Below are 144,179 nucleotides of genomic sequence, written 5' to 3'. Positions count from 1 at the left end.
ACTCATTTAACTTGAACTTCATGCTTACTCCATGTAGTCAAGCTGTATTTCAGCTTGAAATGAGTATACACTGTTTTACTTATTTATTAACTAGATAACAGTAGCCTTTTTACATTCATAGCCATAACACAAAAACATTAAAATCTTATACAAAAAATCCATGAAATACTTAAAAACATTTTGTTTAAAAAAGGTATTCAATGCAACATAGAACATAGCTAAAAATGTATTTCCTGAGATAACTGCACAATAATTTACTTATGAAATTTACTCTGTGTGTGTGTGTGTGTGTGTGTGTGTGTGTGTGTGTGTGTGTGTGTGTGTGTGTGTGTGTGTGATTTTTGTCCCCATGCCTGCCAACCATCTAATCTTCCCTCAACCAGACATACATTGTCTAAGGGATGGGGGGGGGGGGCATCATCCAAGCAGCCATGAGGGTGCTTTATGGTTTTAGCGGCATCCCAGCAATAAAAGTTTTTTATTTCCATTTTTATGGCCAAATCCCAACCCTGTTGGTGATCTGAGTACTTGTGCAACTGCAGAAATCACCAATGCTGCACCCCAAGTCCATGCATGCATACATACTCCCCACATGCGCCTGTGGAGGCTACAATCACTGGCTTGAGTAGCCATGCCCATGCCTTTGTAACACTGGCTCCACACATCATAACAGTTCCCTGCTCTTCAGCTTAGGCCCTACCATCAAAGAGGTACAGTGAGCTGGGATGGAACCACCATACTCCTGGGATGGGCTCAACCATTCTTCCTGCCTGCATCAAGCTACTAGTAGATCTTGTGTCATCTGGGTTATAGTTATGCTTTAGCCTTCTATACCACTGTTGCAGGCTACACCTTTATGCTTTACTTTTGGTGAAGATGGGAACAATCCAAATTACAGAAAAATATGCTTCTTACCATTTAAAACATATTTAAATAGCTGAGATACAGACTTTGGAACTACTTAATGCAATATTTTTTAATACAACAGTGATAAAAAAAATCCATTCCCTAGTCAAATGGCAATATGCAACCTTATACACTTGACAATGATGTGTAAAGCATGATTTGTTTTTGTATAATGTAAAACTGCATAATAAAACACCATAAAATTAGTAAAACACAAAAATAATATTATCAAAAAATAGTAGCAATGTATTATTTGACATTTATTTTAATTTAAAGGGCTCTGGATGACTAAATTTGCAGATGACTGCAACCTAGGAGCAGTCATTGAATCCCCAAATAACTTAACCATCCTGCAGGAAGGTTTGTCTGAAATAAATAACCAGTGTCAAAATCATGGTTAAAAACTAAATACCAAAATATGCATTACTGTATCCTTTGGGAAGTCATCTACCTTAGGAAACTACCACATTGACAATACACCCCTAAGAGTTGACCCAGCTGTTCAGAATTTGGGAACTTATGTGGACATTGATCTAACATTTGACCAACATGTGTATTGTTATAAGAAAGTCCTATATTGCACAGCTTATAAACAAAGGAACTGTGTCTAGATCTAGGGATGTCACTGTTCCCTTTACTCAGCCCTCATTAGGCCAATTATTGACTAATGATCCTTTGGCATGTATCTGTACAGACGGGAGTACTACAGAATCCTGAAAGCCCAAAATCCTGAAAGTTCAAAATACTGAAAACTCAAAATCCTGAAAACACACAGGATACCATCCCTCACTATATTCCAGCACAAGTACAAACAGAAACATGTTATCCTTCAACTATATGCACTTCACTACACTAAGTGCAATCTTGGAGTTGATATATTTAAGTAGCAGGGGGTGTGCAGGGGGGCTTGCCCCCCCCAGCTTATACTTGGAGAACAGTAATATAATTTGTGTTTTATTTGTTTCTGTATGTACTTGTGCTGGAATATAGTAAGTGTTGGTATCTTGTATGTTTTCAGGATTTTGAGTTCTCAGTATTTTGAACTTTCAGGATTTTGGTCTTCAGGATTTTGGGCTTTCAGGATTCTGTAGCACTCCCATACAGACACATGCAACAACTGGAAAACCTGCAGAGATACCTTACTAAACGGATGGAACAACTCAAAGCTCTGTCATTATACTCAGTATCCTACAGACTGTTAAGAGGTCACCTGTGTCTGGTATACAAGACATCTTCTGACATATTACTGATGGATTTACTGCACATCACCAATTCAAATGCCATCAGAAATACTGGGTATAGGGATCTAAACTTCTTCTGCAACATCAACAGAATAGTTTGGAGGGACAGGTATATCTCACAGAAGATACTGCTGTTGCTGCTGTGGAATGACTCACCATAAAACAAAACAAAGTTCATCCTGTCCATACTGAAGCTCAACTTAGATTTATGGATGGGAAGCAGAAAATTTACCCCAGGATTGCCACTGTACTACTAATGGACAGAGGCAGCTTCTAAATGCTTTATCCCATGCACGTGTCCCCTGAAATTATCTCTGGTATAGCCCCAGTTATTCTTATTAGGAATAATGTGTAATTATTGACCATGGGATGTGTAAGACCAATCTCTCATCAAATGGGATGGGTTAATTTGAGCACAAAAAGGGAAACTGGCTAGGCTTAAAATGGTGCACAAGGGCAGCTAGCTTAGTACTTACCTATGAGCCTATGAATAAAAGACCCTGGGTAGGCGCAGCTCTGTGCACATTATAGCCGTCAGGTTAGAGAATGATTAAATTAAGTAAAGTCAGTAGGTGAGCTCTGTAACTTAATTAGCCCAGGCAGCATGCCTGATAGTTAATGCCTGGGTAGGTGACCAACAGAATTTATTAAAATGGAACTGGACCTCCATGGCATATTTATTCTACATTTCAAAGGTAGTTTGTAATACCTTGAACATGCATTTGCCACAACAACCACTTGAAGCCTTCTTGTCTAGTGAAATAGCTTAATAAATAAGTGTATGAAATAATGCATACTGTGAGAAATGGTTGTTTGTGACTGCAGCAGTTCATTTTATATTAAATACTGTGGAGCTGAACTTGCTTCTGCCTCTATGAAATGGTGTAAAGTTTGGTTCCAGCATGACAGGGAACTGATCCCTTTATTACCCTGGGGACCATATGGCCAGCTGCAAAAGTGTAGCATTGCTAATGGTGCTGCCTGTTGGACATATTCCATTCTTAATTTTCTTAATATGCAATGTTCCTTCTTAGTAGTATTCAATGTGCATTGTATGCAAGTGTTTCTGATACTTAGACATGATCACAGATATTGTACACTCACGCTGATGTTAAGGCTCTGAGCAGTTTCTGGATCATGTCAATCATTGCCTGTGGTGATGACAGTGTTGACTGAAGAAGACCATGCTTTGTGGATAATGTAGCTGAGAAATGGGAGCAGTGGGCAAGCAGTGAACCGAACCTATCACCCTGTTTATTTATTTACTTATTTTTTGTGGCATTTTAAAATTTCAACCTTAGAAGCCTCCTTAATAAAATCCAGGAATTTCATGCAGCCATTGCCCTCTACTCCCCAGACATAGCCATTATAACATATGTCTTAAACCCCCATATAAAATCTGAAGAGATACTCCCTAAAGGATATAATATAATCAGAGAAGATAGATTATGCAAATGTGGTGGGGGCACTGCTATCATGTTCAAAGATAACCTCAAGGTAGTTCAGTTTAACTCCAACCCACCCAATCTACCTAATGCAGAAAGTATAACTGCTAGACCGGACATAAACACAAATCTATTATCATTATAGCTTTATACCTCCCCCCTCTACTAATAACCTCCAAAATATTGAAAACATCCTTGAATGGGCCTCTAACTTCAGTCATGAAATAATAATAATTGGTGACTTTAACCTTGACTGGCTCACTTGCTCCTCGAATTCTCCAACAAACGTTATAAACCTATATAACTTCCATCAAAACATACTCCACCCAACACGCATTGACAAGCACACAAATCCACCCTTGATTGGGTTCTAAAAAATAAATCTAATATTAAATATGAAGCCGGTTGTCTACCTGATACTTTAAGTGATAATTTCCCAGTGTATCTAATAAGAACAATTTCAAATAACTGTAGTAATATCACATTCAGCTATATTCAGAACAAAAAACACATTTTCCCATCCATCTTTAATACTATCTTAAAACAACATAACTGGGCACCTCTAAAAACCTTATAACTAGACCTTGCGGTGCAACATTTTAACAATATTTTGCGACAAACATTGAATGAGCTTTCCCCACTTAGGAAAATTCATACACAAATCAAAATGCTTCCCTGGTTAGCAAAGGAAGCACTTCTATTACTCAAGGAAAGAGACCGAGCATGGTCTTGTTATTGTTCTAACAAAAGTAATGCTAATCTCACGACCTACCGACAACTCTGAAATCAGGCCAAGAAACAAATCAAACTAGATAAAAAAAAAATACTTTCAATCTCGTCAACTAAAATACCAGATAACCCCCCCAAAATTTTGGCAATCAGTTAACCACCTTCTTAAACCGGGAAAGACCACTACCCCAGTCCCAACCACAACTAATACTACTGACTGTATAGCCACTCAATTCAATACCCATTTTATTACTTCAATAACCTCACTTCTAAACAATGCTACTAACTCTCCTCTTTCTATACCCACCCCATCTACCCTCCCATCTCAAATTTGAGCTCATCCAAACAAGTTTCATACAAAACCTACTTACAAAGGTAAAACTGTGCACTCTTGCCACTGATCAACTGCCTGGAGACTTTTTGAAACTAGCTGCCCCATCCATTGTCTACCCTATATCCATTCTAATCAATCGTTCTATCTCTGAATAGTATATACACCACCTCTGGAAAATATCCTACATCATCCCACTTCATAAAGGAGGCTCCTATAAAGATATTTCCAACTATTGACCAATAGCCATTCTCTCACCCCTAGATAAGATAGCAAAAAAGTGTATCCACAAACAAATATTAGGCCACTTGCTGAAGAATGACCTTTTATATCATACACAACATGGCCTTCGGCCCAAGCACAGTACTAATACAGCCCTTATAGCTTTTAAAACTCTATCAATCAGCTCAAAAACAATAACCAACTTGTTTCTGCAACCATCCTTGATATGTCAAAAGCCTTTGACAACGTATCTCATCAGAGCTTATTAAATAAACTCACCTCTTACAATTTCTGCCTTGAAGCCCTAAGCTGGTTTCATAGCTACTTCTCAAATCATAAGCAGGCTACCTTATGGGATAACAAACTTTCTCCCCAGCTTCCTGTATCAGTAGGAGTCCCTCAGGACTCAATACTTGGGCCTCTGCTCTTTACTATTTTTACTAATAACCTTTACTCAGCCACTAGCCCAGCCAGTATCATACAATACGCAGATGATGCCCCCCTTATCTGCTCTGCTCCCAATATTAACTTGCTTCAAGAGAAAACTCAGACATAAAACACTACCTTGCAGCCCATCAACTTATACTAAATCCCAATAAAACTAAGCTTATGGTATTCTCAAATGTTTCCATTCCTAACAATCAACCTCTTCTTACTATCCTTTCTTCCAATGGTACTAAAATAGAACCTGTCGAATACACAACTACTTGGGTCACTATTGACAATGCATTGAGGTTCGACAAACACAAAGCACTGACACTTAAAAAAGTACATATAAAACTCGGTACTCTATACAGAGCCAGACCCTATCTTACCAACCATGCGACTGGCTATAACTAGAACCCACCTTCTTTCTGCACTACTATACTATTCACAAATATTTACCAACCTTCTCAAAACAGAAATCAATAACCTTGAATCCTGCTACAATACGATAGCCAGGTTTGCACCTAACCACCCTCAAAAAACACATCACTGTATTGCCCTTCATCAGATTAACTGGGTAGAACTTCCAAACTTACTTATACTAAATCAACTATTAATCGCCCATCAGTTATGTATAAACCAGATAAATGTCCAGCTCCAAGGGACCTCGTCCAACCATATACAAACCTCAAATCCCTCAGGTCAGAAGACAAGGTACTCCTCAAAGTAAACAAATCTCATAACTTGTATGGTGACTCCTTATACAGTTGCAAAATCTCTGTACTGGAACTCCCTTCTTCAACATATACTAGCCATCCATAACACATAATTTCAAGCATACCCTAAAACAATATTTCTTAACCTACTGGACAGGCTCCTCTTCTCTTCCAGACCAACCTGTTTTTTTTCCTACTCTATCCTCCTTTTCTGCTTTTTAACATGCTCTCATAGCCTTCTTGACGGGGATACCACCTTATCATTTGATCCTTCTAAAAAAATAAATAAATAAAATAATTGTGTGTGTTCAATGATCAAAAATGCTTTTGTGTCTGTTTTGCTACTGTGTAATGATGCATTTTGCTTAGAACCTGTAGTTGGATGTAATTGTATAAATGTGTAACCATATTTTTTTCATGTTTCTTTTTACTGGAGCTTTTCTCCCAGGGTCTCTGCTGAAAATGGGCTATTTTTGCCCAGTTGGACATTTACTCAGTAAACAAATGTATGTAAATAAATAAATTAAATAAATAAATAACATGCACATATAAACAAATAATTCTATTTGATACATTCCTAGCTGTTGCTCTGAGCAGCTACTGCAAGTTGCAGTCATAAGGTTCTCAACAAATGTGTTTTTGGTGCAAATCTGAGTAAATGCAATGAGAAGATTTTTAAATGTGTATAAAGACGTCTATTCAGAGTCACAGACTGAGTGATTGTTTTCTCTTGATGTACGTAGGCACCGACATAGCTGTGGGTGTTGCTTATTTCACCACTTCGGTTCTTTTGCTAGTAATATTTTACAGGCTAATCCTACTCTATAAGGTTACCAGTAAGGGTGATTTTTTTACCATATTTGATGAGATAAATATGGACAGAATAGGAACGTTTTCAGAAACAAATAGTAATCAGGTAGATGTGATATATGGTTCTAAAAATAATACAGAACTGGTGTGTCTAATTGTCTTGCATGGACAACTGTAAGTAGATATCAGACATATTGTCTATAGTAGTCATTCAAAAAATTCTAAAACTGTCCATAGAGATTGCTGCTAGAACAGCTGAATATCACCATTTTTCATGGGGAATGAAATGTGATTTTAAGTAGTGTGCTAAATGACTAAATTCAAGGGTAATAAAAGCATGAGAAATATTTGTTTGACACATGGAGATAAGAGATGCTACAGACTGTTGGGTTTAAATATTTTAAAAAATGTTAAGGTATTCTCAGGCATTACAGAAGAAAGAATAATAACGTTTTATTATATTTTGCTAAATAAGAAGAGGGTTAGTCTAGTGTAAAAATTATAATAATGTGCTTTGCTTATTTAGTAGATCCTGGTTTGATTCCACACCCTTCACCTGCATACTTTCTGAGTCTGACCAGGGCAGATATTTCACCAGTGTCAATGTGTTACTTCAGAAACACATGCTTGTCCTTCACAAGCCTATCTTAGCTAACAAAGAAATTATATGTGCATGCTATGAGAAGCAACCTTTCTGCAGGACATCTTTATTTCTCAGTAACATGAGTCTCTTGAACAGACTGACTGTGGTGGTATGCTGCTTTTGTATAGTTTCCATTTGAAAACAGGAGCACTGCAGCTTTGTGACCTCCTCATATGCTAACACAGTAATTATCGGACCACAACAGGGTTTGACTGTATGAACACCAGTTTCCCATATCAAGGCCTGGACAACCTTTTATGGTGCTAACCACAGGATGGATTGTATTTCAGGTTACAGGTCACAGATGGAGCTAAGGGACTTTTAAAATACGTGCACAAATATGAAGAACAGTTTCTAGCAATAGATATTAGAGACTGTGCTAAGCTTCTGCAAGAGTTTTGTTGACTCACTTGTTTTGTTGACAAAGTGGCAGAATTCTTGGCCAAAACTTCTATAGCCATTTGACAGACATCTTTCTTACTTTTATCCATGCTTATACATTTCTGCTATGTGCTCATGGTCTAAGGTGTAAAACAGGAAGGTATAAACCTTTGCTGTAGGGCAGGGTACTTAACTTCAGAGCGGACTGTGCTTTACAACCTGGTCACCACAGGCAGCGGTACTTTTTTATATAAAATCTATTTGTGTGGCATAGCTGAAATTCTGAAAGAAAGCTATGCCTTTCTGCTGATGGCACAAAAAGCATGCATTAAGAATGATATGTAACAAAGTATACAGATGTTGAAAAAGGACTTGTTAAGATAGGAGGAATGATTAACACATAGCATCTTAAATTCCATGCAGTATATTGTATCTTGAATGGAAAAGCTTAGTACAGTGGCTTTTGGTGTTGTTACATCATTTCCAAATATTACATGTGTGGTGTAGCAGAACGTTATAACAATGACAGTAGTAATGCTACGTTACGGTGCCTTTATTGCCACAGACCAGTGGTTTTACATTCCTGTGTCTTTCCTTTGTTGTTTGGTATCTACTGCTCATCAAGATCGTGTTGCATGTTAATATTCAATGAGCAGCATAGGTGATATATCAAGAATTGCGTAATGTTTTATTGTTCTGCTGTATGTATCATTCTAGCTCAGTAGACACATCAACAGAGCTCTTCGGTGTTTGCAGAGAGATTTGCATTTAACTAGCTTGGCTGCATTGCTCCTAGGCATCATTGTACAAAAAGGCATTCTTGGGAAGGGAATAACAAACCATTCAAAATCTAATATACCCCTCCATATTTCTGAGTATATAACATCTGCTCAAGGTAGTGGAATGCAGCAAGTATGCATGTATGTATGTGTGAGTGTGAGTGTATATATATATATATATATATATATATATATATATATATATATATATGCACTTCCCCATTCACAGTGTATTGCACAAAAAGCACACTATACCCTCACCCATTTCTGATTATACACATCTGCTCAGGGTTGTGGAATGCAGCAGGGATGCATATATGTCTATATGTCTGTATATGTGACTGTAGCTATATGTCTGTGGGGGGACAGAGATTGAAAAATTATCAGCCCATGGAATACTTAATCCTTCACCGAGAAGGGGAAAGTATAAAATTGGACTGGAACCTTCATAGCATATTATCTTAACAGGAGTCAGATTTTTACAATCCCTTTAGGCCACAGCTTAAGAGAAGTGCATAAAATAGTATCAGCACTGAAAGCTTAGTGTTGCATTGTTCATGGTCTGACAAATATTGTCCATTACTTTAAGATGTGTATACCCCTCTGCATCTTGCTACGCCAAAAAGAAAAAATGAAAACGGCCATCTGATGATGTAAGCACAATGTGTTAGCACTGCATGCATAGCTGAAGAGCAGGAAACATCAGGGCAGACACTAACAGGTTTTTAAAGTATGTTTTTCATGTAATGTTGACAATGAATTAACTTGTACTTCCATTGTCCAAAGGTATTAATACTCAGAAATGGAATTGTTTTACTGCTTTCTGTTTCATTGCTTTACTCATGATCCTTAAGCCTTACATTTTAGGATTTTTTTTATTATTGAAAAGCATGCTGTCCAGTGCTGCCCAGAAGCATATACTACCTGTGATGAGGACAATGTGAGTCATAAATAGAAGAGGCAGGCTACATTCTACAAGATGGTGCACAATTTTAAAAATTCTGATAACACATTGACAGAGTAGAGGTATATGAAATGTAGCTTTAAACATATTGCATAATATTTTTTACAATCAAGTCAGTGCATTAATCAAGTGGAATACAGAGTCCATATGAGGGATAATTACCTTCTGATAAAACAAGGAAAGTACTGACTATCTGAGAAATAGAAGGTCTTGATTAAAAAGAGAAGGAAACTGATACAGCCAGATTGTAGTCAAGAGGAATCAGCCAAAGCCAGCACAGAAGTTACTTTCAAGCAGAAAATGAAATAATTTTTTTATGTATTTATTTTTTTGCATAAGGCAGATTCAACATATTCCTAACATTAGCTCCATTTCAGTGAGGCAGCATAAGAAAAGGATGTGTCATTACAGGAGTCCCTTGTTTTAGGGACTGTAAGAGACATTATTTGGAAAGGAGGAATATCTCAAGTTCTGTGACAGACAGGATTCCACATGAAGTTTGTTTGTGAGGACTAAATCCACACCCTATCTCTGCTACAACCAAGAATTTACTTTTTCTGATCAGAGGCAGTAAACTACAACCTCCCGCCACTATTCAGGATTCATTCCATAGTACAACCATCTATTAGATCAGATCAAAGTGATTGACGTTTTACAACTGCACTAACATCTGGTCAAAGTGAGCTTGTATATGATCAAGTCAGTTAGCAGCGTGACTTTTGTACATGATATGATTTTGAGAACATTACTGCTTGTAATATATGTAATTACTCCTTGCTATGCAGTTTTATACATAAAACTGATGTGAACAGTGATGCGTGTGGTCTGGGTTGGTTCGACTTTGTTTTACGTTCCTCTATATTTGCTTGTTTGATTTTAATTTCTGTGTGTTCTGAAACCCATTGTAGCTTCCATTTTCATCTCTATTGATGTTTGTATTTTGTCTGTGGTCTGAATCATTGCTAAATGGGCCTGTGATGGACCAATGCACCATGGCCAGTCATGAACAAAATAAATACATACATACATACATGCATACATAATATCACTTAAATAATAGCACTCTGCACTGATTTCTTTGCTGGCTCTGTAGTGACTTGGCTGCATCACATCATCTAGACTGGCATTTGGTTACAGTGCTGTAAGAAGCAAGCCTCTTTGTAACAGAGTAGCCGTGACTGATTTTGTCTTTAGTGCAGCACTCTGACAAGCTTACAGACCATACTATGACATGCAGCTTAACAGAAGCCCATTTGTAACAAGCTTCTGCTCCATACCATGGTACCCAGTCCCACAGAAGTGCACCCATACCAATGGTGATATCAAGCTTTATGACAAGCCTGCACACCACACCATGGCGTTCAGTTCCAGCGAACTGCATTTATATCAGTGCTAATATCCAGCTCTGAGACATCTACTTATTCAACACCACAGCACCAATTGTCTTGGAAGTCCATCCGTACCAGTAGTGAGAGAAGCTTTTGCACCACAATATAGTACTGAGTTTTACTGAAGTCCAGTCATACCAGAATTTATATCCATTCCTGTGACAAACCTTTGCACCCCACCGTAGTCCCTAGTTCTACAGAACTTCAATCAAACCAGTGATGTTATCCAGGTCTGTGACAAACCTTTGTGCCACACCATGGAGCAAAGTCATATCAGAAAGAGAATAACTTCACATTATTCTGTTTGAGCCCTTCCCTACTTTTTATTTGATTGCTTCATTTTTCAGCAATCTGCTACAACTATCTCCTGCTCCTCTTTACCTAGTGTATTCTCAGTTTCATACTTCTACATTTACTTGCATTCCTTTAAAAGCAATCACAAAACGCAGTGATATAATTTCCATTAATAAACACATTCCATTTCCTGACTAGGAATAGTTCAGCTGTGCTGCCACTGCTCCTTGTTAACGGAGGACTGGGGAGAAAGTCTCCAGAAAGTTTCTCTATAGGATTATATGAAAGTTGGAATACTATCCTTGCTGAAATTAAACAAACTACTACTGTTCACAGCTTCAAGCCTTGCTTCCCTGCACCAACTTAATCATGTGTGCTAATCCTAGCCCTACCCCCTGCCCCTAACTATACACATTACACCCCTGCCCCTAGCTATAAACATTATACCCCTTGCCCCAACCATACACATTACTAAAAAAATGTCCCCTACCAGTAATCAAGACAAAACAATATAGATTATGCACAGTACCAAATGGGCACAATGCTAGATGTATTCCTTTACCTAATCATAATTCTAACAATAACCAGTGAACACAAGCACACTGCCGAAATAACAGAATCTTGCACGTTCTCTCAAATCATCTTTTCAAACACTCGTTTTGGTGTATGCTCCTGCATGCCTGCAGTATATAAGACTTAAATTCAACCAAATGGGTTCAGTCAACCATTTGTGTTTCTTACCAAATGAATTGCAACTATATACGCATATGTATATAAGTGTGTGTGTGTGTGTATATATATATATATATATATATATATATATATATATATATATATATATATATATATATCTATAAAGAAAAAAATATATATTATCTACAGATTTAAAGTAAGAGTAATTAGCATATGTGGGTGTAGGAAAGTAAAAAGAGAATTATAAGGGTGGTTTCAATGAGATTTCTATTCAAACTAGGAGCCTGATTTTTCATAAAAGATAATTCATTTACCTGGAGATTGGTTATCTTTAATATTGTTAACTTCTTTTTATGTCTATGTCAAATAAAATGAGCTTTCAGGCAATAGTTTTCCTTTTGTTTCCATACTGACGTTATTGTTAGGAACTGGGTAATTATGGCGATAGTAGAATAACTATTAGTAATGGCAATATGTATGAGTGATATAAGGTACCGTCTTTAAAATTTGATTTTTTTTTAACTGTAAATGTCTTCAACAGTGGCAACAAGAGAGGTAGATTGTTTAAGTGTTTACAAATACTTAAAACCCAAGTGGCATTTTTACAAGAAACTTATTTATTGCAAGATGATATCAATAGATTAAATACAAATGAATATACAGTAGTAGAAACTCCTAGCTTTAAAGAAAAAAAGATACCAACATTATTTTATAATGATTAGAATTATTGACTTGTACTGTGATGATAAAGATATGCTGCAAGATTCATGAGCATTCATTTAGGCTATGAGTGAAGCTTACACAATGTTTATGTGTTAGTGTGATCATTAATATCACGAATTGCATATGCAGGCTGCTCATCATACGTAACATGAATATGAGCATGTTTTCATGCCAGCAACAGTGTTGGCGGCCAGGAAAACATGTAGAGCAATGCACACAGTAAACAAACAAGCTTGCCTACGGTCAAACCTGTTAAGTTCACTTTCGTGGACAGCATGAAAAGCTTCATAGGGCAAATAATGCAAGCTGTACCAGACAGGGAAAGTGTACTGAGTGTAATGTGCACATAATTCAAACATATGAATACAGAAATAAGTAAGAGAATTGGGGAAATGGCAAGGGTGATTACAATAGATGGGTTACCAGGCAGGGAAAGTGTACTGAGGACTATGCGCACAGAAATCAATGTATACAGAAATATATAAGGGAGGGGTAAATGTTCAAATTATAATAAGATAATTGATGTGAAAGTGCTGATGTCACAAAGACAATTTTGTAGTAATAAAATTTTGCAATACGTGTGTCATAATAACTAAGAGTGGTCACACTTCCTGAGCAAATATAGGTAAATAAAGCAGACATTATATTATAGGATGTGACAGTTACACACGTTAAAATTATAACAAAGGGGGTTAAATCACATATGAATGTCATTAACATGCTGAGTTGAGATGACAGTTGTTAAGGACTGTACATATATTATGGGATAGTTACATAGCATGCATTTCATCAATAGAACCTGTTGGAGAATAGGAGTGGCTTAGAAGCCATAATCTCCTTTTGCAAGAATCAAATTCATCCCATCAATGCTACCACTGACTTTTGTATTAACCTTTGTATTAACTTCATATGCCACAGAAATAGGTCTCACACATGTACAAAGAGGTTCACCTTTGAGGGGAATTATGCACTTCAGTATTCTAATGGTTATGCATCTTATATAGGTGTGTGTGGTGTTACAAATGTGGGAGCAGTGTATGGCATATGCAATACCATTGCGTAAGGTACATCTGTCTGACACAGTTATTATGCAGAGGGATAAGAATGGATGCAAACACCACAATATGATGCGATGCATTCCCCAGAGCTGCATATTGTCGGTATGTGCCACAGGAGGTAGCTCTGGGTATTGTCACAAACAAATGAAATGAATGTGTGAATTAAGAAATGATCCCTGATAATGAATGCCATATCAGCATGTCAGACTGATGGTAATCAAATGAGTATGCTCATGTGGACATAATTGTGATTGGTCACATATAAATGTTCTGTGGTCAAGAAAGGTTTCGCTGTATATTTGTAGATGTAGCACCCAAGAACTGGAGCACACTCATGAACACCACAGTATTCAATGCATGTGCCATAGCAGCAATCTCACCATGACATTGGCAGAATAAATGTCTACTACCATGAAATCCAAAGCTACGTTTACATGTGTTCGTGCAACATATCAAAGGATAAAACTGATGTCATGTAATGGTTGTTGTGTGATGTCAGTACATTCACACAAAATGGATCCCTATACTAGAACTGAACATCAAACTGTAAAACTCCTGCATCTAACAATATGGCTATTAATCACATGTACTACAGTGGAGGTATCACATCTGTCCAACTTCACCTATGTGAATTTATTCAGTCAGCTGTACTTTATTTGATCGTAGTTTTTAACTGCTAAACTGGATTGGGGAACCCTCTGTACTCTTCACATACAAAGTACAATTGTGGGGATGTCCTTCCTGCAGAACAGTTAAGGACACAAATGGTTACAGTCACTCAATGTTGGTTTGGAGCACTTGCGTAAGCACTGAGAAAATCAACACAATAGTGCGATCAATGAATGTGCCATGGTATAAGTGCATTGCGAATTGTGCTATGTGGGGTTATGTGATGGCATTATGTCATGTGCATGAATCAAGGAATATGTGTCCATGTAATTACTTAGAATTTTGCCGTATGTCAGACAACATTGCCTGATACTAGGTATATCCAAACACACCTGTAGCCCCTCCTTTTGTCACTGTGATGGCAGAACAGTAATTATGTACAATGGGGATATAATCCTGTATTAGAAAACATGCCTTATTTAGGCAACAGCATACATTACATTGTCTCATACCCTCAGTCCTGAGGAGGAGTCTCACTACAACTGTTATGCAATGACTATCTGTTTAAATGACAGCATCAGTCTGCAATACAGAATTTCCAAATAAAATGTAGAATAAACTCTTGTAACTGTAAACAACATCTACACATGAACATAGCACATGTGGGTGACAACACTGCTAACATGTACACTGTCAGGAGTGAAGAGGGATTTGAACTGTATACCTAACATCACAAGTTAGTGAAGGCTTACTGACACTAAGCACAATTATAGAGTCATTTGACAACTGTGACATTCCAGATTTCAATGGAAGACATCACCATTGTGTATTACCTTTATGTTAAAGCTAAAAGGTGGTCGCACAGCACAAGCAAACTTTATAGCTATACTTCATATATGTATCTGCAACCTTTTCTGCACAGTAACAGGAAGAAACACACACAGATGATAGTCATTCCTGTATTAGAATTCCCTACTTATGCACTGAAACAAGCTATACTTGAATGCATTAGATGCACATGCCACAGGAGAAGTCTGACTGCATGTGAGCCACACTACATCTTGGAAAGGATGACATCAGCTGTGCCATGCAAAGGAGTTGTGTGTGCAAAAAATACTTGGAGGTGTAAGACATTCCTGCATTTATTTACATTCAACAAACAGTCAGGAGAGTCCCACTGCTGTACTTGACCTCCCTACCTATCGACTGACACAATGTACACACAACTGTATTATATGCACATGCCACAGGAGAGGTCTGACTTTAATGATGTGACCTCATTAGTGTATTACAGACAGTATGTGTTTGTAGACAGACTGAAAAGGGGGCGTGGGATTGATCTGATGATGTAAATGTTTCTCCCGAGTGGGAGTCAAATAAACATAGCTATTGAATTAATCCAGTAATGCTATGCTCCCACCATCACACACACAAGATGACTGCTTGTGAGATTTGAACCCCCTACCTACCTACCTAGCTATGCAATCTAGAGGACACAGTACATAATGCAAGGACCACTGCAGAAGTCTGACTTTTATAGCATGAGAGTGTACTTTATAGAGGATGACATCTGCATTGTATCGTAGAAAAGATGATGTTAGGAGAAGGGTCTGACATTAATGTGGATTCACCCTGTATTGTAAAAGTTTCTTGAGGTTACTACTTTATTGAGGCTAGCAGTAGTTAAGGTCATACTTACATGACTATATATTGACACACACGCACGCGCGCACACACACACACACACACACACACACACACACACACACACACACACACACACACACACACACACACACACACACACATGTTGACTACTGTGAGGTTAGAACACCTCCCTATCTATTTACACAGTATAAAGGACACAGTAATTAATGCAAGCACCACCACAGAAGTCTGATTTTTATACTGGACAGCGCTGTATAGATAGGATTAGCTTCTCATTTTGTGTCAGAGAATATATTGTGATGAAGGTTTTGTGTGAATCCATATTTGTTGATATGGAGTAAGTACAAAGTTATGATCCATAATACAAATGTCAGCTATGCTGTCATTAATGAATAATTATAGAACTGAGACTGACATGTGCCTGTGTTATGTAGAAGAGACAAACACTTGTGATACACAGGATGGTCAATGAAGCATTCATGTATCATCAGGTTATGATGATGGTATGTAAACCTTAATCAATGGTACTGATATTAGCAAAAGTACTGCTCATTCATGGGCAATGTGCACTGTCAATACCCAGCAATACTTAATGTTCCAATGCAAGAGGGATAAATAATGATGAATTATGTGCGCCAAGGCTGTGTGTGTGGTCATATATTATTTGTAATTATCTGCACTGCAGTGCAGACCCAGCTGTCCAGAATGAAGCTAAATACACAGCTCATTGCATTTCATTTGAGTACATTAAGCAATTTCTGTAATAAAGTAATATAATCCAGTAGCGATACTTCTTTTTGTCTGAAATCTCTTCCTAAAGTGTAATGCTGAAAAACGTATTTGTGTGGATGTTGGTAAAGTTTTAGTGCATGTGTGATTATACTTTGATGTGTTGAACTTGGACTGTGAAATAGCAGTGTTTAGTGGTACTTCCTGCCAATTTTTGCACAAATAAGAATCAGAGAGGAAATATTGAAATCCTAGTCACATTTACAACAGATTTATTTGTTTTATCTTAACATGTTGCATACATTTGCTTTGCACGTTGTATTACCCGCCCCCACCCCCAGCAAAAAAGACCACAGTGAAGAACTTCTCAAAAGCAAACTTCACACTTCTTAAGACTGGAGTGGTATCCTTCAAGGCCCCCGAGCCAGTGGAAACCACAACCCACCTGCTGAAACCCTTACAAATGCCTTCTACGAGCACCTCCAGGAATGTATGGATCAAGCAATCCCTAATAAAATCAAGACCCTTTCCACCAAAGGCAGGCGCCCGGTCTGGTGGACTCCAGCCATAAACAAACTCTACAACAAGAGGAGAAAGCTACTACATGACAGAGCAAAATCCCTAAATGGGAAGGCATCTCTGATCAATACTAGCAAAAAACTACGATCACTCATAAAATCATCCAAGGCCAACTTTGAGAGAAAAATCGCTAATGACACAAAAGACAATCATAAAGTCTTCTTTAGCTATGTTAGAAACCTGGGTGGAAACTCCCAGATATGCTCAGAATTAGTCCAAAATGATAAAAAATCACTGAACCCACAGACATTGCCAACATACTGGCAGACAGGTTCAGTGCAAATTGCCCCCCTCCCCCCCAAAAGGAGAAATATCTATGCCACCAGAGTCCAGCCTCCCAAACATCTCAGATGCCCAGGTGAGAGCTGCTCTCTCTAAAGCAAAAAACACAGCATCAATGGGACCGGACGGTGTCCCCGGCTGTGTGCTACATGAACTCAATGAGGAACTAAACCCACACATAAGGCTGCTGTTTAATCTTAGCTTTACTACAGGATACGTACCCAAAGAATGGCGTACGGCAACTGTGGTCCCACTCCACAAAGGCGGTGCTTCTACGGACCCTGGAAATTACCGCCCCATAAGCTTGACGAGCCTTGTCTGCAAAGCTATGGAGAGGATCATAATGGAACTCATAAATAAAGACATTGGGGACCTACAGACACTGGATCCTACCCAATTTGGCTTTGTCAAGGGCAGATCCTGCCTCTTGAACTTGGTCGACTTTTTCGAAACAGTCACTAAGGCCATTGATGAGGGTAAGGCAGTTCACACAGCCTACCTTGACCTAGCAAAAGCGTTCGACACAATACCCCACTCGGGCATCATAGAAAAGCTCACCAGCTTAGATGTAAACCCATATGTCACAAGATGGGTTGCAAACTGGATCAAGGACAGAACACACAGGGTTAGAGTTGCTGGTTCCATGTCAGACTCTAAGCCAGTCACGAGCGGTGTCCCACAGGGCTCAGTCCTGGGCCCCCTCTTGTTCGCCATTTATTTTTCTGAAGTGCAGGCAAACATAGGGGGATTGTGGCTGACAAAATTTGCAGATGACTGCAAACTGGGCACCATAATTGACACTCCATCAGACACAGACATCCTCCAGAAAGGTCTCATAGAAATGGATAACTGGTGCCAGAGCCATGGCCTTAAGCTAAATGCCAAAAAATGTATAGTCATACCCTTTGGGAAAAACAAGGTAACCCCTAATTACCACATAGGTGGTAATCCATTAAACACAGAAGAAATTATCAGGGACCTGGGAACCCAAGTTGACAGTAACCTCTCTTTTGACACTCACATTGCCAAAGTGGTTAGGAAGACCTTCTACATTGCCCACCTGATCATGAAGGGATTCACATCCAGATCAGGAGAGGTCATTGTACCCTGTACTCTTCACTTATCAGACCAATGATTGAGTACAACGCCCCATTCGGAATGTACCTTACCCGACACCTGCAGCAGTTGGAAAGACCCCAAAAGTTCCTCACCAAAAGGATAAAGGGGCTCAAACATGTCATACGATGCCCGACTGAAGAAACTCCAGCTCTATTCAGTCGCATACCGTCTGCTCAGAGGTGATCTGTGCCTGACATACAAGGCCATGTCCAACCCAGAATTAATGGACATGCTCCACCTCAAAAAATCCAAATCCACCAGAGCCACGAGAGCAAGAGACTTAAACCTCAACACGGATATAAATAGGACATGCTGGAGGGACAGATTCATCACCCAGAGACTCCCTACACTATGGAACAGAATCCCAGTCCATGTGAGGCAGAGCCCCTCACTGACTCTGTTCAAGAGAAATCTTGACGAGTGGATGGGAGATCGTAGGTTTACCCCGGGAATCATCTCTGCATCACTGCTGGACAGAGGCACAGCAAACTAATGGGTATAGTATTCTCATCCTAAGGGGTAGTGAAAGCCACACACACTCTGGCTAGGCTTATAAATGCCCTAGGGCAGATAGACTAGTATGAACCTATGAACCTATGAACCTATACCTTTTTATGTTAGGACCAAAGCTCAATTCAAAAATGAAATATTGTGCTTGCCTTTCTTCATTTGCTTGATGTTAGGCTGTGAGGAAACAGAGTTCTCTGCTGAAGGAAAAAGTGCAAAACTTTAATTTGGTTTGACTTCTATAGCGCAAATGGGCTTAGCTGCGATGTGTGGCTGTCTGCATTCTGGGCAGTACTTAGTGGAGAAAATCCACCTGTCAATCTAGCTTTCTCTGTGACACAAGTTACAAGCTCATTGAGCTAAATGAAAAAGGAGAGTTGAGGCAGGGTTCAATACTGGTGTACAGATCATTTTATGAAGTGTGTCAGAATGTGATTATTATAATAAATTTTTATCATGACTTCAAGAATATAGGAATGACTGTCATAAATATGTTGGCTAGCCAAATTACATCAGTAATACCTACTGAAATAATCTTTATACTTACTACATACAACACATGCTTCAAGGGAAACCATAAGTTAATTGGGTTTACAATGCGGTGTAAGGCAAAAACTCAACATATTTTGCAATAGCACTTGAAATGCCATTTCGCATTGCATACTACAGCTACTAACTGCCAGACTTCACACAAATGCTGAGGACTACAACTGATAAAACAAAGGCTTAGATTCATAGCAACACATTCACAGGAAAGACACTTCTAAAAACAGGCAGTAAGAGTTTCACCTAATACTGGATTCAGACTGTTGTCAAGATGAAAACTTTAGTTTATAGACTTGATCATTATCTCGGCACCCCACCACGGAAATCCTACTTAACATATGTTAAAGTCACATCTTTAAAGGGATGATAATAACATATTCAATCAATGGAAGATGTAGGTTTTATTCTTCAGCAAAGTAATGGAGTCTGAAAATGCCATAACATGACATTTACATCCATCAGGCTAATGAATAGTTAACAGTAGAAAGGAGTGAGAGAGAAGGGGTGAAGATAGAGACCAGTGGACAGACACATATGAAAGGGTGGTGTTATGGGTGGTTAATGTACATCTTTATGGTGTGTCCTCAGTATTCATCTATCATGCTCTGTATCAATAACTGATGGCTGTGGGGGATCAAGAAGCTGTAAGACAGGTAAAACCTGATGAAGACATGAGGAGAATAAGGGTAGTCTCCTAAATATTTCTTATGATCATGGATGAGTTGGCAAATACTTAACTGTATAAAAAGTAGGATATGTGTCATGAAACATATCTCAGAAGTATAACATCACGGTAAGAAATAATGTGACATACATCTGGAATCAAACCCTTGATGGTATGGTCAAAAATGAATCTTCAGACAACACTCCACAGACAATGTTGCACTTGGCTACATCCAATAGTTAAAGAGTAACAGTTGAGAATGATTTCCTTTACTCTGCTTTACTCTGTATTCTGATACTATAGCATGTTTAAGCACCTTTGAGCAAGGATAACTGGACTACTGTGGGTGATGGCAACAAATGACCAGATTTTGTCATAAGGCACGAACAGCCATTCACTGCCACCTGGCATTCGTATGTGATGCCAAACTCTGTGCAAATGTTGAGGGAAAATAAATTAAAGCTTTTTTTATGGACCATTTCTAGCCATACATGTTGTATATGATTCTATTTTCTGACCAGGTTAAATGTATGAAAATGGGGTTGACAGAAAAGTGGTGAAATAGGGAGGCAAGAAGAGAGAAAGACACAGGGAAAAGAAAAGAGGAATTTGCAGGAAGGTAGTGGGAGAGAACCATAGCTATCCACTTCCTCACAAAATGTATGTAGAAGTGTAGAAAGAATTTGCTGACTTTGGACTGTCACCACACCAAGGGTAGGTGACAACAACAGAATTATATTGTACATCCAATTATACCAAATGAAGTGTGTCAAAAAGACACATAGGTGAAGTGGAGAGCTATGTATGGGTCATTATTTTTTTGTGGGTCAGGTGCCCATTTTTTACTTTCAAAGAGAGGCATGTTGGGGAGGAGGCTTAGGAATGTGAGGGTCAGGTAGGAGGGTTAAGTGAGAAAGCAGGCACAGACATACAGTACAAACAGGACAGACAGGTATGGTGATGGACACAAAAGGTTGGGGGATACCATGACTGGGGATAGGTAAGGGATATCGGTGGTGCACCCACATCAAGTCTGAAAACAGTGAGAATCTAGTTCTCGCCCTCAGAACTGTCATCACTGTCCCCTGTCTTAGTTTCTTGTGTCATTGCTTGATGTGGCATTATCTTGGCAATATGACAATAGACTTTTCTACATAGGCAATTCAGGCACTGAGGCCCATTTCCATGATACCCTCCACAAACTCTTGTAGGGGGATAAAATCACCACCTCTCATACTACTACTCCCAGAGTGTACCAGTGCACCAGATGGTGGGGCAGAGCTACCTTTTGCAATTGGGGCAGTTCAGACAGGGGTTGTGGAGGCAGCAGTGACAGCTTGGGATCCTGAAGTGCTGGGTGTCCTGCTGCAACCTGTGGAAGGATGGCAGGCCAGTCAGCAGTGGTTGGTCTAAATCCCTGTGCTGCATGTCAGTTTTTGCAAACAGAAATGTATGATAACTGAACATTTTTAAGTAATATAAAATATACACCCCCCCCAAAAAAAAAAAAAATGAGAAAGAAGGGTTTGGGTGAGACAAAAAAAGAGAGAGTTAGATCCATGGCATATCACATGACTATATAATTTCAGACAATTCACAGTTATGATTATCCAGTCTATACACCTTTGACACGATCCAAGTGTGATGGGAAGGTCTTACTCTGTTGTACCATTAATCAATTGTACTGATATGATATCACAAATACAGCTATTTATTTCAGTATTGTCATACTGCATATAATTACAGTAGTTAGTAGGTTTGTAGTAAAATGTGATGCATATGTACCCTGTGCCTCTCTGAGATGAGTTAACTTCTCTTGGTGCACGTCCCTGTTCACTGCAATGTCTTCAGCAGCTGTACAATAGAGAAGAAGAGACAGGAAAGCATGTTGAATAACAATATTGGTTGTGTCCTGCATTCTATATCCTTTAATGCTGATGGATCAGTATACTTACACAACTGAGGGATGTCAGCAGTTTTAAACTCATCCTCCCATTGGCTAAGGAGATCCTTCTTGCATTTAAGGTCACTATAGTGGTAATGACAGTTCTCTCTGGTGATTTGGATGCCAGTTGCACTAGAGATAACCTTGGCTAATCTGTTCCAAGCCTCAGTCTTATACTGACAACACAGTACAGTCTCCCTGCAGCAGCCTGCAGCTGTAATGCTTCACAAGGAATGCAACAAACATCCTGGACTCCTCAACACCCCACCTCTGTGCTCTAAATTCAGCACCACCATCTCCCACACCAGCCATGCCTGCAGAAGTCAAGCAGCAACTCTATGTCTGAAATGGCACCAAATTTCCATGTTGATTTAAGAGCTAGTGCACAAACGTGCAGAGCCATGCCAACTGCATTTGTACAATGGAAAGCACAGAGAGGCACTGGCTAACAAAGAGGAAGATATTTTATCAGACAGCATTGAAGGTGTGAAACATAGCAGTGATATTTGCCATGTGTGAAGCTCATTATTTACACTTCTTCAGATGGTCATCACTGACATGCAAAATGGCTTGGCTTGTTATCCTTTGTGATTCAGAGGTTAAATAGGATGACTTGGCACATAACTTTGTGAAATTACGCACTGTAAAAAGTTAGTTCATCAATGTGGGAATCAAACCTAAAGAAGGAAGAAATGATGCATACATTCCAATATAGGTGATTATTTGTCAGTGCTACAGGAGAACTCTCAGCCATGTTCATTACAGATAAACTGCATTTAGTATGAACAGACATATACTTCAGATAGGCCTGCATGTGCATGACTTTAGGAAGTCCTGTGAAATGTATTCTCATGAAAAAGGCAGTATTACTGTTTGTAAATGTATGTCAAATGGATAGACTTTCACAAACTGAGTAATACACGTTGGGATATGACACATACATCACTATACACACTGTCCTAAACACAGAGTTGGCTTTGTAATGAGAGAAGATGATTTAGCTAAAGTATTCTGCCCATCGTGGATATGAAAGTGTATTTTTAATTCATTATTATAATTATTTTGATTAAACAATTACATACACATTCAACTGTGTTTCATAATTAAATCACATTTAGAAAAAAAATGTTATCAAACATTAATGAGACATTTCTGGCAATAAACATAATTAGGATATTTATTTGTATGTAGTGTTATCTTTCTAATCAAAGTGTTGTTAGAAATTGCATTCTGACACCCTTTGTAAAAATAAGTGTTATCTGGATTTGAACCCTGGGTCATCTGTGTTCTATCTATAAAGTAAGTGCACTTTCCCCTTGTGCCCAGGGACAGTTAGACAGCAAGTGGATGTTCTCCACTCGGTACTGTTCAGAGTGCTGACATATGCACATTGCCGCTAAGGTTATTTATGCTACAGAAGGCTTCCCAAATAAAATGTTTCACCTTTTTCCTTAATTAGGTAAGCGTCATTGTTCATTGCTCAGCAGTGAGCATGTGCACAAGTCAAGAAACAGAAAAAAATATGAAGTTCTGATGTCAGTAAGTCATAAATCTGGAATAATCATTTCCACATTCACTGGATTTGAACCCCAGAGCAATTCTGTTAAGGGAGCAAAGACACCACATTTACAACGTTTGCCACAGAAACTGGTATATAGCATGTCTACATCACTCACACATTAGTAACACAGCACAGCAGAGACAAAATTGCTTGTGCTAATGGATATTGCAGAACAAAATTGTTCACTCTTTCTTTCAAATGTGAGCCCTGTTTGAGCTCTGTTAAGCAGTGCTGAAATTACACAGGCAAAAAACATACATAACCATTTATATTCCACATAAACCACAGGCTGTATTTTCACACTGCTGCAAACATTCCAAGCAGCATGTGGCTTCAAGTTGTATTCAGTCCCTGCATCCTCCTTCCTGTTTCTTCAAAATCATTTCATTTAACCCATGTGATATAATGATACTTAGATGTGATGCAGAAATTCTTCTCTTACTGCTGTTCATAGTGCTGTAGCAAAGTATATCTGTGCCACTCTGAAATGCACTGCTGACAGCATGCCAAAATAAATTTCTTAGTTCATACCTTGGGCAGTGGTCTCTCATTCACTGCTTTCAAATGGCGCCAGACCAAAGTGTGCTTTGCCAAGACTAGTGAAAATTAGGAACACAGAAAAAGAGAAACACTGTTAGTAGTGACATATATCAGAGAATAATAATGACAATGGAGGATTGTGAAGTTTCCTATATCTGTGTGTGTTACAACTTGATCATATGCTCAGAAAATATGTTTTAACTCTGTCAGACAGTAGACTATCTGGATTTGAACCCTCAATGTAGTGCAATGACAGCATGAACACTATTGTGTTTCTTATCCCTCTTTGCCACTAACACAGGATCAGAAAATGTTCCTTTCTCATTTGCTTGAACATGCCTAGATCAATGTGATATTGATAAATACTATTGGCTAATAATAGCCCACACCATATTAATGTAAGGTTGCCAGCTATTTCTTTTCTTTTGGGCATGTATTTGCATCTTTGTTTCAATGTGTAATATAGTTGATCAGTATTTTAGACAATGACTAGTGTGCTCCTATTACAGGAATATCAGTGCTGTTAAGGTTATTCTCATAGTTGTCAAGGTGCTTACACGTTTTATTTAAAGTCTACTTTGCATGATACACACACTTTAGAGAGGAAACTGTTCAAATTGTTTGTTGTAGTCAGAGCAATCAGTAACACTTGCAAGCCATTAGCAACTAACAATTGTCATTGTTCATCTCTGCAGTCCTAGGGTGTGTGCATGCAGTTGTGCAGCTACCTATACCATGTTTACATCCCCTGCACCAAGTGATTATTTTGGTATTCAGAAATGCCAACAATTTTACATCTCCTTTGCATCTTCAGAGTGCTCAGAGGGCTGAATCTACAAAATATAAAGGTAATGATGTAGCTATGGAAGTGAAAGGAAAAGAGAATGATTGAATATAGACAAACTGCTACTGGTAGTTACTTAGAGGAGATTGTTCTACAAATTACTGCACTATTTCATAAGGTATATTTGTCCTATCCATAATCTGCTTACATTTTCATATTTTGAATGTATTTCAATACGTAAAACATATGTATGCCATGTTTTTCATTCACTGCTGGTATACTGCACATATATCAGTGCTTGCTGTGCTTACCAAGTTAGTATGGCTACATCATATTGTTGTATCATTTGCTCATGAAAGTTCACCAGTTACTGCAGATAACTATATTGTGTATTTATTATCAACTTCAAGGAGTTGTGCATGTGTAGCTAACAGAGGAATTAGGCTTCTCAGATGTCCCATGGTGATCTCCACAACAGCAGAGAGACTAAAGAAAAATTTCTGGGCAGTTGGACTTTGAATTTTTGTCTAGTTATTTATAATCCTGCTGTTCAGCAGTCATTTACACAACTGCTGTTCTCATTACAGAATTAATTTTTGCCTAGTTATTTATAATCCTGCCATTCAGCAGTCATTTACACAACTGCTGTTCTTATTACAGAAATATTAACAGAATAGATGTAATGCTAGTATATTAATGTTTCTTTTTTTCTGGGAAGGGGTTCCTTAGCTTGTGTATAGTCTGGAATGAGCATTGTATGTTCAGTTGTTTTGTGCTGAATATGAGTGCACCAATTTTGTTTGAGGAGAGTACTTTGTGTAAGCACTACAAATGTGTTTTTTTCTGTTTCTTATCATACAGGATTATGGCACCCAGACCATCTGTCACACACTACTTTGATGTCAGCCTTGGCATAATGACTCCCTTCCCCCACCCTGTGCAAATGATGACTGTGCCATGCCCTTTGTTCATCTGTGCTTGACTTAGGGCTGCATCATATATGTCTGACGCACAGAGTGGATAGATAAGAGAGTCTTTCTCAGTATGTTGATTACATGCACATTTATTACATAACAGGATTTTGGATGATTTTATAAATACTCATTTTGGAAGGTTTTTTTTCATTTAATATTGCAAGTCATATATTCAAACTGGTGATAGTACATTCCTACTTATTGCTCTACTTTTTAAACTGTTGATATAATTGTCCTATTAACTATTTTGTGTACAGTGGGTAAGTGACCATCGTGATGTCAGTTATTGCATACAATGTGTACCTGTATATTGCAGATATAATTCCTATAAACCAAAAATACCATTGATGGACACTCACACAGGTTCTGATCGAGTACATTTATGACTGACAGTATGCAAGTAGTTTATATTTTTTACTCATTAATTTGTATAATGTAGGTTCTACTTTTACCTTTACATTACGGCAGTTACGAGTCATATGTTTTGGGGCCATCTCTGTCTGATGCTATCCATACAAAGACATTACATGACTAACTATGCACTGGAGGTGCTGGCCCTGCTTTTGGTCCAGCAATGTGTGGTCCTGGCTCTTACTGTCCCTGTTGCAGTTGTCTCTTCAAGTTTATATTGTGCAACATGGCACAGACTGTGAGGATTTCTGTGTAGGTGCCTGGGTCATACTGTAGGGCACTGTCCTATGTGTCTATTCAGTGGAACCGTGACTTCAGTATACCAAAGGCATGCTCCATGATGTTTCAAATTTGAGTATGGGTATCATTATATCCTTCTTCTGTGGGTGTGTGTGCATTTCTGATGGCTGTCACGAGCCATTGTTTCAGTGCATAACCTTCATCACTCAGCAGATGACCTTGTAGAACATCATCCCTAGAAAACCATGTGTACAGCTGCAAGATGTGCCATATGTGTGAGTATTGCTAACTACCTGGGTTATCTGCGCACACATTGAGGATAATATTGCTGGCATTACATACAACCTGGCAGTTGACTGAGTGGAACCCCTTCCTGTTGATGTATGGCCTTCCTTGTTCAGCAGTTGAGGCTTTTATTTCTTTGTGAATGCAGTCTATAGCCCCCAAAACTTCTGGGAAGTGTTCCACAGTATAAAATTCCTGCATTGTTCTTGCTCTCTCCTCTGGTGTGCATGGAAAACAGATGTACTCTCTTGCATGTTCTACCATAGCATTAAGACAGTAGTGGAATATTCTAGATGCTGAGGCTGTGACACCCCAAATATGTCCCCTGTGGGTCTCTGGAATATATCAGTGGCTAATCTCATTAATGCTACACATACCTTAGTTTCCATTGGTATAGGTTCTCTGCATTTTCCCTGGGTCTGAGGTGGGGGTGGTAGAGGTTGCAGAGTTCCTATAGTGTTTCTCTATTAGCCCTGTATCATGTTAAATAAGGTCTGAATACCCCTCTTCTCCTTGGACAGGGTCCATCAGCAGCACAGATTTGAGCTTGTTGTAAACACACAAGCGAGAGAGCAGCAGCAGCCCCTAATATTGATTTTTTTTACCCTAAGTGTGATAGTTGTATTCCAGCAGGTTTTGGGGTTTATGGCAAAGGGCTACACCATCTCTACACAGTTAGTTTATAGCTTCCTGAATGGATCCACCATCTTGGATTGGTTAATTAGCATGTAATTCAGCTGATTATGCTTCCATTAACATACTCTGCTGTTTACCTTTGTTTGGCAGCTCTACACAACATGTAGAACCATTTAATGAATACAAAATAGTGCACTATCATGTGTGCATTGCAGAACAACTCACACATGATAGCAATGCGGAAATTAGCCATTCATGAATCTGGCCCATAATGTGTATAGCATTTCCAAATATCAAAAAAGAATCTTAACCTTAGCAAAGATGTAGGAGATTCAAGGAATACAAGATGCATACTGTAAGAAGTTGCTGGAAATTTTAACCTTAAATATGAATGGAAGTATAAAAAGAACAAGAGACTTTATACTTAAAGATCAAGTCCAATCATCCAAGTCAGAAATTCCAAACGGCTTCTCATTTTGGCCATTTTTTATTAGAATTAGAATACCGTCTCGGACCATACTGTACAGCATAAGGATCATCAAGTGTGCTAAATTTATGAAATTTATATTTAAAAAAATCCTTCACCATCCCCCTCATGTTTTCTTGCCTCCTTTCCTGTATTTACATATGCAGCACACACGGACAATGCAATGATGTACTTCTGGGTCCCAGTGCCCTTTCATCTTTATGCTTTGAGTGCTGATAGAAACGTGTATTTCCAGGCATTCTGTTTGTTTTTAGGGTATGATTCTGTTTTTTGTTTTGTTTTTTTATTGATTTTTAGTTAAGTTATATATAATCTTCAGATACGTCAGGCACCCCAGCAGCAGCAATGTTTCAAAGCACCAGAGTGTAACTAAATTCTGAAACAAACAGGGACAACATTCTGAAATAATCAGGGAACATAATTCCAAACTGTGCAGCCTTTAACCAAATGCCCAGATATTTGTCTATCGTTCCACTGTTCTTCATAAATCTAGAAATAGAAATCACTAAATAATGGCATACATTTGAGTATCAGACTTCATAATTGTTCAGACAATCTGTGCTAATGCAATCCTGTTATTCTAGCAACATTCTAAGTTGGTAAGGGCAATATTTGACATATGTGCTGTATTTGTGTCTTTGCCTTCCCATTATTTTATGTTTTGTCCAACATTCTTAAACTTAAGAGGTTGAGAGGTATGTCAGGGACACTTGCAAAATAATAGCATTAACTTGAACCATTAACAGAATAAGAGAATGCTGTTAATATATATATATATATATATATATATATATATATATATATATATATATATATTTTGAGACGTAAAACATGTAGCATTATTTTGTAACTTCACTCCTCACTGCTTTGTCAGAAAACCACAAATGTTATGAGGAAAACCAAAGAATATGGGCAAAAATCTAAAGAGATGAGATGGATAGTCACCATATTTAGGAGTGATTACAGGGACAGAGCAAGAATTTGACATATGGCCAGGGAGACAAAGGGAAAAAATAGGATCAGATTTTAAATATTGCTCTCATAAACATAAGCAGTTGCTAGAAATACAGGGTTTGTATTAGCATGCATTTTCCGAAGGGTATGAAGTCTGAAATATATGTCATTCTTTTCTGACTACATTCCTCAATCACTTGCCAGACAACTATAATACCATAAGGGAAAAGACCAAAAATAGGAGGCAGAAATCAGGACATTCTATCAAAATCTGAGCAGATGAGACATGTGGTCACCATAGTATAACTATATGTGTACCCCAAATATACACCAGCCTGGTTAACAACAGGAAAAAAGCAATGCTCCTATTTAAAAGTGATCCTGCAAGCTATCATAAAAACTATAAACTAATAACTTGCCTTCCAATGATGTATAAACTCTACAGTGGAATTGATGCCAACAGAGTTTAGAGTCATTTAGGAGAAAAGATGCCAAAAGAGTTTAAAGTAATTTAGGAGAAAACTCAATCATGGCACTAGAACAAAAGAGTAATAAAAGAAAGTCATATGGAACAAAGGTCATTTGTTGTTAAATAAATTCATAATGGAGAACTGTAAAAAGGGTATGGCATGGATAGACAACAAAAAAGCTTTTGACAGTATCCCAAATTCATGGATAAAAGAGTGGTTAAAAATGCATTAGTTACACCCTACACTGATTGATTACATTACAGCAACCATGAAAGAGTGGCAAACCACTTTGAAGTTAAGCCATGATAAAGGACAAATTATTATTCCAGGGATATTCTAGGGTGACTCTCTGTCACTGCTGCTCTTTTGCATTGGCCTTAACCCATTAAACTTTCTACTTAACAGGTTAGGTTATGGCTACAATTTGGCTCTCAGAAAGCAAGAAAGTGTAAAGACTTTTCATCTTTTTTGTAGATGATTTAAAACTGTATAGTTCATCAGATGAGGAATTGAAAGCACAACTACAAGTGATCAAAACTTTTTCAGATGATATAAAATGTCATTTGGTCTTGATAAATGTGCAAAAGCAACCTTTTAAGCAGGAAAGCTGCAGCACCAAGAAAACATCATTTTGGGACAGGAATATGATATAAAAGAACTTGAGCAAGAGGAACTGCAAACAGACATGGAAGGCAATGTGGAAGAAGGATACCCAGATAGTTCCAATAGTAGTAGGAGCAATGGGTCTTATAAAAAAGAATTTACAATTGCGCTTAGATATGTTACCGATACATGTAACTCCTTACGAACTGCAGATGGAGTCATTACTGGACATAATGTGGATGCTGCGAAGAGCACTTCTAGCTAACATCAAAGACTGAAACAATACTAATTTCATGAACTTTAGTCAGACTTTGACTAAGGAATGAGGTCCACTGCTGTCATGGTATTGGAAACCCAAAAGACTTGGAGAAATTAAAAAAGGGACCTAAACCTTGTTTGAAGCATAATTAGGACATGATTAAGGGACAGGTATATGTCTCAGAGCCATGATTAGACCTAAGTAATGTATTCCTACTTAGTGAAGTGCATCCTCGTCAAGCATTCATGTGGCAGGCATTTAATCACATATTTATTACAACCTCTGCATGCCAACCCCTTATGTCTTTGATGCTTCCAAGTAGTCTTTTATACCTATGGCTTAATTCCCACAGCAGAGCTTGGTAGGTATTGGATAATGCTCTGTCTCCTTACTTATTTTTCTAATATAAATTAACTTACATAGTCAGACATCCTTTTACACTGCCTTCCTTTACTTTATATAGCATCTTTACATTCTTTGTCTTCAAGATATCCACTTATGGAACAAGAAATGCGATTATAGCATTGTCCTGCAGAGTTAGCATTGTGCCTTCACCATACAGCTTTGAGCCACTGCAAGCCTCCTCAAGCAATGCTACTTCACATGATCAGCAGCTCCATGTCACCACAGGATCAGGTACTATAACTTGCAGTTGAACACTGTTATTTATTTTATTTTACATTTGCTGACTGGGCTAGTCTAACTGGATACATGTCCATTTTCAGTAGAGGCCTGGGGAGAAAAGCTCCAAGACACACACATAAATACAATATAGTAAGTTACAATAGTCCAAGTATATAACAGCTGATGTTAGTAAAATACAATACTCCTAGTGAGTACTACACAAGACAGTACAAGGTAATGTGCAAGAGATGTTACTATGTACATATATACATATTTTAAATTGCGATAACATGGTCTTTGGTTGATTAAGGATATGCCAATAAAGATGAAGAGTAGTGAAACTAGTGTATAGAGAGAAAGTTAGTCAGGGTTAGTACAGGGGCATAGCCAATGTGTACTGAGAAATAGTTTTAGATTCTGTTTAAAAAGTGTCAATGAAGACAGAGATATGAGATAACAGTATTAGAGAACAGAGAGTCTCCTGCTAAGTTGTTGGATCTGCTGGTGTTGATAAGGAGTTTGTTTGAGGAGCGTAAATGTTTAAGATTGTTATATGGGGTAATGAGGCAAAAGAGTATTGGAGTGTTGGTGGGTTGATACAGGGTCCTATGGGCTATGGCAAGCTGGTGAAATTGCAATTGGTTTTGGAACTCTAGCCATCCTAGTTGCTTAAGATTAAGACAGTGATGAGTTCTAAAAGGAGAGCCAGTGACAAATCTAGCAATATTATTATAAGAGATTGTCAGTTTGTTGAGGTTGTTTTTAGAAAGATTAGGGTATATAGGTGAAGCATAGAGTAGGGTGGAGATTAGGTGACTTCTGGCTATGGCGGTCCTGGCTACTGGTGTAAGAAAGGGTTTGATTCTATAGAGGGACCCCAATTTCTTGTTGACTGTTTTTATTGTGCTGTTTATATAAGTATCAAAGCTAAGGTTGCTATCTATTGTTATTCCTAAAAGTTTAGTGGTTGAGTCGAATAAAATAAATAAATAAAATAAAATAAATAAACACTGTTATGTTGAAGTGTAGCTGGTTCAGTTAGTGCCCTGGGTCTATAATGTGAAGCAGTGCACCTCACTCAGCATTTCTTCTTTTAAAATGTAGCAAACTGTTTGCTATAAACACAGCGAACTATTGCTACAGTTTATACCTGCATGCTTAAGGTTGCCAACCTTTCTATGTTGTGAAAACCAGACCAAAGTCACACCCCATTGTATTTCCTAAAACCCTGCCTCTCTCTCCCCATTTCCTCTATCCCACCCACTATCCCGACCATTTTTTGACATAAACGCTTATATCATCTTGAGGTGGAATGCTTTACTTTACCTTTTCTCCCTGGTTGAAACAAGTTCCAATTTTAAACACTGCCTTATCAATGCGTTTCAATTAAAAAGTATTCTCTGGTCACTTTTTTACAAACTCTGGCATTCTGTTTGTGCTGATGTACAGAATACCGGAGTTTGTACAGTGCTTTCCAGACTACCAGACCAACATTTTGATTTCTGGGTAGTCTGGAAAAATACAGGATAGGTGCCAAGGCTAGCCTTCACAGAGCACCACTGCACTCAGGTTTTAGTTAAAAGGAAAAAAAAAACATTTCTTTTTAAACTGTTGGCAAATTGCTTACAACAAATGTAGCAAAGACTTGCTACAGTTTATACCCTGCCTGCACAGACTGCTATGGTGCTCATATCCCCCCCCTTTTTTTTATTCTTCCCTTTAAACTGTAGCAAACTGCTTGCTGTAAATGTTGTAAAATATTACTACACTTTATACCATACCTGCACAGAGTGCTACAGTGTTCAGGTTTTAGTTGAAAAAAAGACTTTTTTAATTAATTTTAAACTGCAGCCAACGGGAAAAAAATCATTTCTGTTGTTAGCTTTTGGTGTAGTGCTCAATTATATAAATGTAATGTGTACTTTCTTCTTTTTCCCCACAGACTTGTAGTAAGGCATTTGTTGCTTCTGCAAATTCCTTGTAGAGCATCAATTTGCAGCCATTAAATATTGCAATTAAAACAGTGTTACACATATACTCTGTTAAGACTTGATTCACATTTAATGGTACACCTTGCACATTAATAAAAAAAAATCATGCCCACTGGTAATGTGTTGTCTTTATTAGTCATAGTTGTTATGTGTTAGTATGTTTTTGCCTCATCTGTATGAACTGTCATCAATTCACACTCTTGTAAATTTCTGATAATACCTTTTCATTTCTTGAAATCATCTAATCTTTTAAAGAAATGGAATTGAAGTTACCATGACTGAATCATGAAATACCTAACTGTAAGTTAAATGTGAAGTGATTATAAAACTAAAAAATCATTAAAAAACATAACCAAATGAACCCAGGAAACCCCATGGGTAATTAACCATATTGCTTCTGGACATCTTTAAAGACTGAAAATCATTATGTTTTGGCTAGGTGTATATGTCTTGTCCACAGCATATGAATGGTCCAGCATGCCAAAGATCTGCTTCCTTCCCACATGTCAACAAAGCTTTCATTGTCCACATGTTTCCATCATGGCACCAAAGAAGACAAGTATGTGGTACATAGTTCCTAAGTAATGCCTGGTAGTACAAAACAACAGGGCCAAGCCACGGGCAAGCTATTGTAAATTGTTTATGAGTGACATGGCTTAGTGGTCCTTTATTTGTCAAAATAAAACAAATACACAGTCAATTGGTATTTCACATGACTTGATTCTATCCCACCATCACCTCAGCTGTATATGAATGGCCATACTGTGATATTATGGGGCAGTAAAATTATGTGGCTTGTACTATCTAAAGAATGACATGGGTTGTAAATCTTTTCCCTCACAGAAAGTGCAGTGAGCTGCTTGTACACAGCAATTGACTTGGAAAATCTGACCCACCTGCTCTATCATGCTGCGATCAAGGATGATGACTGAGGTGAATTTAGGAATGCACGAGAGAGTGTGTCATAATTTAAATTGGTAACAGTAAAAAAAAAAATACATGTAATATGCTAATGCACGAACAGTATCATCACATGATCTCAGAGACCCTTCATGTATAAAGGGAGTCTGAATGACATGAGTGGCAGGTAAATTGTCCCATTATGAACACAAGCAGCACATACCCCTAAAATGTACAAGCAGTCCACAACAATGTTGTCAGATGGCAGCATTGTGATAGATTTGTCTGTCTTTATGCAAAGGATACTATGGGGGGGCTGTACATGTCTGTTGTGATGAGGTAGCTATCCCTTTCTGCCCTTTTAAATATACAAAATTTGGTTGACAGAAGTGAAGGGATATATTCATGCACTAAATCAAAGCTATTGTAATGCAAAATTAAATGAAAATTGTAAGTCATATTCTATTTTTCTGTAAAATTAACTGTGAGACTCTGATCATCTGGTTGTAACCCAGCTTGTAACTTGTTTTGGTAAGTCTGCCTACCTCTTCATTTCTGAGGTCAATACTGACATTTTTGCAACAGGAGAAATCATTTTATGTTAAACATCAAACAAGCATTTCAGTTTAGTTTCTCAATTTGACAGCTCGGTACTCATATTCTTACAAGAGGAGCAATTGTTTTATACATTAACAGTTTTTTTCAGGTTTCAGCACACAAGAGGAAACAATTAAGGATGTTATCAGTTATCTCCTGTACAAAGTACATCCACAACTGCCTTTGAAAGTGCTGTTGTGAAACTTGAATTTGAGTAAAATACAGTTGTGATCATTAAACATCTTAGAGGCAAAGGAAGGGATACACATATTTTAAAGTAATAACGCATAACTATGAAATGAAAATGACTATGATGCTACAAGCTTGAACACTGTTGTGGCCACAAGACAGAAAAATGTGCGTGTGTTTTCTTGCATATATTTGTGTATTAGTACTTCACATCCTTATGTCATAGGTTTCAACTGCACTCATTTATTTTATTTTTATTTTATTTATTTATTTTACATTTATTTATTTTACATTTGTTAACCGGGCTAATCCAACGGGACTAGGTCCATTTTCAGTGGAGGCCCTGGGAGAAAAGCTCCACAATTAAAAACAACAATATCAAAATACAGAAACAGAAAACAAACAAATGTTAAAAGTAGAGACATTCACTTTAAATATGCTGAGAAACTGCTGTTTTAAAGAACTAGTTCCACAGTTGGATACAACAATATCAAAATACAGAGAGTGTTAGAAAATGGAGAGATGTGCGATAACCAAAAGATGAGATTACCTGTCTTAGTAGGTTACAAGTTTATAGATTAAGACCTGTATTCTGTATTAGGTTAATAATAGGTGGAATAGGAAAGAGACAGGCTGGATAAGTAATGAGGTGATAGTTGTGTTATACATGGGCAGATCCAGGTTTTCATGAGATGTGATTTTAAGTAATTTTTTTGAATTGTGTGATAGTTGTGGCGGAAGTTATGGAGGGGGAGAGGTTATTCCAGGTTTTAGCTATGGTATGAGAGTATAGAGATTTACCTGAGGTATTGTTTGCACTGGTGATACAGAGGAGAGATTTACTAGTAGAATGGAGGGGACAACTAGTAGAGTAGTGGGAGAGCAGTTGTTTTAGTGCTGGAATTTTGTCAGGGTAGCTCAGGATATTAAAAGCATTGGTTAGCTGTTGGTAGGTGAGTAGATGAGGAAAATTGAGCCATTGAATATCTCTTAGTGCCTGGCAATGATGGGTTCTGAAGGTAGAATTGTTAGCAAATTTTGTGATTTTGTTGTAACATAACTCAATTTTGTCAAGATTGTTTTTCTAATATGGGTGAGTATTGGTGCTGCAAAACTACATAAGTGTGGACAGAAGGTGAGTTTGGGCTAAAGTGATTCTTACTTTATCAGTGAGAACATTCTTGTGTCTGTAAAGTGTTCCCATTTTTGTGAACCTTTTAGATAGTTTGAGCTATATGAACATCAAAGAAAATATTTTTGTCTATTTCTACCCCGAGAATTTTAGTATGGGTTGAAGAAGAGATGAAAGTGCCATTTCTGGATCTGATAAAGAAAGTTAGGGGAGTAGATTTAGATTTATCATGGACAAAAAAAGAGTAATTTAGTTTTGTTGGGGTTAAGAATGAGTTGGATGTCAGTGACTCAACTTTCAACAGTGGAAAAGGATTCTTGGGTCAGCTAGTGTAGGGTAAAAATAGATGGGGCTGAGCAGATAAGTGTCGTCATCTGTGTACTGTACAAGTGTGGCTTGTTGGGTGGAGGTATGTAGGTTATTTGTGAAGAGAGAGAAAATAAGTGGGCCCAGTACTGAGCCTTGAGGTACACCTATGGAAGTGGGAAGTAGAGCAGATAGTACATCTTGCCATTGGACAGACTGCTGTCTGTCAGATAGATAACTGTTAAACCAGGAGATAGTAGAGGGGGCAAAGGATAGGGGTCTATATTATAAGTTCGAAGTCTGAAAACTTCAAATCTCATATGATCGACTCCATATGAGCGAAGTTTTCAAACATCGAACATAAAATATAAACAAACTAAAAATAAAAAAAACCTACCTGAACGCTCTATGCAGGTGGCAATCCCCCCTGTACCTCCCCACAGCCCCCGCTACTTAAATATACCAACTCTGAGATCGCACTACATTGAAGTGAGGGGAAATATTCCCTACAGCGATCTCCATTGTAATGTTCAGTGTTTGGAAACTTCACTCATATGATGTCGCTCATATGAGATTCGAAGTTTTCAAACTTTGAACTTACAATATAGACCTGAAGGATAGGGAGGTTAGAGCATCTATTAGTTTTAGGTGTGAGACCATGTGGAATGCTTTGGAGAGGTCTAAGAAGATAGCAGATATGAAATTGTTATTGTTTCTATGATGATTAACCTGATTTGTAAAAGAGAGAAGAGCAGTAGTTGTGCTATGATGTGGACGGAAGCCGTGTTGGATGGAGGAGAGAAGATTATGTGTGTTCAAGAATTGCATAACTTGAGAGTGAATACATTTCTCAAGAAGCTTAGATAAGGGAGAAAGTATGGCTATAGGATAGTAGTTGGAGAAATCATATGAATGGCCACCTTTATATAGAGGTATGATGTAAGATATTGTCCATATTTGAGGGGTATAGGCTTCCTGAATAGACCAATTGATAAGGATTGAGACTGGGTAAGATAAGGAATCAGCTGCTATTTTTAAAAGTTAGCAGGTATACTGTCTGCAACAAAAGTGATAGGTTTCAAGTTTAGGAGGATTTTAATTTTAGAGGTTGGAACAGGTGAGAGAGTGAAAGAGGGTATGTTATTTGGATTTTTGGTAGAGTTACATAGAGAGTTATCTTTGTTAGGGGTAGATGAAGGGTTAGCTTTGGACAGCTGGGTCGACAGTGTCTGGATTGAGTTTATAAAGTGATGATTAAGTTGGGAAGCTATGTCTTTGTTATTATTATTATTATTGTTATTGGGGGAGATGGGGGCAGAGGTCGTTGTTTTACCAGGTTTTAATAGGGAGAATGTTTATTTTGGAGAACTAGGAAGTAATTTTGTTTGTTTTTTTTTTGGCCAAATTCCTAAGTTGTTTGTAGTTTTGTTTGGCTTGGTTGGAGCTGTCTTTTTTCCATTGCTTCTAGGCCTTGTCTCTAGACTTTAGTAGGGCTCTTATGTCCCTACTTAGCCATGGAGCATAATTTGCTTTGGCTCTTATTTTCCTGATTGGTGAGATTGAATTAAGAACATTGGTAAACATACTGTTGAAGTAGTCAACTGCTTGGTCTAGCCATAGGGTTAGTAGGGGTTCCCAGATGCATTGTTTTAAGGTGTCATTTAGGTCCTGTGGGTTTAGATTTCTGTCATCCCTGATCTGTCTATAGATTATAGGCTTAGGAGTAATGGTACGTTTTCTTGGGAGGAAAGTGGGGTGATGGTCACTAAGCCCATCTAGAAGGCATCCTGTCTGGTAGTATTGTTTGGGGCTGTTCACTAATGTCCAATCAATGGATTGTTTTGGGGATTTTTATCTATTCTGGTGGGTTCTTGAATACGCTGAGTAAATCCATAGAGGTTAATTTGGTTGGTAGGATTGATGGAGTTACAGACTAACCAGTCAGTATTTAGGTCACCTAGTAGAATAGTTTCTATGGCAGGTTATAGCTAACCACCCATTGAAGGATTTCTTCTATAGTGGGTGAGTTATTTCATTGAGGGATGTAGCTACAGAGAATGTTGATGTTTTTTCATTGTTTAAAGCTAGGATAGAGCCTATAGTTTCAGCATTTTGAAATTTGGGTATTAGGGGTTTGAAGAGGTTGGAGGTTAAGTGTTCTTTTGAAAAGAATAGCAACTCCACCTCCCTTCCTACCAGATCTGTCAAACCAAAGGATACTGTATCCTGGAGGGAGGATTTCTTCATTTGGGGTAGTAGATTTTAGCCAAGTCTCAGTAATGGTTAGTATGTCAGGGGAGTAGTGGGTTATGAATGCATGTAGGTCAGGGAGTTTGTTAGAGATGCTTCTGGCATTGATATTTATGATCAGTAGGTCAGATTTTCCTTTGTTAGGAAGTATGTTGTAGCATGGTCTTGGGTTTAGGTGTATGTCTCCTGAGGTGAGGAGTATTATACTGATAATTAGAATATGTTTAATTGTGTGCGCAAAATTTGTGAAGGATATGTGTGGTGTTTTTCTAATGTAAGTATATGGTAGGTGGGTCTTGTTAGTGTATGGTATAGTGTTTTCATTAAATAATATGAAACAGATGGTGAAATTTATGTGGGTTTTAATATGTTTTATAGTATGTGTTGTATAGTAGGAAGTATTGTCTAGAGGTATGGCTTTATTTATAGATATAATATGGGCTAAGGTAGTGAGAGCTAGTAAGAGCAGTGATATTAAGATTTGCATTTTAGAGTTTGATTAAATAACGGTAGTGTACAGGCCTAGGTTGTAGAGGCAGGTAGAGAGTGTGGCTACTAACTATTAGGTAGGGATTTACTTTGGAGGTGTGGTAGTTATTTACAGGTAGTTGATTGGTGAGGGGAGTGGTTAGTTGACAGTGGGTTTGAATCAATGTAGATGTGGGGTGTGTGGAAATTGGGGGCAGGGTAGGGGAGCAGAGTGAGCTGAGCATGGCGAGGTGAATGGAGCGGGGCTCAGCCTGACCTCAATACTGCAGAGTGTTCAGGAAGAACAGGCATGCAGATTGAATAGGGTAAGAGTGAGAAGTAAAAGTTTGTTATTTAAAAACTATTTTTCTTATACTACTCTGACTGAAGAAAAGACATAGGGAGGCCTATAATTTCCTGCTAGTGCTGCGGATCCCAAGCGGAACTATAACAATATGAGAGTCCTTACTAGGCAGGATAACTTAGAGAAGATATTAACCTTGTTTCCCTGGTTGAAACACTTGCTTTGCAAAACAAAGTTATGACTGCTGCTAGGTTTTAAGATATTTAGTGCAGCAGCCTCCTAGCATTGCGAGCCTTTCTGTGGGGTGGGCTGGGTTAGGGTGAACGAAGACTAACGTTAAACTCCTAGTGAGGGAGAAGGAAAGTACAGATATAGGTTAAGAGTTATGTGCGGATCTCTTGAACTGTTAATACTTGCAACTTAGCAACACAACAGTATTTAAGCAAATAGCACAGAGCCCAAGAATTGGACATAGGCAGCAAACACTCATCATGTGGAGTACACTTCAGTTAAGTATGTCGGTTAATACATATAATGAAGTGTAATGTAAGGCTATAGGATAATGTAATAGCACATTCCAAGAATAAAGATATTTGCATTGAGTTTCATTTGCATAATCACATCAACTTTTGTACTTACTTTGCTAGTTTTACTTTAAATATAACAATTATAACACACGAGCAGTCTATTTAAACTAAAAAAACTTTTTTTAGCAGTGTGTATACTCAGGATAATGATTAGCATTTGTTTCACTTAGTTATCACTGAAACACAAACAACAAACATTGTGACCATTATTTCCACACTACTGTCATGCCCTGCTATTACTTACAAACTGCACCTTCTGTTTTTTTTATTCGTATTACTGCTAGCCATCTACAGAGAAAGTTCATCCTGCCACTATAATGTAATTGTGGATACTGTAAAGTTCTGCTATTTAATTATACATTGCTGTAATGCTGTGGTTAAAAGATTTAGGTATTACAAGTAATAAAAATGGCATATAACATTTTACAAATAAATAATTCAGATATTCCTACCGCCACTGCTGGGTCCGCAAGCACTAGCATGTTTTTTGAATGAATAATAAAAATGGCATGAGGTTGAGGGCTTAAACCACCTCGCTTCTGTATTCCAAGTTGCTAGGTGACAAAATACGTTGAATACAGTCTGGTTAGCACATGGTCCTCAGCCCAACCTCAATACTGCAGAGCCAATCTTTATGTGGTGCTCAGGAAAGAACAGGCATGCAGATTGAATAGGTTAAGAGTGAGAAGTAAAAGTTTGTTATTTAAAAACTATTTTCCTTGTACTACTCTGGCTGAAGAAAAGACATAGGGAGGCCTATAATTTTCTGCTAATGCTGTGGTTCTCAAGCAGAACTATAACAATACTAGAGTCCTTACTAGGCAGGATAACTTAGAGAAGATATTAACCTTGTTTCCCTGGTTGAAACACTTGCTTTGTAGAGCAAAGTTATGACTGCTGCTAGATTTTAAGATATTTATTGCAGCAGCCTCCTAGCATTGCAAGCCTTTCAATGGGATGAGCTGGGTTTGGGTGAAGGAAGACTGACGTTAAGTTCCTTGTTTCCCTGGTTGAAACACTTGCTTTGTAGTACAAAGTTATGACTGCTGCTAGGTTTTAAGATATTTATTGCAGCAGCCTCCTAGCAAGCCTTTCAATGGGGTGAGCTGGGTTAGGGTGAAGGAAGACAAATGTTAAGTTCCACCGCCGATGGGTTAGCAAGCACTAGCATGTTTTTTTGAATGAATCACTGAGATGTAACTTTGCTAGATTGGGTTTTGCTGCAGCAAGAACTACATTCGTAGGTCCCAGTTATGTAACATGGCAGTTACACTGTCATACATTTTATGCACATACATGCACATAAGCACATACACACCCATTCATCTACCCACAAACCTATCCTCTCATCCACACACACACACACACACACACACACACACACACACACACACACACACACACACACACACACGGACACTACATGCTATCCTCTTGCCCCTCATCAACACAAAACCCCACCCTGCTGTCATGGTTGTATTCTGTTGGCCTTCACACAGCATGTTTAGCCTCAGGGGTAATGGATCAGTATGAATGTTATTATTTTCAGACCTGAATCACATATGGCATTTATGAAGTTAGGGCACATATCTTCAAAACACCCACGCCTTCACTGCCCCGATGCATAAGACTGTACTTCAATGTAAGCATGTCACAATTTTCATGATCTTACTCAAACACTCATTGTTAATGTCAGGTCTTGCACACACTCTGAGAATCATTTCATTGTGAACTTTAGTAAATCATGTCACACTTTAGCTTTGACCATTGTGGACTAAGTTGTTTGGACCTCATTGGTTGCATGTATGAACATAATGAGGTGTGCACTCATTGCATGTAGTGACTGGGAACTCTCCTGTGAATGATGAGTCCATTCTAACAGCATCCACACTAAGTCTGAGTTCTAGAAAATTACAAGCCTAAAATCTTAGATTGAGCAAGACAGGCAAGGAAACTAACCCATGTATTTATTACCTGGTCTTGTTTTCAGGGGATTTAAATGAACATAATGGCTGTCAGTAGCAAATTCTGAGAGTTGATAGGATAAATGATTTTCACGTTATCAGTGCAGTGTACTGTGCCATCTCTAAAAATGTAGATTGTAGTATGTTTCCAATAAATATTTACTGACTATACCCAAGACATCTCACAGCAGTCATACTTTATGTAACTGACACAAAGATATTGTACATCAAATGTACTGTACTTACAGTTACAAATGACATTGAGGACAACTCATACTGCTTAAGAGTTTCTATACCTGACAGTAAGATATTGTACTTTGAGTTACACATTAAAACCAATACATTTGTATTGAGACACAGATAACAATAACTACATATCAGTCTTCCGCATTAGCAGACATATTGTACTTACATTTATAACTGACATATAATTCATTTCTACTCAAACACATATAAAAAATTCAAGAGCAAAAAAAAAAAAACAAAGGCTATTGCACTTTGTTCTAGTGATTATGCTTCAATGACACATCAACAGTCTTACTTCCAAAAACTGTGCATGTTGTCCATCCATTTTACATGTTATGTATTGCAGAAATAGAGACAAGCACTGTTCTGTATTGGCTAGACTATATGTAGTGACTGTTCTTATTATTGCACTGTTGTAATGTTGGCCTTGTCAGTCTTTACCAGCATCCTTTTGTTCAACCATTAAATCTAGCCTGCAGACAAGCAATGAGATCGGTCTTAGTATGCCTCTTGTACTTTGATGTTATGACTGATAGACACAACATACTCTCTTTGCATTGTGTTGCTAAACTGTATAATGGTATCACCTTGTCTAGAGAAAATAATGCATTGATTCATGCTTTTATGCAACCTGTAACAGCTGAAGTAAACATAAATGTTTAATGCTATGGTGTAAGGGTACAAAAAACCCTGGAAATTTAATCGGAACTTATTAGGAACAGATCTGAACAGAGCATCTCTACATGAGCAGTGCAGTTGATTTCATTAGGCAGACATAAGTGCATCTTGAATAGAGCAAAAATCAAATAATCTAAAAAGATCTACATAATTTCATACTTTTCTGTAATAACACATTACTGCCACATTAGTTAAATACGTATTTATTTATTTGTATTTGTTTACTGGGATGTGGCCAGCTGAAAGTTTGGGTTTTTGTACATTTACAAGCAGGTGGTTGTTGGATCGGAGTGGTCTGTTAGGATGGTATAAAGTAAGTACAGAAGATAGGGAAGGGCACATGGATAGATTATGAATGAGTTTGTGAGCTGTAGTTAGTTGGATAAAGGTGAGATAGTTGGGGAGTTCAAGCCTTTTTAGGTTGCGTAATGATAAGCAGTGGTGGGGCGAGTAGGAGGCATTAGTTGCAAACTTAGCAATTTTGTTGCAACATGAGTCTAATTTGGACTTTAGAGAGGATTAAATGTTGGTGAGCATATTGAAATCAATAAATCTCATTATAGTACTCAGCACAATGCTTCCTAGTAAAAAAAATGTTAGCTGGTTGCTATGTGTCAGTGAAGTCTTCATCTGTTTGATGACTGCTTCTCCAGACCTGTTACATGGGTGGGACACTGAGGCATGGCACAACTGTCATTTTCAATGAAATGTATGGCTGATATCAGCCTACAGAAAAGAAAGACGGCAGCTCTTCATGTGATGCCTACGCAGATATAATACTTTGATACACAGCTATACCACTTACATGCAGATATATAGTGAATATTATATATATATATATATATATATATATATATATATATATATATATATATATATATATAGGCAACATAAATAATCTAGTCTGGATTTACATATGTATCTGTAAAGCAATTTTTCCTTTTAATTTGTGGGCATGTGATATAAGGTGCATTGAACTTAAACCTACAGTGGAGGTTGATTGATATGGACAATAGTTGCCAATTATTCATCAGCAACAAAAAAAAATGAATAAGACTGTCTTACCACCTTACTCTAATAACATCCGCAATTACGATGGCAATCCACCTATATAAGTACCTGTACTAACTGAATGTCAGTGATCCTGGTGTTTTTTAAGTCCATGACTGAGTATGAGTCATACTTTGCTGTATGCCCAGGAGAACAGCACCTAATATCCTCAGCAAGGTGGGAAATAGCATGCTGGAAATACCTAACCAACTTTTGTTGCTCTGCGTTCTGACCATGGTGAGCACCCTGCATGCACTTATACTGGTGAAGTAAATGCCACATGCCCAGAAAAGATTACCTGCAGCCATGGAACCTACCATTGGCTATGTATGGATGAGATGCCAGTGTCCATTTGCATAAATCTACATAAGGACAGAGAGTGACCCCAGCAACCTATACACAAATACATTGCAAGAAGCGAGACAGGTAAGGCATGTGAACAGCACTGCAACAAGTGTGCTTTCAAAAACCAAAAAATCTTTCTGATTCTATGGTGACGGGTTCCTCTGCCTGTTTGCAGAACCTGGAAAAACAGCACATGAAATGAATAAGGTGTGAGCATTGTTTTCTATCAGCTCTACTTTATCTGGACACTTAGCCTTTACTAGGGAAAAATATTATTGTCAGATGAAGACAGTTACATATCATGTAATTTAAAATGAGCTATTATAAAGTTTGAATAAATGGTTGTTGTCTTAGCATCTCCAATGATGACAGAATGCATTATATTAAACTGCTTGCTGACTTACTAAAATACATTGATAGGTACAGTTAATTAATGGTTAATAATAGCAAATGAAAAAATAACATTGGTTATTGTTCTACCTTGAGAAGTCAGGCTGTGTTGGTACATCTAGGTCTGTTGATGTCTATGGATGATCATCTGTAGTCCAGTCAGGATCATCATCATTGCTGGTGTTTATACACGAGTTGTAGCTTTCTGTATCCGATGGTATGCTTCTGTCTATGTCATTGTCATAGCATACATCTTCACTTACATGTGTTCGCATGGCTACAGAAGCATTCTGACCTTTTGTAGCATCACATACTTGCATGGCATGATATGTACTGGATGGTGTAATCGGTACACCAATACTCTAGTGCTGATGGTAGTGTAGAAGTTTACATACAGCCAGAAGTGCCAATGCTCTCCGAGCCCATACATGACAGTAAAATGGTTTTCTGCAACAGCTTTGACACAATCAGATATTATGGAAATAGCATGGTAATCTATTCAGAATAATTAAGTGAAACAATGTGACCGATTAATATGCAGGCAATGCTGTCTGTGTCCAAGAAGTATTCCTGTTGGAGTGGTGTACCACATATTCATTTATTTTATTTATCTTATTTAGTTTACATTTGTTTACTAGGAAAGTCCGACTGGACACAAGTCCTTTTTCAGTGTTGGCCTGGGGAGAAAAGCTTCACATAAAACAGAGAAATATCCATATTTACATACATAAGTTCCACATTTAATTTAGAGAAATATACACATTTATACATTTAATAAAGAGCGAAAATCGTATGTACACAAACACATATACAGACTCCATATATCTCACAGAGAAGTGCATACATTCAGTATATTAAGCGTATATACAAAGTCAAAACATGTTCATAGATGAAAATCAATGGATGGCATGTACCTTAGCAACAGTTTGAAAAACAAGTTTTATGTTTGATGAATAAGAACAGACAACCTAACAGGAATAGTGCATGAGCATAGCCTAGTTTAGATAAGTGCATTTTAAGTATTTTTTTTAAATGGGATAGGTTAATAGTAGTTATTATAGCTACAGGCAATGTGTTCCAAATTTTAAGTATACAGTTTGAGAAGAGGGATTCTCCTGCAGCATTGTTGGTCTTGGTTACTTTTGTTACATATTTAATACTGGACCATAGGACTTGATTACTGGAGTAGGGATGTAGAAGATTTTGAAGGGCAGGCGTTTTCTCTGATTGGTTAAGAATTTTATGGTCCATAATAAGTTGGTTATAAAGTAAGAGTTGCGGAAGTTCTAACCAGTTAAGTTATTTGAGTGCTATGCAGTGATGTGACCTGAAAGGAGCATCTGTGGCAAACCTGGCAACAGGAGTCTTAATTTTGCTAAATCAGATTTCTTTAGGTTAATGAGAATTGGTGAGGCAAAGAGGAGAGTCGAGATAAAATGCGTTCATGCAAAAGTTGATTTTATGTTATTAGTAAGATACTGCTTATTTTTGCATAGTGTACCAATTTTTTTGTGCAGTTTCTTTATGGTATGGGCAATGTGGATATTGAATCTCATGCTGCTATCAGTCACTGTGACTACCTCAAAAGTATAGTGTGGGCTAAGTGTGAAATGATGATGTTATTCATGGACACAAAGTTGAATGAGGGGAGGGGCATAGTGGATCTTGTAGACTGAATAAGTATGAGCTCAGTTTTATTGAGGTTCAGAATTAGTTGTTCATATGTTCATAGGTAGGTACCAGGCTATCGGCCCTAGGGCCTATACAAGCTTAGCCAAAATAGTACCCTGGCTTTTGCCACCCAAGAAAATTATTTTCCTGTGCCACTGTCGAGCAGAGCCATAGAAGTGATCCCCGGGGTTAATTTCCTATTTCCCATCCAATCATCAAGATTTTTATTGAAGAATGCTAATGAGGAGCTTTGTTCGATACAGATAGGTAGTTTATTCCAGAGTATGGGAAGTCTCTGGGACAGGAATCTATCCCTCCAGCATGTTCTGTTTATTGTGGTGACAAGGTTGAGGTCCCTAGAGCATGTAGCTCAGAGGGATTGAGATTTCTTTAAGTGGAGCATGTCCAACAGCTCTGGGTTTGACATAGCTTTGTATGTTAGGCAGAGATCACCTCTGAGTAGGCGATATGCGATGGAGTAAAGCTGGAGTTTTTTGAATTAGTTACCCCTGCTTCAACTGTCGAGAAAGAGTCTTATGTTATTAATTGTAGTTGTATAGAAAGAGCAGCACATATTATTGTGGAATCATCGGCGTACTGAACAACAGAAGCATGCAGGGTTGAAGTATGGAGATTTTTAGTAAATAGTGTGAAAAGTAAGGGACCTAGGATAGATCCTTGAGGAACTCCTAGGATAACAGGTAGAAGAGGAGAGACATTTTGTTGCCATTGAACAGCTTGCTGGTGCCCAGTTAGGTAGTCTTAGAATTGTACAAGAATAGACTGGCTTAGATTCAGATGAGAGAGTACATTAATACGTTTACTATGCGAGACCATATCAAGGGCTTTTGATAGGTCGAGAAAGATAGAGGATACACATTTGCCATTATTTCTTTGAAGATTAACTGTATTAGTGAAAGTCATTAGAGCAGAGGTAGTACTGTGAAAGGGACGAAATGTATGTCAAGTACTAGATAAAAGTTTGTTAGTGAGCAAGAAGTCCATAATTTGTATGTGTATACATTTCTCAAGAATCTTGAACAAGGGTGATAGGATGGAAGTTGGCTGATAATTGGACAGTTCTTTTGAACTGCCTCCTTTGTGTAATGGAATAATATGTGAAATTTTCCAAACATCAGGGACTTGGTGTATGGAGATGGATCTGTTAATAAGGATGGATACAGGCTATGCAATTGCATCAGCAGTGACTCTAAGATAGTCAGCTGGTAGGATGTCAGTTGGTAGGGTAGTGGGCTTTAGTTTTTTGAGCATTTTTTTATCACATCAGTTGAAACAGGTTGAAAGGAAAAGGTATTGTCATTGCATAATATTAGAAAAACAGGAGTATGGGGTGGAGCTGTAATTATTAGAAAGAGCTAAAATTTTCTCAGTGAAGTATTTATTGAATTGGATGTCTATGCTATCTGTATTGTTAGTGGTAGTTGGTGAGGTTGTGCTAGCATTACCTGGTAGATGTAGGTTATTAATAGCTGAACAAAGCTTTTGTGGGTTGTTCTGGTGTTTAATTTGGATTTTATAATGGTAGTTTATCTTGTCTTGTTTGACTAGTCTCTTTGCCTTATTTCTAAGCTCTGGTATGCCTGTTTAGCAGCTTCAGATGTGATTTTGTGCCAGTGATCCCAGGCTTTGTCTCTCGTTTTTAGCAGTAACCTGGTTTCTTTGCTTAGCCACGGGGCAAAGTTGGCTTTTATTCTTATGTTCTGGGAGGGACTTGTACATTCAAAATATTTAGGAAGATAGAGTTAAAATATTTAACAGCACCCTCTAGGGGAAGGTGCTTAAGTGGTGACCAATTGCAACATTTGAGGGTAGATATGAAGTCTTGGGAGGTAAAGTTTCTTTTGCTTATTAGATGGCAAGTAGTATGTTTTGAAGTGTTTATTCCATGCCTGAGTAGAAACGTTGGGAGATGGTCACTGAGGCTATCTGGGAGACAGCCAGAGTGAAAGGAAGGAGCCGGTCTATTTGTTAATATCAAGTCAAGGATAGAGTGCCTATTAGATGACTTGTCAGTTCTGGTGGGTGCTTGAATGATTTGGGTGAAACCATGGAGGTTAATGCGATTAGCGGGGTTTTGAGAGTTACAAGTTAACTAGTCTATATTAAAATCACCCATGATTAATGTTTTCTGGGGCAGTGCTTTTGAGGACTAGTGCAGTATGTTTTCTACTGTTAGAATTATTTATTTATTTCCTGGTGGTATATAGGTTTCTATTATATTTTCGTGTTTTTTTTAATTAATCTTTAGTTTTGTAAAAATCACTTCAGCATTGTCAAAGTCAGGGCATTATGTTCTATGGCTTCTAGAGTAATGTTGTTTTTAAATAGAACAACTATACCACCTCCCCTTTTCCACTTTCTGTCCACCCGTAGAATATTATATCCAGGAGCAAGAATTTCATTATTGCTAATGTCAGGTTTTAGGCAGGTTTCGGTCATTAGAACAATATCTGATGAATATATATATATATATATATATATATATATATATAGAGAGAGAGAGAGAGAGAGACAGAGTTGTGTGTAGTTCATGGATTTTGTTTGTAATACTTCTGATGTTAATGTTTAATAGTAAGAGATCAGCTGTCTTCCTTGTGTGGTTTAGTAAACTCTGGGAATGGTTGGTAGGTTGGGGAGGTATACTTTTTAGATTCATTTTTGGTCAAGGATTTGTGTTGATGTCGCTGCTGAGAGTTAGTTTAGTTGCTACATTTATTAAGGTTATTAGGATTTTAACTATGTACCTATCATATTTCAGGGAGATTTGGGGGGGATTGTGGTGAGGGAGTAGACTATATGGGGCTTGTTTGTGTAGTTTTAAAGACTAGGGGGGGGGATATGATAATGCATTTAGATTTAATTTTTTGTGGATATGAGAATGGGTCAGGATGGGAGTAAATTGAATCATTAGGTCAATGTGGTAAGAGGTCAGATGTGCAGCTAATTACAAGATTATTAGAGCTGCAGTGTATAAGGGTAACATATTGATGTAATGGGGGTAAGACGTAGGAAAAAAGCTTATTTTGTTAGTTGGTTTAGGGTATGGTATAGGGCTTTTACTTGAATTCCTACTATTTAACTGATTAAATGACTTTGCAGTGGATCCAGAGGGGGCAGGATTAATTGAGGAATGCTGTATTTTAAATGAGTTTTCATTTTTGATTATATAATGGGGGTTATGGAAGTGGCTAGTAAAAAATAAATGTAGGCATAGCAGTGGTGGGTGAGAAATGAGGTAGGGTAAGGGCAGGAGTGGCCTTAGGTCAGCTGGTGCCCTAGGCAAAAGGGAATCATGGCGCCCCCCACAACACCACCTGGAGCCCCCGTCCTGGTCTAACTACACCAAATAAATACTGAAAAAGTGCCCCTACTAGAGCGGCGCCCTAGGCGGCTGCCTAGTTGGCCTATGCCTAAGGCCAGCTATGGGTAAGGGAGAAGAGAGAGCCTGAGTGAGGTGAGGGTGAACGGAGCAGGTAGACCCTCACCGTGATGTGCTTCAGAGAAAGCAATCAGCTGCAATGGCTTTAGGGAGGTTGGTTTACCACTATTTCTATAAGATACTCTTGTAAAAAACTTAGACTGATTTTTTGGGGTTAGCAGATTTGAAATATAACGAAATTACTGCCCACATGCTAGGTTTAGGTGATGGTCTACTGTAGTTTCATATATGGGCCAACTTTTTAATTGGAAGATTAAGGACTCAATGGCAGGTGCGTATACTGATGGTCAGATTCATTCAACTGTGTTACAATATCAGTACAGATCTGACTATGCTTGATATCCATAGCTGCCTCTGATGAGCAATCCTCTTCTACCAATCTATCCTTGAGAGGCTGTTGTGGTATTAATGGACTGTGGTATTTTTTTTTTTTTTTGTAGTTGTAGTCATTATGCCAAGATCTTGCAGCACCTATAAAAACATGACAGTGATCATGTAGGGGAAAATGACAACTGATGTTGAAGAGGTTACCAACTACACAGACCCAGAGACTGAAGTAAAAGTAGTGATATACACCTTCTTATAGAAATTCTACTGCAATCAGCCAATCCACAATGATAGTTTCTTTCAGCTTCACATATACTATATAGAATCACATTTACTATACATCTAGCATGCCTCTAAATGTCTACGATTTCAAGAGCTGTACTATGCCTCAGAGCAGGAGTACATTCGTGTTTGAAAATTGTGGTAATGCATCACATAAGGATATAGTTGACCCAGTTTGTACCAGGTGGACTGTTTGTTGTGTTCACTTGGCACCCAATCCTCACTTTGAACTGGATTAACCCAGAGTTTGCATCAGACTGGATACTTTGGGAAATAATAAAAGCTTGCTTTGACGTGTCTCCTGTTAGTGCAGCCAACTGCTGAATAGTTCCTCATGGTGAGGGCCTGATGAGGTGAAGCAGAAAACACACATGCAAATAGCCATTAGTTACATTTATGCACAGGTATCATACTAATAGAGATTTTAGACAGACGTATTATATAGGTGAACAGGCTGTATATTTTACTGATGTTATTGATTTTATTATAACGATTTGCAATTCTTATGAACAGTCTGATGAAGATCATTTATATGTATAACACATGCCTATAGAAACACACACACACACACACACACACACACACACACACACACACACACACACACACACACACACACACACACACACACACGTATTTATGTACATACTTATATGTATATGACTGTTTAAACACACATACACACAAATGCATACACACATATAAATGTGTGCGCCTGTGTGTGTGTGTATTTGTACACATATACATATATGTATTTATACACCCACATGCACAAATGAATATACACACATATATATTTATATAGTATACATGTTACATTGCACACCCTAAACATTGTTGCAACTGTTACCAAGTAATCTGTAACAAGCACTTTTCACAGGGAGCAAAAGCACTGCACACCCTAAACATTGTTGCAACTATTATCCGGTAATCTGTAACAAGCACTTTCCACAGTGAGCAATCACCAGCACCCATTAATATTGATGTTCAATATTGCACAACCTCAGAGCTGGAAGAAAAGTTGTCACACAAATAATACCTGCCTTGTATCTTCTTTGAGGCCTATCACTCAAAAAGAATAGCACACGATTTGAAAAAAAGGACAGTTCAAATCTTCTTTATCAAAGCAATACAAAAAGGAAATATACTATAAAATATGTGATGTTAATGGCTGCCTGTGTGCTATGTACAATTTAAATTATTGTCCAAATTATCCACCACCATAATGTCATAGACACAGGCAGTTATAGACCCTTACAGTCTGAAAAGCATCATATGCAAAGACAAAGCATTCAGTAAAGATTTCAAGGAAAACCCAGATGAGCTAGAGTTCTCAGTGTATGATGCCTTAAATCTCCTGTAGTGGAGGCCCATTGGATATATGCAAATGATCCCTTCAGGATGTCAACTGTTTCAGCTACATGGCTTCTGAATGTTCATGACTTTTTTTTCTTTTTAAATCTTTATGGTTACATTCAGGCCAATAAAGCCAAACCACACTAGCTATGGACATGCATATTTTGGCCTTTTTATTGACCTCATTAGCATAGCACAGCACAGCATAAGTGGATAGGCTGGCTATACTTCAGAAATACAGGGTCTTTAAACCTAGCTGATGCCCTTTGGTTGTCTGTATGTCCTTTTTAATCTTTGGTTTGAGTGTTAGTTGCGATATTTTGCAGGCACCTTAATCTTTATGAACATACATATACATATGTGTCGATCCTGCAAGCTACAGGTACCCTCTATGACCTAGGAAACCCATAACATGTATTTAAAAAAACTAAAGATGCAGACACAGAGATCCCCGGAATTTGTAAACTCCCTAGTGTAATGTCTTCTCTGGTAAGGTCAGACCACAAAATGGTCTTACTTGAAGTAAAAATAAAACCTGGAATCCCAGATAACACTGGAATGTTCAGTAAATTACTCTAAAGTTAACTTCCTTCTATTAAATGATAACCTGGCAACATTTTAAGCACCTGTAAACTCTGAGAATACTGCTGCCTACGTAGAACTGTTCACAGAAACCTTATACAAGCATGTTAATAGCTGCACTGAGGCCTTTGTACCCACCAGGATTAAGTAAAGAACTAACTCAAAAGACAAGCCACCCTGATGTAATCACAACGTCAGCAGGCTCGATAATAGAAGGAAGAAAATCATGACAAAAATTAGGAGGTGTATCACCCGGCAGAATAAAAGCACTTTCATCAAACTAAACAAATAACTCAGAGCACAGATAACATCTACCAAAGCCAAATTTGAGGTAAATTTGGCCTCCCAGGCCAAAGACAACCACAAAGCATTCTTTAGCTATGTCTGCAACCTCAAAGTCAATAAACACTTGTGTGCAATGTTAATTGTTAATGCAGTTGCCTGTACTGTGTCAGAAGATATACCAAACATATTGTAAGAGAAATTCAGCTCTAATTTTAACCCACTCTAGCCTCCCCTCAGGAAATACCATCAAATATAACTTCCCCTACTAGCACCAGATAACAGGTCCTCAATACTTTAAGGCCAAGAGCACTGCATTGATGGGCTCTGACAGTATCCTAGGCTGCCTTCTAAATGGTATGAAACATGATCTATCAGTTCCTCTTGACTCCCTTATTTAACCATAGCCTCCAAACAGGCTTCATGCCTCATAAACAGAAAACAGCAACCTTCATCTCTTTGCACAAAGGTGAAACATCTAGAGACCCTGTAACTAATCAGGCACATCCAGCAACTGGAACATTCACAGGGGTTCCTCACTAAATGAATACAGGGTATAAATAACATGTCCTATGCAGGCTGCCTCAAAGCCCTGTCCCTGTATTCTGTCTCCTACAGGATGTTGAGGGGGTGATCTATGCATGGCATACAAGGCATTGTTGGACCCCACTCTCATGGACCTCCTGCATATAAACAAAATAAACAGTATCAGAATTACCCATTCTAAAGACTTAAGCCTTGCCTGTGATACACATAGGACCTACTATAGAGACAGATATATAATCAGCAACTACCCCTTCCCTGAAAGAGGCTGCCAATCCATGCAGAGTAGAGTTCCTCTCTAACCCAATTCAAGTATAACTTGAGACAATTGGATGGGGAGCAATAAATTCATCCCTGGTTTGGCACCTATGTCTCTAATGGACACAGGCAACCTGTAAATGGTTCATCTCCCAGGCCCTTGCTTGTAAATGTTCCATGTCCCCTGCTTATCCTTACCAAGGGTATCAGAAATTGTCAGAAATTTTATATATATATATATATATATATATATATATATATATATATATACCAGTTTATGGAAATTTACGTCTATATGTACAGACATCAGATATATAAATATTTCCATATATTATCTATGTACTTATTTACATTTAAGAGTACTTAATGTATATATGTGGATTACCAATAAATCGAAATATAGTCATGCACAAAACTAATGTCTGTGTAAGTATGGGCAGGTATAACAATATGTGTGTGAGTGTCAGGCTGCATACCAAATCAGTTAATGTGCACTGCTACCTAGGTATATATGGGTACAATAATTTAAATATATGTACAAGTATGGACATTTGTGCTGACTCAGCTACAAATTAAGCATGGGATATAGGTACGAAAGCATGAGTGCAAGTAACACAGATTTATGACTGAGCATGGAGAGTAGCAGGAGTGGGGGAGGGCAGATGTATGTACTGCTTGTGCAAACGTTTGTGCGAGGGAAAGGCTGTGAAAGTTGTGTTATTATGCTTTACACTTTCACATCAAAATACATACATGAACGCCTGTGCAGATACATGCATCAAATGCTATGTACAGTGCAAATGTGAGCAAAAAAAGAAAGCACTGCAAGGTGGATGGATAAACTGCCATGATCATTGAATGGCTCCATGGATACAGTATATGACAACCCACCTACAGAGGTTAAAGAATAGCAGACTCCAAACAGGCCATGTCACTGACAAATGGAGAAAAGAACGGACAAGATATGCTGCAAGCATGTAGTATAATGATGACCTTCACCATGTAAGTACTACAAGTATTATCAGGACAAGGGTTACTACTTGACATGAAAAGGTAGACCAAAGTCTGTGGAGAAGTTGGGCATTATACATTCCCCAGCCAGACCTGTACAATGCACTCAGTCTTCACAGCTGTCATGTAAACATACTGAATTAAAAAAAAAAAAAAACTCCCTGTCGTTATACGTCTGTTCACATTTCAACAGTCTGGATTCCCATGCAGGTTCTTACCTTTGGTCAACATTCTTCTCAGAAGTAAATTAAAATGCTGACTGTAGGACATCTGGCTAGAATTTAATCAGAGGAGAACCTGCTGATTGCAAGGCAGCTAGGTATACTTGTTCATGCTTTATACTATTTGATATGAACTTTGTTTATCTGCATATATTATACACATTCGTGTGTGTATGCATAATATTTATCTGCATCTCTGTTGCTCTGTTATACTTATATATTTACACATACACAAATATACAAATTTCCCTTTGTACTCTCCCCTTAAAAGTATGTGTAAGTGTGTTTGTATACATAACATCTATCTCTCTCACTCCCTCTCTCTCTCTCTCTATATATATATATCTATATATATATATATATATATATATATATATATATATATATATATACATACAGACACATACATATATATTTATACACACACATGCACGCGCGCACACACACACACACACACACACACACACACACACACACACACACACACACACACACACACATTTCCCCTGATAATCTGTGTTAGTTTGCGTGTATACATACTTCTGTCTCTCTGTCTCTCTCTTCTTTATATATATATATATATATATATATATATATATATATATATATATATATACACACACACACACACACACACACACACACACACACACACACACACACACACACACACACACATATGCACAAAATTCCTCCTGTAGCCTCCCCTGCAAACAGGCCACTAGCCTAACTGGACTAACCTGGTGAATGAAAGAAAAATAACATAAAAGCATGAAAATGAAATGTGGACAAACCCAAAAGTAACAGGTGGACAAATCCCCAGAAGTAGAGATAATATTTAAATATCTCTCTTATAAAATTAGAAAGCTGGTAGAATAAAGATTTTTCTGTTATCATGCATTTTCTGAAGGATAGCAAGCTTGAAACTAAAATGTCTGCCATTATTTAATAAATTCAATCCACACTGATTTGCCAGAAAACACCAATCTGGATATATAGTGAAACTCTGTACAGTAGAGGTGTGGAATATGTATTTCCATTAATAAATAGTGAATAAAATAATAAAAAAGGAATTACCAATAAACAGTCCCAAAGAAGCTTTGCAGTGCATAAGCCAATGTTTGTGCAGCATTATGTGTACAGCCATGTAGATGCTGGGAGAGGAAAGCTTTCTGATGTACTTTAATGAGCGCTATACAAACATCAGATTAGAAATTAAAGAATATATTAAAAATTACCCTACACAGTTTTGGGAGAAACGTCTGAAGGCAACAGTTAATGCAGCATGATGCTTACCTGGTGAATGCACAAAGACAAAAGGAGCATGCTGGAGAAGCAGCATGCTTTTACACTTCAGGGACCCCAAAAAAAGCACAAAAGTGTGATGAGTAATGAGTGGTGATGTTACCTTGCTGGGATGGCTGATCTGTGTGGGGGGAAAATGCCGAAGATAGTTAACTTTTATAAAAAAAAATATATATATTTATTAAACTTTAATTGGCAGACAATCACAAATGGATTTACTGATGGTTAGGGAGATGTCAGACTGTTTTGGATGGCTACAGTGAATCGTGAAGAGTTAAGGCAAACCTTTGAACTTGATCTTTAAAGCAAGTGATATGAGTGCAATTAATAGACCTAGAATTTTAACATTAGCTAAGGCATTAACAAACCTTGCTGACTTTCTCAATCTTCAGATATTAAGAACGTTTCTGAATCAATCTCTTTGTTTTACACTAATTACTCATGTAAAACTCTACTGCCAATCATTAGCGGACCGGAGTTCCGCTGTGGCGACCCCTAACCGGGAAAAGCCGAAAGACACACACACTCTTTATTGATTTAATACACAGTCAAGAATTGGTAAGGTATATATTTCAAATTCTTTGGTCTCTAAAACAGAAAATGTAACAGAGATAATATATAATTTTTCAGATCACAATGCAATTACTTGTATGGTAATAATAAATCCAAGGAATAATAAATCCAAGAACACTGACTACTTTTAATGGACTGACAGTTTATATAAAAAAGCTAAAATATGAAAGAGTGGTTTCTAACACAAATACAACAGTTCTTAGACTTGAGTAATAATGGTTTCTGATGTGATCCTATGACCGTCAATGAAAGTATATTTATATGGCAAAGTCTCAACTTGCTACAATAGAAAGCAATGGAATAAAGACTTATTGGGAATGGAAGAAAGATAGACAACATAAAGTTAAAAATACAAAAAGGAGAAAAATGTGTATTATCAGAAAACAATGAATGCATAGGTTCAGAAAACATTTAGCATAATGCTGCCCTTAATTTAAAAAGACTTAAATTATATTTTTATTTTGTAACTTTTGAAGTCTGACATAAGTTAGCTCTTAGATCCAAAATAACAGCTAGAACTAATCACATCAACAGTATATATCTTTGGTAGTAATAGGAAATATATGGTCATGGAAAAAAATCTTGACTGTTTAAAAACACTATAAAAATGAATACATAAAGTAGTAATGTAGAAAATGAAAAAGTAATTAATGTATTTAAATAGGAATACACAAAAAAGTTTTGGAGTAAATAAGATAAAATATAAAAACCTGTTTCTGTAACAGAAATAAAGGAGCACATTAAAAGGCTGTAGGAAAATGAAGGTCTAGGTAATTGTGGCACACTTCCTGGAGTTTTATAAAATGTTCTCAAAGTGCTGTTTCTCTTTTACTGAAAGTATCACCTGAAGTTAGAACTACACTTAACATACCTCCATCATGGAAATATATGGATTTTTCTCCTTTATTAAAACAGGATAAAAGTCCATCTCTATGTTCTTCTTTAGTGACCTTTGCTTGAGAAACAAACTCATACTATGTATCACTAAATCATTTAACACTGCTGGAGACTCTCTGACTCCCACATAAGTATCAAAACTCTGGAATGAAATCCCAGTATTCTTAAAACTGACAGATAAGTTTAACAAATTCAAAATGTTGCTTAAACAGCAAGTAAACCAAAACTGGCACTGCTCTTCTTTACTTTCTAACCCACCTACTCTATCTTAGCTAATACAATCTCATTGACTCTCAAACTGTCACTTTTTCACTACCTTATCCCTCCAATCACTAATCATCCACTGTCTGTCTTTTTGATAATATCAACCTACCTGTTCTTTCTTTCTTAGTGTTTAAATCAGATTACTATTATCTGCATCTGCTACTACCATCCAAGAAAACACTCTCAAATGTATTTCTTTACTTCCATATATTTAGCATGTGTATACACTGTTTCTCTTTGTATTTTATTCTTTAGACATTCTTATACAGTGCATGTAAATTGGTATTTTTGGTTCAGTTCATGCACTCCCCTTATTTTCATGTAAAAATGTATACTGTCCATATAAAATGTACCACACATGTAAATGCTTCTTTGCATGTATGCAATTTATATGATTAACTGTGGTATTTTTCTCCTCAGGCCTCTGCTGGAAATGGGATTTGGCCCTGTCAGATTTTCCCAGTCAACAAAGCTAAATGAATAATAAACTAGACCTCTATCATTACTGAATAACAATTACAACATTTTTATGTTAGACTTGCCAACAGATCAAAAATATTCTACCTACATTCATAGGGGAAGAGCAAGTTGACTTGATATTAAATAGGGAAACACAAAATAACATCAAAATAATAATTACTTTAATTGATTATGCTAATAACAATAAATATAATCAGCCTGGATCTAGAATAAGCCACTGATTCAGTAAGCTGGTCTTTTTAAACTAAAGTATTAGAAATATACAGAAATCTAAGTAATTTTACACTTTTCATTAATCATTTTTGTTAAAATCCATTCTCATATGTTGAATTAGGATATTTTATTTCCTAGATAATATAGGTAGGGCATGAAACAAGATTTTTCCCTTGTCTTCTCTATCATTTGCTTTGGCTGTTGAGGCTCTGGCCGGTTAAATAAAACTTAACAATGCAGTAAGATTTAAAGTAAATGATCAATATTTTTCTAAAGTTATTTGCTGATGATATTCTATTAATAACAGGTAATACTGATTCTTCACTGATAAAAACAAAACAATAAAATATTTGAGCTAACAGCAGGTCAGAATAAAACTAGCACCTTACTGATTAACACATGTTTAAATTAATTGATGTAAACTGATAATGAATGTTAATGGATAGTAGAGAGATTAAAGAATTAAAGGCTACTCTTACATGCAATTGCAAAAAAATAGCAGCAATAAATTAAAAAATGATTTTTGACAATATTAAAATATTGATAAAGAAATGTAAAATGTTATTCATTTCTATGGAAGGTAGGTTGATTTTAATCAAAATCCTTATTTTACCCAAAATACTATGCGTTATACATATGGTGTATTTTGGTCTTTTAAAGAACACAGTAAAGAATTTATTGACCTTTTTTTGGACTTCTCATGCTACTCCAACAAACCTAGAATAGCTGACATCAAGTAAAAAATTAGTAAGATGGTGGAATAGGATTTCCTGACCTAGAAATGTATGCCGTGGCTTCAACTCTTAAATCAGTAACATTATGGTTAAATTCTGATTATTCAGTGAATTGGGAAAAAATGAATAAATGAAAACCATTTGTTTAAAGAAAATATATCATTATACAGTATATAAAAACCTTGAATAATACTGAATTTTGCTTCTTGTGCTTAGGTGTTCGACTGTGTTTATTTTGCTGGATTTGTTACTGCTTGTGGGTAGCCTGATTAAATTTATGACAGTATTCTACTGAATTGCTGCTTTATTTGAACCGTTTTTTTACTGTTGTGATTGTGATCTTATGCACTTTGGATATCTGGTGCTACTGCGTTTTGTAACATAGGCTGGATTCAGACTTCTGAATCTAGAGTGTTTTGTATCACTTGAGCACTAAAACCAGGTCTTCACTGAGATAATAAAAGATCTGAGGCATCTGTTGCTCCCAACTAACTCTCAGTGCCTGTTTTTGCTCTTGTATAGCATTTTTAATTGCATTTGCATTCTACTGTCTGTTTGAATTGTCTGAACTGACTTTTTTTGCCACATTTTTTGTAAACTGTACTAGTTCAGCTGTAGCATTGCTCAGTTCCAGGCCTGCTGTTTCTGGGTCTATTTTGTAACTTCTGAGCATTAAATTCAGGCCATCTTTGTTGGAAAGGACCCTTGAGGGAAGAAAGTAATGTCCTGGTCCCACCTAGTCGATTGTAACTGGACTAGAGCTCAGAGAGAGCACCCTTATTGGCTAGTTTGAGTTAAAAGGGTTATTTATTTTATTTAAGCCCTGCATGTGTGCTTGTTTGCATGTAGTGCACCATCGTGCACTGCCAGACAGTGGTGGTTACCATTGGTGGCTATAGACACAAACATTATGCTTGTTAAATTTTCCCTTAGCAGTTTACTTGTGGTCCTCCAGAGATTTTTCAAGGCCTGCTAAACTGGCAGGTGGAACACTAAGCCTAGCCTCAGAGGTACCAACCCATCTCTCACACACTCACAGTTAAAAGGGTTATTTATTTTATTTAAGCCCTGCATGTGTGCTTGTTTGCATGTAGTGCACCATCGTGCACTGCCAGACAGTGGTGGTTACCATTGGTGGCTATAGACACAAACATTATGCTTGTTAAATTTTCCCTTAGCAGTTTACTTGTGGTGCTCCAGAGGTTTTTCAAGGCCTGCTAAACTGGCAGGTGGAACACTAAGCCTAGCCTCAGAGGTACCAACCCATCTCTCACACACTAGCCATTCCTAAATGTGACCTCCTTTCCTGACCATATAAATTTATCTAACAGTATGGATGGACAATTTCCCACAGTTTCTCCAGCTAGCTTGGTTGACATGGGCATCCTGAGGCAGTGTAGCAACTGCCTCATGTTCACGAACAACCCTCTACTCCTAGTTCACACAAACTGTGTGAGAGATGCAGCTATATTAAGAACCTTGAATCCATGGTCTATCGCACACCAGTCAGTACATATGACAACGAGTGGGTTGCCAGCATGCACTCCTCACCTCCTATTCCACCCAAACCCACATCACATATACCTACATATGTGGAGGTTCTCACCAGTAACAAACCTGAACACCAGAGACCTCAGAAACACAAACACAAGCATGCTACACATAATACTTCCTCTGCAAAACACAATACACATAACAGCTGTCACACCACTGCCTCACCTGTCAAGCCCTTAAGGCAAAACACAAAACCAAACATATTAGTCATAGGTGATTCCATCATGAGACACACACATGTTGCTCTCACCAGGCTGGCTAATGAGATGGTCATGGTCAGCTGTCTGTCAGGTACCAGGATATGCCATATCACACATACACTCAAATCTCTCAAAAAAAGGTACTGTTATGACTCTGTTATAGTCCATGTTGGTGTGAATGACTTGAGATGTACCTCTCTGAACTAAATGAAGAGAAACATGACTAACATCTCAGACTATGTGTCTCAGGTAGGTTTGTCCCTAGCTTTGATCAGCATTTTACCTTCATCTAAGATGATGGTTCAATACAAACAGAGAATGACTGACTTTAATAATTGTCTTAGTTTCTGGTGTCATACTAAGGGGATATAGTATCTGTCAGCCTGGGATGACATGATCGACAGACCTCGATACCTTGCCAGAGATGGTCTTCATCTGTCATCACTGGGATTTCGGATACTGGCTAAGGCTCTTGCCATCCCCATAGTGCCCTTTTAGGCAGTGTCTCAAGGACAAAATTCCTGACATACAAACTCCATCTAAAAACAACCTCAGGGTTATGCTGCTAAATGCTAGGAGTCTTAACATGAAACTGCACTCACTGGAAGCAGTCCTCAACTTGGAAGACTTAGACATTTGTGCAGTCAAGGAGACCTGTTTCAAGGCTGTGGAGATCACCCGAACCATACTGGACTACACCTCCTTCCACATGTTCAGACCACAAACTGAAGCCATGAAAACCAAAGGATGCAGTGTATTGATATTCATTAAAGATAAATACACCTCCAGATTGGTTAAACAGTATGATTCCCTGGAGATTAACTACCCATCCATTGACTGGGTAAAGTATTTGTACTTTAACTCACTTGCCCAAAGGTTCCTCGACTTTGTTAACTCCAATGCACTGGACCAGCTAGTTGATACCCCCACAAGGGGTGTAAATTTCCTGGATCTGGTGTTTACCAATATGGGGGACCACTGTCACTTCCCTAGTGAGATCTAACCACAAATAATTCTCATTCGAAGTAACTATCACACTTGACCCTCCCCCCAGCAGCAAGTAAAATAAACAACTTCTCCAAAGCAGATTATAACCTCTTACAGGATGGTATAAATAACTTTACTGTACCTCCTCCTTCAGATGGAACTGGCAATTACACCAAGTTCTACACCAATGCTTTATACAAACACCTGTATAACTGCATTGACTTGGCAGTGCCTGATAGGTTCAAAACAAGCTCCTCAAGGAAGAGCAAACCTGCCTGGTGGACAACTGCCATTAACAAGCTTTACAATAAGAGGAGGAAATTGCTGTCTAAGAGTAAGAGGGAGTGAGTCCTAAACTGGAAACACTCCCACCTCAGCTTAAACAAGCAAATAAGACTTCTTGTGAAGTCCTCCAAAGCAAACTATGAATCCAAATTAGCTTCTTTGATTAAGGACAACCACAAGGTGTTCTTTAGTTACATATGCAACCTAAAAGGAAAGGCCCAGATTTGTGCCGAAGTGGTAGTTAATGATGCCACATATACTGAGCCTGTGGGCATAGCTAACCTGTTAGCCGACAGGTTCTGTGAAAACTTCACCCCCCTCCCCAGCCCCACCACAAGTACCCCATGACATCCCTAGAATCTGTCCTCTACCTTGCATCTCTAAATAGCAGGTCATAAACGCCCTCTCTAAGGCTGAAAACACAGCATCTATGGGACCTGATAACATCCCAGGTTGCATTCTAGATAGGCTCAAACAAGAATTAGCAACACCACTGGGTACTCTTTTCAATCATAATGTAAGATCTGGCTTCATCCTAGCTGAATGGAAAATGGCCACCGTTATCCCCTTGCACAAAGGTGGTGCTTCCACTGACCCCAGGAACTACAGACCTATTAGTTTGATTAGCCTTATATGCAAGGCCATGGAGCGAATCATCTTGGACCTTATCAACAAAGATATAGGTAATCTCCAAACACTTGCCCTTATTCAGTTTGGATTTGTCAAAAGGAGATCATGCCTGTTAAACCTGGTGGACTTCTTTAAGACAGTCAGCCAAGGCTTTTGACACTATTCCCCACTCAGGCATCATTGACAAACACACTCAGCTAGGTATCAACCCTTATATCATTAGATGGGTTGCCAGCTGGCTCACTGATAGAACCCATATAGTCAAAATAAGGGAATCCACCACCAACAGCAGACCTGTAACCAGTGGTGCTCCACAGAGATTAGTCCTGGGACCTCTATAGTTTGGAATCTATTCCTCTGAAGTACAAGCTAAAACTAAAGGCCTGTGGCTGCCAAACTTGCAGATGACTGCAAACTGGGGGCAGTCATAGAATCTTCAAATGATATCAACATCCTACAAGAAGGTCTTACACAAACAAATGATTGGTGCCAAAGTCATGGCCTTAAACTCAATGCAAAAAAATGTATTATCATCCCTTTCGGTAAGGGCGATGTTCCTGCTAACCACCACATCAATAACAACACCCTAAGTACACACTCAGTGGTGAGAGACCTGGGCACACAAGTTGACAGTAACCTTACCTTTGATCATCATTTCTCCACAGTGGTAAGAAGGGCATTCTATTTTGCTCCTCTCATAAGTAAGGGGATTGCATCCAGAAAAAAAGAAGTTATAACCTCTCTGTACTCTACCCTCATCAGGACAATAATTGAGTATAACGTCCCTTTTGCTATGTACCTTTCCAAACACATGCAGCAATTGGAGAGACCACAAAGGTTCCTCACAAGGAAAATTCCACGTCTTTAGGATCTGTCCTATGTGGATCATGTGAAATCACTGTCACTTTATTCTGTTTTGTACAGACTACTCAGAGGCAATCTATGCCTTGCATATAAGGTGATCTATGACCCTGCTTTATTGGAAATGCTACATATCCGCAAGTCAAATGATACACGGGTTACTCACTCTAAAGACCTTAACCTTGTATGTGACATTAATGGAACCTGCTGGAGGGACAGATTTGTCTCCCAGAGGTTACCACACCTTTGGAATGGACTCCCACTTCATGTCAAACAGAGCACCTCATTGGCTCTCTTCAAACGCAGTCTGGAAAATTGGATGGGTAACCGTAAATTTACACTGGGGATTCCATCTGTATCCCTCTTGGACAGGGGCAATTTGTGCTGATCTTTGAAATAAGGGTAGAACTTGACTAGGTTTGTAAGGGCCCTAGGGCCATTAGCTTAGTAACTTCCTATGATCCTATGTCTATTAACAAAATATTTATTTAAAAACATCAATAATCGAAAAGATTTTACATATATAGACAAAAGCATTTAGACATTTATATATATATATATATATATATATATATATATATATATATATACACACACACACACACACACATGGAAACAACAACCACATGGAAACAAAAGTAGGCTATTTCATGTTATTCCCCGTAGGATTTACTTCATAATGTATAGATAGTCTGAACTTTCAAAAAAATACTAAGCTTAAAAAACCAGCATCCCGTAATGACATGTAAAAACCTATGTTTGTTAAGTCATGTATGTGTAGAAACAATGCTTAGCGAGCTGGCAGTCAGTTTTTGAAAAGAATTGCTTGACCTCTACTCTTTCAGAAAGTCTGTCTTTTTGTAGTATTTTTTTGCTTTGGTTTGAGCCATGTTTTAGTCAGACTTATTATATCTGGCTTGTTAAATTCAATCGGATTGTGTAGATCATCCGATTTATTGCATATACATCTGGTTTAATAGGGCATATATTTAATCATTGTCTGAAGATTTGCTTTTTTGGTGCCATGTTCTGAGAATAAGAGATGCTTTATAGCTATATTATTTTTTTCTTATATTTGAAGAAGCACAATTATTGTTTTATAGGGGAAAGTGGCAGATGTATTCTGTGTTTTATTAAGATTTTGTAATGGCCAAAGTTGTGTAGAGTAGGTGCGCGCATGTATGGGTGTGTCTTCTTTGAAGGTTGGGCACTGGGCTGGCGACTCAACACCATAAAAATTCACTGCCAATCATTAGCGGACCGGAGTTCCACTGTGGTGACCCCTAACCAGGCAAAGCTGAAAGGCACTACCATGATTGGTGTTTGGTATGTTATATGGTGTCTGTAACTTAAAAATAGCAGTTCTAAACTGGGAATACACATTTTCTGGGAAAACTGCTTCTTGACATCATTCTGACCAGTAAACCAGACAGAGTTTGCACTGTGCTTAATCTTCCCACAAATCTATGTGATCATGCCCTGTAACTTTTTACTTGTCTAGAAGCCTAGTGTGATCATCTCAACTAGATATATATGACCTTGGCCTAAAAACAGGCATTTTCTGAACACGTACAAAACATTGAATGGAACATGCTACATTGTATCTCAGACTTTTTCACTCCCTACTGATGCATACAGAAGACTTCAGGACAATACTCAGATATAGAGTGAGAGGAAAAGCTGTATAACATGAGGGTGATACCACAGATGAAAGTTCTCCTAAAATAAAAGCAGGATCTCTGGTGATGCTTGGAACAACCAGAAGACCACAACTCTAGAAAAGCACATGTAGTTTTCAGAAACCAGGGAAAAAAAGGTAATTAAAAATGGAAATCCCAGAGCTTACAGCAAAACTAAACACATTTTCCTAAGGACCATAATTTTCTCTGGAAAAATGACAAAACTGCTACTGGTAAAATAAGACTCCTAGCTCCTTTGAAAATTACTTTACATTTTGATTAAAATTTTCTAAAAGTTCTTTACTTTCAAAGCATGAAACAAGCAATCATGAGTACAAGATTTCCACTTCCATTTCCTCCCTTCTCCTTCAAACAAACAAGTGCAAACAAATGGAACATACTTAAGTGCTAAAACTCTAGGCAATGTCTCAGAATTAGGAAATCCAGGCGGTGATGGCCTCTAACACTGGTTCCTAAATCTCTGTGTTCTCGACATTTGTATCTGTTTGTTGCACAAAGCTGTATTTCCTTGATGTGGAATGAAACCCACACAATACTTACCCCCCCAAATTTCCTTCTGTTCTACGATGTCTTTCCATCCACAATTGTTGTTACCTGTATTTTTTAAACTCCCAGAAAAACTAGTCTGTAAACAAACACTGCAAAATATTTCTATGTTTTCTTATGTCAAACATGCATGTAACTCAATCAAAGCCCTGCAAGTACTGATATGGTGCACGGCCCCAATAAATCCACAAATGAAAATAAAAGGCCAGCATACATTTGTCAGCACAAATACCTTTAATCACTGGATGAACACATCCCCGATGGCAGCAAAATAAGCATAATTTGGCTAGAAAGCCTTCCTCAGTGCAATTTTAACAATTGACCATACTTCCTCCTTAAATAACAACCATGTAGTGCTCATTGGTTAGTCACAAATGCTCATTAAATCCTGGAGATAAACATGCTCCTAGTGCATGTAAACATGACAAGAATAAGTTAAGTGCCCTCTGGCTGCTGAGTGACAATACAGAAAAAGGAATGCATTAATGTGACCAAGCATTTAATATAGTGAAAGTCAAGCACAAATTCTTCTTTATGGGCTTTTACAAGCTGGCTTTGCATAAGTCCAAATAATGCTATCTCTGTTTTCCCTGTAGAATCAGTAGAGTCCAGATTGGCATTGTACTTCATCCACCAACTCCTTCTGCTTCCGTGGTCCCACAAAGATCAATGCTTGGCCTTCTTCAGTTTTTCTTTTCCTTGTGGATCTACTGCACTTGAACTTTCTTCTGTAAGTCCCATTTTCTATGATGATGATTTGATTGTTACTGGCACCTTCAACTCCTGTGAAACAAAAAGGTTGCAGAGAATAATCATGATCTAACAGCAAAGTTCAATCGCAAAAGCTTTGTGATACTACAGCAAAGCTTAATTGGGTACCTATGGATTGGGTCACTCAGAGTTTCTCTGAATATTGTTACAGTATATTAATTCATTCAAGCAAAGTATCTTGGGATATGACAGAACTCCTCACTTTCTACAGAAGAGCACAATGCTCAGGTTGGCTTCTCTACAGGTGGTTGAGGTGAAATTCTTCAAGTGTCACTCGCCTGAAGCAAAAGATGCCAAGAAATATAATGCTAAATGCTGTTTTCCACAGGCAATCATTGCTGGTGCAATATCTGAGTGTGTTCCAGCAATGATTCACTTATTTTATAAGATTTCTCCTATCTTTGAATTGATGCAACTGTGAAGTTGGTCTTGAAGTTCAGAGTGTGTGGAGTCCCCCCCCCCCACACACAAAAAGGGATACAGAAGGCCTCGCTTTCTACAAACTGATGTCTGAAATTAACTTTTTTGCCCTTCTGTGTTTTATGCAGTATTTTCCAGCATTTGTAGCACTCGCTGTTTTGCAGTTTGGTGATCCATAGTAGAATCCCTCAGGTTATATTCCAGATTTCCAGATCTCTGAGTCCTTGCTTATACAGAAACAAGCATGAATTATAATGTCAAAGCTTCAGTGTGGACTGACGGCCACATGTCTGATAAAAAGAATTGTGATCTACAAATCTTTTCAAACAAAATCTGTAGGTTTACATTTCTCGCCATCTTTTTTTTAACACCTTTATTAAATTATCAGTAAAGACAGGGCAAAACACGTATTAACAGAAAAGAAAACAAGCCACATCATCATTTTCCATTTAAATACATTATACATCACATATCTTTTCTTTCCTTGTAACTATCATCAGCTAAGCATTACATAAGTTGTTAAATTCTTGCCTTCCCTTAAACCACACTCCTCTTCCTGAACATTTTTCTGCATGCATTCTTTCCACAATTTCCATTTATTTCTATGTAATTTGATCCTTCCTTTTTCTTAAGATCACTTTTCCACTCCTTTTATCTGTTTGGTACTATTCAACACTTCAAATAAAGTTGGTTTAGACTTTGATTTCCATTTTCTAGTAATTGTTTTTTTTGGCAGCCAATATAATTAAACTTAATAAGGCTTTGTTATGCCTAGACAATTCAGATCCTGTGCCCCAACTCAATGGAATCATTTCCTTAGTCATAGCCATTTCTCCTCACCCAATATTTCTGACAGACTACTCTGTAGGGAATTTTTAAAATCTGCCAAATCATTATACTTCCAAAACATTTGTTTCCATATACCTCTTTCTTCCCTATCACACCTCCAACATTTGCTATCTATCTGAGGAACAATTCTTTGAAGTCTACTTGGGGTATAAAAATACCTGTTCAAACACCCCAAGCAAAGATCCTAAACATTCTGGACTTGGTTGCATACTTGGAAGCCATATGTATGTCTTCCCATTTTTTTCTTGTAAATTGCTTTTCCAGTCTGTCTTCCCAATCTTTTCTAACCACCTCATATTGATTCTTATAGTTATCATTTAATATTTTATATGCCCAACTAATTATCCTTTTTTAACAGCAACTTGTTCTACAGTCAACTGAAAACTTTACCAGAGCAGGCATACAGTTGTGATTCCCCTATCCCTTTCTCTTTGCTTATACTCTATCAATCAATGGTAGAGAAGACAGTCTCTAATCTGCAGACTAAATGCCTTCTTTGTCCCATTCCACTCTATTACCTTTCCCTCTCTAGACATTTGCTCCCAATACCTTTGTTCCTCTGCCAGGTTTCTCTAGTAAATTCCAGACCCCCCTTGGCTATTGTCTGTATCCCTACTTGCAGCATACTTCTCAACTGTACAGGTTTTTGCAGAATGTCCAGATTTTTGCTTCATATGTTTGGTCTGGTTTTCATAAAATTGTGGTTTCCTGTCTTATCATTGGCAAATCATGAAAGCCTGAAGTCAGAAAATAATGACAGAAAACTCATGCTAATGTAAAACCTGCTATTCTGTCAACTTACTAAGTTTGTAAGAGCAATATTTAAAAATTGTCCATATTTTGGGCCTTTGTTCCCCCATTATTTATGGCTTTGTCCAGATGTTTTGTTCCAAGAGTTTGAGAGGTATGACTTGCAGTTAGTCCTATTTTCAAAATCTCATTTTTTTCATTCTTGTTTAGCCTTAGTTCTTAGAATACTTTATGTTATATTATGAATATAATAATCTGTATAGTTGTTATTATTCACCTTAAGATTATGTATCCAAATTCCCTCTTTTTATTTCTTGAACTCCCCTCCCCCTTCTTCATCATCATCTTTTTCCATTTTGAATTATAACCTTCTATTGAAATGATGTATATGAGCCTTAACTTTGTAGCTCTAAAATATCAATTCAAATTAGGTAATCCTAGACCACATTGTTCTATAGGAAGATTAACTTATCCCACTTAACTCTTGGCCTCTTGCCCTCTTCCCCTCCCAGGTAAATTCCTTCAACTCTTTATTAATTATTGCCTACAGCTTCTCCTCTGGTTGACAAAAATCTGCATGACCCATATACTCAACTAAAGGGACTAAAAACATTTTCACTGAATGGATTTTACTATCCATATCCATAAACAATAACTTCCGGTTTCTCAGTTTTTATATTATCTTTTTTAAGTCTCTTCCTACATACCCTTAGCTTACATAACATAAGCCTTTTTAACCCATACTCCTAAATACTTCATCTTATTATCATGTCCTTATAAACATGGATATTGCTGAATCAATTCATGTGTGGGTACAAAATTTACAGCTGTAGCATTTGTTTTATCTTCATTAATTTTATATCCCCCAAAGGCAAAAAACTATCTCAAAATGATCCACAAAACTGAGATGTCTTTTAATGGATTTATCAGGTACAAAATAATATCATCTGCAAAAATAAATAAATAAATAAAAAAATAAAATAAAACAGCTTTTCTTGATTACCATACCAATTCTATTCTTCCATTTCTGATTTTCTTTTCTAGTTGCTCTAAATATAAAGCAAATAAAGGTGAATGAGGGCACCCCGCTTGGTTCCCCTGTTCAAATACAACCTATGAAAGAGGAACCCTCCCACTTTAATTTTTGTCTCTGATCCTTCATATATCCTCATAATATCCTTATTACTGTATTAGGAGAATTCAGATGCTATAATTAGTATTCCTCACTGAAAGCTTAATATTCCTCTCTTAGTTTTCCTAAGCTTCATAAGAACAGTTTTGGCGAATTATAAATACTTGCCAGCATAATCCTCCTCCCTTGCTAATAGCCCCTTACTACTACAAATCTACCATTATTGTCTTTTTTCCTTTTCTATCACTGTTGGAGCCCCTCTAGCAATTAATGTAATTACTCCAATCTTCCTTTGACTCTGATATTCTGCTGAATATCTACCCAGAAATGTTTTTTGTCAAATTCACACGGTCATTTCTTTCCAAATTGGTCTCCTGCGGCATTGCTATTTGTACTCTACATTTCTTAATATAATTCAGTACTCATTCCTTTTTTCTATACCTCTAAGGCAATTTACATTCCGAAATAATATGGATAGCATAGCCATTATGATAAAAAGTTGTTGTTTCTACCTACTATACATGTCAGTTTTTGAATACGTATTTCCAGCTTTTGTTTTACATGTATAAAGTAATGTCTGGCAGGCTGATCCTTTGCACAGTTGTTTCTTCTCATCTCAATTTGAACCTATATCACATTTTCAAGACATTTGTTTTACTGAAACCTTCAAACAAAAAGCTAAATACATTTTCAAAACACTCCCATCTACTATTAACTTAGAAGAAATACACAAAACTATGCGTATCATAAAAAATGAAGTGTAACCCTTCAGATAGGAATAACTGCCCCAAATTGACAGCGACACCCACAGGCATTATCTAATCTAAATGAAGGTTACCCATGTTAAAGCCTGTATTCCAGCTTACACTGATTGCTGTCTGTTCTTTCTGTATCTCCATTTTCCTCCCGGATCTCAAATACAGCTTCTATGCTTTCTGAAAACATTAACATTTAGCCGTAAGAAAAAGTGCACTTGGGATCTTTAAATAAAACTAAATTGTACAGTGTTTTATTAAATGCATTAAAGTTAAGGCTGCTATCTTATCTCTTATTCACTTCCCATAATTACAAACTTTATTTTTTCACTGAACTGATTGCCGGTGTACCTTTAAATGTTGCATTTCCCTCAGCAAAGAATGCTGAGAAATCTCAAGATTAATTGCTTGTACCTGCAGACAGCCCATTTCCACATAAATGTAGTCAGCAGTGATTTTTTTTTTTTTGTAAATTTCACACAGAATAGAAAGTACATCTGCCTTCATCTGCAGACTTCTTGACTCCCACTTAATATTTGCTACTAGAAAAAAACAAGCAAATACATTTGCAGATGTAAGAAATTTGGCATTTACATGGCTTTCACCATGCTGTCTTATATTTAAGCATACTGGCTTACAAAGAAAAAAAAAACAGCACACTTGTTTATGGTTTAAGCCAAGAGCATTAACATAGGCATTCACCTTTGTAAAAAAAATAAGAGAAAATATCTTAATTCTACATATAATATGTTTAGTGCAATTTTACACCCCACCCTGACCCTGCCAGCCCAGGATCATAACATATTAACATTAAACTTACTTTTGCCCAGCCTGTCTTCTGTTTTTCTATTGTAAAGCCCATATTTCTTACAAGTAAAAACTATGTATTTGCTTTAATATATTTAACACATACAAGTCAATGAAGAAACTCCCCTCACTTATAAAATACCCTAACTATACACTATAAACAACTGCTTTACTATATCCAACATGCAGTTTATCTTATGAAATGTTTTATACAAATACTAATAAAAACAAAAAATGCTTTACTTACAATTACCCTTTTCCCCTTTTAGTGTCCTTTTAAACATTAATCACATAAAGTGGGGTATATGCAGCCCATCTACACATTTAACAAATTCAACAAAAATCCAGTCTTTCAAAGACTTTTTATTGCAAAGCCATATTTCACAAATGTAACTGATGCTTTATAGTCTTCCATTAATTCACTAATGTCAGTGTTGCTGGTCTTCATCCTGGTCATCTCCATCTCCCAATACTAGACTCTGGGTCAAGTTCAAGGTACTCTTAATTATTCTAGTCAACTCTTGTGCTTTTTCTGTCTCTCAGACATTTTCCTTTGGAACACTGGAAAAGGTTCTACTTGCAAAGTGTCTCTGACATTTATTGTCAGAAGAATGAGAAGCAAGGTCCCATTTGTTTGTCAGCTCACTTTTTGTTGGATAGACTTTTTTTTCTTTCCTCCTTAGTCTGTTCTGCATCAAAAAATGTCTTTGATCCTCCAGGAAAAAAAAATATTCTGAAGCCAGCTGGATGCAGCAGCTTGAATCTCATAACTGCCTCTTAACATTTCCTGATTGCTGGGATAAATTTACTTTTTCTTCTGTCTGGTGCACAGTGAATAATCATTTTCCACAAGCACTTTGCTGTGTCCGGTTTGTAATACTTTTATCTTCTGCCACAGTTTTGTCAGGATCAACTTCATCTCTTTCTGATGGTATGATTGCAGCTTTACTAATGCAGATCTGTCTGTGCCCTTTCATTTAACAAATCCAGCTGAGGAATACCAGTCCAGTTGCTTGTTTGTGCTTTCATAAGAATAATATGGTATGTTTCTTCCAGTTTTGCTGCTACAGCCAACAACCTTTTCTTCATTTCAACCTCTGATTTTTGTACTTTTGAATAACTAGTGAAAGTTTATTTTATTTTCTCCAGTCTTTTGTTATTTGAGTTGAGATACTTCTTCACTGTTTCATTTTTATGTTCCCTCTAAATTATTGGAAGCCATCTATTGTACCAAAGCTGAAGCTTGAACTGTTTTTTGCTGAACAGCTGCAGGATTCTTCACAGCCCGTGTTTTCACCATTTCTGGTAGATTTTCTTTAAGGTTCTCTAAATTTTGCTCATACTAAGAATATCACTGTCTCTTATTTCTCAGTTTCTTTTCTTACACAGGGAGAGCTGAGTGTGCAGCCATCTTCGATGTCCTAAATTTAGATATCTTGAACCAATACAAGAGTATCACCACACATTCAGCATAAATTAAAAATTATGCATTAAACAAGAGGCTGACTAACTCCTTGAACAGTGTTTAACCCACCTCCTATCCTGTAGAAGACCAAAACATTTAAACAAGACTAACCCAATCTTTCTTAGAGATGCATAAAAGATTAAGCACTGTTAACAACATTTTATCATTCCCTGGGTGTTAAATGTATCCACATTTCTAAATATGTGTGCATTTGGATCAGGTCTATTGTTATTCATCGAAGGATAAAAGCATTGAATGGCACTGTATCGTAAGAAGGATAAAAGCATTGAATGGCATTGTATCGTAAATGCCATTCATCAAAACCTCCTCATGTGGGGGGCTGTGCTCCCCACACTCCCCGCTAATTATATATACCAACTCCAAGATCATACTACAGTGGGGAAATGGCAAATTTCCTTATCCCTAATGTAATGTGATATTAGAATGGCTCGATAAATGACATATTCAATGATACATGCCAGCTGATGCTTTATTCTTCGACAGACAGACATGCATCCATTTGGATCATCTCCATTTTATCATTTAGCAGGTATATACAAAACTGTTTATAACTATCAAGGCCAGTTAGAAAAATTTTGCTCTCCTGATTATCAGTTTTCCAGAAATGTAATACAGTTACTGGTAAAGCACATGATAATTCCATTCCTCGGATATTCACTTCAGTCATAAGAAATTATTCCAGTGTAAACAACTGTCAGCAAAGCCTGCCATGCCTTCATCCAGAACAATGTAATGCTGCTATTTCATACTACAAAATTGAAAATCCTCTCTTTTCCCCTTGTAGCCCAATAAAAAATGAGCACTTGTTATTGTTAAAAGTAATTTAAATGATTATTACATATTTGTAAACATACTTAAACCTTATTATCAAGTAAGAAATCCAAATATGGGGGAACTAAATATTATGGAATCCATTTTTGGATGACATCTGTTTAGTTGACAAAATTTAGTCAACTACACAGACGATCAACATGTGTGAGTTTGCACAATTATTAGGGGCTGGGAAATGTGCCTTTTTTTGACATTGTGTGATCTTGCAGTTAATATATATAATTAACAGGGAGGGGTGTGGGGGAAGTGCAGGGGGTTTGCCCCCTGCAAAAAATGTTTTATTCTATTTTTTAATGTATGTTTTGTATACACTGAGACTATTGCTCTGTATATGTGTAGAAGTTTGTTAACTTTCTCCTCCATCCCTGTGGTTGCTGTCTCCCCATCCCTGTGGTTGCTGTCTCCCCCATCCCTGTGGTTGCTATCTTGAGCTCCATTTAGTGTTGTCTCTTACTGGAAATGTGGATGTGCAACCTCACATCTTTATCCAATATGCTTGCCCAGAGGTAGTGTTCGCTCGGCCTGTACTCCATAGATGTAACACCCAGTGTTCCCTGTAAATGTTACTGTAATGGTCCCCCCTCCCCCAGCTTGTGAGACAGCAGTGGCTGCCCACTCTCATCCTCCTTCCCTTGGCTGTTCCAGTTCCTGGGTCATTACTTGAACTCAAATTACCTGAACTGTAGTCAGGACTTCAGCCAATGAAGTCTTAATTTCCCTTTACTAATCTCTCATCAGACCCATTATTGATTATAATGCTGCTTTTGGCATGTATTTCTCTAAAGATGTCACTCAGTTTGAGATACCAGAGAGATTCCTAACTAAAAGACCCTCAGTTATCAGAACTGACTGGCAGTACCCTTTCTGTACTTGTTCTCTTATTTACTACTCTGTTGCAATCTGGGTATAGCCTTTTGAGTTGTAAAAGAGTTGACCCTCCCTAACCATTTATTCATTTGCAGAACAAATGACTCCACTAATATTCAGTTAAAGAAAGCAAACAAACCACTGATGGATAAATAAGACACAGTGATGTGACACATTCATATCCCAGCATACCCTCTATGTCTAGAACACACTTCCATTATACGGTAAGTCGAGTGACATCCCTGCAACCTTCAGGGTGATCCTAGGTAACTGGATGGACAGCCTCAAATTCTCCTGTCTTTATCTTGTATTGTTCTCCTTGAGGGTGGAGGGAACTTTTGAATATGGTGTATAGGTTAGCCCTGTAATGCTGCATAGACTGATTGCCTAAAAGATACATTTAAACCTATGAACCTATCTTTTCATGCGACACAGCTGGGGGATAAATTATGTATATTATGCTAATAAATATGCAGCCAAAGCATTTGTATTACATATCATAAGATAAGAAGCAGTCAGTACTGTAAAAAGAAAGAAATCACATAAAGCTATGCATTAAGGGAAAGAAGTTAGGCAGGTGTGCATATGAGATTATATGTGAGTATGTTGTAATTCTGTGTTTGTTCAAGTACCCCACAAAAAGTTCACACATTCTTCAATATGTTTTCCCTTATCCAAAATGCTGCTCATAAGAAGACTGTAAATAAAAAGTTTAAGCTTGTCTCTTTCTAAAGTGAGGGGAAAAGGCACCCCTGCAGACGGAAATGCACATAATATTCTGTAATCAACTGAAAATGGTCAGTCATGAGGTGTAGCCTGAATAAAAGGAGATACCTGTTTAAAGTACCTATAAAAATCCTTCACAGAGCACAAAAACACGACTGCAGTTTGTATTAATTTGAAGATACTAAAGTTTAAGGATAACAGAGCATGCAAAATACAAGACTAAACATAAATGATATAACAAGTCCTATAAGAAATGTATTTTTAAAGACAGTGGTAAATGAAAGGAATTTGCCTGTGAAGTGGTTGGGGCCAAATGCAGTGAAGGAGTTAAACAGTATATGTGAATGTATGTAAGACAGAAGATGTCTGGGAATGAAAAGGGTGAAGTGAAATGTGATCTACAATGTCTGCAGTAGTCAAAAAAGATTAACTGGGCTATGTATGTGCATGTTTCTCTTTACATTTACTCATAGCAATAATGTATTGCCACCTACTGTCTAACAGAAGAATAGCTGACAAAATATATGTTGGTATTCTCTTTCTCAAGGTGCAGTCTAAGACGTGAATCATTTAAACTATTTTGGCAAGTTATTCTGTTTTTAGCCTAAGCTTTGACATGTGCCTCAACTCCTGTTGCAGCTTGCTGATATTATACAGCACTCATGTAATACTGGCATTCAAAAGCAGCAGCATAATAATAATAATAATAATAATTTTATTTATTTTTATTTTTATTTTACATTTGTTAACCGGGCTAGTCCAACTGGAAGTATTTCCATTTTCAGTAGAGTCTCCTTCAGAAAAGCTCCACATAGAGATAAAACACAGTTACAAGATATACAAAAATTTAGCTGTGATAAAAAAGGAGAAAGGAGGGGGGATATACAAATATGCAGAAACACATCATAGGATTCAATACTAACATAACATAAAAGGATTCATCATTCTCACACAATAAAAATTAAAAAATGACACTTATTTCACATTATTTTATAGGAAGATTATAGAAGGAGAGTAAGAGAAAAGAGAAACATACAAAATGAACAAAACAAAGTGAGTAGATTTGAAAGATCTAAGCTTTCAGTAAAAAGAAAATAGACCTAGAGGAGGAGAAGGATATTAGAGAGTTAGCACTTATAAAGTGATGGAAGTAAGGCTTGTAGAAGAGTGGAGGGATAGTAGGGAGATCTTTACAGCAGGGACATGACCATTGCTTTTTCAGGTAAGTTCTGAGTTTTTGTTTGAACAGAACAGGAGTTGAAATAGAAGTAAGTTCAGTAGGAAGTTGATTCCAGTGTTTACCAAGGGCATTAGAGAAAAGGGAGTCACCAGCAAGGTTGTTGGATTTTTAAAGTTACTAGTAGTTTACTGTAGGGTGAGTTCAGGTTAGAGTAGGGGATCAGAAGTTTGGAAAGTGCAGGAGTGTTATTAGGTTGATAGAAAGCTCTATGGACAAAGGAAAGTTGGGAGAGAAGCAACATATTTTCTAATTCTAGCCAGTGAAGTTGCTGAAGGTTCAGGCAGTGGTGGGTTCTAAATTGATTGCCAGTCACAAATCTAGCAATACTATTATATGTGTTAGCCAATTTTGAGAGATTGTTTTTCTTCAGGTTAGTGTAAATTGGTGAGGCATAGAGAAGAGTTGAAATAAGGTGAGAGTGGGCAAGAGTAGCTTAATGTTCTAATTCTGTAGAGGGAGCCCAGTTTTCTGTTTACAGTTTTAATGGTATTATTGATGTGACAATCATAGGTAAGGTTGTTGTCAATCATGACTCCTAGCAGTTTGGTAGTGGAGTCAGCTGATATTAGGGTGCCATTAATAGAAGAGATGGAGAAATCTAAAGTGGGGGACCTAGTAGTAGGTTTAAAGAGGAGGAGTTTTGTTTTTTTGGCATTTAAAAGTAGGCAGCGTTTTAAGAACCATGCTTCTACTGTGTGGAATACATTTTGAGTAATAGTTTGTAGCAGCTGAGCAAATAAGAGTGGAGTCATCGGCATATTGTATGCATGTAGCTTGTGGAATAGCTGCTTGTAGGTCATTTATAAAAAGGGAGAAAAGGAGAGGTCCAAGAATAGAGCCTTGTGGGACACCAAGAGAAATTGGAAGAAGAGAGGAGAGTTGGTTATCCCAGAGGACTGCCTGTTTCCTGTTAGTGAGATAGGAAGTAAACCAGAGGATAGCCTTAGGTTCTAAAGCAAGAGATTCTAGGATTTTTATGAGGAGGGGTGGTTAACCATGTCAAAGGCTTTGGACAGGTCAATAAAGAGTGCAGAAGAAAGAATGTTATTATTTTGTGTTTATGAAGTCAGTAAAGTGGTAGTACTGTGAAAAGGCCTAGTTGACAGGGAGTTAGAATGTTATTTTTGATTAAGTAGTTCATTAGTTGGTAGTGAACACATTTTTCCATGATTTTTGCTAGGGGAGACAGGAGTGCTATAGGCCTGTAATTAGAGTATTCATTGGAGTTACCTTATAATGTGTGAGATTTTCCAGATGTCAGGTATGGTACCTTCATTAATAGTTCTATTAATAAGGATGGATATGGGATAGGCTATGACCTTAGCTGCTTTTTGGAGGTATTCAGATGGAAGTGGTTTAAGTTTTTGGATACATTTTTGGATGAAGGTGGTGGAGATAGGTTGTAGAGTGAAGGTAGGTTGAAACGAAGCTGCTTGAGCAGGGATGCTAGAATTGTCAAAGGAAAGGTGGGAGGCTAGAGAATTGATGGTATTGGTGAAGAAGGAGTTGAAAGCATTTGCAGTTTCATGGGAAGAATTGTTTTCGGATCCAGAGGTCTATTCAAGGTTGACCAGAATCTTTTGGGATTATTATGATTAACTTGTTGGAGGTTACTATAGTAGTTTTTTTTATCTGAAATAATAGCTTTTTTAGTACTATTTCTTAAGTATCTGAAGGTCTGTTGATCAAGATTTACTAGTTCTCCATTTTAACCAGGATTTGTTTCTGAGTAGCATTTTGTGCCTTGTTTTTTAGTTTTGACTCTGATAGTTCTTTTTGGTGCATGATTATCTAGGATTGATAGGAATGTGGTGTTAAAATATTGAACTGCTTCTTCTACAGGAAGAGTTTTTAACCAGTTGCAGGCATTTAGTTCAGTGCTAAATAGGGTGGGGTTAAAGTTTTGGATGGTAGGGACATTAGAAGCAAAGTTCTTCTTTCTTATGATATAGGTTAAGTTGTGGTCGCTAATGTCATCTGGCAAAGTGCCGGTTTGATATTGTAGCTGTGGTTTATTAACAAGAATCCAATCTAGTATACTTTCTTTGTTGTTAGGTTTATTAATTCTAGTGGAGGTATTTATTGTCTGAGTAAAGCCATGGAGATTAATATGAGAGACTGGGTTATTAGTATTAACTGATGACCAATCAAGGTTGAAGTCTCCAAGTATTACAGTTTCTTGTGGGAAGGTGGATGATGCCCAGCTAAGGAGATTTTCTATAACTATGGAGTTATTTCCAGGAGGTAGATAAGTACCAATAATATAAATGGCTTTATTTGGGTTGAGTTGCAGCTTTGATATAAGGAGCTCAGTTTTGGTGTTCTCTGGGGGAGCATAGGGTACTAAGGATATATTTAGTTCAGTCTTAAATATGGGTCTTGTCTAATAATGTTATAACCTGGTGGAATGATTTCTGTATCCCTAGTGAGGGGTTTTAACCAGGTTTCCGTTAAACATAGGATGTCAAAGGAGTAATATTCAAGTAGAGAGTGGAGATGGGTGACTTTGTTGTTAACACTTCTGATATTAAGGTGTCCTATGAGTAAGGAATGAGCATTAGAGGTTGCTGAAAGAAGGAAGGAATTTGAGATAATAGGTGAGGCTTCAGAGGAAATAGTAGAGGGACCTGGATGTATATCACCATCTGCCAGGGTAGAGGGGTTGTAGTTTAAGTGTGGCTTATAAGTAATCAATATTAAGTATTTTAGTTTCCTTAACATGAGATTATAAGTTTTGATATGGGATAGTCTGTGATATTTGGCTAGGAGGTAGGAAGAGGTAGAAGTAATGTTTGAATGTGTGAACTTTGGGGTTATTAAATTAGAGGTAGTTTGTTTGGAAGTGGTTTTAAGGTCATAATTATATTTTATTTCATAGAAGGTTAGGAGATAGGATAGTGTAAGTACTAGGGTAATAATGAGCAAGGGAAGTAGCTTGGTTGGGTTTTGTTTTATTATAGGGGCCAAGGATGGTGTTTTTTTGGTTTTAAAAGACATGGTGAGGAGTGGAGAAAGGAACTGTCAGAGTAAACTAAAGTGTAAGTAAGAGAAACTAGATGGGAAGAGCCACTGTATTAGCCTAGGAGTAGGATGGAGGGGGGGATGAGAGGGAAAAGGAATAGTGATAATTAGTGGGAGGAGTTTTACAAATGAGGTCACTGTTATGGATAGGTGGGATTGCAGAAACAAGCAGTTTCAGGTGATTATAATAATAATAATAATAATATATCTCCTAGCTGTGTCAATGCAGATAAATAAGCTGTATCAAAATCTGTCCTCCATGCCTGACAATTTGAATACTTTGTGCTTTGCATTTGGCACATAAAAATGGGTACAGATGTCAGCCTTGCATTTTTCTGCCTTAGTCAGCTATATTGCACCAAATGTTTGCTAAGTTTGTAAATGTTGATAATAAAGCCATAAATAAATCATTGATGGAAAAAAAGCTGGCGTCAACAAACTACATTTAGTAAAAAGATCTTCATGCATGCTTCAGTCCACTAAGGTTATTAGACTTTCATTTTTCTATATTTAATTAATGGATTAATGCTGAATTGCTTATTGAATATGTATACTTTCAAAACCTTCAGTTTATATATAAGTCTTCTGATACCTTTCTAAATGACATAACTTGTATCCACCATATTTGGAAACAGAAGTATGCTCAGGTCCCGTTTCGGGTAAGCCATTTATCCTATTTGTGTTGGTGTCAGTAAAATGATGAGCCATAAATAAGTCTAATTAACATTAAGTAATACTTCACATATGCTATTGTTTTTGCTGTTTTAAATTCCTTGCAGTATAAGCCACACAAATCTTGGAAAAACTAAAAAATAATGTACAGATGCAAAAGGTTGTGTAGCAGTTTATAAGTTGATTAACTGTGCACTTTTTGGAGGTCCATATCAACTTAATGAAAAGCAATATACTGAAAGTTGTAATACTGAATGTACAATGTTAAAATTCCAAAAATGCTTGCTTCCAAGTTTCACTAACAGGTGAATGATATTGTTTGTTGACTGACTTTATACTGGTGCATTGTATGTATATAGAACGTGGATGCTACTAATAGGTATTTTAAGTTCAACATTATACAGTTTCTACATTTTGACATCTTAGGAGTTTGCATTCAGCATTATGACTTTCATTATACCGCAGTTCAATAAGTTGTCATGTATCCCACTTTTTGTTGGTCTTAGAATATATGAATATTGCCAATACTCCAATCTTACAAACATGACAGCATTTACATTTATATTTTCCTGGAGGTTACAAACCTTATGATCCCCACTGGAAATTTTCTTTCAGTGTTAGTGTTGTTCTGCCAAGAGTCATGTTTTTTTTTTTTTTTTTTTTTTTGTAGGTGAAAAGGACCTCAGTTCTTGCTAGTGATACTACCTTTTGAACTGAGCTCAGCTTTTTTTCATTCTCTATAGAATTTTTCCAACTGTTACACATAAAATTCTCCACCCACCTTGCTAGTCTTTTCTTTGGAAAATATCATATGCCTTTTGGTAGAAGATCTTGCAGTCTTCATTTATAGAACATTTCTGTCTGAAAGATGTTTATACCAGTTAAACCACAATTCATTGATTCCCACTACCAAAAACAACCCAGCTGGACCAAAATGAAAAGCAATGATAATAATAAAAACAACATTTATTCCACAAATGTGACAATCGTTAAACACTTTTGTCCCCTCATAAACAGGACTTCATCAGAACTAAATTACAAACACAAAAGTTGAAATAACAATCTCTTAAAGCTGTACACCCTCTTAATAATAAAATCAATTTAACACATTTTTATATATTTAAAAAAAAATCTGATCCAGTGCAGAGCTTCAGTAATGTGTAAACTAGTTACAATTTAACTGCTCTTAACTGAAGCACGTCACTTATAGATATATTATCATTTAATCCAGGGGTGGTGTGGGCACTTAATCTCAACTGCCATAAAAGTTCTTTATATTCGAGTCTTGTCTCCCACATACCACCCCTGGGGTCTTTAGTTACATATTCTAAAATAGGAAAATCAAATTTCTTAAAATTATTACAAATTAGTGTATGTTTATATAGCGCGTTGTTTTCATTATATTTATTTATATCATAATTATGTTCATAGATCTTAACTCTCAAAGTCCTTTCATTTTTTCAACATAAAAACGTAAACATGTAGCATAATACCTATATAAACTATCCCATAGGTGTTACAATTTCCTGGTTTAAAGTACACATGTGATTTAAATTCATTATCCAGACAATATTGTCTTTTTCTAGAACATGTGGTCATTGCTGGCATGTGTCACATTTTCTTGTCCCGTTATGCCGTTTGCCCATGTCGGCACTTGTTGATTTCTTATTTTCTAGCATACTCTTAATAGTTTTTCCTGTCTTAAAAACGTACTGTAGGCCCTTTCCTAAAATTTTATAATTTTTAAATTAAAATTAAATTAAAATTTTTTAATTTTATAAATGTCATCATCACATTTCAAGATATTCCAGATCTACGTAATAATGCTCACAGTACTCCCTACGTGGTTACTGTATGATAAAATAAGTGCCCTTTCAAAGTGTTTTCAGTATCCTTGTCATCACTGATTTTAGTGAGTTTGGTCCCCGAAGGGGGATAGTTAGTGTTTCTAAACCTCACTATTTCATTACTTATATATTTTAAAATTTCATTAGGTTATCTCCTAGCAAGAAACATATTTTCCACTTTTTTTCTTTTGATCTCAAAGGTTTTGTCTCCAGAAACCATCTGAGATACCTTAATTAGTTGCCCTGTCACCAGGCTCCTCTTTTGCCTAAGTGGGTGCAAACCTTCAAAATGTAGGTAAGAGTTACTGAAGGTTGGTTTACTGTAAATGTTTGAAATGAACACTTGATCACCTTTAGTAATAGTAACATCCAAATAATTTATTGAATTGTCATTAACCAGGTAGGTTAAGTTTAAGAAATCAGTTGACTTATTAATGTAGTCAATGAACTTCTCAATTTCATAAAAATGACTTTTTCACATCTGTGTCAGTTTTTCTCTACTGGTTGTTATCTGTGACCTTTACCTATAAACTTATTTTTCATAAAATATCAAGGGAAGGGATGCTCACAGACATGTATGTGAGGGTCACCCACTGCTAACTGCAGATTCTCCCCCCAAAACCCTATTGCTCCATCTTTTCTAAGGGACACTTCATGGGGTACATACTAGACACGTTCCTTTTCTTGGTAGGCTTTATCTCTCTAGACAAGGAGACTACATGACCGAGGGACATAGATTCCCTGAAATCTGGGAGTGGAGTGGATGTGAAACATGCCTTCACATGAAGCCAGCTAGTTAATTTACAGGTACTGTGGTGTTAAGTCTTAACCTTGATGTGCTGGCATCACTTTGACATGTGAATGTGCATGCTATGGGAGTTGTGAGAGTTGTTGCTTCACCTCTGCTGTGACACAACCCCCTATTTCTTTGTCCACATATTCTAGTTGTGCTGCATTCTCTGACCCTATGGATTATTTGGCAGTGAACTACAAAGCTCCTTCCCCAGTCAAACAGGCACAGCTCATCTTCTTTTCACAGCCAGCGTCTCCAGCTCCTCCATCACTTGGGCTGCTAATCAGGCATGGGTTGTCTGGGTCCTAGTCAGGGCTTAATACTCTGTGCCAGAGGACTGAGCAATCATTAACTATAAGTTTATGTTTCAGATCTGCTGTCTATCTAACAAAGTCTGTCTTTGCTGCAGTTTTGTCTTGTTTTCACTTTAAGTACTTTAATTAGCTAAGGGTACTGAAGTATACTAAGGGAAGATGTGACAGTCACAAGTGTCAGTTCATACTTGTTCAGAAGGCCATATAGCTGGAAGTGCAGAGGCTGTTTATTTTCCCTGTTTGTGTAATCCTGGATTTTTCTTGAGCAATAGGATTTCAGTATGGAATATTAAATGGATTTCCATTTCTAAGCCTAATTATACTAAAATGCTGGCATCTTTTTGTTTTGGAGTGAATTAGCTGGCATCTTGCCTGCACCTGTGACTCACTACATTATTAGGTTATTATACCTCCAGATGTTATACAGTCAAGACTGTCAACTTAATTTTTAAATACTGCACAGTGAAACCTTGAAATCAGTACACAAAGAGTTTGTGAACAGTTGTATGACTCTGGAGATGCCAAATAATTTGCATTATGCAGTCAAGGTAGGAAAATGGATACTATGAATAATCATATCTTGCTAAATGAGCACACAGTTAATCAAGAATACATCTGAAACTACATGTAATTGCACTATCAAAGAACAGCAACTAAATAATTCAGCAAATATAATTAAGTAATCATTTTTTTTGCAGGAAGCAAGCTCCCATGCACACCTATACGAAGGCTGTGCTCTACACCTCTGATTTCTAAATCTGCAAACTCCATAGTTGCACAAACTCAGAAGAAAGTGAAAAGTTGTAAAAACACACTTCTTTCCTTTTCTCTGTCTTCACTGGATACAAAAACAAATCACACCATATGTGACAAAACAGGTTCTAAGGTACTAAAATACTGACAACATAAACATGGAATCTTTCTTTTATGATATTTTGTGCTGTGATATCATGCCACATGATCAACTGTAGTATTCCTATAAAAATAACCATCGTCCATCACATCCTACAGATTAGCTCTCTGAGTAGGCCATCATTTATGTTCTTAACAATATTTTAGCATAAATAAATAGCTTGAGATACTCGGGCACTGATTATAACTGGGAAGTTAATTATGGATTACTAACCCCAACAGAAGGATATCTGAAATCTAGCATTATTAGGCAAAGACTAAGATATATATACTACTATAATGACTGCCATTTAATATTCTGACTGTATTAGCATCAGAATTCTTTCAAATGATCACAATTAACTTTGAGATCTATACATAGCCTGTCAGGATACAACAGACATCAGTCACATCGATAGTAATCTTCCAAGAATAGCAAGGAGGTGTGATTCACTTGCATAATTCCACGTAGGAAATTCATCACACCCAAAGTCTCTGCTGGATACTGCAGTACAGCTGCTAGAAAGACAGCTTTAACTGTGCCAGGCATTTTTGAGGGAGGGGAGGGTTAGATAGCCGTCCCCTGGCAGTAATGTTATCTGATGACTAGAACTGAGAAGCCATGCGTTAGTAAATTAGGTACATATTTATCAGACATCAAGGTTTAACTAATGGCAAATGATGCTGCTTTTCCACATATGTGTACTTCTAACAGACTTCATATTCTGTTGCTCACTTAAGGCATATTCAAACGATCTAAGAGCTACCTAGGTAACCAACAACTTTGGCCAGTAAACACTTTGAAACATCCAATAATAATCACTTCCCAAAAGACGCCCACATCCAAGTTTATAAAAACAATATTGTACCTATTAAATGCCTTTGCTGTTCTAAACATTTGAATAAATAATAAAACACCATTAAAACAGACATCACTTATACAATTCTATATAAATTCATAAAATTAGTTATTATATAAATCTTAAATCAAATGCTTAAACTACATATTTAAAATAATTGTAAGCATACAACCATTATGTTCACATTTTTTGTTACGGTCAAAAAGCTCTATCTAGTTAAAGCTCGAAGTTTGATCATACAACTTATTGAACAACAGTCATTTAATCCCGGCCAATTATATGCATTTAGAATGACCTGCCACATAAGTTCTTGGAACCGTAACAAAAAATACAAGCAGATTTAAGATGAGTTGCAGAAACTATGGCTTTCAAACTGGGCAGCATATTAAAAGTACTCCAAGATGTATGTGGATGAAGAAGACATCAGACATATAAAGGTTTTGATCCACAAAAGTGCCTTTTTGATACAGTGTTCCTTTGTTTTTCATTCTTCAGTGTTTACCTACAAGGGAAATGGGCCGTGTGTTTTATCTGGTAGATAGCTTGCTTTTCAAGTTTAGACTAGATAGTGCTGTAGTGATCTGAACTCATCCACACATGTGATACAGCTACGGATGCCTGGAATTTAGGAGAGATTTTGATATAGTCCTACATCATGACTAAGAACATAGGATCACATACTGGGCAGGTGATCATAGGGGCCATAAAATGCCTAGCCATTTATACCTTTAAGCAGACAGACTTAAAGTTCTTGCCACCCATTTCAAGCACTTAATAGAGCTCACCTCCCAAAATGGGCAGGGCTGTACATGATAACCCTGGTGAAAAATTGTGTTGCCGCATCCAGTCATCAAGACTAGCCTTAAAGGTAATCAAGTGGTACTCTGTTTGACCTGTAGTGGTAACTCATTCTATAGGCTAGGAGTATGTTGAGTTAAGAATCTATCTGTCCAGTAAGTCTTTATTTCTGGTGCAGATTTAGTTTCTTAGTGCAGGTGTTTGTTTAGGCACAGGCTTTGTGAAGGATACTGTTTACTGCAGCACTGTTTTACTTTCAGTTTGCATTTTTCTTCATTATAATTCACTGTTTTCTTATTTGATTTTAGTGTTGTTATGAGGAAATGGGAGATGACATTGGCTAGATATAATATAAGGGGGTTAGGTATCCCAGTTAAATATAGTTTGGTACTAAACAATTTGTCTAGGTTGCATGGTGATAATGCCTTAATGCAGGAATAAAACTAAAGAAGATAGATTTGCTAAAACTACATGTTAGATGGGTTGGACAGGCTTGGCATTCTTGTGCCCAGTCTTCAAAGAGTTGGGCATCTAGCCTGATTTTTGAAAAGCTTTCCCTAGACTGTAAAACATTTGTATTCTTTGAAAAGGGGTGTGATCACAGTAATTATATTTTACCAAGAATCATCCCCCAAAATGTTTATCACCAGTGTCAGTGGCTCAACAGGTAGTGCTTTTGCCATTTTAACTGGAAGGCTGTTGGTACTGTTCCCAGACTGGATGCTTGTATTAGTTTTCCATTACTGATGGTGCAGTGCAGCATGAGGGGGTGTTGAAATGCTTCTGAGTGCCCCATCTTTCAAATGGGATATTAAATTCCATTAGTCTCAGTTGGTGGAAGCTCAGGTGTATGTCAAAGATCCCACCATGAAACTTATCAAAAAGAGTAGGGGATCTTTATTTATTCACATGAATATTTAGATTTCCATCCCTACTCTTTTCTTTTCACCTTTACAAATACACAAACTACATCTTAAAATATTTTACAATATTTACACATACATTTATATGAATATTTATGTACAATTTCTTAACATTTTACTTCCCTTTATTATACCTTTGCTTACCTTTTCCATAACCATGATCACATTTCTTTAGTAATATTTATTTCATTCCATGTCATTCAACAGTAATTCTTCTATCCTTGCTTTCCAAATCTGAATCACCTCCCCAAACACTTTACTATCTAAAACCTCAATCAGTTTTTATCCTCTGTATTTATTCCTCCATAACGCCTGCACAGTAACATTTTCATTTCTACCACCTTTACGTCTGTCAAAATTCCCTTTTTTACTTTTTTCCATATTTTTCACCGTACTACACTCTAATAATTTATTCTGTATGGCCTCCTCCACTCCACATTTGTCAGATAACCATTCATCATTTAATTTATAATATATTAAACTTTTTACTGTCAGTTTTATTCCAAATTAACCTTCATACAAAATCTCAATGATCATTTTAATTTCTAAAGATCCTCTTCCTACATTTTACTGCCTGTTTTATTTCTTTATACATTCCCCAAGTGTCAATGTAATAATATCCCCATCACTATTTGCTTATACCACAATCTTCTCTTCACACACATCTTCCTCTAACATTTATACTTGCTTCCTCTACATTCTCTGTTCTAATATTCCTCAATCTCATAGGTTCATAGGTTGGTACTAGGCTATCGGCTCTAGGGCCTATGCAAGCCTAGCTATAACAATTCCCTGGATATTTCTTCCCACAATATTTACTTCTTTGGGCCCCTGTCTAGCAGGGCAACTGACATGATCCCCAGGGTGAATTTCCCATCTCCCATCCAATCATCAAGGTTCCTTTTGAAGAGGGCCAATGAGGCGCTCTGCTTGACATGTATGGGCAGTCTGTTCCAGAGTATGGGGAGTCTCTGGGTCAGGAACCTATCCCTCCAGCATGTTTTGTTCATTGTGATGACAAGGTTTAGATCCCTGGAGCGTGTGGCTCTGAGGGATTGGGATTTCTTTAAGTGGAGCGTGTCCAACAGCTCAGGGTTTGACATGGCCGTGTATGTTAAGCAGAGATCACCTCTGAGTAGACGATATGCCACAGAGTATAGCTGGAGTTTTTTTTAGACGGTCAGCATATGGCATCTGCTTTAGGCCTGTGATTCTTTTAGTGAGGTATTTCTGTGGCCTTTCCAGCTGTTGCAGATGTCTTGTGAGGTACATACAAAACGGGGCATTATACTCTATAATGGGTCTAATGAAGGATTAGTAGTGGGACAATGACCTCCTTTTTTCTGGATGAAAAGCCCTTAGTGATGAGGTGTGCCACATAGAAGGATTTCCTGACTGTTGTGGCGATGTGGTTATCAAAAGTGAGACCACTGTCCACCTGTGTCCCTAAGTCTCTCATCACACTTTCGATGTTTAGTGTCCTGCCAAATATGTGGTAATTCATGGGTACATGTTTTTTTCCAAAGGGGATAACTATACATTTCTTGGCATTAAGCTTGAGCCCATGGCTGTGGCACCAGGCATCTGTTTTTGTAAGGCCCTTTTGTAGAATATCCACATCATTTGGAGATTCAGTAATGGCTCCCATTTTGCAGTCATCTGCAAACTTTGTTAGCCAGAGTCCCTTAGTGTTGGCCTGTACTTCAGAGAAGTAGATGCCAAACAAGAGTGGTCCCAGGACTGAACCCTGAGGTACTCCACTTGTCACTTGTCTGGAGCTGGATTTGGAGTCAGCTACTTTTACAGTCTGGGTTCTGTCAGTAAGCCAGTTGACAACCCATTGAGTGACGTAGGGATTTATGCCCAGCTTAGTAAGTTTATCTATGATTCCAGAGTGGGGGATGGTGTCGAAGGCCTTGGCGAGGTCCAGATAGGCTGTATGGACCGCCTTACCCTCGTCCACAACTCTGGAGACTAATTCGAAGAAGTCAATCAGATTCAGGAGACAAGATATTATTCCTTGCTACCACATCCTTTTATTCTCTGTAATACCTTCATTTTTCTCTCCAAATATCCTATACTTATTCCCTATCACTGTTACCACTATTCCTTATTTTTCATATTTCGTACACTTTAATATTCCAAATTACAACAATCCAAAATGATCCACAAGACTACTCATAACGTAACCTTACTTTTCTACTGCATTATTTATTATACCTCCTTTTCATAGCTTCAGACATGATCCTCCTAAAAAAGAAAACATAATATGCAATAATTTAGCAGCTTCTTAACTGGAAGCCCCTTCCAAGATAATCGAACTTTACCAAAACTACTGTATTTATTAAATATGCCTTCTTAAATGACAGCCTAAAGCATTTCTATGTCATTATAGCAGTTACTTTTTTTTTTAATACAATCTTCCGGTCATTCCAGAATGTCCTTAATTTTACCAAATCTTACACTCAATACTTTAATCTCCGTTGTGAAAAATATATACCTCATATCTTAATAATCATCTTAAATCTTTACTTTTTTTCATTTAATCTCTGTCTTCTTAATAATTATTTTACTTTATTACTTTCATATCTACAGTTAATGCTTAGTTATCAAAACTATATCATCACAATATGACATTATTAGTGGAATTTTAGGGTCTATATTATAACCGCGAAAGTCCTTTTCAGCGAATATGTAAACATCAACACATATTGCATGGACCACGAATACACCGAACGCACTAAACCACGAAATTCAAAATCTTGAATCATCATAGTTGGCCAACCCCACCGCCCGCTACATACTACCTACCTAAACAAAATAAATAAACCACATACATACACTAACCAAAACCCTACTTTTAACCTTACACTAAACCTTACATATATTATTATCTATGCACTTACCTTATCCCGCACCCTAACCCTAAGGTCCGTAACTATCACACACTTACCTTACGGAGCTATACTGCAGAAGGGCCAACTATGACAATTCGGATTTCGCGCTTCAGGACATCAGTGTTTCGTGGATCGATGAATACGTGTCGATATTTCTTTATTCGAGTAAGTGGACCTTTGCGGTTTTAATAGGGAACTGAATTTTAACCTTCTTTTTCACATATACCCCGTTCCCATTTTTCCACTAAATTTCTACTAATTGTATTTGTTACTAAATTAAACAAAACTATGTTCAGTGAGTATCCCTGCTTTACCAGCCTCTTCCCTTTTGCTTCCCCCTATTTAACCACCAATTTACAAGAACTTTTATTGTAGCCACATCATAAGATTATTTTAAATAATTGTATTACCTTCTGATCTATCCCACACTGACTTAATAAATGCCATAACTATATATGATTTACATTGTCAAATGATTTTAATATATCACGCTTTACAATGACTAACAGAATAGTCACAATAGCAAAGAATGAGGCCTCTGTGGCACTCTACCAGCTTTTGAAATGTGACTCTGTTGATGGCAAAAGAAACTCTATCAGATTATAAGGCAAAGACAGGAAGACAAATTGATAGTAATTATGCACCATTCATAAGGGATGCCAGCAAAGATGTGCTTACCAGTACACAGGACATCAAAAGGAGATGGAAGGAGTACTTCCAGAAGTTACTGAGTGAAGAAACCTCCAGTTAAGCTGCACTGACCCAGATATAGCATACAATGAAAGAAGAGGAGGAGCCCACCGTAGAAAACGTGAAAACAACAGTAAGGAAAATGAAGTCTGGAAAAGCAGCAGGTTCAGACAACGTCATGGCATAGATGGTTAAGGTGATGGGTGGGAGAAATGGGTCCTGTGGCTACTCATAGCATTATGGAGAGAAAGGTGAATCCCAGGTGACTGGAGAACAAGTATTCCAGGGTTACTGTACAAGAACAAAGGGGATATTCAGAACTGTGAGCAGCATAGATTTATCAAACTCATGTCACACTGCATGAAACTGCTGTAGAGGTTGACTGATAAATGAATATGAAGAATATTAGAAAGCAAGATAAGAGATGAGCATTTTGGATTCAGATAAGAATACAGCACAAAACTGATCCAAGTTGTACGATGAGACAGATGCCTGAGAATAAGCTGGAGATAAAAGTGACCAAATGGGCATTCCGAGATTTGGAGAAAGCATATGACAAAGTCTCAAGAAAGCTAACTTGGACAATCTATCAATAATTAGAAGTCCAAAAAACATTAGTAAAATTAGTGCAGGCTATGTACAAGGACCCAATGACACAAGTATGAGCTGTGTTCAGACTCACAAAGGGTTTCCAGTGGGAGTGGGTATGCATCAGGGTTCATCTCTGAGCTCACTTCTGTTCATACTGGTGATGGGCTACATTAATAAACAGGTTGGAGGGGACAGATCAACAAAACTGCTGTATGCAACTGCCGTGGCATTTCAAGCAGACTTTGAACAGGAACTTCAGCAAATGATAGGGGAATGTAATGTAAGAAATGAAGGCACATGGGATGAAAATGAGTACAGACAAGACAGCTCTCATGGCAGCAAATGAAGAAATTAGAAGAAGCTGAAAATTAAGATAGAAGGGAAAATAATAAAAGAGGTTAATAGTTTTGAGTATCTGGACGAGTTGGCTGAGGAAAAGGGAAGTCTGAATGAGGATGCCAAAGCTAGAATCAGAGGTGCTCTAGCCAAATGGCATAGAGTGTCAGGGGTAGTTAATAACAGAAGAATGCTAAAGAAGCTGAAAAGTAAGGTATAAAAACAGTGGTGCAGCCAGCATCTCTGTTTGGTACAGAACAACCTGGGCAGTGAAGTCAGAGCAGTTGTGGAAACTATTGGTGATAGAAATAAATTGCTTGAGACAGGTTGTAGGATGCACACTGTGAGAGAAATAAAGAAATAACATCAAAGCAGAAGGCAAAGTAGTTACATTGCAGTAATTTGTGCACATGTACAGAAGAGCAGAAAATTATTTGGTGAAGAAGATTTGGTAAGGTCAGGAAGACGGCAAAGGGAAAAGAGGGCATCCGGGCAAGAGATGGATGGACTGCTTGAGAGAAGAGCTGCAAAAGTCAGGCATGACTACTGAATAAGGTAGGGAAATGGCACTGAGGCCAGTGCTGACAGTTGACACAACACGGAGGTGTCATATAGAAAAAATGGGGAAAAGGGTGTTGATGATGATTTGCTTATACAACAAATTTTCTATGTTCCTTCTGTTTAACTCCTATATCTGCCTTTTCTTAACTAAGCATTCCCCATCCCTGTTTTCAAACCTGTCTAAAACTCATTTACCAACTATCTGTAATGTTCTTTTTTCTGTTTTAACACTTCTTTTTGTAACAACCCAAATTCTGTTTTACATTTCTCTTTATTTTCTAGCAGTTAGACCATAACTCGTAAATAAGTTCTCATAATTATGTGCTCTTCTCACAAAACATTTGTCATTGCCTATAATATCTCTTTATCAACATAATCATTATTCAGTGTTTGCAGTCCTTTTCCTATTTTTATCTCACCCTCCCACTCTCCAATATACGTCCATATTCCCAGAGTATTAGAAAACCCTGCTGTCATACTACCACTTTGATTCTCTATTAAAAACTCTGACATAATGATATAATGCATTTCAGACTTCGTTTACTCTAAAATATGTATTATTTCTCTCAGCCCTCACCTTTAACCCTTTCTATATTAATACTACCTTATATATGTTAACATATTTCACATATTTATGTTCACGTTTACTGTACCATAAAGCTTTATACTTTCAAACATTTTCTCCCTCTTGTTTATTCTTAGAGTAGTATATATAATAATCATACATTTCAACCATCCAGATTTTAGCAGAATGTCTAGATTTTGCCTCATATTGTTGGTCTGATCTTCATACATCACACTTCCAATGCCCCAGTCAAAACATTTCTATCATCAAGTCTTTTAACACTATAAGTATCCACCCATGCTGTTTTCAAAAAAAGAATAAGTGTCCCTTTCTTCAAGAATGTCTATTCTAACTGTACATAAATCCTTTTTCTTAACTGCAGGTTTTGACAAGAAATAGTATATTTATTCTATGGATATAACAGTTTCTTACATTCATATCCTTGCAAGCATATTTCCTCAAGCTGGAAAGACCCAAAAGTAGTTACAATAAAGTTCATTACCCCAATATATAAATGACCTTACATCTGGTGCCTTTATTCCCAATTTTAAAACAAAATGGTTCCATAGAATATCTGCCTATAACTTTATCAGTTTGTGAGTAGATCCTTACCATTGGACACAGTCTTTCCTTGCAAAGTTGTAGTTCATCTAGTACCCTGTGGGTGCTGCATTCCTATATGACCTGCATTCTGTATTAGGCCATTGTTGCCCTTCAGCAATTCACTCAGACAAGCTGCACATGCTGCCCCTTTCCTGCATATTATGAACATCAGTAGTCATCTTCTCCATTCTCTCCTGCACTGGACTCCACAAATCTTTGTTGCTTCTTGAGTTTTTTTCTCTCCACAATCTCTTTATTTCAGTTTTCTTTTTTCAAATAATAACAACAAATCGGTAACTCAAAAACACAAATAAATAATACAAATACCTATCTAAAGAAAACAGACAACAATCTCGTTCTGAGAAAATTATATATATATATATATATATATATATATATATATATATATATATATATATATACACACACAATATATACACAAGAAGTCACTACATCGTCAAGTAAAGTATGAGAATTCTTATGTTCATTTGGTCTCATAAGGGATAGTTAGAATGGGGATAGTCTATATATAAGAAATGTAACCATTTATTTGTATGTTTAGGGAAAATATCTAGTTACACATATACTAAGAAAAGGGAGAAGATGCAAGAAAGACTGGTTATACTACATTCATTTCTTATTTAAAGGTTAGCTTTTCATGACAATCTGTAGGCAAATTTTATTTGTCAAGAATTATATCTAGCAAGTAGCCCGAATATTTTTGATAATAGCGTTTGTTTTTTGTTTTTGAATAAAATAATTTGTGAGATGAGATATATTTGATAACAAGATTGCTAAAATTTTCCCATGTAATTGCTGACATGACATTCCAATTCTTTGTAATAAAGAATTTAATAAGGGCACACATCGTAATAAAGACGTGTTTTAATATTTTGGGGAGTCGATTGATATTAATGTACAGTATAGCTGTCTCCCAAGTAAGGGTTGATTTCTCATATCCCATCTTCTCTAATCTTACTCTCAAGGAACACCATAAGTTGTGTATCTTAGTACAGTTCCACAGGACATGTAAAATATCAGCTGTTTGATCCGGACAATGGGCACATATGGGCGAAACGTTAGGATTGAATTTATTTAATTTAGATGAGGTATAATATAGATTATTTACCATAATTTGCGGTTGTTCTTGAGTTTGTATAAGAGCTGCTCTTTTCTTCATTGTCTCTGACCATGAAATCGCAGCAAATCAACTGTGCTAATTCAACAAAATATCACTTTCCAAGAATGCAGCCTAGATTTATATACCTTTTACATCCTTTAAATGATCAGACTGCAATTCTGACTCATCTCATGTTTTCGTTTGTTGTCTCAAAACACTATCAGCCTCCACCATCTTGTCTTCCTCGCCATCTCAAAAACTGGATGAACAGAGAATTTCCCCAGTTAGTATAAGTACCACATTAGCTCTCCCTTGAAAATAGGTCACAGTCATATTGGGATTCCTGCAGGTCAACAAAACATAAATAATAAAAACAAAATAACTAACACTTCTGAAATTATGTGTCGATTTTTGCTGAAATTGTAAAAAAAATGGTATGTGTAAAAGAACAAGACAACACATGCCTGGGGATTCAGAAAGAACCCCACCACTGATGTTAAGAACTGTAGTCAAAAGGGACCTTCTGCAATGTGAAAAAATGGGATTCAGAGACATGTTTGCTGCAGCAAATTAAAGACCTCATTATCAGTAAGGTTGTATGTTTTTGAATCACACAGACTACAAATCAATACTTTCTTGCAGTAGTCACCACTGGCATTCCATGCATCGCATTGGGAACAGGCACTTCCATTCACTGTCCCCCACATGTAGACACACACACACACACACACACACACACACACACACACACACACACACACACACACACTCACACTCTCTCTCTCTCTGTCTCTCACTCTCTCACTGTCATTTTCTCACTCTCACTCTCACATTCTCTCTCACTCTCTCTCTCTCTTTCTTTCTCTCTCTCACTCTCTCACTCTCTCTCTCTCTCTCTGATATACCTCTAACCTCTCCCTTACTGTACACACATCCTGGAGTATCTTCTTATTTTTGTCCCTGCCCTCATCAAACACCGATCCTTATAGCCAGTCAGTAGTGCCAGTCCATAGATTTTCATTCTTCTTATTGTTGTTAAACTGTATTGTGCTGCTAAACCTGTTGCTCTATTATCTTTTTCAATGAGTCCCAGTAATGGTTTAAAATTCTCCCTGGTGCCATCTAGTGTTCCTTCCATCTTTGTCCTGAAGATTCCCCCAACACAGACACACACAGCCCACCATCCTTCTCATCTGTTCCTAGATGTACAGAATGGTTCTACTAATGCCACTAATAAATACCCTGTCATTCATAACTTGTGAACCATTGCAATCAGTGAATAATGCCAGGCATTAGAGTTTCATACTTACTGCGGTGGTGGTGCTGCGGTAGCATTGTCGCCTCACAGTAAGATGTTGTCCAGTTCGATTCTCAGCTAGAGCGTCTTCTGTGTGGAGACATGTGTGAATGGGCGTACCTTCATTGAAGGTTGTGCATCAGGGCCTGCAACTCGGCACGTAAAAATCTACTGCCAATCATTAGCGGACCGGTGTTCCGCTGTGGTGACCCCTAACTGGGAAAAGCCAAAAGACACAACAACATTAGAGTTTCATACTTCTTATTATGTAAAAATTACCCTCTTTACACTAATTCTTACACTAACTTAGTGTAGCTCCTTAGTGTAGAGGGTCAAGGCTCCTTCTCCCTGAGTCAAGAGTGCAGAGTTTGAAACTTCCTGATGTCTAGTGGAGGCACAGAGAGCAAACACTCTGCTAAAGAGCTGTGCATGAGTGCTGGGGGTACATGGTTTGAATCTTTTAAGTGCTTTTAAGGCATGATAAAAAGAGAACATGTGGTATGTAGTATTCCTCCTTTCTATGTCTTTTGTGCTGTAAAACATTATTCTTTTAACTTTTTAAATGCCTTTAAGGTGTGGTGTAAAAGTTAGCCATAACGTTTAGTGTTACCTCCTGCCCCACATTTTTCATACTGCAAAATCTTGTTCATTTTTCTTTTTAAGTGCCTTTAAGTCACAACACAAAGAGTATCCGTGGTGTCTAGTGCTCCGTCCATTCCAGTATTGCAGGATTTGCTTGTTATTCTGGAGGAGTGTGAAGGTGTGACAACACTCCCACACATTCATACTTTCATGCACACACACAAACACGCACACGCACACACGTACACACAGATAAACATAGCCCACCTCCTCCATTCACCTAGACACAGACAGACACACGCACGCATAAACATAGCCCACCTCCCCCATTCACCTATACACAGACACAGACAGACAGACACACATACACACACATACAACTGAGGCCTCTCATCTGTCTGTATACTTACACATGCAGTCATACACCCACACCCACACCCACACATACACCACTACCTGTCTGCTAAACTGTCTGGTACTTATCTCTAATGCAATCATACCCACTTGAAGTAATAGGTGAACACGAGCATTTGGCCATGTTTATTAATATTGCTGGGTGAGGTAACTTAATCAGTTGGCTGTATAAATGCCTTAATGCAGGCATTTCCAGGAGGAGAGCACATGGCTAATTAGTACAGGCTGTTCCCCTGGAATGCCTCTTTAGCATTTGCTGCAGGCCGCAGATGCAGCCCATTATGGTGCTTTGCCACTTAGTAGTACAGCATTGTGATAGAGCTGGATCAGAAATGGTTACTGCAAGTTGTACATCAGGTCTACAGCTCTTACTAATGTTTCTGAATCAACCTTATGGTTTATACATGCATTTATGCTCATGTGTGGGTCATTTTAAGCCTTGACTTAACTGGGGCAAATGGTGTTATAAGGGTCCCCATGAGAGGCTCTAGCTAAAATCACTCTGTTTGATGCAAGTGCTCAGTTTAGTAAATATATATGATGTATACAGCACCCCTTAATGAAGTTGTTTGCTTGAATTAAATCCTCAAAGCAGCTTTGCAGAAAGTTTAGCATGTTTAGTTTCTCTGGACAGTGATATGTGTTGTGAGGTACTAGACAATGGGTCTGGGATTTTATCTGATCATTTGCTAGTAGATGTCATCTTAGGTGTGATAATCTTGTTGATTAGTTTGACATTTTTAAGAAAAGAACTTGAAAAAGGACTGAAAAAAATGGGTCAAAGATTTCCTGAATGACCACCTGATAGTCCAGCTGACCCTTTATTAAAGTGAGTAACCTTCAAGGCAGTCAACAGAAGACAAATGAAAATGTTTGGCAGGATTACAGAAAAGAAATAGGGAGACAGAAATGCCTCAAAAGGTTTCACTGTAAGCATCAGTGGATACTGTGTTATAAGCACCTCGGACCATACCTGTCATCCTCTTATAACAAGAAATCAGGACAAAACCATAAATAATGGGGGGGCAAAGGCTAAATTCCAGGAGAGATTTTAAATATTGCTCTTAAAAACTTAGTCTGCAGTAGGCTTTGCATTAGTTTGAAAATTTCTGAAGGATATGAAGTCAGAAATGCAAATGTCTGTCATTATTTAGTGACCCCCTATCCTCAATGATTTGCCAGAAAACCACAAATCTTATGAGGAACAGACCAAAAATATGAGGCAAAAATCTTGGACATTCTGCAGAATTATGGACAGTTAAGATATATGCCTCAAACTACAACTAAGGCAGCTATCTAAAAAAGAATTGATTCAGAAAATGGAAACTAAATATTGGATCTTGTAAACTAAATCAAACCAGGGATGTTGCTAGTCATATATACGAGAGCTAAGAACACAGAGAAAATGGTCTTCTGTATAAAAGAGTCTGAACAGTCATCCATCCTAGTGAACAAGCAACATAATGCTAACAAGACATTTAGGGAATGCTACAAGACAAAAGTCCATGAGAGAGAGGGACAGCCGGTATTGGAGAAAATGGTCTGCAGTGGTGGTAGAGCTTCCACAGCTTTCACAAAAGGACTCTCAAGCCTTGGTGTGGAAACTTCCTATGGAGGAGGTCATGAAGATAAAAAGTATTCTGTCTGGAAGTATTCTTTCTAGAAAGGCCTCAGGGTCTAATGACCTGCCAGTTATGCTATGTAAAATTGCCCCCAATATTCTTCTCCTCACTCTTACCTAATTAGTTCAATAAGTCGGCGACGTAAATCTCAACTTTCTATCTCCATATACAGAACACTGCCTTTCATAATGTGGAACAAATGGACAAAATGTGCAAAACGTACCTACAGCTTCCTCTAGGAAGGTCACAACAAAATTAAAATGAGTGACTTTATACATATAAATGTTCTTTTCAATTAACGCCGATTTTCTAGAGTTTCTGTGATTTAAAACGCTTGTTTCAGCTACATATTGTACTTATTTTACTGCTTGCACTTTAACAAAGTCCTTTTTGTGTTTAAATTACCTGTTTAACTGTTATAGGCTACACACTCAAGTGTGACAGCCATTTCTGTGCATTTAAAGTGTGTATATATATATATATATATATATATATATATATATATATATATATATATATATATGTTTTCTCACCTTTCTAAGCTAGTATAGTCCAGTTTTCAGGTTAGTGCTGAATTCAGGGCTGTGTTACAAGTTTCTGTGTTTGCCCATACCTTACTTGGATAGAAGGAAGTTTCTCTGTTCTCTGTGAGAGAGGGAGGGAGCTTTGAGCAGCCTATCTGTCCCTGGAGGAGTGGTTTCAGCCCAGAAATTAGTAGTTTATTGGCCATTTTGGGCTAATTTCTATCTCTTTCATTTCCCTGCTATAAAACCCGCATTTGAGCAGTTTTATGAGCCAGGCAGTGCCGGTTAGCTAGGGTATAACTGTTCCCGGCTCCACAAAGTCTACTCTTCAATTTTTCCCTTGGAACTAGATAAACTTTCAACTTAAGCACTCAAACCATTCACTTCTCATCCCAGCACTTGCTCAAAACTCATAGCAAGCACTAATAAGCCTTAGCACTAGACCCCCCATACTGTAGAGGAGGACAAGGCTCTTTATTCGACCTTACCAGACAATCAGTAAAACAGCTCACTGTACCTATCCAGGCATGTCCAAAGGGCAATTTTAGGTGTACTCTCTGGTCCAACTGGTGAATCTGGGCATTCTGAGGCAATGTTATAATTGCCTCATGCACACAGACAACCCTCTCCTCCTTCCACCAAACACTAATACATGCGAGAGATGCAATTGTACAGCCAAACTGGAGGCTAAGCTTTCTCAACCCAAGACTGGACCAGGCAGTCAAGAGGAGAAGGGAATTACTTGCATCACACCACCAGTCTCACATAGACCTATGAAACCAGCACCGGCAAAAAACACACATAAATACACAAAAACATACTCAGAGGCTCTAAATAAAAATCTGCAAAAGCAACAGAGACCTCCAAAGCCGACATCCAAGCAACCTCCACCCACCAACACAAACCATCAAACACATGCTTCACAAAACCAGTGTGCCACACAATCACAGCCCTTAAGGCAAAATAACATACCCAACACACTAGTAATAGGTGACTCTATAGTCAGGCACACTGACGTCCCAGTCACTAGGCTGAACAAGGAGAAGGTTACTGTTAGCTGCCTGTTGGGTGCCAGGATCTGCCACATAACACAAGCACTCAGGTCACTCCAGAACAAGTACAAATATGACTCTCTCATTGTCCATGTTGGTGTGAATGACCTGAGCCGTACTTTCCTGGACTACATGAAAAGAGACATGGAGGTGCTCTCTGATCACATAGCCTAGGAAGGTATGACCCTGACCCTGAGTAGCATCCTGCCCTCAGCAAGAATGATACGATGGTATAGAGACAAAAATATCAATTTCAGCAACTGGCTAAGCTTCTGGTGTCATTCAAAGAGGAACCAGTGTCTGTCAGCCAGGGATGACATGCTTGACAAGCCACGCTGCTTCTCTAGAGATGGCTTGCACCTGTCACCCTTAGGCTTTAGAATACTGGCCAAGACTCTTGCCACCCCCATAGTGCCTTTTTTAGGCAAGGCTCAAAAGACAATCCTACCACTGTAAATAGCACAAGTAACAAAAAACTGAGGGTAATGCTACTCAATGCCAGAAGTCTAAACCTCAAAATGCATGCACTCGAGGCACTCCTCAGTATGGAGAAAATCGATATATATGCAGTAACAGAAACCTGGTTTAAGGCTCCAAAGAGCACCCCAGCACTACCAGGCTAGAACTCATACCATACATTTCGGCCACAAAACCCGAACTGAAATACAAAAGGTGGGGGAGTATCCATATTCATCAAGGATACCCACACCTCCAGGTCAGTTGCAACAGCACGATGCTTCAGAAATCATCCACGTGCAACTAACAATGGGCAAAACTGCTATTCAAATTATAGCTTGCTGCAGAACACCCACCATGTCCCAGGACCCCTACTCCGCATTCCTGGAAACACTGGGAAACATAAAGGTCCTACAAAACACCCTGATATTGCGTGATTTCAATTACCCAAAGATTAACTGGGAGAACTACTCAATACAAATTCGCTTGCCCAACATTTCCTAGAATTTATAAACTCAAACGCCCTGGATCAACTGGTCAACACCCCCACCAGAAGTTGCAACATATTGGATCTGGTCATCACCAACATGGGCGATCAGTATTCCACACCGGAGATCAACCCCTCGCTGGTTAGATCTGACCATAAACTAATCACTCTGGATATCCACATTCCGCCACCACCCCGGGTCAAAGAAACCACCATGAAAAACTTTTCAAAAGCAAGCTTCACATTACTTAAGACCGAGATGGGAAGTTTCAAAGCCCCCAATGCTGTCCAAGCTGCAAAATCATTTAGTAATGCACTCTACGGGTACCTACAAGAATGCATGGATCGTGCTATCCCAAAGAAAACCAAGACTCACTCCTCTAAGAAAAGGAAACCAGTCTGGTAGATTCCTGCCATAAACAAGCTATACAACAGAAGAAGGAAACTAGTACATAAAAGAGTAAAATCCCAAGAAGGGAAGACATCCCTGATCAGCATCAGCAAGAAACTACTTTCCCTCATAAAATTATCCAAGGCTAGCTTCGAAAGAAAAATTGCCATGGACTCCAAAGATAACCACAAGGCATTCTTTAGCTATGTCAAGAATCTAAGTGGCAATTCTCAGATCTGCTCAGAGTTAGTGCAGAATGGCACAAAATACACTGAACCGACCGATATAGCCAACATCCTGGCAGACAGGTTCAGTGCAAACTTCAACCCCCTCTCACCCCCAAAAGGGACCATAACTATACCAGAAGAATGTAGTGCCCCTGAAATCACAGACACTCAGATTAAAACACTCCTCTCTAAAGCCAAAAACACAGCATCAATGTGACCAGACGGTGTCCCAGGCTGTGTTCTACATGAGCTCAAAGATGAACTAACCCCTCACCTAAACACACTGTTTAAACTCAGCCTCTCCACAGGCTATGTGCCCACAGAGTGGCACATAGCAATGGTTATTCCACTCCACAAAGGTGGAGCCACAAAGGCCCCCGGGAACTATCGCCCTATAAGCCTGACTAGCTTGGTCTGCAAAGCTATGGAGCGCATCATCATGGATCTCATTAACAGAGACATTGAGAACCTCCAAACACTGAACCCCACCCAGTTCGGCTTTGTTAAGGGCAGATCATGCCTTCTAAACCTGGTGGGCTTCTTTGAGACAGTTACCAAGGCTATAGATGAGGGAAAGGTGGTCCACACAGCCTACCTAGACCTCGCAAAGGCCTTCAACACCATTCCCCAGTCAGGTATTATAGACAAGTTCACCAGCCGGAACATAAACCCCTACGTCACGAGATGGGTTGCCAACTGGCTGACAGACAGAACCCACATGGTAAGAGTTGCAGGAGCTAGGTCTGCCTCTAAACCGGTTACAAGTGGCATTCCCCAGGGCTCAGTCCTAGGACCCCTCCTGTTCAGCATATACTTCTCAGAGGTATAGGCAAGCACAGGAGGACTATGGCTGACCAAGTTCACAGACGACTGCAAACTAGGGCCTGTAATGGACTCTCCGGCTGACACAGACATCCTCCAAAAGGGTTTCACTGAGACAGATACCTGGTGTCAAAACCATGGCCTCAACCTAAATGCCAAAAAGTGCATAGACATCCTCTTTGGAAAAAAACAAAGTACCCACAAACTACCACATAGGTGGTAGCCCCCTAAATATGGAAGACGTAATAAGAGATCTGGGGACCCAAGTAGATAGTAACCTCTCCTTTGATAATCACATTGCCAAAGTGGTTAGAAAATCCTTCTATGTGGCCCACCTAATCACAAAAGGGTTTGCATCCAGATCAAAAGAGGTCATTGGGCCCCTCTATGCATCACTCATCAGACCCATCATAGAGTACAATGCCCCATTTGGGATGTACCTGACAAGACACCTACAACAACTGGAAAGACCACAGAAGTACCTCACCAAGAGGATCACTAACCTCAAGCAGGTGCCCTATGCAGCTCAACTGAAGAAACTCCAGCTGTACTTGGTTGCATACCGCCTACTCAGAGGGGATTTCTGCCTGACATACAAGGCCATGTCCAAACCAGAATTGATGGACATGCTCCACCTAAAGAAAACCATATCCCCTCGAGCCACATGCTCCAGGGATTTAAACCTCACCACAACAATAAATAGGACATGCTGGAGGGATAGATTCCTGTCCCAGAGACTTCCCATGCTCTGGAACAAGATTCCAATCTATATTAGGCAGAGCTCCTCGCTAACCCTCTTCAAGAGAAACCTTGATGAGTGGATGGGAAACATTAAGTTTACCCCAGGGATCACTTCAGTGGCTCTGCTGGACAGAGGCACAGGGAACTAATCTAAGGGGGATGGAAAAAGCCAACACATTCCAGCTAGACTTATAAATGCCTTCGGGCAGATAGCCTAGTACCTACCTATGAACCTATAATTAGTATGATTCAGTATTATTTACCATAGATATTGGTTAAAAAAACTTCTTAATTAATTTATAACAGACTCTTTCAATGAGGAACAACATGGAACATGGACATTTTAAGACTCAAAATGAGGAATATTCCTCTTATTAAGGTACAGTTGAGAGGCATTGTCAGTACAGGATGGTAAAATGAGGAAGAACTGAAAAAAGTCACAGCCAGTTTGTTACCTAAGCCATGCAAAACACTATGAATGTTTGGATTTCAGCATTGCAGAAGAGGTTGGCCACTGTTTTTAGAGTTGGTAGGAAGCTTGCTGTTGGGATTTGTCAGGAATACAACTTGGCAGTAGCTATTTTGGGACCTTCTGCATGGGTTACAGGAGGATGCAGTAGTTCCTATGGATGCAGGGGGATTTTTATTCAGTTTTATTAGAGCTTGACTGACTACTAAGAAGATACATCTAAGATGTTTTAGGGCTTTTGTGTTGAGCTACATTTTAAAGACTGGGTGGAGATGAATCATAGCAGTCATAGTTGTAGGCTGCTAACTAACCAACTTTCAATATCTAAGATTTTGACAGGGATACCTCCACTCGCTCCTACTTCCACTGGCACTCAAACCCTTTTGAGGAAAAGTAACTGAGTGAGTCCATAGTTCCTTTACTGAAATATATCAGGTTCCATGGGGTTCAAAGCTATAAGGATGAATAACTGCTCTATACAGAGGGAGAGTTTGAGTGTTGCTCTTTTTTCTTTAATGCAAGTGGCTAAGAAATCCACGGACATTTCATGTGTGGCACCAGATGGCAGTGATATTTTCTTAAGAGGGCAGCAATAACAGAATTGATAACACATACAATAAAGTCTTATTTTTTTATTTTATTTATTTATTAATTGGGCAAGCCCCTAGCCATCATCACAGAGGATTAAGGCTGTAAGCTGTTAACAGTCTGCTTTCTGTGAAGAAAAAAAACACTAGGCAGCAGTGCCTCTTGGTATTAGTGACCCTAAAGCACTTTCTGGTTAACTGACTTGCTTTGAGTGACACTGTTGGAAAAAGAGGCTGAGACAGACAAACCTAGGACTACAGGATGAAACTCAAGAAATGCTCATAGCACTTAAGGCTGTATGCTAAAGAGCTAGACAAGAGACAAAATTATGTGATATAACAGCTACTGTTTGATTTTGAGAAATCATCTGCAAATTTTGGCAGTTATCAAAACCCTGGCAGCCCCATTTATATGTCAAAACATGGACTGTCAGTTTAAGATAACAGCCTATGTAGACTGTGATAGCCACCACTGCTACCAATATGTGATAGCCACCAACATGTGTTGTCCCTATGCTGGGCCAGTAATCAAGGAAATGGAATCCTCACCACTGACAAGGGAGAGGGCAAGGGGAGAGGGATGTGCACTTGCAATACAAATGGATATACTCAGTATTTCCAGATGCAGACCTGTCTACATCAAGTACATTTTCCCTTAAGAGCACACAGGGAACACACACTCAGCCCGGGGTCTGGATGTCTCTATATCTGTCTCCCTCCAGATCCCCAATAAGACTCCCCACTGGTAGAGCTGTAGGATTAGGTCCGTAGCCGAGTGTCCAAGCCAAGTCCTTCAGCGCCCTCTCTGTAAACCCAGTGCTTCATGTCCCTGTCCAAAGTAGGTGACACACACACTCTTTAAGATTTAATTTTCACACACACACACACACACACACACACACACACACACACACACACACACACACACACACACACACACACACACACACCTGGGAAAGGCTGGCACAGATTACCCACTTTATCTACTTTGCCAAAACTATAAGGTAGATTCACTGCCACCAGTCAGTACTATAAGGCTCTTAACAAAGGGTGTCCAAGTATACTGTGTAATATTAATACTAATACAAATGGTAGTTCACCAAAATGGCTAGGCCTTCTGGAGTGGCCCACACAGTGTCACCAAATAAATTTAAGTACTCTCCAAGGTTATATACTTTTTACAAGGGCAGGCAAACAATAAAAGTTTTAAATATATTTAATAATAAATAATAAAAGTACATGAAAATAATGAATATATATGCACAGTAAACCACAAAATATTGAAAAGAACATTGATGGACAGACACAGACAAATAAAGAAAAACAATTTCTAAACCTATAAACTAAATAAAAAAAATAAAAACAGCCACAAAAGACTAAACAAAAGACATGACTTTTAATGCGCCACAGTACACACGGTAACCAAACGACTTTAGTTGTTTGGTTACCGTGTGTACTGTGGCGCATTAAAAGTCATGTCTTTCGTTTAGTCTCTTGTGGCTGTTTTTATTTTTTTTATTTAGTTTACAAGTTTGGGTTCATCTGTTTGGATTTTTCCACTTTTATTATTTCTAAACCTAGCTTCACTATATTCCTGACTGAATCTAAAGGAATTTTACTCTTTCCTACTAACGCAAGGCAAGATGCTATGGGTGAGGGTCTTTCTAGTCAGGCGTTCTAACAGAATACTCAATAATCTGAGATTTTTCTTTGTAATATCTAAAATATAATTTCCAAGAGGTATGGCAGAATGACCTCATCTGGTCACCTGACTCACAGTATTTCCCTTTGAAGCTGAGATAGGAAGTGGGTCCATTTCTGAAGAATCTGTTAGGACATCAAAAAAAAAAAAAAAAGATGGATGCAGTTTCATGATTTTCAGACACATTTCGTCTGTATAAGGCAAGCTCCTCGCAACCCCCCCCCCAAGATCTTTGTTGCTTGCAGCCAATATATAATCAGAACTGAGGTCACTGCATCTCAGGGCAAGTATAAGCCCTAACCACAGCAACTTCATTATTCAAGAAATGCATATTTTGATCAAATCCAATTCATCAGTTGCTTAGCTGTTACTCTGCTGTTTGTATACTTTTTCACAAAGCTGATTTTTTTTCTTTGTGAATATATTTGCATTTTAAAAACGCTAACGTGGACACAGTACTATTAGTCTATGGGACTGTTTTTCAACCATAGCTATTATTTCAAGCCACATCTTACTGATGACACAAACGACTGCCTAAAGTCTTTCTTATTTTTTAATTAAATAAAACATTTTTGAAAACAACATGTTTTATATAATTAAAAAAAGTATTGCTATGGTCATACATAAGTACTAGAATACCAATTGATTTTGTCCCCTAGTAGCAAAAAAAAAAAAAAAATATATATATATATATATATATATATATATATATATATATATATATATATATATATATAGACACACACACACACACACACACACACACACATATATATGTATATATATATATATATATATATATATATAGATATATATATATATATATATATATATATATATATATATATATATAGGAGTGCTACAAAATTCTGGAACCCAAAATCCTGAGACCAAAATCTAGAAAGTTCAAAATACTGAAAACTCAAAATACTGAACGTATTAATACTGAAAACACACAGGATACCAACACTTACTATATTCAAGCACAAGTACATACAGAAACAAATAAAATACAAACCATATTACTCTTCTCCAAGTATAAGCAGGGGGCAAGCCCCCTGCACCTCCCAGTGGGTTCACACAGTAAACAAATGGAGGCTGTAGGAATCAAACCCAAGACTACCACAGGGCAGGGTATATTAACTATTGTTTTAAACTTTTGCAGCAAACAACCAGAAGCTAAAACTGGACTGATTCTAAATAAAATATACAGCAAATGAAATAAAACTTACTGATGACTGATATTCTCAATCAAGCCAGAAAGTCTACAGAGCTGGATGCAAACATGTAAAAGGCCAGTGCAAAGGGGAAACGGTGATGGATCCTTATTTCTTTCTTCTTCCTGTATGTAAAGATGAAACAAATAGCTGAAGGCTGTTTGAAGAAAGATTTAGATAAATAGCTGACTGTGAGTGAGTCAGCCGTATCACCAGATGGCAGGAAATACAGGTATGAGATGATACTGATGAGTGGCAAAGTCATACTACTATAGTGAATGATTGCATGAACACGGGCCTGAGAACAACTAGTATGCATCAGACAGCAGAACGAAGTATAGCAGCAATTTGGGAGCATTATATTTTTGTTTGATTAGTTAGCAGTGACTGACATGAAAGCTTTTTCTTGTCTTTTCAGGGATGGCTCTTCGAGGCATTTAGTAGAATTAATTAAGAGACTACATGAATATGTGCCTGAATCAATACTAGCTCTTTACTGCCACCTAGTGATTATATTGCTTTTGTTTAGCCTGACACAAATATTAAGAGATAATTTAGAACAATCTCATCCACAGCACATTCTTTTGACAGGAAACCTTGACTAAGTAAAAATGCTGCAGGGGCACCTTCTTAGTTCCCCCTTCTTAGTCTACAGAAGTCAGAAATGATGTTAAAATTGCATTATTTTATTAATCAGAATATTCACTGGTGCCAAGCTTTTTAAATCATTTTAAAATTTCTACGTTCTGCATAAATATAAGCACTTACAATTATACTTTCAGCTTTAATTAAATAACTGTATGGAAGAACATAAATGTAATATCTATTGAAATTTTTTTAGTAAATTGATAAGAACATTTATGAATACATCAAAGCTAAGAAAAATGGTTTAAAGTTCTAAGTATTTTTTTTTCTTCAGATAAATGTGTACTTGATTTTGTATGTTACCTTCTTGTTTCATGTATTTTTTTTATTTTCTTGTATACTGTGTTGGACTGGTCATGTTAGCTTACATTTTATGAAAAATTTTTCAAATAAAAATTTTTTTCAAAAATTCCACACCCCCAGGGTTTTTGAAGTTAATGATTTTGAGCAGCTTCACCTACATTAAGTGCCCACGTCCTGTATACCTTCATCAGGAACATATCTGTGCATATGCGATATGAGAAGAAAATTCTGCAGGTTAAGTACACTTTAATGAACTGCAGCAGCATTCTTGGAAGATGTTTTCAAGTAAATTGATGTCAGCACTTCAGTTGTACAGTACTTGTTCATGCTATGTTTATTAGGCAAAATTACATTATTCAGAAAACTTTAAGCATGTCATATTTCTGATTCTTGTGTCCCAGTTAGCCATATCTGGCATGTGACACTGTTTTCAGTATAACCAGCAAAATTCTCAAAACTTTCAGTTTATCTTGATGTCTAGAATTCTAGTATTGTATTACATATGATAAGTGGGCAGTTAGAGATGCCTTGGCACAAAGCAGTAACAGTTTAGAATTTATTTTTACTGAATGTGCTATATATCTAGGAGTTACAAAGGATCAATTTTATTGTTTTTTCCACAAATGCAAGGCTTCTACCTCAAAGCATTTCCTTGCAGAAATATCTGAATAGGTTTTGCTATGCTTGTGTGCAGATTAAACCTATCCATATTTAAATTTTGATCAGGCGTTTCAAAGGAAGCATATATATATATTCATATATTTTTCCTTTACTCATTCCAGTTTGGAGTCATGTGGGACTGGACCCTATCAGTAAGTAATGCGCAAAAGGCAAGAATCAGCTTTGGATAGTCTGCCAGTCTGTAGTAGGGCGCTCAAAGTACACCTAGGGCAAGTTTAGCATAACCAGTCCCCCTATCAGCATGTCTTTTAGAATGTATTTATTTATTTATACAATCTGTTAACTGGAGTACAGAGAATGTGGAATGAAACTGGAAACCCCAATGATGACCCAACGAAGAAAAGGAAGAATGTACCAGTTCTGTCAGAAGGCACCCAGAAGTGAATCAAGCCACTGATCCAAGCATTGCCTGCAACTATACCACTGTAATACTATATATATATATATATATATATATATATATATATATATATATATATATATATATATGTGTGTGTGTGTGTGTGTGTGTGTGTGTGTGCAGCACGTGCGAGTTGCAAAGCATCACATTATACATACTCTAAACTAAGACTACAAAAAGGAATTTATATGAAAAAAATTTTGCATGGGCAAGCCCTGCCAAATACTTCTTCTCTGATGATGCACTTCCTCCTCTAGTTTGCTTTATTTTTGTATATGCCTTTTCTTACTGTACCTAGCAACCACAAAGCTTTCCCATGTTAGCCATGCCCATTCATTTCTTATCTTGGGAATTTCACCTGTGAGGATGAGAGATGTCTATTGGAGGCTGTCATACAGGCAGACTCCCTAGGGGTTGGTTCCTTTGCTGGCACCTTGGCAATAACAGCATATGTATTTAGACTTATCTCGTCCACTGAGTAGGATGACAAATAACCCACATCTCCACAAGGACTAAAATGCCTTGTCCTATGCAGGTATGTGGCCTTGTTCACTTGCAGTTAGAGCTACAGATGAAGAGGGTTGGTGGCTGAGCACCCGCCCTGGGATTGCCTCTTGTAACCTCCCCCTGCTGCAAGTGATTGTGGCATTTGATGGTCACAGATCAACCCCTGCCTTCTAAGATGACTGCTCTTAGTTTTATCTGCCAGATCTGTCAAGATGCTAAGCTGTTAATAAATATTTGCGTAGGCCCTACTCAGGGCTTTATCCCTTTATGTGACTGCAGCTGGCATAATAATTCCATTTTGCAGTTTCACTTTTGAACAATTATGATACAGAATTGTATTCATCAAGTGTATTTATTTATTTATTCATTCATTCATATGTATGCTTTCTTGATTCTTTTACTCCCATTAAGGTAGCAGTCTCTTTTTCAGGACAGACCACAAACTAGAGGAAATTTGGCCAAGGCACAGAGGAGATTATTCTAATCTTTTCACAAGGGGGCAATGGAGAGAGTTTCCATTCAGTCACGGGAGGAAGATGACGTGCATGTTGTTGTCAGGTATAAACACTGTGGCTTCTGTATTTGCAAAACAGAAAACTATTTGTTATGGTGTGAAGCTAAATGGGCAAGGAAGTTATAGATCATGCGTAAAGTTACAAAACAAACATTTTTTTTAAAAAAGCTCATTCACATTCATTTCTAAATAAAAAGCTTTTTAAAACTGATTCAGAATACAGAAGACCTAAATGTACTGAGCCATGTTTACGACATGAATATTCATGGGATGGCAGGAGGCACTTACATCATCTTGGGCTCCAGAAAACAATCATTATTTTTCCCCCAAACTGTTAGTTTAACAGTTTCACAATTGCATAACTAATTTATAACTACTAACCTATGCTAATCCAACAGAATTAAAGTTGGAATCCAAAGTGACACACCTCCTGCCCTTCCATGAATATTCATACCATAAGTTTCTCATGCAGTGCAGACAAACCCCCCCATATTTCTTAAAGATAAGGGGGTGGCTGCACAATTTTTCACCTGTTCTCAGGAGATACTTGATGGAGTCAAGAAAGGGTTTTTCTGAATATTTCCACTTCTTCCTACGTTCAGAATGCTGTTCCCATAGATGTGAGGGGTTCTTTGGTGTTAGACCAGTTGATTACACCTCTTAACTTGGAAATGGTTTCTAAGGGTGATAAAAGTGAGGATAAAGATGGGAAATACATTGCTTACATTGAAATCAGAGGAGATATGCAGGTGGTTGTTTGCTCAGAAGACAATGAGAAGGATAGGGATGAAGGGAATATGTCTATTAATAGGTGGGTTAAGAAGTAGAAAAAATGCTGAATATAAATATATGAAACAGCGTAAATGTTATTGCACTATTTATTCTTTGAATATTAACATCGCTCTTAACGAAATATGCTGTTTTTTATTTTTTTTTATTTTTAATTGGTGTAATTCTTTCCAGTTAGATATTATCTGACTATTGGGTGTTCTACATCTAATATCAGCTCAGAAGAAACAAGCAGCAGTGTGTTGGGATATGGATATTTTTGGAGTATGGGCTTTGACACTTTTTTGGAATCAATGTTTTAGCTTTCTTAAAGATTAGTTTCTAGGGTACTATTGCTAGTTCCCCAGGTTGTGCAGTTTTAGTGGATTGTCTTGTACATACTGAAGTTTTTTGTTAGTTTGTTTTATAGCATTTATATTACCCTATCATACCATTTAAATAGCGAACGCTATTTAATTGTACCTAAAATATCTAAACCACAAAATATCGAACATACAGAACAGCAAATTTTTTCCCAGGGAAAAAATTTGCTGTTCCGAAACACAAACACACAACACAAGCACACCAAAATAAATAAACCACACACATACACTTAACAAAACCATAATTCTATCCCTACACTATTACCTATCCACTCTCCTTAACCCAACCCTAACCCTAAAGTCCCTAACTACTGCACACTCATCTTACCTGCTCCCTAACCCTAAAGTCCCTAACTACCGCACACTCACCTTACCCGCTCCATAACCCTAAAGTCCCTAACTGCCGCACACTCACCTTACCCGCTCTGCTCCCTAACCCTAAAGCCCCTAACTACCGCACACTCACCTTACCCGCTCCCTAACCCTAAAGTCCCTAACTATCGCACACTCACCTTACCTGCTGCCTAACCCTAATGTCCCTAACTATTGCACACTCACCTTATCCTGATCCGTTCCCACACTTACCTTAACCTGGTCCGTAACCTCCATTCGCATACTTACCTTATTCCAGTCCGTAACCTTCCCACCACAGTAGAGTAAATAGCGAAGCCATGGAACGGGCAAACTAAATCTTACCCTAGGTAAGATTTAGAAGTTCTGTGGCTTTGCTATTTTTAGTTTTCAACAAAAACGGGTCGATATTATAGCATTTGAAGTTTAAAAACTTCGATACTATAATATAGACCCATTTTATATGCTAACCCTAATGAGACTTATCATATTTAATTGTTCAAATATTTGACTGTTTATTTAAATGTTTCCTTCCTGGTAGCAATAGCTGGAAATTGTAAGTATACTTTGTGAAGTGTGGCTTAATCTTGCAAAGGATTTTCAACTCTAGTTAGGAGAAAATAGGGGATATACATATAGCACAGGTAAATATACAACTGAAATATATTTTTTTGTTTGTTATCTTTCTTTATTAGAAGTGGAGGGGGATAAAAAATGGGTGCATTTTGTCAGACCAAGCAGATGTAGGAGCCTGCTGTTCATAGGTTCAGAGCTTCATAGGTATTTACTAAGCTAACAACCACAAGGGTCTTTTTAAGCCTGGCCATGCATCCCAAATCACTGACAAGTTCAGGTACCCTTGATAATTGTAAGCAGGGGTTTGGGAGGTGAAACATTTACAAGCAGGGCCCTGAGAGATGAACATTTACAGGATGCCTATGTTCATTAGAGACATAGGTGCCAAACCAGGGATGAATTTCCTGTTCTCCTTCCAGTTGTCCAAGTTACACTTGAATTGGGCTAGGAGGAACTCTACTTCACATGGATGAGGAGCCTGTTCCAGAAAAGGGGTAGTCTCTGTCATACATACCTGTCTCTCCAGCAGGTCCTATTTATATCACAGGCAAGCTTTAAGTCTTTAGAAATGGTAATTCTGGTGCTATTTGTTTTGCAGATATGCAGGCACTCCATCAGAGTGGGGTCTGACAATGACTTGTATGTCAAGCATAGATTTCCCCTCAACAGCCTGTAGGAGACATAATACAGGGATAGCGCCTTGAGGCAGTCTGCACAGGATATTTTACTTATGCCCTGTATTCTTTTAGCGAGGAATGTCTTTGTATGTTCCATCTGCTGGATATGCCTGGTTAGGAACATACCATACTCAATGATAGGTCTGATGAATGGAGAATACAGTGGAACAATGACTTCCTTGGGCTTAGATGCCATACCTTTGTTTATAAGTTGCACAACACAGAATAATTTCCACACTACCATACATACATGATGGTCAAAGGCTAGATTACTGTCTATGTGAGTCCCTGAGTCCCTGACTACTGGGTCAGCTCTTAGGGGTGTGTTGTCAATATGATAGTTACCTGAGGTGGATGACTTCCAAAGGATAATATTATGCATTTCTTGGCATTTAGTTTTAGTCCATGGCTCTGACACCAGTTGTTCATCTGTGTCAGTCCTTCCTGGAGAACATCTGTGTTGGTGGGTGATTCACTGACAGGTTCTGATTTGCAATCATCTGCAAATGTATTCAGCCAGAGGTCATTGATGTTGGCTTTGATTTCAGAGAAGCAAATACCAAAAAGGAGCAGTCCCAGGACTGATCAAACTTCCTGGGTCCTGTCAGTGAGCCAGCTGGCTATCCACCGGGTTATATAATGGTTTGTACCTAACCTCTTAAGTTTTTCAACAATGCCCGAGTAGAGAATTGTGTCAAATGCCTTGGTCAGGTAAAAGTAGGCAGTGTGAACCATTTTACCCTCATCCACTGCTTTTGTGAACTTCTCATATAAGTTCATCAGTTTGAGTAGGCATGACCTGCCCTTGATGAAATCAAATTGGGTTGAGTCCAGTGTCAGGAGGTTTCCTATGTCATTATTGATCATTTTCATGATAATTCTTTCCATGGCTTTGCATATGAGACTAGTGAGACTTACAGGTCTGTAGGGTCTGTAAATGGCCCTCCTTTGTGCAGAGGATGACTGTTGCTGTTCTTCATCTGTGAGACATGAAGCCTATTTGGAGGCTACAGTTAAACAGTAATTCCAGAGTGCCTAATATATCATGTTTCATGCTATTTTGAAGGCATCCTGGGATATTATCTGAGCCCACTGATGCAATGTTCTTGGCTTTAGAGAGAACAGTAAGGACCTGCTCCCTAATGATAGCAGGGGGAGTTATATTTGATGGTATTTCCTGAGAGAAGGCTGATGGGGAGAGAAGGGTAAAGTGGAGCTGAATTTGTCAACTAGTAGGTTTGCTATATCAGTATATGTGGCTCCATTTACAATGAGCTCCACACATAATTGTGTACTGCCTTTGAGGCTGAAGAATGCCTTGTGGCTGTCCAGGTCAAAGTGACCTAAAATTTGGCTTTTAGTTTGATGAGAGTGCTTTGATACTGCTGCGTGCTGCATCTCCTAATTTTTGCCATGATTTTCTTTCTTTTGTTTAACAGCTTACTGATGTTGTGATTCTACCAGGGTGGCTTGGTTTTTTGCACAAACCACAACATTAAAACAGAATACCAAATGACCAAAAGGCAAGAACCCGTGCAAAAAGTAAAAAAGCTTTATTCACTCTGGCGCCTCAGCTGATGTAAAGCCTTCAAGGAGTACAACGAACATTCCTAGACAAACAGAATAAAATACCATCATCATCAATTAGACATCAACCAGTAAAAGCCAAAAGGCAGTTAAAAAAAAATTAAATAAGCACCTTCCAATTACACTCCAAATTAAGACCTGAGGGAAACAAAGTATTAAATTTAAAAATGAAAACAGCCTCTTTATACAATAATTTCCTTTTATGTGCATTTTCTGAACAAAAACATGTAGAATTCTTCTCTAAAATCATTGCTTTTAATAAAGTACTGTCTGAGTTATGAAATTGTGCTTGTTTTTTGAATTAGTTGTATACTTCTTTCTGATGGGTACAACTGCCTCTATGTAGCTTTTAACATGCTTGTATAGGGTATCTGTGTTTTCAGGGTTTATGGGGGCTTGAAATTTTGTCGGATTATCACTTAGTAGTAGTAGGAAGATAACCTTAGAGTAGTTCCTGAATATTCCAGGGTTAGCTGGAGTTCCAGGTTTTATTTTTACTTCAAAGGAGATCATTTTGTGGTCTGACCTTACCAGAGAAGACATTACAATAGGTGGTGTGCAGCACTCTTCCATATTAGTGAGGGCCAGATCCAGTATGGTTGCACTCCTTGTTGGTGTTTTGACAATCTGCTCCAGGGAGTTTGTGTTTACAAAATCTAGGAATCGCTGTGTCTGTATGTTTGGTATCCTATATGATTCCCAGTTAATAGTGAAGTAGTTAAAATTGCTGAAGAATACAGTATTGGGTTGGATGGTGAGTGTTTCCAATAGGTTTAAATACATGGTATGGGTTTCCTGGGTCATAGAGGGGGACCTATAGTTTACAAGGAAGTGGTGTTGGATTTTTCCTATGGTGATTTGAATGTGGAGAAGCTGTTCGAAGTGTAAGACAGGCATAAAAAGAATGACATGGATATATGTCTCTTTGCAGGTTATGTGTACCTTGAGGTAGCGGTTATTTTGTGATCATATAAACATGAACGATTTTTTTTGGGGGGGTCTGTGAGGTGGGTAGCATAAGGAGAAATATAGGCAGTTGTATTGTTTGGTGGAAAAGGAAGGGTAGAAAAAGTACTATGTATATAAACAATCGTATAAACAATTTGATAAGGCCTTTGGGAATAATGGCATGAGATGTTACAGTCTGCAGAAGCTGATTTTGACATGAATAAGTTGTGTCAATTAGGAAGACAAGAATATTGTGTGAAAGGAACTTCCGAAGAAGTTAATCCTTATTTGGCATCTGCTGTTCAGAGAGAAAAATGGAAGATGTGAGAAATGGCTGATGGTCATGGATGGGTAGTCACTGTTAAAAATGGTATATTATGATGGATAGAGGAATTCTTTTGCAGACAATACAATCCTTTAGTAATTTTGTTTGCAAGATATGGGAAGTTCTTCATCTTAGTGATGAATAGAGTGAACTGTTAGATAGACATCTTACAATGGTAGAATAGCATAACATCTTATGTAAGGGAAAGGTACATTCTGTGCCCAACAAGGGTGGGTTAAGTCATACCTCTCAAGTTCTTTAGTAAAGAATTCCGGACAAAGTCAAACATAGTTTGAAGGATAATGGAACAAAATCAGGGACAAAGTTTAAATATTGCTCTTATAAACTTAGAAAGTTGTTAGAATAGCAGGCTTTGCAATAATGTGCATTTTATGAAGGATATGAAGTCTGAAATTCAAACGTCTGTCATTATTTATTGACTGCAATCCGCACTGATTTGCTAGAAAAACACAAATTTTATTAGAAATAATCAAAAATATGAGGCAACAATCTGCACATTCTGTAAATTCTGGATAAATGTGAAGTATGGATTGAGTTAAGATTTTATAACACTATGCTTCATCAAGAAAAACAGCATTTTTTTAGACTCTGAATGAATGGTTCTTATATGTATCGGTTCCTAAGTCCATTTGTAAGAGGTTGGCGAAGTTGATTTGGAAAACGTGTGGGAGAAGTAATTTATAACTATGGAGAACTATTGTTTTCAAAAATATGAATTATTACATTTTGATGGGTCTATGGCAGCAGAGACTGATGAAGGGTTTGAAAAGGCTATTAAATGCAAGCATATATAGCAATGGTGGAGATATGTGGGGAATGTTACTATTAGTTAAGGAAAATTATATAGGGTTTCAAAGCATGGAAATGGAGGGCTACTTGGTTGTTTGCAATATAAGGAAAGCCTTTGATTCTGTTAGACATGAAAGTATGTGGACTATATTGAGAGGTTATGAATTTTCCTGAAACGTATGATACCTTTTACAGAATATGCATTCTGTATCTTAGGTGCATCCTTTAGTTAACAGTTGCTTAGACGTATTATCACACTTCATGTGGAAGTTACATAGGGGTGTCCACTAAGTCTATATATATAAACCACTCTAAGGAACACTTTGTTTGTGTCCACTACGTCTCTTACTTCTTTGCTTAGTAATGAATGCAGTTACGTTGCAGGTTAACAATGTTCTGTCCCCTGCCAATATATATATATATATATATATATATATATATATATATATATATATATATATATAGTGTTTCCCACTGTATTGGGGAAAAAAAAGCTAAACAAACTTTTTTTTCAGTCATTTGCGGATATAGTTTAAATCTAGTTGAGCAGAGGCGTTTTAAATAGTACATTTAGGCAGGGGTTGGGGTTGGGGGGGTTAGGTTCAGTTTTTTTTTTTGCATTCTTTTATTTTTGTACTAGATTTTTTTTTGTTGTATTTTATGCACTGCTTCTCAGAGTCCACTTTGCCAGTATGTAACATAAAGTTATGGTATTTTCTTTTCTGATAGGACTAAGAAATAAAAAGACCCTTATACACAGGAGAGCAGTTGGACATTTTTAACAAAATTGGGGGACTAGAAATTGTCTTTAGATCCCTTCCACAGAATGTTGGTGTTTAAACATTTTGGGGAATTTCTTTTTACTAGACCCTGGGAGCATTTATCTGATTCTATTAAGTAAATCATTGCTAGTAGTATTTTTCTGATGAATAGAGTGTACAGATCTTTGTGAAGACTTTCCTTAGGAAAACTAGCAGAACTAAACTAAAGAAGAGATGAAATATAAATGTTATGCAGAATGATGTTGCTCTTATTGTAAATAGGAAAAGAGTGTGTATCATGCTTTGTTAGACTGCCCTAGAGTTGACATTTTGGGATAAATGTACCTGTTTCTGGACATCTTTGCCTATTGAGGCGGTAATGTATGGGATGACAGTATATGAGCATTATGATGCTTTAGAAGCACAGTGTGAATACTCCAAATAAAAAATAGTTTGGGCATAGAAGATATGCACAAAATATATACTGGGAAGACAGATAGAGTTACCCTGCAGGAAAAATCCCAATGCCTAATTCATTTCTTGATTCTGTGAGCCAGGATGAAGCGATGGTGAATTAAGCAATAATTGAGAACGTCGGTGTGGTATATTGAAGATTAACCCACAGTTGGTGTGGTTTAATCATGAGGGCAAAGCCTGAGTGATTAAATAAAGCCAACAGTGCATATTGTAAATTCCATAGCCAGGACAGCCAACAGTCAAACCCTTCCCCCTCCCAATCAACAGAGTATCCACTCTTATAGCCTCCTTATACTACTCCTGTGTTAACCTACCATAACACATTAGAACTGCAAGCACTGTGAGTAGCCTTGGTTGCAGTACAATATTTGCCCACTAGGTGGCACCCTCCTCCCAGGTCTTTTCCCCTTGCATAATTTTTTCTCCATTGTTCAAATTTCTCTCAAACTACCATTATACACTGTAATTAGCTATCTGATAGACCCATTTTACCCCACTTCTTCCATATATTTCTCAACTGCACAATTCACTATCTCCTTTAAAACTTACCCTAACAATCAGCACTCCACTGATTGTTTTCCCTGCATTTTGTCCTTCTCTGGCTCTTCCCACTCCGTTCACCCTGCAGGCTCACTCTGCTCCCCTACCCTGCCCCCAATTTCCACCCGCCCCAGTACCCCTAAACTTATACTACCCTAACCACACCCCTACTTAATTGGCCATTTCCACTAACCACTTTCATCCTATCACAACTCATCCTTCTACACACCCATCCCCCTATTCCCAATTCTCCTACACTCAATCTCCTCTATCACCACACCCATATTCTCTTAACTTATCTACTACCCTAGCCACTATGTATCCACCAAGTCCCTCCTCATCTCCAAAACTGAAACCATTGTACTACCTCATACTCCCACTTATAATACTTTATTTTCTCACCGCCTATGAATTCCACTACCTGCCTAACTCTCAGCATCCAACATCAATTACAACCATTTATATCCAAACACACACCCCTCCATCAATACTACCCTACCTCCTCACCTACTGCACTACTCCAAAACCTCTCCATCCTATACTACTTACATACTTAAACCCAAAGACTAAGGACTATTACCAACTCCTACTAAAGTTCACCAAACTCATAAGGAGTATATTACCTAACCTCATAGCTGACGGCGACATCCATCCTAACCCTGGCCCAAACTCACCAGCTACCACTAACCCTATAAATAGAGCTCCTACCAACATAAGAAGCTCACATAATGCCCCCAAATCATTTCTAGTCTGTCACCTAAATATCAGAAGTATAAATAATAAACTCCACTACCTGCATGCACTCCTGGACATGCACTCCCCTGATGTATTCTGCCTTACAGAAACCTGGCTCAAACCCACTATCCCTGACAATGAAATATTACCCCTTCGACTACATTATAATAAGACTGGATCGTAAAGGTAGAAAAGGAGGTGGAGTAGCCATCCTATATAAATCCTCTCTCAAGTTATCCACAATTAGCACCCCACAAGACCTAATAACTACCAACACCAAAACAATCATCTCAAGAATCCAACTTAACAAAAACAAATCTATAAACATAGTATGTAGTTATATTCCCCCAGGCAATAAAGTAAACACCTTAAAAAGCACCCTCCAATGGTTATCCTCCACCCACCCCCAAGAAACAATTATTATTGGGGACTTCAACATCGACTGGACAACTTGTTCAGCAAACTTCCCCACCACCCATATTAACTTACATGGTTTCTCCCAAGCTATTACTACCCCCACCAGAATCAACAGCCCAACAAAAAGGAAAGCATCATAGACTGGATCTTAATAAATAACGAACCTCAGTTATAAAAATCAGGCACCCTACCTGAAGACATGAGCGACCACCTCCTAACCTACATAATCAGGAAAAGAGATGACATGCCCCACCAAACCACCTTTAAAACCCTTAGGTATACAAAGAACTTTAACCTAAATAGTTTCCAAGCTGATCTAAGCTCATGCAGATGGGCCAATCTTAAAATACTTCCCCTTGACCAAGCAGTTTCAGAATTCAACACCAGATTCCTGGCCATCTTAGACAGGTATGCTCCCACACGTAGAATCAGAACCAAAAACAAAATTGCTCCATGGCTGACCAATACTGCTAGACAAAAACTTACTGCTAGAAATACAGCATGGACCATCAAATCCCCACAAGCCCACATAACATTCAAACAAATAAGAAATGAAGCAAAAAGGTCTATTGTGTTAGACAAGCAAAACTACTATTTCAATTTATAGCAAAAGCACCAAAATCAGCCTCAAAGATTCTGGTCAGGTCTGAATAAGCTGCTCCACCCAGGTAAATCTTCTACCCCCACCCCCTCAGCTACCTTACAACTACCCCCTGAATCTGTTGTGAATACCTTTAACACTTTCTTCACCGAAACCCTCAAGTCCCTAGCTAATAATCTATCTCCCTCCTCCTCTACTACAATCTCACCTACTCAGGTGAACACCCCCCCACCCTTAAAATTTGAGCCAATCACCACAGACTATATCAAATCTTTACTTAAGAAATTAAAACCTACCACCCTGGCAGCCGACCTACTTCCCGCAGAGTTTCTACAAAAGGCCGCTAATGTAATAGCTTACCCTATCTCCATCTTAATCAATCATACTATCCAGGAATCCTACATCCCCTCCATTTGGAAAATTGCACATATTATTCCACTTCATAAAAGAGGAAACGCCACTGAACTCTCTAATTACAGACCTATCACCATACTATCTCCCTTAGCCAAAATAATGGAGAAATGCATACAGAAGCAACGTTTAGCCCACCTTACTCACAATTCTCTCCAAGCCTCATCCCAGCATGGTTTCACATCAGCCCACAGTACAACCACTGCCCCTCTCTCCTTCTCTCACACAATAAATCACAACCGTAATCAAAACCTGCTCTCCTCTGCCCTCTTCCTCGATCTATCAAAAGCATTCAATATGGTAAATCACAACCTACTCTTAGACTCTCTCAAATCACTGTCCATAGATAACCCAGTAATCAACTGGTTCCACTCTTACCTGTACGGTAGACAACAAGCTGTCCTGTGGAAAGATAATCTATCCCCCCTTTTACCTGTCACCCTTGGAGTACCCCAAGATTCTATTCTGGGTCCCCTCCTTTTCTCTATATTCATCAATGACCTGCCCAACGTTATCCCACAGGCAACGTCTATACAGTACGCAGATGACTCTATGCTAATCTGCTCTGCCTCTACTCCCACAGAATTACAATCCCTATCCCAAACCACCTTCAACAAAGTAGAGAACTGGCTTAATAATCGTCAACTCCTATTGAACCCAAACAAAACCAGACTACTACTTTTCTCCCCCACCTATAAGCTAACACCACCAATAATTACAGTCTCTTCTAACAATGGCACCATAATTTCTCCTGAACCTTCCACTAAACTACTAGGTATAATCATTGATAACAATTTGAATTACAATGCCCATATAGACAAAACCATAAAAACAGCAAACAAAAAAATAGGCTCCATGTATAGGATTAAGAAATTTCTAACCCCAACTGCCAGAATCGCCATAGCTCGCACACATCTTCTGTCATCCTTTTTCTATGCCTCACCCATCCTCACTAATCTATCTAAATCAAACCTCAAGAAAATCACCAGCTGCTATATCAATATAGCAAGATTTGCCACAGGCTCAGCATACAGAACCTACCACTGTCAAACTCTTCACAAATTAGGCTGGCTAGAACTACCCAATCAAATATACTATAACCAACTCATAGTTATTCATAAAATCCTCTACCAACCTACCAGTACCCCGATTCTGACTAATATTATTACCCCCTATAGCAACCTAACATCCCTCCACTCATCCAGCAGAATGCTAGTACAAACTACCAAAACCAACAACTCAGCTGGAGATTCCTTATTCTCCAACTCTGCTGGATAAAATGGAACTCACTTCCTGCTGAACTAACCACTAAATGCTCCTTGCCTCAATTCAAAATATCTCTAAAGACGCACATGCACAGTGACTGGATATGTCCATGTCTAAACCCTGACTAACCCACACAATATTCACACTAAAAATAGTCATGCTCATGTCTAAACCCTGACTAACCCAAAATATACCAAGAAACTATTAAACCAAACTTAGCTCACAAATGTGATTACCCTTATTTTTTCTTCCCACACCCTCATACTATATATTTCTTTACTCCTTTATATGTCTCTAATTTCCAGTATCAGGAAAATAACTTACTATTCTGCCCATACTAAATAAACTTCTTACCTAACCTACCTTCTCTTATTCATTATCCTTACTTTCAAACTGAAATCCTTTTTCTTATAGACACACTTCTCTTAAATGATTGTTTTCCCTGTATATATATTCCATCACCAACAATGTTTTTTTTTATTTCCTATCTAAATGTAACCTTAATATGAATTTGTCTTTGATTTATTGTTAACTTTCTAGATATCTCTGTAACCTGCATTTTAAATGTTACTAAATTTCTTTTAACGTGGAACTTTTCTCCCCAGGCCTCTGCTGAAACTGGATGTGTATCCAGTCGGACTTTCCCGGTTAACAAATGTAAAATAAAATAAAATAAATAAATAAATAAATAAAATATACCATACCATGGAGTCAGTTATTGCTATTATACAATGACTATTTAAGAAAGAAAATACTTACTTTTCTTAAATAATGTCTTTGTATAATGCCTCCGTGGTGTCCTTCTGTGTTTTTCTGGTATCCTGGAGCTTTGTCTGATGTACTATGCATGCTTATGGGAGTTGTGTTCCCAAGCTCACCCAGTACATCAATGCTCTGCAAAGGAAGCAATGGAAAAAGGAAGATTTCCGTTGCCTTTTTTTTTTTTTTTTTTATTCAAAAGAAAAAAAGAAACCAGGAGACTTTTAACATTTGGGAGAGCCGGGACAGACAAAATAAAAGGATAATCAGGTAAGTTTCTTTAGTTTTGCAGAATGCACCTAGTTATCCTTTTATTTTTCTCTGCACCATATCCCACATTCATTCGAGGTCTTCCATTTTCTACTTTGATTAAAAAAAGAAAAAAAAAGTAAAATATTTATGAGATATACCAATGGAAAAAAGTCCAGGTGACAGGAGCTTTTTCCCTTGGAATTCTCTCGGATTTACAACAAGCATACTGGTTGGGCTGAGTGATGTTGCTCTTATTGCAAATAGGAAAAGAGTCTGAATATTAATGAATATTAATGGCCAGTCATTGTATAATTATCATTAGTGCTGTTGTTGGATGTATCACTGCACCACTAATATAGTAGAATGTTCTGTTCAGGCACAAGAATATTAAACCATACCATCTAGGAACTGAGATGTAACTTCTGTTTTGGGTATATTTCAGTCATCCTTAAAAATGAAGTTGTTTAACTATTGTGGAATATTTCCTAATATTTCAGAAAGGTATTATGCTATCTTTCTTAAGTTCATAAATACTTACTAAGCTATTGATCTGTAGGGATCTTGGGAAGCCTAGTCCAGCATTCCCATGAAGATTTAGGCCTTGTAATTTAAGTATGAATAATCCAGAGAGAGGCAGAGCATTCATGTTACCCTTGTCCATAAGGGACAAGGGTGCTAAACTAGGGGTGAATTTGCAGGTTCCCATCCATTTGTCCAGATTATGTTTCAAAGCCATTTCTGCTGTTAATATTGGACTGCATCTATATGCCATAATTTCTCGTACAGAGACCATAACAGTGTGGTTTTCAAACTCCCTAAATTAAATTTTGCAGACCAAATACTAAAAGTCCTCCCATTTTCTGTATCTCACTGACTATTCTCCATCTGTTAATCTTGTCCCATCCCAGAAAGGAACATAAGTCTGCCCTCTATATTAATTATTAATCTGCTATTGTGTTCCGTAGACTCAGTAAACTTCATCCTCCTCTGTTTAGCCAGTTCATGTGCTACATTCTTCTTTTTAGACAGTGGAAGGAGGCTTAGTAAACAAGAAATACCTTCACTCTTTCATTTTTCATTTACCTGTCCCATAATTCTAGAATTTTAAGCTTATATTCTCTAACTGGAACAGTCTTCCAAAAACCTGTGAAGCAAATATTTTCAGTGTTTTATCACTATCTCTGTGCTACCAGGGAATTTTTGTTTCTGAATATTTTGTGAGCTACTGGGTTAAACTAGGAATTAATTTATCCAGCCACAAGTCTGTATCTGTGTAAGTTACCAGTGTGTGTGTGTGTGTGTGTGTGTGCGTGTGTGTGTGTGTGTGTGTGTGTGTGTGTGTGTGTGTACATGTGTTATATAAAAGACAATGCAGTATTTTTGTCAGCTTTATCAATTTAAAAGTTGTTCTTGCAGGGGAAATAACAACTATTTCTAGTAAAGTTTAAATAACTTATCCAAGTAGTAAAGTAAGTCCCAAGATGCAGGAAATAATCACTTTAATGGTTAAAAATGAAAATAAAAATCCAGTTAAGCACTTTCATTTTATATCTTGATTAATGGAATTTGACAATCTTTTGGTATTGAGATGGGCCTTTTAGGGGGTGAGAAGGGGGTGAAGTTGGCACTAAATCGATCTGCCAGGATATTGGCAATATCCTTGGGATCAGTATATTTAATGCCATTCTGTTGTAGCTCAGAGCAGATCTGAGTATTACCATTTAGATTCTTGACATAACTATAGAATACCTTGTGGTGCCTATGTTTCTTTGTCACAGTGCTTACTTACTTGTCTCTATAGTATCAGACAAGTATTACCACGAGTTAGTTTTATTTGTTATTGTTTATCAACCGACAGCTTGGTATGAATTTCCTGGAATTTTGGAATTTTACTTTGCAGATATCATATTGCATTTTTCAAAGAAAAAAAATTACAGAGATACTTTCAGATTCAGTTTTTGTTTCTCTTTTTTATTTTTTGTTGCTCCCCTGCTGCCTGCCACCCCTAATCCATCACCACCGCTGACCAACTGTTCACTCATTCCTTTTTCCTGGGGTGACAGCCAGCAGAGAGGGACTGTCATTTAGGTAGCCATCAGGAACTTTTCTGGTAAACCTCAACAATCCTCCCCTTGACAGCTGACTGTTCTCTAAGACAGACTTGTCAGGCTGATGGGGCGATAATTCCCAGGGTCTGTAGTCGCTCCCCCTTTATGAACAGGGTTGACTGTAGCAGTGCGCCATTCGGTAGGGACAAAGCCTGAGGTGAGGCTGTGACTGAACTGGGCACACAAATGTGGTGCCAGTTCGCTTTGTAGTTCATGTAGAATACAGCCAGGGTTATTATTGGGCCCCATGGAAGCTGTATTACTGGCCTTGGACAATGCAGTTTAACCTGTACTGCAGTAATGCTGGGTGCCTGGCATTCTTCCAGTATTGTGATTGGTCCTTTGGGGGGAGAGAGGGGTAAAGCTGGCTCTGAATCTGTCAGCCAGTATGTTGGCAATATCTGTTGGCTCAGTATAGTAGGTACCATTGTGCAGTAACTCATAGCAAATCTGGGTGTTGCTGTGGAGGTTCTTGATATAACTGTAGAAGGCTTTGTGATTGTTTATAGTGTCTGCCACAATTCTACCTTCATAGCTGGCTTTAGAGGATTTGTTGAGGGATCTCAACTTTTTGTTGAGGCTATTAAGGGAATTTTTCCAGTCTTGGGACTTCACCTTTTTTTGCAACAATTTCTTTCTTCTGTTGTAGAGTTTATTAATGGGAGGGGGGCCACCAGATTGGCTTCCTTTTTTTTGGAGGAGAGTGTCTTGGTTCTGTTGGGTATGGCTAGTTCCATGCATTTATGTATATGTTCATAGAGTGCATTGGTGTATGATTTGGCAGTCATGCAGCTATTTTTCATTGGCATGGGTGCGTGAAGGAGTATGTGTAATGTGATAACATTTTTTGATATCCAAAAGTAATTTGTAGGGTCTACATAAAATTTGACAAAGCGCACACTGCTATGAAGTATGCTTTTGGATCTCTGGCTGCAGTATTCAGGAGAACTTTGAGTAAGATGTGCAATATTCCAAAAGGCCACACAGCACGACCTAGTACAGTGACTTGTACACAGGTAGACGGGAAAATTATGAAGGAAAATTTGATACCCTGTACTCATGACACTGTAAATAGCAATTCAGTCCTGTGCGCTTACTGCCTGACATGACAAGTTCAGTTAGTACGACTGGAATGGGATGCTGCAATCCTCAGATTACTGAAGGTTGTAACCTTCCGAAGTGGTGTTTCCTGCAAACTGCACACATTTCTTTCTTAGTTTTTGGAGAGAGAATAGAATAAGTTGTAATGTGGAAATACGCAGGACTCTGGCTGAATAGTGTGTCTGTTGCACATTAACAATTCAACAGATGAGCAGTTTAACATTAGAATTGAAAATATGCACAAAGACAGGAGTGTCTCAAAGAAAAATTACTGATGCAGGGCAAGGAATAAAGACTTAATTGTTTGCTGTTGAATTTGAGAACATCATAGTAAGTTAAAAAATGCATTAGTTATATGTGGAATGCAAGTGATACTTAATTTCCTAAAATATTCAGTAGCCCCCCCCCCCCCAAAAAAAAAAATGTTTCACTGCATGGACTGTAGAGTAGAATACAGTGAGTTTTCAGTACATTCTTTTACTGTGCCAGTATCATGGAGCAGGTTTAAAATTACTGTTTTGCTGTCATTTAAAAAATGTGGAGATGAGTAGAATGTCAGGAAGTTACCGAAACAGCATCTCACTAGACAGCTGTTCTTCAGAATGGGTACGCAAAAATAAGTTAACATAACAATGTCTTGTAGACATATTTACGGTTAAATCAAAAGTCACTAGCAATAAAACACACAAAAATAATCAAGAATTTTCTGAAACTTGCTTCCAAAAATTAAATTGAAAAGTGTTTAAATAAATAAATAAATCTTTCTATTGCTAGCAAATGAATTAAATAAATAATTCTTACTGCAGGCAGAGGGGAAGAAATTTAGATTGGAGGTCCCTTCCTTTCAGCTCTGAGCGGTCAATTGCAGTGACAGTTTTAACACCTCTTCAGTAGTGTGGGGGGGAGGGACTGTCAATTCATGTTGGATTACAAAAGAACACCTAGAACAGAAGCCTCCAATGCAGCTACTTCTGTGATTGCAGCTAGATAACTTCAAAGTATAGTGTAAAGCCCTGTGCAAAACATAAATGAGGGTGATTAGCAACAGAAAAGAAGCAGCCTCTTACAGAAGGAATACAAACTGACAGAGAGTCATACATTTCCCATTATATGTCAATGGCATGGGAATTCACAGTTACTTCCTTATGTCTGGCATGAGTCATAGAAAGAAGACTTGAACTGCTTTATGGGAAAGAGAAAGAGTTGAAACAGAAGAAGATCACGTTGACATATCAAGCCCCATCAGTAGCCATGTTGTGGTTGTTGTGTCTTTCGGCTTTTCCCGGTTAGGGGTCGCCACAGCGGAATTCCGGTCCACTAATGATTGGCAGTAGATTTTTACGTGCCGACTTGCCGGGCCTGATGCACAACCTTCAATGAAGGAACGCCCATTCACGCATGTAGCCAAACAGAATACGCTCTAAATGAGAATCGAACGGGACAACGTCTTACTGTGAGGCGATAACGCTACCGCAGCACCACATGCTAAAATTCCAAATAAAGCATTTAGAGTGATTTTGAGGTGTTAAAATAGGTCTGGAAAAAAAGATAGATTGAAAAAAAAATGTATTTTTTTAGTTATAGGGTGGAGTTTTCCTTTAAGATTTCATGAGAAGCCCTTCCCATGAAGTCTTAATGAAAGAAGTTGTAAAATAGAAGTGCTTAACTAGATTTTTATTTTCATTTTTAACTATTCTTAGGTTAGGTTAGTACTAGGCTAACTGCCCTTGTGAGCCATTTTAAGCCTAGCCATTTATCCCCTGTGAGATTCAAACCCTGTACCTTGTGTTTGTAAGGCAAACACCTTAACCATTAGGCCACCCTCCCAACCCTTTTATTATTTATTTATTTTATTAAGTGATTATGTTCTTCATCTTGGGACTCACTGTACTGACCTGAATACTTTATTTTTATAAGTTTTCATTAGGTGACAACTATAAGCTGACAAATGGGTTCATATAGAGACAATTTTCTAACTATTTAGCTTTTATAAATATATGCTCTATCCAGAAGAGAAAGAAGTTGTGTTTATTTATATTTTAATGATAGGGTTAGTCTAGGTTTATTAGGTTTGCTTTAGAGGATAGTAATGAAAAAACATACATTGCAAGAAATTTGAACAAGTACTCATGTATGGTATTATTCCACTGTTTTGTGCTTTATATTTAAAAAGTGTAATTATTACCCAAAACCACTGAATGTCTTTCTTTAGTGGTTCCTGCACATTCTGTTTCAGATCCTTATAGCTAGGATGCCTAGACAGCATACTTGCTGACTGTATATGGCTTATCCTGGTAGACCAGAAGCAAACCAAATGCTAACCATTCCACAGATGCTGCACCAAAGTGTTGACAGCCATGCACTATGTCAACAATAGAAAATAAAAAATAGTTTATAAAGAGCAACATTTTGCCAGCATTCATAAATTACATGTTTCAAATGTGTGTTACTAAATACTGTTGTAATGATGATTGCAAGGTTTAACATGGATCAACTTAAAAACTGGTGTGTGCATGTGTTTGTGAGCATGCGCTTGCACATGTATTTTAAATACAACTCATAAGGGATGTATAGCTGTTAACAGCAGAGTAGGCATACATTCCTATAACAAAATTAAGACATTTCTTTCCCATCTTTATTTGCCCTCCTTCTTCTTAGTTTTCTTAGGGTGCTGCTTAGAAGGTTTTTTTCCCCTCACTGTTTGCTCCTTGGTGGTGCTGCGGTAGCGTTGTCGCCTCACAGTAAGACGCTGTCCGGTTTGATTCTCAGCTAGAGCATCTTCTGCATGGAGACATGCGTGAATGGGCGTACCTTCATTGAAGGTTGTGTGTCAGGGCTGGTAACTCGGCACGTAAAAATCAACTACCAATCATTATCGGACCGGAGTTCCGATGTGGCGACCCCTAACCGGGAAAAGCCGAAAGACACAAACAAAACTCTTTGCTCCTTCATGTGTTCTCATACTGGGGAAACTAACACTCATGCCACATGGGGAGTGTATAGCTGCTTGGAGGAAACACCTCTTGTGGACTGCCCATTGCATGTCCATCCCCAGTGCCTTGCCAGTTGTATACTGTTAGTTCAGGGTGAAAAGAAAATTCTTGAACTACCCCTGATGACTGATGGAAGGATGGACCCTCCTGGTTGACACTTGTAACAATAATGAATAGCAAGTGGACAGATTAACCAAGAACAAAGCTGATGATTGACAGGCAGTAAGGGTAAAGCTGGCAGATTAAAAAGGTGACAACTCAAATTTAAGTGAGGAGTCACTGTGCCAGCAAAGCGCCAGTTTAAAAGAATAATCATACAACTTAAGTAATATGACACTACTACACTAAAGACAATCTGTTTTTAAAGAACTTCTGTGCAAAATACAAAGTGAGAAAAATTAACTGATACAAAACACATTATGAGGATGAACAAGAGTCAAATGATTGAAGAAGGAAATAAATCACAAAGTAAAACATAAACAGAAACGTGAGTATATTGGGAAAATGCAGGCTTGCCACAGTGTAATCAGTCCATGCAAAAATATTCATGGCCTGAATGCCATAAATACAGTTAAACAGAACTGTACTATTGTAAAGACAAGTGAGCCTGGTGTTATTGTGGAACAAGTAGATGCAGGACCTGAAGCTGCAGAAACAGACTTGCAACCTTGCTAGCTTATGTAGAACTTGCAGTTCAGATTTTCTTGGATGTTCTTAATGTGGGAACATAGCCCAATTATGGAGTCTAAGCTAAAAGATTCAACCCCTGTGACCAAAGTAAACCTATAGGGATATCGAAAAGCAAACATAAGAAGGGTAAAAAGAGCAAGATCTTAACAAACTTTAATAACTATACCATTTTGCAACAAGAAGAACAAATATTTTTGTGCAAGAAACTAAATTAATGAGGTAGAATCTGCAAAAGCATTAATTACTGAGGTCCAGCTTATAAAAATGGCAACAGGATAGAGCTTTATCTCATGGAAGTTGTGCTTCCTTGTAAGGAAATGGAAAATGCAGCCAAGCATACAGCAGTAAGGCAATGGAAAATACAGCCAGGAATACAGCAGTTGTAGAGGCTTTATATTTTAATGTCAGATTAAAGTCCATACTGGAAAATGATAATGTAAAGCTGAGTTTTAAGCTGAACAGTAGGGAACAAAACAGAAGGAAAAGTAAGCTTGAACTTATTTAAGCAGAAACATATCTGCTATCCAGAGCATAGAAAGACATCAAAGCAGTGAAAGCTGATACTGAAGGCACTGAATACATGATGCAGAGGATCTGTGATGATAGGCATCATACCCAAGATGAGTCATAATAAAGAAGGTTCTAAACTTCGTGGTATGAACAAACATGTACCAAAGCAGAATAGTAAAGCAGAAAACCAAGTGAGCAACCTTAAAAATGAAAATCTGATGTATTACCATTTCCTTGGGAAAAAAGTCCAGAAAAAAGGAATAGGACAGAGAAAGAAAATGCTGACTCTCATGCAAAAGGTGACTGCTGATAAAATAAAGAATCTAAATTAAAGTCTAAAGCTTCTCTGCAGATGGATCACAAAGCATCACAGGAATTTGAAGGAAAAATGATGCACCTGCAAATCAAATAAACACTTGCAAATGAAGGAAATGCAGCAGAAGAATGAACAGAGACCAAAGTTAAAGAGGTGAAAGAAAGAGAAAGCGTCATACTTAGGGAGATATCACTCTTCAGCGGATAAAAGGCACTAGAGTAAAGCACTATGAAGAGTTACATTGCTCAGGGGGCAGAAATAAAAGTTTCAAGTCATCAAATTAATAAGAAAGAAGAGGGGGATACAACATTTTTTGTTTAAAAACTTGGCAAAGAGGTGGACTTATGATAGACTAAATTGCCTAAAATGTTAAATTTTTTGAAGTGAAACTTCTTAAGGCATAGTAGTGCAAGTTTGAAGAGAAATGAAAAATGAAACGGAAACGGAAGTCAGACTCCGCCCACAGCACCGAGGTACGCTATTGCCAGTTCGCCTCACAGAAGGGTTGTGCGAGTTCTGACTCAAACTCTACCAATTTTATAGCTCCATCTCCTGTTTCAGTAGACACACACACACACACACACACACACACACACACACACACACACACACACACACACACACACACACAGTAGCTCTCAATCTCTTATTAAAAAATCAGGGGCAATGCCAAAAATAATCAGAAACAAAGGCTGCCCCAGATCAGGTTGTTGTGTCTTTTCGGCTTTTCCCGGTTAGGGGTCGCCACAGTGGAACTCCGGTCCGCTAATGATTGGCAGTTGGTTTTTACGTGCCGAGTTGCCAGCCCTGACACACAACCTTCAACGAAGGTACGCCCATTCACGCATGTCTCCACACAGAAGACGCTCTAACTGAGAATCAAACAGGACAACGTCTTACTGTGAGGCAACAATGCTACCGCAGCACCACCACCGCAGTCTGCCCCAGATCAGGTAGTGTTTTGAAATACTGGTACTACACACTTACAAGACTAACAGAGGAAAAGGGGTTGAATTAGTGTGCACATTTCTGATCTAACAGAAGTGTGCAAATGCAATCATTATTTATTGACTGTATGCTATAATCTTGTCTCAGAAAGTCACAGATTTTTTAGGAGAGAGTCAGAGCAAATGTTTTGAACCTAAATCAGGGACTTGCAGGATAATATTACACCCCTTTGCACCCCCCCCTCACACACACACACACACACACACACACACACACACACACACACACACACACACACACATGCGCGACCCCTGCACTCCTTCTGATGATTGTGGCTCTCAGCACTCATTACGGTTAGAGTAGTACAGTTACTTTTACTGCAAGAAAGCACTACAGGATGTTTACAGATTTGTACGTGTATTGGCTTTCATGGATTTCTTAGATTACACCAATACTTGTGTAGTGAGCAGTGTGTATCCTAGTTGATAGCATGTTCAACACACTAGGATTCATCTGCGTTCTTATTAGTTTACAGCTGAAATCTATTTATTATCTTACCTGTTTACATAATCTTCAGGTTTCAGTCCTGTTGGGTATTCTTCATATGGCCTCAGAGTTTGCTGCTGCCACATTTTGCTGATGTCAGTCGCAGTTGTTTTTTATTAGAAGGGGTTAACTTTAAAAAGAACTACATTTGAAATACCTGACCTATTATGGGTCATCCTTGTCATTTAGGTTCATAGGTTCATAGCTTCATAGATTAGTACTAGGCTAACTACCCTTGCGAGCCATTTTAAGCCTAGCCATTTGTCCCCTGTGAGATTCAAACCCTGTACCTTGTGTTTGTAAGGCAAACACCTTAACCATTAGGCCACCCTCTTGTTGATATTATTGTTGACTTTCAATATAGTTGCACACGTGGGAGGCTATATGTTGAAAAGCCTTGTCAGAAAAAAAATACAACTGTCACAAATTCTTGAGCATAACCATACCGCTTTACCTATTAGTGAAAGAATGAGGGTCAAAGCCAAAAATAATGATAGCAAAGGCCCAAATTCAGGGCCAGATTATAAATATCGGTTTAATATATGCAGAAATTTGTCAGAATAAAAGGGTTTCCATTATCATTTATTTTTTGGTGGATATTTAGTCTAAAATGTAAATATTTGTTTTTATTTAGTGATTGCAGTCTGCAGTGATTTGCCAGAAACCCCCCACAAATTTTATTAGTATTAAACCAAGCATATGGGGCAAAATCAGGGGCATTATACATAATCAGGGATAGTCGAGAGCTATGAGTATATCCCTTATGTTGACGTATTTAAAACAACCAGATCTCAAAATGTTCCTTAAATAAAAATTCACCCTTTCATTGCTTCTTAGAGCCAAATAGATCAAACATTTCCCTCTCATATGGACAGATGGTAGAAAGGCAACTTATTGCTTTGCTTAATCTACTAAATCATCTTTTTCCTAACAGTTTACAAACAGTTTCCTGGTGTAGGTTTCGTGCTACAGTGCTACTGTATTCATTTTGGGATTCATTTGCTGCTTAGCTCAGGGATGTAGCATTACGTCACTGTTACAGATAGCAATGAGGGTAAGAGAGTTTGACTTTGGGTGACCTAGAGTTCAGGAGTTTTCAATATAATCCTGTCCTCTTCAAACACACTGACTAAAAAGTTTGGAAGCTGCACACTCAGTGGCATCCTGATTAATTTCATTTGACAGTGAAGTAAAGCTCAGACCTTGTGTCTACCAAAGGACTTAGGTAGGGAGTTCACAGTGCTGGACTGGAATGGGAAGGCTTTCCCACTGGCTTTTGTGACTTCCCTGTGCAGCATCAGTATATGTCATAAGTGGCAAGTCCAAAATGATGAGTGTTGTACCATTGACACAAAACTCACATAAACTAAGCTAAACTGCACTATACATATTTACATATATTTATTTATTTATGTAGTAAAATTTATATTTAATATCCAGCACCTTTTGTACTGTATTTTAAATATAAGTGTATTTAGGTACAGGTTGAGTGTAATGGACATCTTTATGAGACTAACGTACCCCATTAAAAATAAGGCCATAGCCAAACAAAAGAAACATATAAAAGCATCACAACAAAGAAGCCGCTTCTATACACCAGAGTGCTACATGGACTGACCACTATCATAATCTCGTAACTAGCTAAATTCAGTATCTCAGATGTTCCTTTTTAAGGAGATAAATGGCAATACATATAAATAAATGGCTAGTTACACAGTCACTTGTATAATGTGCTACACACTATAGGTATTGCTTGGAAGTTAGCAAACATTGGCAGGGCTTTTAGTATCTTAAACTTCTACAGAAGCAACACTTTTCACGTGCAAATAAGTTTCCTCTTTTGTATTGTTGGGCATTTAATAAAGTTGAAAAAAATTTTAAAGTAACAAATAGAACCACTTCATGGTTACTTTGCATATGATAATAAATATGCCAGCTTCCCTGCACCACAGCATACCTCTCCATTGTTCTTCATTATGAGGAATGTTCTTCATTTTGAGTCTTGAAAAGATCCACATTCCATGCTCTTCTACACTGAAACATCCATCACACACTCATTGTTAAGAAGTTTTAACTAATAACTTTCGCTCGTCTGGTCAGGATAAAACAGACAAGCGGTTGTGGGTTCTGTGTGCTTTATTACACACAAACACATCAGAAATAAGGCTTTGTAACAAACTTAAATAAACTTATAAACAGGCTGACTACTGCATTCATACATGTTAACACCCTGGCTGTTCTCTCAAAATGGCACTGCTGTCTGCATGTGGTCTGTATTTATATGCACATGCTACATCTGGAAATGCTTATTAAAGGTGCATACACAGGGTCTGTCCTCTGAGAAATAGTCTTTATATGGTATGACAGTATTCAATAACATGCAATTTACAGAAATGATCTTTTGACATGCAGTTATACAGAACTAATCATATGACGTGCAATCATACGAAATCAAACAGATATAAAACAATTATGTCCAAGTTGATGCGTATTTTACACTAAGTCTTAAAAAGCGACCTGACCATGTACCATAAAAGTCAGAATTGGATCTAGCAACGAGGACTGTCTTCAAGGAATGTTCAACTTTGGGGACATCTGGGACATCATCAGGAACAGAAATGGATACTTCGACATATTCTTTGGTACAAACATTTTCAGGGTTGCTCTGAGATCTAGAGTCTATATCACAGGTATGATGCTGCAATATCATTTCTGATATAGGAAAAAGATGTGTGCTGTTTCTCCTGTATTCTGTACCCACAGATTCCACTAAGACGGGTCTCAGCTGTGTACATATACCTCTCACTTGACCAATTTGATCAAAGTCTTTCGCCATTTGCATCCTCGCTGTCTCTCCTTCTTTTAACAGATGAAGAAATATGCTCTTTTTGTCATAACTGGAGTTCTGAGAAGAACGCTTCTTAAAAAGTTGGGCTTTGATTGCTCTGTTGTGTTTAGCATTAGGCACCAACAAAGTAGAACTAATAGGCAATGTTGTTCTGGTTTGCCTAGATAAAAGTCTCTGAGCAGGCGTACCTAGTAGATTGGCATGGGGTATATTTCTGAGATTGAGTAAATTTAAGAAAATATCGGTATTGTCACACTTTGACCTTTCCAGTAACAGGTTTGCACTCTGTACTGCACGTTCAGCAAGTCCGTTTGACTGAAGATGTTCAGGACTGCTATGGATAAAGTCCCATTCTTTAGCAAATCTCTGAAACAATTGACGGGTGAACTGAGAACCACTGTCAGAAATAACTTTGTGTGGACTACCATGGACTGAGAAATATTGTTTCATCCTAGTAACAACAGCACTGGACATTAGGTTAGGTAGCAAATCGATCTCAAACCAATTCTGAATAGAGTCTGTCAACACTAAGTAATGTTGACTGTTCCATTCAAATATGTCAGTTGGTATTGTTGACCAGGGTAGTGCAGGAATTTGACTTAGCTGAAGTGGGTCTTTTTGCAAATGCGGCTTAGTACTGTTGCATACCAAACAAGAAGAAAGTACTTTATCAATATCTTTTAGTAGAGAAGGCCAAATTACTAGTCCTCTTGCCCTTTTTTGGTAGAGTTGAAACCTGAGTGGCCATGATGCAAAATCTGAACGTATTCACATTGTAAGGAAGTAAGAACAATAACTTTTGGACCTTTGAAAATTATACCATCTTCCAACAGCATCTCATCTCTGTATGTAAAGTAAGATTGTACTTCTGGCGGTACACTAGATTGCTTTGACGGCCATCCTACATTGATGTAGCGGTTGAGCTTTTGCAAAATTGGATCAGTCTTTGTATGATCTCTCAGCTCATCAAGTCTTGTGGTAGAAAAATCACGCACTTCCATGACATCAAAGTCAAAATTCTCTGCATCAAGCTGTTCTGTAGTATTTCTGGGCAATCTGGATAAGGTATCAGCCAGATAAAGAAGTTTACCTTTTGTAAAGACCATTTTGAAATTGTACTTTTGCAATTTAAGTGTCATTATTTGTAGTCTTGCTGGAGCTGAATGCTGAATGAACTAGAGGCTGATGATCAGTTTCTATCTGGATTGCTTGGCCATAAATATAATCATAGAACTTCGAACATGTGAACACAATTGCAAAAGTTCCTTCTCAATTTGAGGATACTGCATCTCAGTTTGGGTAAGAGTCCTAGATGCATAGGCAACAGGTCTGCCTTCCTGAAGAATGACTGCACCAAGACCAAACTTTGAAGCATCACATGAAAGAATTACTGGTTTGTGGACATCATAGTGTCTTAATGTAGGCAGATTAGCAATTTGTTGTTTGAGGTTATCAAATGCTCTCTGGTGTTGTTCTAACCATGACCATGCAACATTTTTGCATGTCAGCTCTCTTAAAGGTGCTGATAACTCACTAAAGTCAGAGATAAGTTTGCCCAGATAGTTAACCATGCCAAGAAAATGTTGTAGAGCTTGGACATTGTCTGGAGCTGGCATCTCAAGAATGGCTGTTTGTTTAGAAGGATCTGCTCGTAAGCCTGTACTGGTAAATAAATGACCTACATAAGTAACTTCTGGTAATCTGAATTTGCACTTCAGAGGATTGAGCTTTAAATTCACTTCATGTGCTCTGTCCAGAACTTTCCTGAGGTTTCTGTCATGCTCTGCTTCACCATTGCCTCCAAGTAAATCATCAACTATTATTGCACACGGGTACCCTGAAAAAAGTTGCTCCATTGCTTGCTGAAAGACTTCACTGGCAGAATTTATTCCAAAAGGCATCCTGAGGAATCTGTATTTACCAAATGGGGTAATGAATGTAGTCGGTAGTGAAGATCTGCGATCAAGCATTACTTGCCAAAATGAACTATTTGCATCTAAGACAGAAAAAACAGCGGCATTTGGTATAAGGATTGCAATCTCCTCAACTGTACACATAGGATGATGAGGTCTTTTTAATGCCTTGTTCAGTCTCTTGGGTCAACGCATATTCTGATATCATCTGAATTTTTCTTATGAGCAGCTACCATGGCAGATACCCACTCGGTTGGTTCTGTGACTGGACAAATCACACCTTGCTGCACCATTTTGTTTAATTGAACCTTGACTTTGTCCTGCATAGCTATTAAAAGTCTCCTTGCTGGTGTGACCACTAGACTGACCTCTGGGTCTACTTTCATGGATTATACAACTGGAAGTTTGCCTAGCTTGTCATCGAACACATCAGCGTACTCTGAGAAAACAGCATTACTAAAGCTAGAACTGGGACATGTGCTTACATGATGTACTTCTTTGGTAAAAGAAAGCAGTTTCATTCTTAGACTGTCTCTGAGACAGTACAGGTCTTCAGACTACATAAATCTGCAAGCTGTAATTGTCCCAGCTGAATAACATGAAAGCATTACAGAGCCTTTGGTTTGAATCTCTTCACCTTCATAAGCAACAAGTTTTGCACAACTGACCAAACTAAGTTGCTCACCAGCTCTCACTTTAGCAAATGTTTCTGCTGACATTACATTACACTTTGAACCAGTGTCTACTTTGAGCTCTGTAGGTTTACCATTGATCAGGACAGTATAAAATGCTTTGTTCTTTGCCAACAAATCTACTGCATTAACCTTTTGGGTTCCTATTATTTTAGCAAATGCAATGAATTACGAACGCTGTTAAGTCGAACGTCATTACGTGAAATGGCAAAATACCAAAAGCACGGAACAGCGTTTTTTTCCCTAGGGAAAAAAAATCACTGGGCCGTTTTTGGGACTTTGCTATTTCCTCCACTGTGGTGAGATCTCAGAGATGGTATATTTAAGTAGGGGGGGGGGTGTGTTTTGATTTTTTTTTTGACGGATCAGCAATTTTTTTCCCTGGGAAAAAAAATTGCTGATCCATGTGTTCGACATTTTGGGTTTTCAGAGATCGTTGGTCAATTATATAGCATTTGCAATTCTGTGCATTCGCTTATGTAATATAGACCCAACCTTTTCACCGACCACTGATATACCATTTACACAGAAAGAAGGATTGCAGCTTTCTATATGATCAACTTGCTTTTTTGAGTGACCTTTCTTAATAACTGAATGAGGTTTGCTTGATTTACAAAACTTTTGAAAATTATTTCATTTTTTACACTTGTGGCATTGTTGACTAAATGCTAAGCACTTTTCTCTTTTAGACTCATGATTGGCTCCACAATTACGACAGTTAACAATAAGAATTGACTTGGGTTTTGCTGACTCACCCTTGTACTGTACTGCGTATGTCTATTTTCCTGAGGTAGTCTTGAAACTTACTAGAAAGTTCCGGTTTCTTGCAGGGGAACCTGCAGGGGCTGCTGCTGCCATGTGCTTAGGCCTGCTTCTGTTTGCCACATGTTGCATGCTGTCTATGTCTGTTTTAGAAGCTGCTGAAACTATGCTCTTATCACTTGCATACTTGTGTGCCTTTCTGTGAGCTCATGGATTTGACAAATTTCTATGGCTTTGCTCAACATTAAATCACTGTCACAAAGCAAAGTCTTTCTCATTGTAGAACTGTTTATTAACTCCTCTTTCAAGTCACCAAATCTGCACATTTTAGCTTTGTTTCTCAAGTCAAGTGATATAAGCTGCAAATGTTTCACCTGGCTTTTGGTCTCTTGTATAAAGTAAGTGTTTCTCTAATGTAACATTTGTCTGAGGGGTTACACATTTCTCTGAATTTACATTTTAAGCACTCAGGGTCTTAGCTTGATTCAGCCAGTACTACAGTATGAAAGTTTGCCCCTTCTCCTGCATATACTTCTGGTGCATACACAAATGAAAGCTCTCTTTCAATAGCTTCTGACCCAGCTAAGTTAAGCAAAATGAATGCCCTTGTACATGCATCCTTGTCAGAAAAAGCTGCTTGTATGAAAATATATTCCAGCTTAAATACTCTCCAATTCTCTGCTATATTATGATCAAACACAAGTGGACTTCATTTGCAAAATGCCTCTGCCGTATCAACACACATAGTGAAGGTGCTTGGAATTATATACCAACATACACACACAAATGTATTTGCCAGAACTTTATGCCAGTACTAGTAATTATGCCCAGTAGCACAACAAACTCTTTGAAATAACTGCACTTTGACAAATAAGTCTCCGTAGCACAAGAACACTTTAAAATCACTGTACTTTGTGAAATCACTCCTTATCAGTGAAAGAAATATTTCAAAATGACTGTACTTTGCGAATAAACTGTACACAGCAGAAAAAGATCAGAGTAAGAAACACTTCAAGATGAATGCACTTTGCCAATAAAGTGTATACAGCACAGGAACATTTCAAAATGGCTGTACTTTGACTGCACTTTGAAATATAACTGTACTTTGCACACAGCAAACTCTTTGAAATAGTTCCAACTTAATAAAGCACACACACTGCAAACACTTTACACACTCTGAGATACTTCGAATGACTCTAGTTATGCTGTGAATGGCTTCTGTCAATGAGAAATAGCAGTTTGTGCCAAACACAGTCTTTTACTAAACAACATACAGCTGCTTTGCCCTTTTAGCTTAATTTGCCCTTTTTTGTACTTGTTATGCCCTTTTAATCTCTTATCATGTTCTTTATGCTTTTCTTGTGCTCGTTTTTCTTTAAAGATGTTTGTTATATAAACCAAAGGTAATTCTGAGCCCCATATGAATACTTTTGCTAGTTTTATCAAATATTATGGTTTTGAGCATTTTGTTTAATTAATAATGCGGTTTGTGCCTTTTTGTTTGCTTAATAATGCATTTTGTGCTACTTGTTTGATTAATAATGCATTTTGTGCCTTATAAATGAGCTGTTTCATTTTTCTTTGCCAAATAATTTGTGCAGTTTTCTTTACCTTTAGCTCGTTTCTGGCCCTTTTTCATTTGTCTGTGCTCTGTTTCACTTGACTTGCTTCGTTTGGCTTCACCTTCCATTCTGTACCTCATGGCTTGAAGAAGTAGCTTTCTTCATCTTGGTTCTGACACCATGTTGCTCGGCTGGACGGGATAAAACAGATAAGTGGTTGTAGGTTCTGTTCAAGCAGCTTTATTACACACAAACACATCCGAAATGAGGCTTTGTAACTTAAACTTAAATAAATGTATAAATAGACTGACTACTGCATTCATACATGTTAACACTCTGGCTGTTCTCTCAAAATGGCACTGCTGCCCGCACGTGCTACATCTGGAAATGCTTCTTAAAGGTACATACACACACTCTAATCTACAATAACCATTGCAAATAATATTGAATAATATAAATTCATCTAAAGAAGTTTTTGTAAAAATAAAGTAGCACATTTTAACCAAGCTGTGAGCTTCCTATTTGAGGGTGTTATTAAGTTGTTATGAAGGATTCCACATTTTGCCCATTTGTCCCACATTATGAGAGATAGTATTCCACATTTTTATTTGGAAGGTTGATAGCTATACACCACTATCCTTATCATGGCATTCCATTATAGTTTGCACAGGAGTTTATTCTTTCTGGGACCCTGGTCAAAAATGTTTGCTATATATCTCAATGGCAGTTTTTTTTCTTTTTGAAGTTAAACTTCTTAAGACATGATAGTGCGAATTCAGACTGAAACAAAAAGTGAAACAGAAACGGAACTCTGACTCTGCCTACAGCACCAGGCACCATAGTGCAAGTTCCAGCTCAAACTACACCAGTTTTACAGCTCTACCTCTTGTTTCAGCAGACACACACACACACACACACACACACACACACACACACACACACACACACACACACACACACACTTAAACACAAAGTGAACTGAGCTTGGAATCTGTTCAATGAAGAACTATTGGGTTCATGCAGGCATCACTTTAGAAAGGTAGCCAGAGTTCCAACTCACACTCTGCAAGTTTTACAGCTTGACCTCTTATTTCAATACACACACACACACACACACACACACACACACACACACACACACACACACACACACACACACAAAGTGATCAGAGCTCTGAATCTGCTCAGTGAAAGAACTGCTGTTGGGTTCATGCAGGCATAGGAATGGATAATGACATTACATACGTAATGCTTCAGACAAGGCTTATAAGTGTATTTGCTTATACTGTACTGTACCATTTACTTTCCTTTGCACTTCCTTACAGAAGTTTCACTGCTACTGCGAGTGGCGACTATGCACATTCTTTTTATTTTTTTTAAATTTCTGTTTCTTGAGTGAAGTAACTTTCTCAACATGTGTTTATGAATACAAACTTTAATTAGTAAAATATAATATCTGACTTAAGCCTTTAGTCTACTTGTATTTCTTTAATTCTCCTTGGTGTTAAATATGGTGCTTTATGGACTGCATATTTATGAAAGAACTAATTTCCTCAAGCTCACGAGAAAATGCCTTAAGTGGTCATAGTATTAAAAAGATCTTTGCACTATTGTTTTTTATAACAAAGGGAATTATTATTATTATTATTATTATTATTATTATTATTATTATTATTTAGCAGATATATAAGAGATGAGCAATGCAAACAAGTCTGGAATCATATCAGAGTCTAAATAAGGCTTTTTTATGTATGTAGATATGAAATCTCCATCAAGGCATCTAACTAAAAGCATTATAGAAAAAAAGGCATAAATGCTTTGCTTGAAAGGCAGAATTTCTGTTAATTGATATGCTGCTTCTGAAAATACGGGTCTATATTAGATCACTGAATGCTTAGGTAAGCGAACGGTGATTAATCGACACCATGTAGTTGAAAGCTTACAAAACTGAACTGTCAGAACAGCAATTTTTTTCCACACCCCCCTACTTAAATATACTAACTCCGAGACTGCACTACAGTGCCAAAAACGCCAACTACCAAAGCAGCCAAGCAAATTCTTTCCCAGGGAAAGAATTCGCTTACATGCCCCTTCGATATTTTGCCGTTTCAGTGTTTTCAGTTTGACCAAGATGCATTTGGAAACATGTGTCTTCGGTCTGCTGATAGGAACCCGAAAATACAGTTGAATTCAGACATCTTTGCACAATGTCAGTGATAATTTATCAATATTTTCTGGTCATACTATAGTCTGAATAATGTATCTTACAGGGTAGAAGTTTCCACAGATCACCACGAGAGGGCTGCCATCACAGAATTTGTTCAACCTTGTGTAAAGGCAATAAAGTGAACTACTTGATCAAATTCACTGTAACATCGACAGTCATATCATAATCTGTATCTATCAGACACTGTCTGTGTTGTTGTTCATAAATATGAATGCTTTTCTAGTCCACCAAAGTATCTTTATTATGATTTTCATATAACACTAGAATTCAAATAACACTAGAATTCATTCACAACAATGTACTAAATGATTTTACATCACAAACCCAGCTGCAAACATTATACATCATTTATAATCTACCCAATCTTTCTCACTCAGACATTACATAGCTCATTTAAATCCTGCCACCTTTTAGACGTCATTCTTTCCTTGCATGTATTATTCCCACAATTCCCATTTTTTCCTATGTAGTTTGCTCCTTCCCTTTTCTAAAGATCTCATTTCCAGTTGTTTTATCTCTGTTACTATAGTCACTACTTTCAGTATAGTCAGTTTAGACTTTGATTTCCATTTTTTAGTAATTGATTTTTGGCAGCCACCATAGTTAAATACAGCAAGGCCTCACCATGTCTAGGCAATTCTGATTCTGTACCGTAGTTCAGAAAAATCATCTCCTTCATCTGCCCACCCAGCATATCCGACAGTGCATCCTGCAAGTAATCCTTAAAGTCTGCCATTGTCTGCATGTTGGGCACTGTCTTGTGGTTTCCTAGTTATAGTTGCATTATAATAAAAATAAAATACCCACAGTCCAGACTGCCATGTGTGCACAATAGTTAAATGTTCACCCGATTGTTAAGGTGCCTATGTTTTAGTCTTTACCTTTCTGCCATAGAAAGTGACTTGTCACAGAATAATGATAAAGAAGGATTTTTAACCCATCTGCTTGGACATTTTATCTCTATCCCCTATTTTCTGTCACACTCTTTCTCTTACCTAAATATTTTCTGTTCTATATTTGCTCTCACACTCTCTCAATCTCACAACAAAATAATTATAAACTTCCCACTCAGTGTTTCCCCCAGCCATGCTCCCACTCTTTTACTTTGTCTAAGTTTTAGAAATTCATCATTGTTTATCTTTTACCTATACCTGCACAGTCATTTTTTTACTTCATTTGACTTTTTCAGAGTTCTTACAATATTCCTAATACAAACCTTTCTTGGTTAAGGCTGACAATGTACTTAATGCTGTGGAATGGAGGGCAGAGCAAATGCATAACTTATGAATATGCAAGTATGCCAACAGATGCATCCGCCATATTAGAAAAAAATAAAGAGAATACATACTGCCTGGATGCATTCAATGTGATGGTTCCATTGAACTGACCTTAATACACCATCTTTACCCTCTCAGCTTCAGAATAATCTTGTAATTTTTAACGCAGTTATAAATGCTTTTCTTCCCCTGACTTTTATCTGTATTTTATGTCTATGTTTCCACCAGCTGGAATGCGCTCTATGCCCTGTACTTTTAGTCTCGTAATAGCTGCTAAGAAACTTTGATTCCTTTCATCTTATTTCCTCATCAGTTACACACCCATTCTCTTTCTAACTCTTACCTGGGTAAGTGTTGACCTCTCTGTATGCCATACCATCTTGTTTTTCCTTGCGGTGGTTTGAAATAGCCCAAAGGCATACAGGTGAGACTGCTGTAACTTTATACTACCACCACTGTATAACTAAATGTGCTCCTGGAAACAATAGAAGTGCAACAGAAGAACTCTTACTCTGGATCTCTTCCAACATTCCACAGGAAACAATTATTTCAGGTAACTCTGACCCTCATGCTAGCACTTTTACACTGGATCTCTTCCAACATTCCACAGGAAACAATTATTTCAGGTAACTCTGACCCTCATGCTAGCACGTTTACACTGGATCTCTTCCAACATTCCACAGGAAACAATTATTTCAGGTGACTCTGACCCTCATGCTAGCACTTTTACACTGGATCTCTTCCAACATTCCACAGGAAACAATTGTTTCAGGTGAATCTGATGTTCAAACTAGCACTTTTAACTTATTTGGGTTCACATTACTTATTTCAGCTATAACAAGATATAACAGTACCTCTCAAAGGCAGACCACTCTGGATTGGATTCTCACCAATGCCATTAACAAAATCATGTTCTTTGGCATCATCCTAGACAGCTTAAGTGATCACCTTCCAGCCTTTTAAATCTGGAACAAAATCCATCTCCCATACACAACAGCTCTACTCCGAAGTATGCATTCTGTCCTCCTTCCAAAAAGACAATTTCATGTCTAGCTTAAAATAGTATAACCGGACTGTGTATAAATCTCTCCCACTAGACGATACAGTTCATCTATTTAACACAACTTTCCTGAACATATTAAATGAACACACCCCTATTAGAACTAAAAGAATCAAAACTAATCCAGCTCCAAGTCTGAGGAGAGAAACCAAGCAGCTTATGAAACTAAGAGATAAAGCTTGGAAATCCTATATATTTAAGAAATCTCCTGCAATGCCAACCTCCACAAAATACAAATAATTCAGGAATGCAACTAAAAAGATCACTCAAGACAAGAAAGTGTAACAACTCCCAACACATAAGCTAAAAAAGCAAACTCTTCTGGTTGCCCATTGACAAACTCTTCAAACCAGGCCAAACCACCTCCTAATAATTATTGTGA

This window comes from Protopterus annectens, chromosome 15.part0, assembly GCF_019279795.1.
Source record: "Protopterus annectens isolate FY-2018-M chromosome 15.part0, PAN1.0, whole genome shotgun sequence".
In the NCBI taxonomy this organism is placed as follows: Eukaryota; Metazoa; Chordata; order Ceratodontiformes; family Protopteridae; genus Protopterus; species Protopterus annectens.
Note: the sequence above shows the minus strand (reverse complement) of the source record.